The 123,138-nt window shown below is 44.9% G+C and overlaps 2 protein-coding genes across 2 annotated transcripts; one reads left to right on the plus strand and one right to left on the minus strand.

The window, feature by feature from the left end:
- Positions 1-2,088: 2,088 nt before the first annotated feature.
- Positions 2,089-9,556, plus strand: RFXAP (regulatory factor X associated protein). Its single transcript, XM_030544017.1, is given in 5 exon segments — positions 2,089-2,538; positions 5,183-5,290; positions 7,639-7,653; positions 7,655-7,694; positions 7,697-9,556. Coding segments are annotated over 5 exon segments (666 nt in total). The 3' UTR covers positions 7,750-9,556.
- Positions 9,557-28,640: 19,084 nt separating this feature from the next.
- Positions 28,641-109,377, minus strand: SMAD9 (SMAD family member 9). The gene is given in 8 exon segments (XM_030563483.1): positions 28,641-29,551; positions 34,369-34,625; positions 45,747-45,968; positions 54,650-54,757; positions 67,636-67,893; positions 74,895-74,983; positions 74,985-75,522; positions 109,307-109,377. Coding segments are annotated over 7 exon segments (1,398 nt in total). The 5' UTR covers positions 75,305-75,522; positions 109,307-109,377; the 3' UTR covers positions 28,641-29,407.
- Positions 109,378-123,138: the final 13,761 nt, after the last annotated feature.

Below are 123,138 nucleotides of genomic sequence, written 5' to 3' on the forward strand. Positions count from 1 at the left end.
GAGGAGCGTACTTTTCCAGCTTATGAGCTCAGGCTTTGTGAAAGGCCGGGGTCCTGTTCTCAAAGGAGACTGTGACGTCAATAAGGATGATCTTTTTCTGGGCCTCGTCGGTGATGACATCAAGTTACAGCTGGCTGTCTGTACTGGGGATGGCGCAATTCATGGCAACCTGCCCCAGATGCGGTGCAATGGCTTTCACCAGGCGGTTCTGGATAGTATTGTGGCGCAGATCTACATCTTAGTGAAGAAACAGAATGGGGTTCCTGTTCACAGAGTCTGCCTGTCACCATACTCCCAGTTGGAAAGGCTTCTCAAAAGGAAGAGAGGACTAGAAAAAGAAAGGGAAAACACTCAAGACATCCCTCTTGTTTGCTCTCTCTATTGATTCAGTGCATCAGAAGGAACAAAGGAAGCAGCCATTAAAACAAAAGGAGGGGTCCTGGCCTAAAAAGCTTGGCCAGGAAGTCTGTGGAGAGCATGGGGTGAGAAAATTTTGCTTTTAACATAGTTTAAATTAGGCACTAGTTGCATTTTATCTTTATTTTTATTGTAAGCATTTCTGAATTTCATGTCTCATTACTTGTAGTCACTTAAAATCTCCCTCTCTATAGTTAATACACTTGTTTTGTTTGATCTTATTCAATGTGTTTGAATTTAATTGTTTGGGAAACTCCATTTGGAACAACACAATCTGTTCATAGCATTTTTATTAATAAAAAAAGTGCCTTCATATAAGCTTGCATTGTCCAGGAGAGGGCTGGGCAGTACACAATGCACACTAGTGCATGGGGGAAATCCAGGCCTGGGGAAGGAGCGGCTGCAGTGGGGGGTCACCCCACAATATGACCAAGGCTAGAGCGAGCCAGAGGGTAAGCTAAGTGTGGCTGGCAGGTGGCAGTTGCACACAGACATGCTGGGCGCTCCTTTAGCAGGGCATTGCAAGGCACCCAAGGGCTGTACCCTAATGTGCAGGTAGCCCAGCAGGGCGGGGTGCCCGGTGACACAGCTGAGCTCGCCTGCAAGAAAACACAGGTGGGAATGGGGCTGCCCCACCCAGCAGGAGACACACTTATGACCTTCCACTGAGGAGGCGGAGGCTGCATTGTCACGTGACCACAGCTACCCGAGGCGCTTAACAACCTCAGGCGTGCGCTCCACATCTCAGGCCACGTCTACACTACAGCATAAAATTGAAATTATTAAAACCGGTTTTATAAAACTGGTTTTATAAAATAGATTTTACACGTCCACACTAGGGCACATTAATTCAGCGGTGTGCGTCCATGGTCCTAGGCTACCATCGATTTCCGGAGCGGTGCACTCTGGGTAGCTCAGTAAAAGAATGAGACCAATAACTTTGATTTCCGTCCACACTAACCCTAAATCAATATAGTAATATTGATTTTAGGGTTACTCCTCTCGTTGGGGAGGAGTACAGAAATCGATTTTAAGAGCCCTTAAATCGATTTAAAGTGCCTTATAGTGTGGACGGGTCCAGCGTTAAATCGATTTAACGCTGTTTAAATCGATTTAACGCTGTAGTGTGGACCAGGCCTCATTCCTCGCCTTGTCGTCCATATCGAGTTTGCGCACGTGCAGTAAATTGCGTCTTGGGATCGGAACAGAGCAACCGCCGCGCACGTGCACTTGATTTTCTGTCACCCTGGTGTGGCACTTCCTTACGTGCCAAGTTAGTTTTCCATAATACGCATGCGTGCTCACTCCGTAGTCCCCTCAACAGTTGCCGCCGTATTCTTTTTTTTTAATACTCATATACGCTTTCTTTAGTCGCCCGTCTGTCATTGCCCCCAGGGCGCATGCGCAGTAGGCAGTTAGGGAGGCTTACAGTGTAGCCGCGCACGCGCACCAGGTCTCAGTGCTGACGCAGCGTTTACAGTTGGTCGCCTGTCAGGGCAGCCCGCCTGCGCAGTCACTGCTCTGTGGCTACCGGTCCAGAGCCACCCGCAGCGCCTGGCGCTCGGTGGGTGGGAGAGCGGGACGGAGGGTCCGGGCGGCAGCAGCAGCAGGGCCCTGCGGCCCGGCCCCGCCGCCGCCTCCTCCTCGCCCCCCCAGCTGACGCTGCTGGTGATGCAGCCCTGCAGGGGCGACGAGGAGGCGGCGGGGGGCACCGGGCGGCACCAGGGCCCCGCGCAGGCCCCGGAGACCTCCGGAGGCCTCGTGCTCCTGTGCGAGGTGTGCCCGGGCGAGGGCGACGGGGACGCGGCCGAGGAGGGCGAGCCGGCGGGCGGCGAGAGCACGGCCAGCCCCGAGGAGCTGGAGGACGAGGAGGCGGCGGCGGCCTCCGGCGGGGAGACCCCGGCGGGGGGCGGCGGCTGCAAGAGCTGCACGTACCAGGGCTGCAGCGAGACCACCACGCAGGTGGCCAAGCAGCGCAAGCCCTGGATGTGCAAGCGCCACCGCAACAAGATGTACAAGGACAAGTACAAGCGCAAGAAGAGCGACCAGGCCCTGGGCGGCGCCGGGGTGCCCCCAGCGCAGGGCGGGGCTGCCACCCCGGGCGGCAGCGCGCGGGCCGAGGTGAGGGGTTAGTGCCCGGCTCACCGCTGTGTCACAGTGCCGAGGTATTAGGGTAGAGATTAGTGCAGGGGGATGGGGTGGTAGCCGAGGCTACACATCAGTCCGCCCACCGCTGTGTGCAGGGGTAGCCCGCTGTGCAGCGCCCAGTTAGTAGCACCCCGAATCACTTGAGCGAAGGGTGAGTTGCAGGTAATCAGCTTTTCGGTGGGGTCCCCCAGTGGAGGGAGGGGACTTAGCCTGCCACTATGTGCTGCTGTTACAGGGAGTGTGGGAGCAGCACCTCCCTCCCTGGAGAGCCACATAACTCTCCTGGTTCTCTCCTCCACTTAATGTACAGGTTCGGTGCAGAATGGCACTAGTTATTTACATCGCCTGCCTAGCGTTTTGTCTGCTCCTACTCTCCGCGCAAAGTGAGTTCTTTCTAACGAGCCTGTCAGCCTGGTATGATTTCTTGACCTCTTGAGTTCCAGTTATCTAAGCATGTTTGTGTTGGCCCACGTAGTTCCAATAATAGTAATGGTAATTCCCCTGTACCAGAGAGAAATCCACACCCGTCTTATAGACTGAGGCCACTCTGCCAGGGAAAGCCTTGCAGAGAATAACTTTTTGACCATCTGCTTTCCTGCTCCCTTCTCCCTACCTCCCCCCCCCGTCTGTTACACTTAATGAAACCTTCTAAGTATGCTTAGTCCTTGTGCAATACTTTAACATTCAAAGCTATATCAAGCCACACAACATCTTCATAAATGTTGTCTACATATTATAGATTGAAAAACAGAGGCACAGAGATCACACAGTCAATCAGTGACAGAACTGGTATTAGCACTCAGCTTGTTTTTCAGCAGTTTTGCCTCTCAGTCCCAAACTCTATACAATGTAGTCTCTGATAGTTGCCATAATTTTATAAAGCGTTTCAAGCAGATTTTGCATTTTGTGCATGCATTGTATTTTGGAATAGTTTTTGGAAGGGGGAAACTGCATTTCTTCTACTGAGTTAAAAAAAAATGGAGATGGATTTGGTTTGTACTGAGGGGGTGATTTTGGAAGGGGCAGGATTTTCTTTTTCCAAAACTATGTAGTGTGTACACAGAATACCCATATATGCATCTAATAAAGGCTGAGCCTTTTGACATTTAAAATTAGATTATATGCTTTCAAGCACTGGTTCATCTCCTAATAGGTCTCTTTTTCATTTCTTTTTTTTTTTTCTTCAACAGTGGTTGAAGTAGTAGATACTAGAATAGATATTTGTCTGACCCCTTTCAGTTGGAAGAATAGTTAACAAACTTTACAGGGGGGATGCCTCAGGCCAGAGAGAAACCAGTGAGGAATCTGCAGCACCTTATCTGTGCTGAACTGTGGCTAGAACTGCCCCAGCTGTGAATATAGCCTGAGCCCTCGTCCAGACTAACCCGCGGCATCGGCAGGTTAAAATCGATTGCTCGGGGATCGATATATCGCGTCTAGTCTGGACGCGGTGTATCGATCCCCGAGCGCGCTTACATCGATTCCGGAACTCCATCAATCCGAACGGAGTTCCGGAATCGACACGGAGAGCCGCGTGACATCGATGCAGCGCCATCCAGACTGGTGAGTACCTCGATTTTAGAAATTCGACTTCAGCTACGTTATTCTCGTAGCTGAAGTTGCGTATCTAAAATCGATTTTAATCCCTAGTCTGGACGTGGCCTGACTTAGCCTTCAACCTGAGACTCTCTAGGCCACTGGTTTTCAAACGTTTGTACTGGTGATTCCTTTCACATCGCAAGCCTCTGAGTGTGACCCCCAAAATAAATTAAAAACACTTTTTATATATTTAAAACTATTATAAATGCTGGAGGCAAAACGGGGTCGGGGTGGAGACTGACAGCTTGCGACCCCCATATAATCTCACAACCCCCTAAGGCAGGGGTAGGCAACCTATGGCAGACGTGCCAAAGGTGGCACACGAGCTGATTTTCAGTAGGAACTCACACTGCGTGGGTCCTGCCCACTGGTCTGGGGGCTCTGCATTTTAATTTAATTTTAAATGAAGCTTCTTAAATATTTTAAAACCTTATTTACTTTACATACAACAATAGTTGTATATTATAGACTTATAGAAAGAGATCTAAAAATGTTAAAATGTATTACTGGCACGTGAAACCTTAAATTAGAGTGAATAAATGAAGACTCAGCACACTACTTCTGAAAGATTGCTGAACCCTACCCTAAGGGGTCCCGACCCTCAGTTTGAGAACCCTGCTCTAGACACACATTACTTTCAGGGAAATATATTTAGAAAGTGTGGAGGGAAGAATTGGGCTGTTTCAAATGACTTAATTTTTAATCAAATAGATTAAAGTTTTATTAATTAGCTGTGGTAACTTGGTTAGAAGTCTAATTTAGAAGTGTAATTCACCAGTTTTTGAAGTCGTGCTCACTGTGGCAAATGGAGACTGGAAGCTTTATGGAGGGAAAGGGGAAAAACAGAACATTGGGTGGTTTCTTTTCCTCTCTGGCACACCTTATTTCCTTCCACAGGTTAGGAAGGGGAAGCAGGCCCTTTTGTTCTGAGATCTTTACCCTGTAGAAATGAAAATGCATTGTAATGACAAAACATTAACATCTATCTTTCCTCTTGTATTTTGTCTCTTATGTCCAGGATTGTGTTGAAGGCTCAGTTTCTGTTACAAAACAAAGAACAGGGTCTATTGGAGATCGCCCAGCAAGACCTACTCTTTTAGAACAAGTATTGAATCAGAAAAGGCTGGTAAGTACCATGGCTTCACAAGGCTGAAGATAGTAGGATTGCATTTTGAGAACCAATTTTTGGAAAAGTTCTGTTGCTCACGCCTTTTCTACAGATAGAATATGTATTGAAAGTTATTGGTGCCTCTCTGGAAACTTGGAAGTCAGTAGATTGCTGTTGTGCATTACATAGTTGTAGAAACAAGTTTTTAAAACTGAAATATCACAGTAGACATGAAAGATGCACATTTCACCATCTGCACAGAACACAAATATGAATAATCATGAGTATATGAATCAGTTACATTAGCTGAAAGTGGACATTTCTTTACTATTAGAAAAGTGTGTAGTTCTTTCTTTGGGCAGATAGCATTCATAATGTATCTAGGATGTTTTAATCTGTTAATCCAGGAATCGGCAACTTTTGGCATGCGGCCCTCCTGAATATCACTTACATGGAGGAGAGAATTTAATAAAAGCCAAAACCACCAAATATATTGTGACTGTTTCTACTGTACCTTTACCATTGTTTTTGTTCTCTTTCCATCAAAAGAGAATCAAATGGTTCATCTACTACCTCCATTAACAATGACAAGCAGCATAACCAGCCCTGATTATTGTGCTGCAGGTCTCTTTAGGCACCTATGTGCATGGAGGACTCCAGATCCCAGATATTTTGAAGATGAAAATCTTTAAAGAAAAGACCTCAGAATGCTAGGTTTACAGCAAAATAACCTTATTTTGTCTCCCTTCTCCCAGTGAGATACAATACATAGAAGTACCTATTTAAAGTCTAGAAATAAACTTTGGAATAGTGTCCATGAAAAGGAATTGTTATTTAATTCTTTAAAGTATCCTGCAGAAAAATTTGTGTCACAAAGCCGCCCATTAGCTGCAACTCTCTGAGTCTTGCTATTGGATTGCACCGCTTCGGCTCCCTTGCCTGAGTGACAGTACCTTCACAGCTCTTAGCTGCACTTGGCAAGGTCCTTTTAGTAATGGAAACTGAAAACACTTTTATGATTTCCCTAGAAAAATAGCAACCAGATACTCTTTGAAAGTATGTATTTCTTTTAAAGGCCTTTGCACAAGATTGAAGCTCTTTCATTCATGGTTCTGGGCCCACCAAATAGGAAATGTGATGCACAGATTCTCCTTGAACTGTGTTGCTGTCTCTTCCGTGCTTTGCTTATTTCATTGAGCAATATTCTTTTAGAAAAGATCCCTTTGTTTTTAATATATCCCACATGGGGCAAAGTATATGAGAAGGAGGGATAGCCTCAGTGGTTTGAGCATTTGCGTGCTAAACCCAGGTTGTGAGTTTCAAAGCTCCTTGAGAAGGCCATTTAGGGAACAGGGCAAAAATCAGTACTTGGTCCTGCTTAGTGAAGGCAGGGGGCTAGACCTCAATTACTTTTCAAGGGTCCCGTCCAGTTCGAGGATTAGGTATATCTCCTATTATTATATATTATTCTTATGATCTCATAAACCCTAAGATATTTTTAAATGGAATGTTACCTGTATACATCTTGGAAAAAAAAAAACGTCCTTTCTGGAAAACTTCAAGTACTCAAAGAGAAAACATTTCTAATATAGTATATAATGTCTAGCACTTTATGGCACCTTTTAATCAAGGATCTCAAATGACTTTCTAAGTACTCATTTTGGTAGTTAGGTAATTATACCGGTGACTGCAGATGGGGTAGGGCAGGGACAAGTGGGGAATTGAGGCACAAAGTGTTATTTGGCCAAGGCCCATAACACGTTAGTGATAGTGCCAAGGCAACAGAACCTAAACTCCTGACTCCCATCCTCTTCCAAAACTGCTTCCTTTCATGCTTTCATAAGAGTTGTTTGTTTCTGTCTTGTAACAAGTTAGTTTGATAAACTATACATATTTTATATTTATAGAAATCTTACTTCAATGACAGACTCTGTATTTCTCAAAGAACAGGGATTTGAGGTAGTTTGCTATATGGACATACAAGTAGCATAGTTTTCAAATTAAACTGCAGTTAAATATTTTTTAACAGATGTTTACATGTATATATGAAAGTAACTTATTTTTGTTTAATAAAAGTATACAGTATTATGAAGTGGCATATCATGCACATCTTTCAGTCTTGATTCAGTTAATCAAAGGTGGCCATTAATGTTGACACCATTCTTTTCTGGGGGTATGGTAAGGATGAAAACGGTTCCCACTTTGGGTGTGTTTTGTGGGCAATGTTTTGTAATAGGTTACTTTATTGAGCTCCCATTTATAAAATATAAGGAACAAACTGATATAATGCATAGTTCACAATATTGGGATATTTTTCTATTCTAAAATATTTTAGTGTCCATTTAAAAAATCCTCTTTTCTTTAAGTCATTATTAAGAAGTCCCGGAGGTGGTACAGTTTCTGCAGAAACAGCAGCAACTGTTAGTCAACAAGCTTTGGAGCAAAGGCAGCAGCAGTTTCCAGGAGCACCTGTGTGATGGGGACAAAGATCTGCAGCCGAATCTCATGCTGAAGTGATGGAGGATATGTTATCTTACCTGAGTGAAAAAAAGCGAGTTAAATATTAAGATGGAAGACTAAATTGTTGCTGCCTGTGTTATACCTGTATTGTTTTGTGGTTGCACTTTTGGGGTTCTGAGCTACATGGATGTCCACAAATTGTGAGCAAATCAGGAGGAATCTGATTCTCCATTCTGTTTCAGAGATGTAACTTATTTGTAATTTTTTATGTAAATATCATTGTATCAGTAATCCTTACATAACCCCCTACTCCTACCAGAGTCTTCAATTATAAACTAAACACTTTGCTATGTGAAAGATTTCATAGCTTCAATGTAGTCACTCTTTGATGACAATAATTGAAGAAATAGAGGCAATTACTTTCTGTGGAAGTTGTGAAATAAAAAAAGTACTGACTTTGAGCCAGCCCAGTAAAGATGACATAGTAGCATATTGCTCAGGGATATAGGAGGCATGAGTCATTAGCTTCTGTTGCACTAACAGTTAAAGACAAAATAATGCCATGCAGTAGCTGCGCTAATGGCTAATTGTGTAAATCATTGGTTGATCCTGTTGGTGTGTCCATAATTCACAAGTCTAGCTGGATTGGCATGTTTAACCATTCTCTCTAAAAGAAGTGCTACAGGGCTGTAACCAGCATAATAGGTAGTTTGAAGGAATTGATGTGGAAAATAGCCCCAGAATGAATAGAAAGGGGAAACTGCCATTTAAAGGAAGAACTGGAGGCAAAAAAGAAAATAACCTAAGGTTTTTTTCATTGTTTACATGGCCTTCCACTAGCCAATGCTTATGAGCTTTACAAAAAGTAATATTTAAAGAATTGGTGGTCAATAGTGGTGGACCATAGCTTGCTGAGTGATAGTAGAATAAAGTGACCTCTAATGGATGAACCAATTTAAGAATTATATTAATTATTATTTATTTGTCTTGGATTTGAAAACCATAAGTGACATTCATTCCTCTCTGTAAGAGAATAAAATGAAATATTTAAGAGTTAAAGTTGTTGAATTTAGTTATAACAGCAGTTGTGTGCAAAGAGTAAAATTAATTCCATATCACTTGTTCCTTATCAGTAATCTTCCTCCAAAAACAAACCTTTTAAAAAAGCCTACCTAATACAAAAAATAGAATCAATCCCTTTGGGTTTCTAATTAATTAAAATTGTTCATTTTAACCATTGGTTTACCTGTTTAAGAATCAAACATATCACAAAACAATGAATCCTGAGTTTTTCTTAGTATTAAACTAATTTGTTGTAGAGGGTTTAAGTAATAGTATAGGTGTGACTTTGGTACGAACTTTTAAGGTCCAGTAATAAATATCAGTTCAATAATATTTCTGTTACTCTTGTATGGGTGTTGTGTAAGATGTATTTATTCACAGAAATTGTTCAGATAGTGATCTGTTAAACAGCAGTTTTGTGTCTGGAATTGTGCAGGTGGTTCTCATTTCAAACATGTTTTAAGAAATTTTATAAAAAAATTTTTGGACCAATAAGTGTTCTTTGAACAACTTTTTTGTAAAAACTCATGTTCCTTTTTTTTCTTCTTTGAAGTTATTGTACATTCATTTTTATGTTCTGTCTCTGTATTCAAATGGCTAGCTCTGGTTAGGTAGCCTTAAACTTTGCTGCATTTCCAAACTGCGTGTGTTCTTTGAGAGAGAGAAACTCTACATTTAAAAAGAAAAAAATCAGATACTGTGTTTTCAGGGTGTAAATGGTTGTTATATGAAAATTAAAATAAATAATTTTATAGATTTTTATTATGATATTTATATATAGAAGTAAGTAGTGGGGTTTTTTTGTCTAATCTGGCTAAGTTTTTTCAGAGTTTTTTGTGAAAATATTTTTGGGGGAGGAGACAACTTGCAATTCAGTTAACTTTTTTTTTTTAAATTAACATTAGTCTTAGGTACTACACTTGCCCCGGAGCTCGCACGCCAATTATTGTGATTTTTTTTTTGCAATCTCATTTTCTTATTTTTAAAGTTTTCTGGTTTGTGAACAATTTTTTGGGCCCATACATAGAACATCTATACTGCGTCAGACCAGTGGTCCATCCAGCCCAGTATCCTGTCTTGTGACAGTGGCCAATGCCAAAGCTTCCGAGGGATGAACAGAACAGGACAGTTATCAGTGCTCTGTCTCCTGTTGTCCACTCCAGCTTCTGGCATTAGAGGGTTAGGGTGCCCAGAACATGGGTTGCATCCCTGGTCATGTGGGCTAATTGTCATTGATGAACTTATCTGAATCTTTTTGAACCATTATAGTTTTGGTCTTCACAACATCCCCTGGCAATGAGTTGTACAAGTTAACTGCATTGTGTGAAGTACTTATTTTTTTTGTTTTAAACCTGCTTTCTGTTAATTTAATTGACCCCTAGTTCTTGTGTTATATGAACAGAGCTGGCCTTACCATGAGGCGAACTGAGGCAGCTGCCTCAAGTGCCAGGCTGAGGGGGCGAGGGGGACACCACTAGGACCCAGAAGAAAATTGTGTCTGCTGCTGGTGCATATGTATTCTCTCTGCTCTAGATGCACAGAGATGGTGGAGTCCTGTGCTGGAGGAAGGAGGGCACAAGAGACATAACAGGCAGCAAGAGAAAAGGTGAGAGGGAATAACAGAAAGCAGCAGGAGCTGCAGGGAGAGAGAGGAAGACAAGCCTCTTATTTACCTCTCTAGCACCCCCAGAAGTCTGGACTGACTAACACCAGCTTCTCAGGGAGCTTCCTGTTTCCTGCTGCTTCCCTGAACCCACTTAAGGAGAACAGGCAGTCAGCTGAAGTAGTAGGAGCCAGTTAGGCCCTTAAGATGCTGATATCTTTCCTCACTCAGGCCCTGCTACCAGGCTGCTTATTTGTGCCCTTCAATTGAGTGTTGAGAGCCACTATAGCTGGCACAGAACAGCAGTCATGAGTGAAAGAAGAAAACGCCTCTCTGGGGCAGCATTCAGAAAAAGAGAAAGAAAAGGAAGCTTTTCTATCAAAGCAGGAAGGCGCTCTTCTGAGATACTTAGACACAAATGTTCACGGTGAGCCTTCCGTCCCCAGTGAGGTTGTGAATGGTGAGGAGATGCCTGATCTTCCACTTAGAGTGCAGGTGACCTGGGAGCTACTGCAGCATCCATATGTCCATCTCAAATGGATGCAACTATATACATTCCTGAAGAAAAGTGTAGATCAGAGAAGAGTGGTGGAGGTGCAAGAAACAGCTGCTGCTGAGTTTAGTTCCTTAAGTCTAGATGATCCAGGACTGTGGATCCACTTGAGCAATAGCCTGAGGGACTTCCTTGTACTGCATGGGCCATAGCAAGTGAAAAGCTTCATGTTCCCCAGAGACAATGAAATAGAAGTTAACATCCAACACATTATTGGTGCAATATCCCCAATGGTGACAAAGTAGAGAGGCCATAGCTTATGTACTCAAAAACCCAGAATGCTGTATACTGTTTTTGTTGCAAACTCTTCCAGTCTAACGTTCCAGCCACATTGGGTTCTACAAGAACAAAGGACTGTAGACATTTTGCATGCCATGAGAAGGCAGCAAATCACCAGAGAGAATTCCATAGGTGGAAAGAGCTTGAGATGAGACTAAGGTTCAAGGCCACCATAGATGATCAGCATCAAGAGAAGATTGCATCAGAGTCTCTTTACTGGCAAAATGTTCTGAAAAAGCTCATTGTCATTGTGAGAATGCTTGCTACCCCAAACCTAGCACTGCATGGCACTTCAGATCAGCTGTATGTGCCAGACAATGGAAACTTTCTTAAAATTGTGGAGCTGATTGCTGAGTTTGGTGCTGTATTCCAGGAGCATCTAAGAAGTCACCACCCAAGAAATGTACACACACCATTACCTTGGAAAAACAATTCAAAATGAGATCATACAGTTACTGGAAACCAAAGTCAAACAGAAGATTGTGGCAGATCTGAAGTGACCAAATCTGTTATGCTGGACTGCACACCTGACATCAGCCATACGGAACAAATGACTTTAATGGTGCGTTTTGTAACAACAACAGAACTTAGTGAAAATGCTCTCTGACAGTCACCACTGCAGGGACATTTTCTAGAATGTATTGACATTGATGATACTACAGGAGCTGGTATGACAAATGTACTTCTTAAGAAGCAGGAAGATACAGGAAATGCAGAAGCTGACATGAGAGGTCAGGGCTACGATAACGGTGCCACCAGGAGAGAAAAGAACAGAGGAGTGCAGACATGAATCCAGGAGTTAAACCCTGGAGCTTTTTTGGTCCCATGCAGTTCTCATTCACTGAACTTGGTGGTCAGTGATGCAGCATCAGCTTCTAGTGAGGCTGCTGAATTTTTTAATGTAATTCAAAGCATCTATGTATTTTTCTCTGCATCAACTCATCGATGGCAAATTTTGAAGCAACATCTGGGAACATCCTCTCTGACACTGAAACCAAATTGGGAAGATAGATGATGCCATAGTTGCCATTGTGGAGGATAATGCTATGACAGGAACTGTTTGTGGGAGAACAGTGGCAGAGGGAAATGGAATCACCAGAAACATACATAATTTCAAATTTCTGTGTGGCTTAGTGTTGTGGCATGACATACTGTTTTTGAAATAATTGTTGTAAGCAAGAGACTCCAATGTGTTGACCTTGATATATCCGGAGCAATGGAACAACTGGATAAAGCAAAGTCATACCTAGTCTTACCAGTCAGATGAGGGATTTCAAAAGGTTCTGAAGAGTGCACAGAAGTTGGCAGAGGAACTTCACACTGAAGCTATTTTTCCACCTATTCAAGAATACAAGAGTCACCGAAGAAGATGACATTTTGATTACAAGGCATGGGATAATCCCCTAAGAGACCCCAAACAACAATTCAAAATTGAATTCTTTAACCAGGTGCTAGATTGTGGAATACAGGCAGTTGAACGTTTCATGCAGAAGAACATTTCATGCAGCTCAAGGAACACAGCAGTGTATTTGGGTTGTTGTATGATATTCCAAAACTCCTCGCTATACCTAAAGAAGACCTACACTATCAATGCAGGGCACTAGAGATAGTGTTGACACATGATGACATGCATGATATTGATGCGAGTGATTTAGGTGATGAACTGAAAGCCCTTCAAGATACATTTCAGCAGTATCAACTCCAAAGGCTGTTCTGGAATATGTGTGCACAAATAAGATGACCACTCTCTTTCCAAATGCTTTTGGTGCTCTGCATATACTTCTAACACTTCCTGTAACATTTGCCAGTAGAGAATTCAGCTGCACCAAGCTGAAGTTAAAAGCACATCTACACTCCACAATGACACAGGAGAGGCTGATTGGCCTTGCAACCATATCAATAGAGCATGAACTGGCCCAGACTGTGGACCTTCAGGAAGCAGTTCAAATCTTTGCAACCAAGAAGGCACAGAAAGCACCACTTTGATTATTCAAACAGATGAAAATGCCAGTGTTTACTGTACAGACAAGAAAAGTTACATTTGCAGTTCAGGCTTTTGAAAGTTGTGTTATTTAAAATTTTTGAACAAGGCATTTTAAGTTGTTAGTTCTCCTTTATTGGGGTAGGTAGCAGAGCAGTACCATGACAGGAGTAGAATAGGAAGAAGGCAGAATTGAAACCTTTCAAAGTTTTGGCCCAAGTGAGGGGGCATGGCGTCATTTGAACTCCCCGCCTTAGGTGCCAAAATGTTGTGGTCCAGCCCTGCATATGAAGGGGTAAAGAATGCTTTTTCTCCACACTATTCATGATTTTATAGGCCTCTATTATATTCCCCCCTTCCGCTATAGTCTGTTTTTCAAGCTGAAAAGTCCGAATCTTTTAAATCTCTCCTCCTTTGGAAGCCGTTCCAAACTCCTAATCATTTTTGTTGCCCTTCTCTCTACCTTTTTCAGTTCTAATTTATTTTTTGAGATGGAGAAACCAGAAGAAACTGGTCCACACAGAATAGATCTGGAAATGGACTAAACAAAGTGCTGTCAAATGCAAAAGTAAATTAGAAATTTTTCTTTTAATCTTTTAGTAATAGTTAACATGACTGCTAATTGTTACAATAATACATAATTATCAGAATTTGATTTTTTAATGTTGTCTTTCCAAAATGTCACTCAAAATACTCATTCTATCTAAATTATGTTTGTGAATGTTTAAATCAAATGTCTGATTCAGGAAATCCTCCATGTACACAGCCACCAGTAACTTTCAGCATTTGGCTATTGTTAAGCTGAAATCATTGGTGTGTGATATTCCTATCTGTTAAAAACAATTGGACATGAATTTACTAAGGTGAAGTGATAACTCAGGAAGTAGTTTGCTCTTTGTGATTTACTGAGCTTGTAAAGCATGTTAGGAGCCTTACAGTTTAAAGATGTGACATAAAATGGCTTCAGTTAGAACTATGTTTCAATAACTAGGTTGATTTAACTCAGACCATAAAGAATAAAATGTATGGGATGAGAAGAAAATAAAATATAAAAAGGGGAAAGCAGAATCAAGTCATGTTGGGACTAGCAGCTTCTTTGTCAGGCTTGTCATCCTTATATTGATAACTTGTTACTCTGTTGTCTTCCCAGTAGATTTCACTCACTGTCAAAGCCAATCAAACAAGGAAGCTATATTTTTCATATGCCTTCCTTAAACTGTGTGAGAGATACTGGCATCTGAAAATTAGAATTTTGGATGCAGTGGTTGAACAGGCTACTTCCTTGAATAATAACTTATGCATACAAAGTCCATTTTGCAAGCGCATCACATAACTCAAATATCTATTATCTACCATATTGCAAGCCGACTGAACTCACATACATGATCTGTGCTATTTTAATATCTGTTAGCTTAATTTTCTCACATATGACATCATTTGGGGCAGACTGTCTTTCATAGTTCATTTTCAGAGGTTAACATATCAAATAAGTATATTTGATAGATCTAGCTTACCTAAAGGCAAAAAGTTTTGACAGTGAGGGTGATTAATCATTGGAACAAGCTACGAAAGGACGTATGTATTCTCCATCTCTTGAAATCTTCAAATCAGACTGAATGCCTTGCTGGAAGATTTGGTCAAACAAGTTAGTGGGCTTTTATTGCCAGTAACTGGAATGTTGGAGACAGAGATTCAAATCCCTATTTTGTCTGATTTGGAACAGAAACTTCAACCCTAGTCTTCCACCTATATGCCCTAATCACAGAGCTATGGAATATTCCAGTGTAGGTTTCTCTCAGTAGCTTCTATTGAAGCTGTTCCATTTTGGATAAAATAAATAATCATTGGAGTAGGCATTGGAACCCAGGTCTCTAGTGTTTGTGCCAACCATGGGGCCTATAGAGTCATTCTCAATATTTAAGTTTTTTGGTTTTGTTTTTTTTTAAATATATACAGCTCTACTGGAGAGATTGAGAGAGCCCCATCCCAGAATATGAGTTAGCTCAATAGTGAGGGCTCTTGTCTGAGCGGGAAGATCTGGGTTCAAGTGTGTGCCCCAAAACAGGCAGAGTGGGGATTAGAACTCTGGTCTTCTACATTCTAGCTGAGTTCTCTAACCATGAGATGATATACAAAATGGGAGGAGTGTGACATGCCCGGCATTCAAATGTATACACCGCTTACCCCATGTACATAGGAGTCTTTGGCACTCCTCCAAGTCAGTGACCGGATTGGGAAAAACTGGCACTACTTCTCCAACACCAACTTACTCATGCTGTTAAAATAAAACCAGATTCACAACAGGTCACACTGATCTGTGTCCAATCCCACCTCTTTTCTACAATGTTTGAACGCTGTGAGGCTAGCTGATCATCATCCACACACAAGCCATTATTTGATGCAATTTCCTAGATCAAATGTTCTGCCAGCTGGCCTATCAAGGCTCACAAACATCTGTTCAGGCTGTATAATTATTGAGTTAATGGAGTGACCTGGATACAGAGTATTGTTTATGGTACTGAATCTGTCATTCATCAGTGAGAGAAGATGATCAGGTTACTATTCCAGTTTTCAATCTTCTCAGGCCAGGCTACGGTGCCTCCATAGTCCTTGAAAGGGGCTGAGCCCTTGTAGTGATCTGTTCAATTTATATTAAACATTCTACAGAGGCTGCCTATTTCTCTATCGGTTTAGTTTGTTTGTCCACATTAGCAGGTCAGGTATTTGCCTGGTCATAGCAGTAATGAATGCAGGCAGTGATCCAAGAAGAAATTGTTTGAGCAGACATCGGACGACCTTTCATTCTGTTGGCCACTGCGACAAACAGCTGCATGGATTTGCAGAATGGCTTGGTCCATTCAATGTAGAAGGCTAGTGCTCTTCTGACATCTAGGGAATGCAGCCAATGCTCCTCCGACTTATGGGGCTTTGGAAAAAAGATGGGCAGATAAATCTCCTGGGCCCTATGAAACTCGGCAGGAAGGCTGGGTGTGAACGCAATTGGACCTTGTCTTTGTAAAAGACTGTATAGGGCAGTTTTGAGGTAAGTGCCCTAATCTCAGAGACCCTGCGGGCTGCAGTTATTGCAACCAAGAATGCAACCTTCCAAGAAAGGAGGAGAGAATAGGAAACCAGAGGCTCGAAGGGGGGGTGTGCCATGAGCTGGGATAGCATGAGATTTAGGTCCCACAGAGGGACTGGGTCCCTGACATGCGGATAGAGATGCTCAAGGCCATTGAGGAACCTGGCAGTCATGCCGTGGGCAAAAACTGACCTGCCCTCTAGTGGCAGATGGAAAGCTGAAATAGTAGCCATATGGACTTTAATAGATGACAAAGACAGGCCTTGGAGCTTGAGGTGCAGAACGTAGTCCAGGAATAACAGCAGTGAAGCCTGCCCGGGCCGAATGCCTTTATTTGAGGACCAGTACATAAACTGTCTCCACTTGGCCATGTAGGTCACTCTAGTGGAAGGCCTTCTGCTGCCCAGCAAGACTTGCTGAACTCTGGCCGAGCACTTCTTCATTTAGCTGTGCCACAGCCAAGCCATCAGATGCAATGCTGCCAGGTTCAGGTGCAGGGGGGGGCGCCGTGGTTTTGTGACAGAAAATCAAGCCAGAGCGGTAACTGAAATGGAGCCACCATGAAGAGGTCCAGCAGCATGCCGAACCAGTGCTGGTGTGGCCAAGCTGGCGTTATGAGGATCACCTTCACTCTGTCTTGCTTGATCTTCATGAGAAGTCTGTGGATCAGTGGAACTGGGGGAAAGGCGTACATTAGAGCTTCCAACCATGGGAGCAGAAAAGCATCCGATAGCCTCTGTCAGACGCCTGAAAGGAGCAGAAGTCGTGGCATTCCCTGTTGAGTCTGGATGCAAACAGGTCCACCCGGGGAGTACCCAACCTGTGGAAGATGATGCTGATCCCCTCCAGATGGAGAGACCATTGATGGAGAGACGAGAAAGTCCTGCTGAAATGATCTGCCAAAGCGTTCCTGGCCCCGGGGAGGTGTGTGACTACGAGATGGAAGTCTTATTGCACACAGATGTCCATAGTCTGAGAGCTTTCTGGCAAAGGGCAGATGCCTTGCTTGTTGATATAGAACATAGCCGCTGTATTCTCTGTCAGGACCTGGACCACCCTGTTTTTCAGGTGAGGTAGGAAGGCCATTGCAGGCCAAGTGGACCACTTTAAGCTCCCTGACATTGATGCGTAGTGAACAATTGAGTCGGGACCAAATTGTGTCGAGCACCCAGTGGTTCGAGGTCAGCCAGAACCAGACCGAACGAAAGCGGGGTAGACGATCGAGGAAAAAGCAGGGGGGTGGATCCTAGGCAGTGGCTTGGGTGTTGTTCTCAGACACATTCTCAAAACGCCTGCTTCTGGCTGCCCTGATCTTGAGAGGGGCCAAGCTTGGCAAAGGAGCAGGAAGATGAAAGGTGCTGTTGCTTAAACTCCTTGTCTTTTTCCTTTTGTGTAGGAGCTGGACCGTGGAATGCTCCACAACTTTGATGGAGGCGGCAGCTGGAATGACTTTCTAGCCCGTTGAGGGGTTTACAGGCCCAAGGACAGGAGGGTGGCATAGGAGTCTTTAAGGCTGTGGAGCCGTGCATCAGTCAGCTCTGAGAAGAGCCCTGCTCTCTCAAATGGGATATTGTGGAGGGTAGTTTGCATCTCCTGGGACAGCCTGGAGGATGTGACCAGGAGTTGTGCCTCATGACCACTGCAGAGGCAACCACCATGGCTGTTGAGTCCATAGTATCCCAGGCCAGCTAGAGAGCGCCTCCCGCCACTGCTTTACCCTCATCCACTAAGGTGGCAAACTCCTCGGCTTGGTCCTCTGGAAGGCCCTTCTTGAACTTGCTGATGGAGTCCCACAAGCTGAAATTGTACCTGCCTAGCAGGGCCTGATGGTTAGACACCTGAAATTGCGGGAGACAGAGGTGGATCCCTGGCTGGGCTAGGAGGGTCTGACCACAGTAGTACCCCTGTGCAGCTCTGGGGCAAGCACGTGACCTGATACAGGTCCTTTGTCCAAAGCCCCCTTGTCCTGTGGTGCCCACGGGCCCTTGGGCACTGGCAAAGGGGAATGGTGCTGGGTGGGTTCTGTAGCCAGCGGTGCACTGCACACTAATGCCAAAGTACTAGGCATGGAATTTGACCGGAGGGCTCTGAGGCTGGACGAAGCACAGCCTCCGTGAGGAGGGCTCTCAAGCGGATATCCCACTCCTTCTGGGTTCTAGGGTGAAAGTTCTTGCAGATCCTGCACTTGTCTTTTCTGTGTGATTCCCCCAGACACTTGAAACAGCTGTTGTGGGAGTCACGATGGGCATCAGCTGGGTATACGATGAACTTGGCTTAAAGCATGGGGCATGCCTCACTTTGCAGCGAAGTCCCAGCTGGGACTTCTAATTACTAAAACTATGTGACACTTAACAGTCAAACTAAGTAACTAAAAACTAACTACAAAGGAGACAGAACAATGGGCTGAAAGAATCACTAATGTTCTTGCAATGGAAGACAGGGCATTCCAACTAACCATCACAGATGGTAAGAAAGAACTGAGAGGGTGTACAGCTGGTGGCGCCTGATATATTGATGCATGAGCACGGCCGTCGGGGGCACCGCAGCCGACCCTACAGATGCTATTAGGGCAAAAGTCTCCGTGGGCACGCACACACCTAGAATGGAATTGGTATGAGCAAGCACTTGAACAAGAACCACGGATTCCAGTGGGACTATGTGTATAAGGTTTACTCATCTGATTGAGAGTTTTCTAACGGGGGGTGCTCCTCTGCCTGTAGTGAATGGGAGCAGGATTGGGCACTAGACTCTTATCAAGGTTTAATTTGTAAATCTCAGCCACACAGAAAAATTCAAACCAAAAAACTGTTCTCTGTTTGGAAGTAACTTTATTAACAATAAGCACAAGATGTGTATGATCACTATTACACCGGGATCATTCTATCCAAAGAAATGAAAGATTGATAAACTGTGTTTTTCAAACATCAGACTAAGTACATTGTTTTGAGGCAGCCCCAGTCACCCTTGAGAGAACAAAGGATTTGGAAAAGCTACTTAATCATGTAGCAAGCATAATGTTTTTCTCGATGTGATAGCAAGGCCTAGTTTGCCAGTTGGAGGACTCCACGTGGCTCTGAACTCCCAGGCTCATGAAGGCTACTACTTCTGTCTCAAGAGGCAAGGGTACAAGTGGCACTACTCATGCACTAATTTGCACTGGCAAGTTTTTGGAATGTCAAGGACATCTGCCTGAGAATGACACTGAAGGTACATCTGCACTGCAAAGAAACCTCTGCAGCAGTGTGTCTCAGAGCCTGGTCAACTTATGTGGGCACACAGGGCTTGTGCTACTGGGCTAAACATAGCAGAGTAGATGTTCCCATTTGGCTTAGAGCCTAGACTCAAAGCCAGCTAGGAGGGTGGGTCCCAGGCTCAAAGCACAAGTGGGAATGTCAACACTGCTATTTTTAGCCCCATAGCACAAGCCCCATGAGCACGAACTCTGAGACTTCCTGCTATGGGTTTATTTTTGAAGTGTAGACATACCCTAAATCCCCTCTTTCTGGATGATGAAGTAGTTTGGCTCAGGCTGTGATCAGGGCTGGCTCCAGGTTTTCTGCCACTCCAAGTGGCAAAAAAAAGAAAAAGCTGCAGCAGCGCGATCGCACCGCTCCGCTCTTCGGTGGCAGGTCCTTCGTTCCAACAGGGACTGAGGGACCCGCCACCGAAGACCCGGACATGGCACTCCAGTAGCAACGGGAGTGCCCCTTGATATTGGTTGCCCCAAGCACCTGCTTCCTCAGCTGGTGCTTGGAGCTGGCCCTGGCTGTGATAGTGGGAGGAAGGGCCGAAATCATCCAGAGAGAGAACTTGTGTATTTTACTCTTTTATATTTAGGGTTGGCAGAACTTGTTTTAGAAATAATTTTGACAGATAATGTTTAATTTTAAGCATTTTTTTTCCATTTTTATTTATTTAAACTTTCACAATTGCACAAAATTATGGGTTTTAAGCATTTTTTAATTTCTATCAGTTTAAATTTTCACAGTTGCAGGAAATTAGGGGGGGGGTGTCAGACAATAATTATTTAATGACAGCAGACATTGGGATCCAAAAATTAAAGCTTTCTAACCACTAGAACACACATTTTCAACATCACATATGAAAATATACAAAGTAAATATCCTCTCAAAGGTTCTCAAACTGCATTTTTCTTATTTCACCTATCTGTAAATTTTGATTATTATAGATGGGTATTTTCCCCACTGGTTTGTGTATATGCTGTGAAATTGATGTTTACTGACATTCACCAATAAAAATATAATCCTTCCAAGCCTTTGTATATTTATATATTCCATTTGGTACTGGTTTTTCCTTCAATTAGAGTGTGATAACTAATACATACTAATAAACAGCAGAGAACCCCTCAAATCCATAGTTTTGCCCCTCACATGCATATATCTTTGGAGGATTAGAGCCTTCATTACTATACACACTTTATAATCCACACAGAAAGGGGTTAATCGCCCCATTTATCAGCAAAATTTAAATAGAGGCAGTGCTGTAATGAGATCTTGAATTACTAACAATGAGTTATCTTTACAAAGTATGCTGTGATAAATTTATTTGTATTTTAGAAAGAATTATAAATAAGTAAAACAGAACTGAAATTGCCAAAATAAATGAAGAAAATGTAGTGATGACTTATCCCAGCTCTTTGTTAAATTTGTTCCCGTGCTCACTAATCTGCAGTGTCTCGCAGGCATGAGTGTGAATTAATGATACTGTAATATTTTAGCATATTGTAATATCAGAAACATTTTGATACAGATGACATGATAATGTATTTGAAAGTGCAAAGGGTTAGGATTAACCAAACTTCCATAGATTTCAATGTATGATGAATTATGTATTTGAAATTAACTGGTTAGATTAGTTTTCCTGTGCTATTATTGTGCATGACCATTTTAGGACTAACTAAGAATACAAAATAGCAGTATACATATGTAACAAAAAAACCCTAAGACCACACATCAGAGAAAAGTTCACAATTAGCTGCAAGTATTCACACTGGCAATGATGGAAGTGCAACTGACTTAAAGGGACACAGTATGTAATTTAAAACAAAATTAAACAAACCAACTCCAAAATGGTTATTAACCAAGATGGTAACCCCATGCTCTGGCTGTGCCTAAGCCTCTGACTGCCAGAAGCTGGGACTGGATGACGGGGGATTGCTCAATAATTACCCTGTTCTGTTCATACTCTCTAAGCATCTGGCATCAACCACTGTCAGAAGACAGGATACTGGGTGAGATGGACCACTGGTCTGATCCAGTATGGCCAGTCTTATGTTCTAACCCAGGGAATCAATTTAAGGAGGAAGTATTTGATCTAATTTGCACAGGCAGTTGATTGTAAAATAAAAGCTATATGTTGTCTAGTCTTGTGCAGGTGCTCTGGGGCAAAGTGGGTGTTTGACAGGAGTATTAGCTGACCCCTGCTAAACAAAGGGTTAATACCCCTCAGCAGTTGCTTAAAGGAAAGGGATCTGAGAATGGTTGTTCTGGGAGGAGAATGCCATTAAGAAGGTAGTGGAGATTTTTTGTTCACATCAACTTATTTGGATTTCTTGTTATAAAGGTTATGCCTTAAGAAACAGGCCTTGCTGACTGTGACTTGGTTTTTTTTCCTGTTGAGTCATTCCAGCAGCTTACTGGGTGAAAGAAGGTACAGGGATTCTCTCCTCTATCCAGGAGCCAGACAGAACACAACTCCCTAATACTGTGGGGGCACCTAGCCGTCCATAGCCCTTGCTATGCAGTGCCCAGCCAGACTGGGACTATGGTTAGGCCCTTTTGCACCATGTACAGACTCGGAAGGATAGGGAGGCATGCATAGCTGCAAATTTCTGCAGCACACATAACACTGTCCAGCATGCTCCCTACCATCACACCTTTCCTTGGTGGAATGGGGCATTCTGCTCATGAGCTACATCTCCACTCTCCTTGGTCCCTCAGTGAAGCAGAATTTAGTTCTAAGAGCTTTAGAAAGCTGCAACCCTACATGGACCCTTCTCAGCTCTTTCACTAAAGCTCCCACTTGCACCTGCAGACTGTTCTGAGTAGCTGTCTGTCCCAACTCAAAAGCAGGAGACATCCAGGATAAAACCAGCTTCCCAGGTAACAGCACAATCTGTATTATGGGCAATATGCCTCAGCTTTGAAAATGACATTTTAATGTGTTTTCTATTCTGAGTTTACTCCATTGCACCCCAAGCTTTATTTACCGCATCTGCTTCTTGTTTTCTTGGAATCAGTAATGAGAGAGAGATTAGTAGGAAGAAGGATGAAATGCTTGTCTATGGTTTTGACTTCCAGCACAAACTGCCCTGCACTGCTAGGGATGATATCACACATTACATTTCAAATGGTCTATAGATCTCCTCCCAGCTTTATCAGATAGAATTTAAATATTCTTAAAGTTGAATACAAAAGAGGAAAAAGTCCCTAATGAGCCAAGAACACTGGCTTTCCCCTTGAGATCCATTCCAGGAACAAATAAATTAAGCACACTTCTTTATTAATGATTCTATTCAACCAAAAGAAACAGCTGCAGTTTCTCCCATAGTAGTCACATCTAAGGAACTCTACATCTCTCTAAGCAGCAAGTGGTGAGTGATGCTTCCTGAGTCTCATAGCTTTGTAAGCAGATAATAAATGCTGTCAGCCATGAAAGAGCAGGGTCAGATCAGACAAAGCTAGACACAGATGCCTCTCCCTCCACCGTTAAGTGGAGCGGGCCCACTGATGTTCATGCTTCAGTTCCATAAGGTATGAAGTATAAGTTGCCTCTCTTTAGCAGAGCTCTCCTGTGACAATGTCGCAATCACCATCTTGGTCACCACCAGGGATGAACCTGCAGAGCTAATGTGTAGGACACTTCACTATAGTTTGACTTAAAGGACTATAGTCCTGACTGACCACCCATTGGACTCATTGGCAAGACTTACTTCCATGGGTGTTGATTGGGCTCTAGATCCCGAGCTGGCAGTTGTGTCACAATCATATCCTGTGGAGCAGAGACAACAGGACTATGGGCCCTAAGGGCAATAAAGATGTCTGCCCCTTTATTGGAGCCATAACTACACGTCTACCTCGATATAATGCTATCCTCGGGGGCCAAAAAAACTTACTGTGTTACAGGTGAAACTGCGTTTATTGAACTTGCTTTGATCCACTGGAGTGCGCAGCCCTGCTCCCTTGGAGCACTGCTTTACTGCATTATATCCAAATTCGTGTTATATCGGGTCGTGTTATATCGAGGTAGAGGTGTATTGCACTGCAAGGCCTTCTGTGCTCCTGTTTAACAGAAAACTCATAGTCTCATAGACTTTAAGGTCAAAAGGGACCATTATCATCATCTAGTCTGACCTCCTGCACAATGCAGGCCACAGAATCTCACCCACGCACTCCTGTAACTAACCTCTAACCTATGTCTGAGTAACTGAAGTCCTCAAATCGTGGCCTGAAGACCTCAAACTGTAGAGATTCCTCCAGCAAGTGACTCGTGCCGCATGTTGCAGAGGAAGGCGAAAAACCTCCAGGGCCTCTGCCAATCTGCCCTGGAGGAAAATTCCTTCCTGACCCCAACTATGGTGATCACTTAAATCACATGCATCTGAAGAAGTGGGTATTCACCCACGAAAGCTCATGCTCCAAAAAGTCTGTTAGTCTATAAGGTGCCATAGGATTCTTTGCTGCTTTCACTTAAATCTTGTGCACGTGGGCAGGACTCACCAGCCAGCACCCAGGAAAGAATTCTCTGTAGTAACTCAGATCCCATTCCATCCAACATCCCATCACAAACCACTTGGCATACTTACCTGCTGATAATCAAAGATCAGTTGCCAAATTAATTGCCAAAATTAGGCTATCCCATCATACTATCCCCTCCATAAACTTATCAAGCTTAGTCTTAAAGCCAGATATGTCTTTTGCCCCCACTACTCCCCTTGGAAGGCTATTCCAGAATTTCACCTTTGTCTAATTTCAAGTCTAAACTTCCTAGTGTCCAGTTTATATCCATTTGTTCCTGTGTCCACATTGGTACTAAGCTTAAATAATTCCTCTCCCTCCCTAATATTTATCCCTCTGATATATTTATAAAGAGCAATCATATCCCCCTCAACCTTCTTTTGGTTAGGCTAAACAAGTCAAGCTCTTTGAGTTTTCTTTCATAAGATAGATTTTCCATTCCTTGGATCATCCTAGTAGCCCTTCTCTGTACCTGTTCCAGTTTGAATTCATCCTTCTTCAGCACGGGAGACCAGAACTGCACACAGTATTCCAGATGAGCTCCTAACTCTCTCCACAAACACACGCACAGACCAGGTCTGGACACACTACATACCTGCCCATCTGATGTGGGGTAAATGGGGATTAAGGGTGGGAAAAAGAAGGGGCCAACTGACAGCTTCATGGGGGATGCAAGGTTTGCTTGAACAGACTCTGAAAAAAGGTGATATATTAATACTGGTATTTCTGAAGTACTGGCAGCAATTAAACTATCATCAACGCACAACAATTTTCTTGCACAGATTTCTTAATAGGAAAATAAATGGTCTGAGCATCATGATGAATGTTCTTTGTGCCACCAACAGCTTAAATCTCATAACTCTCTTTTGATACATTGCACTTCTCGGTAGGAACTTTAAACATGATTTGAATTGTTGATACCCAGAAGCTTTAAAAAAAAATTTTTTTTAAAAAAACCCTGTCTTTGCGGATTAGTTTTCCTCTAAGTGGCTTTTAAATCTCTTTGGCAGTCTATCAAAAGCTACAGTATTTATGAGTTCGTTTAAAGGTTTTTGATTGAATACTAGCTGACAGCATCATGAGGACCTTTGAGCAGAAAATATCACCATTTACAATGGGGAAACATTACAGTGAAATACAGAATTACCTTGCAATAAGTTATGGGAAATTTATGCCCAGTTTCAGACAACGTGGACTTGTCATTCAGAATAGGCTGACCACTCAGCTAAAATCAATGAGGGCTGCAGACACTGAGGCCCTTTGAAATTCAGGCCCAAGGGCCCAGATTCTCAAAGATGTTTAGGCCTTTAGCTCCCATTGAAATTAATGGTGATAAGCACCTAAGTAACCTGGATGATCTGGTGTAAGGCAGCTGAAGTTGGGCATTGCAAGTCAGTGGCTGCTTTTCTAAAATTTGGCCTGAATGTAATTTAGGGTTTTGCTAGGTCTGCTGTGAATGCTTTAAAATCTGATGAAATACCTTAACAAGGCAAGTGGGGTTTACACACTAGGAACCTGTTACTGCAGCCCTTATTCAGGGGTGTAGTCCTACTAAAGTCAATGGGGCTATTTTTATAAGGATTACTCCCAGAGAGTGGAATACAGGAGGGAAAAAGCCAACCTGAGGTGACTGTTGTTTTAATCACACACAAATCACATGGGTTATTACTGTGCAAATGCCCTTGCCTTCCGGAGGTGAAACCCCCTGCAAACCAAAAATATTTTAGAAAAGAGACCAGTGCAGTTGGGCAGGTGTTCTGCTGCACTATCAGCAGGAGACAGCTGGATTCTAAAGCTGGAAGGGACATGTTCACTCTCTGAGTAGAAGAGGAAGGTGCTGAGAATGTCTATAATCAAGCTAGCTGTCCATTCTATACAGGCATTAACAGGGGATTGAGGAGGAGGCTGCAACTCCTCCCCTGTGGGTTGGAGGGAGTCAATTATCTTTCACCAAAAAGGGCAGCGCAGAAGGAAAGGATGAACCTGGGATACAGAATGGAGGAAGTAACTAGCTGCTGAAATGGAGCGAGTGGGCTTTCTCCATTCTCAGTTGCTAAAAAGGGAGGGGGAGCTGCAGTCAGAAAAGCACAGAAAAATTGGTGGAGAAAACAAGCAATGAGTATTTTGAAAACCACAGTTCAAAGACCCCAGTAGGGTGACACTGCTGATGCAGAAGATGCTGTGTAGAGAAGATTAGAGAGCTGATGAAAATGTCTTTTCAAACTAATTTTCTCAGCTCTGCTAAGCAGTAAATGGCATGTCTAGAGTTTTTCTGTATCAGTATTACTTGATTTGATTGCTGTGGGAGATTATAAAGCTTCTCCTATCAGATAATGCTGCTGCTATCAAGTGGTGACAGAATGGGGCTCTTCACCAATACACATTTCCCATGAAAACTTGCTATCTTGCACAGAATTTGACAATCATTTATTATTCTGTGCACTAACACTGCTGGAAATGCTTGAAGCTGTATTCAAAGAAAGTAACCCTGTTGGTTTATTAAAAATTCTTGTGCTACATTCATAATTATCACCTTATAATAGGTATTACACAGTTCCCAGAAGTTGTGAGAAGTATTTTTAACAGATGTCATTTGGGTTTTATGCAAAATATACTTAAAAGGTTTCAGAAATCCTCTTCTTACAATTAGACAGTGCAATGCTTAGTTCTAGCTATTGTGCAAGGAGAAAAGAAAAATCATTCTGTTCAATAAAAGTTTCAGGGTAACACTTCTGTTATAGTAAAAAGCGGGATCTATGAAGTTACTGGAGTTTCTGTCCCTTATAGCAACTTGGTTCCTGGCAGCTAGCTAAGCTGTCCTGCCTAGGCATAATCAAATATTCCCTCACTCCTTTCACATGTTGTTGGTGATCACGAAAAAGGATTGGAGCCCTTCAGAAAAGGTGATGTGCCCTGAGTGACTGGAGTTTTGCCAGGCTGGTTCCATGCACCAGAGTGTAGGCAACAGCATGTCCCACTTTCAGAGGGAATGTGAACTGGAAGCTTATATAACATTTTTGCCTACCACTTTGCCCCTCCAGCCCTGGTCATACCCTGCAGCACAGCCAAAACCACTGTGCAAATGCCAAGGCCTATGGCTAAGATGGTAAACAGTTTGTTCCAGCAACTGTAGGGATGTGTACTGTATCCTTTGCCCCCCTGACTGACTGAGAGTATCACCTGCTGAACCCCGAATAATCCGTGGCCCAGAATCAATCCCTGCAGCAAGGCACCGTCAATACAGTAAATGTATCCAACTCAATCCCACTCCCACCCTTGTATGTTTGCTGCTCCCACCTCTGCCACGTACCCAGTACAGAGGCTTTTCCAAGGGGAATGATAAGCTAGTTATGTAATTTCACAATTTTCACTTCCCTTTTGTGACTCACAGTCCAAGTGCCTTTTAGACATACCATGGATAGCAGCACAATAGTCAACTACAGATAGTTCTAATTTAAAAACAAAATACATCAATACTGCTTGGTGGAGAGGATGAAGTTTACATGCCAGATAAGTATTTATTTATTTTTATCTTGCAAAAAGCAGTGGAAGTTAACTCATTTTTACATACCATATATGCATAGGTTTTGGTTTTGTTTAAATGAAATTGTTCTTGTTTTTCAGTGCAACAGTACCATATACTACTGTGTCAACAGTATCTGACTACTTGGGCTAGCCCAGGATGCTCTGACAAGGAAGGGCTGAACACCTCCTGTGAGCCAGCAGTTCCCACTGAAATCAACGGTAGATGTGGAAAACTAAGCTCCTCGTAGGGCCTAGCCCATAATGCTTTGCAATAGTGTAACAGACTGTAGTCGTATGTTCACTTTTACAAAACTATGATAAATCTTGTACAAAGTATGCCTTGTGAGGTACTGTTTAAAAACTCATGACTCGCTGATCATTATTGTCCTGATATAATATGTCTGGCAACATTGTATGTAAAGTTAGTAACATGATACAGTAGAATCTTATAAGGCATATTCCAATTCTGGGGAAGCAGCCCAAACCAGTTCCTCAGAGACAAAAGAAAAATGGATGCTTCTGCCAGGTGTCAACAAAATCAATTGGACAATCACCTGGGTAAGCAGCCATTCTTCGGCAGGAAGAAGAGTGTGAGCAATAAATTTTCATCTTGGGAGATAGATTTGCTGCCACCTGAACCCCAGCTAGAGATGATTCTTTAAGAGGAGGAAAAGATATAAAAATGAGGAACAGAGGACACAAATCACCTCTCTCCTCCCTTTCCATCTGCTCATGGCATTAACGACACTTGAAGAAACACTGAATGGGGGGAGGAAGCCTGACTGAAAGAGTTGAGCCAGTAAAAGCATGTGGTGAGAAAAACCTTTGCTTTGAATTCACTTAGCTTGATAAGTTAGGTATTAGTTTGTGTTTTACCTTTTATTTCTTTGTAACCAATTCTGACTTTTATACCTCATTACTCATAATCACTTAAAATCTATATTTCTGTAGTTAATAAACTTGTTTTATTTAAACCAGTGTGTTTGGACTGAAGTGTTTGGGAATCTCCATTTGAGATAACAGCGCTTGTGCATATTATTTTCTATTAATGAAATAACGGACCTTCTATGAACTTGTATTGTCCAGGACGGTGCTGGGCAGTACAAGATGCACATTTCTGGGGACAAGTTTGGGACTGAGAATTTGCTGGTGTCACTCTGTAATATAATTCAGGAGTGACTGGCTAGAACATTCATATCTTTCAGCTGGGAGTGATTTTGCATGCTAGAGGCTGTGTTTGAACAGGAGTGGTTGTTCTCATAGCAAAGCAGTGTAAAAGGCAATGCCAGGTTGAGAACTGAGGAGACACAGCTGTTCAACAGTCCAGATTGTACCCTGCGGAATGTCACAAATAGGAAGGCAGACTGGAACTGCTGTTTATTCCTTTAACTCACCAGCTGCAATTCACCCTATGCACAAATCTTGCAGGCCACTTGGGTCCTCCTTAAGCCCACAGAATTTAAAATGGATTTAAGTGGTGCACAGCTTGGTGTTGGTTCTCTGCAGCCAGGGGTTTTTAATCCATATGGCGTGCTGAGTATTCTCACCTCTCAAAGACTTGGGTGGGAAATGAAGATACTCACAGGAAATGTTTAGCTCTTTGCAGGGATCTGGTTTATTTCATATGAGACTAGACATGCTAACCCTGAATTCTAACCTTGTCATACTAGCATCATGTTAACTAGATATGACAAAACATACCATGAAAAAAATAGGAATAGTAGACTATGTATATATATTTACATCTACATATAGAAACTTCTTTTACTTGGAGATTATATAAGCCACTGCCTGCAATAGCATCCATCCTATAGGTAATACTAGAGATGATTCTTAAGAGACTGAGGAGATGGGGTTATGAGGTGAGCCCATCTGTGTGAGCACCTTATCCAGCCATTGCAATGGTCCATGCAGATGAATCTCAATCCAGCAAGGAGTGCTTGTAACATCCTGGCGATGATACTCTGCTCCCCAGCCCTACAAAAATACCAAAGGATCAAAAGGTGAGTTTCTTTTTCATTGTAATTCCATCACTAAAGGCCCAGCCTCGTTGCAGCCAGTGGGAAAGTGGCCAGTGACATCAACTAAGTTGCCAGCATTTAATACATTTCTCTAGGGACAACTTCTCCAACAAGTGGGGGAGCTTTAAGGGCCAGAACTGTCTGTGCATTTCGGTGAATTTAAGATTATTGGTGACACGATTATCTAAAAGTTTGTGGTTCAGACAAATGTTTGAATACTGAGACTCCTACAAGGCCCCATTAGCCTCTTCTAATTTACACAGTTTATTTATAGGCTTTTCCATCCACCATCAACCCCCTTCCTCTTCTGGCGATTCTGACCTGCAATTGTCCCTTATGGGGAGGCTCCATAGCTTTCTCATTCGGGGTTCTTGAGGGCATGGTTTCTCTCCCCATGCCTTTCTTCTAATGTGTGTGGGGGGGGGGCGGGGGGGGGGTTCATCCTTTCTTTCAGTCTCCTCTAGGGTGGGGAACATTTTGGGCTTCACCCATTTGGGTATGTTCCCTTTCGCTATCTCATCATTCCTTCATCTCCTACTCCACCATTCTCACTTTGGATCTTCCCATGTCCCTCATTTCCTATTTTCCTCTGTCTCCTCCATCAACTACACCCTCACCTCAAGAAAAGGTATATCGGGCATACACACATCTGCTCGCTATTCTTCTCTATGCCTTGCTCTCACAGACCCCCCGGCAGTTCTCAACAGTTCTCCACAGTGGATCCTGTAGCAGGAGGCCACTCTGCCAGCTGCCCAGGACTCTAGCTGGGATTTGAGAGACCCCCAAGAGAGTGTGATGGCGTTAATAATGCACTGGAGTCCTGGAGCAACCGGGACAACCAGCAAGTCTGTTTCAGTGGGTGCAGAACTCAGTTCTTATTGTGCTGCATAAAATAAACCACAACATTCAGTATGGAATCTAGTGGAGCTACTATGCCTAATTTCAGCCCAAACACAGAAGGCCCAATTCTACCACACCTAGTGGGGCTACGTAGTCCCTTACTGTGCTGATTTCACTGAGTTAAGTGGATTGAGAGATTACAAGACTAGCTCAAGGTCACACTCCTGGGCAATGTCAGAGTCAGGAACAGAACTCCAATGTCAATAGGACTAAGCACAAACTAAGACACTAGTCAGCATGAGTGGGTCTGGCAGGAGCAGGCACTTTTGGTGGGTCACTGAGCAAAGATGCTGAGGTTTATCTATGTTGCTGTTGATCTGGAGGGCTAATAGGTTTGTCATCACCAAAGAGACATTTACTTTAACATGGTGGAATTTTTACAGGGAGAAGAGTTTAGCTTTGGGGCCTGTCAAACAGGCTCCTTTTAATCAATTAGTGTCATTCTGGGCTGCAATGAAGTCAGTTTACATTAAAGTTCTGGAAAAGTTTTCATAAAAACTCTTTTCTTTACATTGGCCCCAGTTTATCTACCAGATCTCCTGGATCTGTAATACTGGTGTGTTCTGTACTCTTTTTTCTTCAGAAAGTGCATAGACAGTAGAACAAATGTCAGAACTGCCTAAGCCCCTCACTTTATTGGCAGTACTGCCAATCTGAGGGGGGGTGGAGGGGGGGATCAAACTTTGTGTACACCCGACCAGTTTGGTGCATAGAACAGTGACAACATTGCAGTAAGCCAGATGTTTAGGGGGCTGGACAGCTCCCTCTCGTGGCAGCTTGAACACATTCTCAGGCTCTTTAACGGGTTTGTTACTATTCATGCTTCACACTCAAACCCACCGTGACTAAAATGGCAAGGAACTGTGACTTCTGCTTGTGTCTCTATCAAAGAAAGTTACTCCAACTCCACTGCTGCTTATGAAGTGCCTGCCCTGGGCTGCAGCTGGAATTCTTGGCTCCCAGTACTAAAATGAAGCTGGAAGCTTAAGCAGATGGAGGAGCTCTCTGGAGTGATTAGAAAGGGAGTGCAATCAAAACTACGGGCAAAATCCTAGGGTATGGCTACATTTGGAATTTCAAAGCGCTGCCCCGGCAACGCTGTGGGAGCGCTGCCTCGGCAGCACTTTGAAGTGTGAGTGCAGTCGGAGCGGCAGCGCTGGGAGACAGCTCTCCCTGATTACACTGACGCTTTACAGCGCTGTATCTTGCAGCGCTCAGGGGGGTGTTTTTTCACACCCCTGAGCGCGAAAGTTGCAGCGCTGTAAAGTGTGAGTGTAGCCATGGCCCTAGGCTTGTTGTCTTGCCCCATATGATTGCGATGGGGATGGCAGTGACTAAGTGGAGGGTCCAAGAGGCAGTTTGCCAGCATAGAGCAAATGGCTCAGGGGTCTGGAGGCAATGAACTCAGCAGACATCCATCCTGGCGGCTCCAAGTAGGAGCAGCACAGGCCCCTCCCAGCAGGTTATGTCAACAGCAGCCTACATGAAGGGAGCCTGGAGCTTGGCCATGCCCCAGATGAGCAAGCTATGCAGTCCCTTGAAGCTGTGCAGCACCACAGTAAGTGTGTTTTCCAGGTCCTCTCCTTAGCACTACGGCCTCAGGCAGTGACGTCCAAGAGGAAGTGAACCAAACTGGGAGTCAGAAGACCTGGGTTTTGTTCCTGATACTGACAAGCTGTGTGATTGCAGAAATCTCATTTAACCTCTCTGTGCCTCGGTTTCCCCATCTTCAACAGGGAAAATGATACCCACCTTTGTAAAGAACATCGCTATCTATAGATGAAAAGCATTCTATATGTTCTTAGTATTATTACAGTTGTGATCCTAACCAGCCACTGCATGGGTGCACTGGGGGAAGAAGGGACAGAAAGTGGCTTCTTGCACCCTTTGTCCCCAGTGGAGGAGAGAACAAGGTTTTGCTGCTAAAATGACCATAAGAGGACTCCCAAAGCAGTTTTCCAAGGAACAAATAAAGAGCAGCAATGAGGTTTGAAAAGATTGGAAATGGACCTCTCATATATTGATGATAGGGAGCCAAAAGGGTGATATAGTGTTTACAATTGTTTCAACAACGCAAGACGATAACATGGGAGCAGTCTGGTTCAGCATGAAAACACAACAGCATTCCCTGCCACTCAGGTTTGATTCCAGATAACACATCAAAGAGAGCGCCAGCGAGTTACCGAGATAATGAAGGTGTTGCGTGCACTTCCTGAACAAAAAAACATGCCCATTCATGTCGTCCACTAACAAAGAACACTGTTTTTGCCACTAATACTTGAGTTGTACAAGTCTTCAATTCCTTCTCAAACTAGAGCACAGCACAACAGTGCAGGTCACGGCTTGGGAGACTTTGGCTTGCACTCTTAGGGAAAAAAAGTACCAGGGGATTTTTAATTTCCACAAAATGCAGATAGGACTTCGGTCCTTAAAGTTTTATAGGACAGGTCTGCACTCAGGAAGCTCTTCAGACACTTTGCAAGGAGGAGGAGGGGTTTGACCCTGCTGATATTCATTCTAGGCATATCAGCCCTGATTCTTGGCCCAAAAGCCCCGTCCCCTCTGGCATAAACACTGCAGTCATTTGGACAGCACCATTTCTTGTATAAAGCTGCAAAGACCTGTCAGTTATTACAAACAAGATCAACTAGACTGGGGGAGTCTTCCAGAGCTGAAGAAGTGCAGATTAAAACTTTCAGTCCCCTGTGGTTAGCTTTCTCCCAGAACTTCAATCATAAGCTCGAGGGGCATTGGGTGGGGTTTGTTCAGCCACCTGAAAGTCACCAGGCTCCTCTTAAGCTATATCTTACACTGGCAATTGAACGACACAACTTTTGCCATTCAGAAGTGTTAAACTTTAACAGAGGTGTTAAAGTATTTTGCTGGCAAAAGAGCTGACAAACAGCAGCTACACTGCCCGACTTTTAGTGACACGGCTGTATCAACACAGCCGTGTCACTAAAAACTGCGTAGTGTAGACATGGCCTTAGTCAGGACAAGTTAATGGGAGATGAATGGGCCTGTGAGGCTATAAACTGTAATTGTAAATGAGAGGGCAAGCTGCCGGCAGAGCTCAAAAAGTTCTGTATTCTGTCCCTTGCTCCTAAGCTTTGCCATTTTTCACTTAGGTCAGTATTTCCAAACCTGGAAAGTCAGGCTTCGAACTCTGCACCTAAACAGCAGTGGGCTGGTTTTCAGAGGTGCTGAGCAACCCCAACTCCAAAGGATACTGAATGGGAATGATGGGCACTCTGAAAATCATCCCACCTTTATCTAGGTGCCTAAATACAGATTATGGAGTCTGACTTTGGGTACCTAGATGTGAAAATCTGGCCCTAGTCTCCAGTCTCCTCTTGCTGGAAAAGGGCACTGAGAAGATTGTAGAAAAATCAGCTCTAGCAGAATCCGATAGGTTCCAAGTTTCTGGAGAGCAGTTAGTCTGGCTTTAGACCAGGCCATGGCCCAGAAAAGCAACAGTTTTAATGGTCAACAGTCTCCTCAAATCAGTGGGCAGTTGTCTTCAATAGTATTGATCATAAGGAGCTGCTAACTCATTAGCTGAACATGGCTAGGATGGATGAACAGCTTTGAAGAGATTCTCTTCGTTCCTTGTGGTGAGAGATCAGAAATGTGTGGAACACCATCAATTCCTATCAAGTTCAATGAAAACTGAAGGTGTTCAGCACCTCACAACTAGGCCTCATCACTTTCATTCTACAGCAACTAGTCTGTGAATTGTTTAGTAGCATTAATACATTATTTTTATGTTGGTGGCTAGATAAAAACTCTATTGGAAAAGATCAACCCAGTTAACTAATCCCTGGGATTTCCCTTTTCTTTCCAGAAAGGCAACAGAAAAGAAGGAATCCTTACTTTAACAAAGCTCATTCGGATAGTGCACATCTTGGTCAGCTCGTACACCACCTCAAAGCCATGGTTGACTGACTGGGCAAGCAACTGAGCGAAGAGCTGGTTGTTGAAAATCTTGAGACTGCAGCCACTGGGGATCTTGCAGACAGTGGCTGGGTGGAAGCCATGCTGATAGTTACAGTTGCGGCTCTGTACAAAAATGCTGCTGTCACTCACGCATTCTGCATACACCTCGCCACCAACATAATAGAGATGGACACCTTGAAAGGACAAAACCACAAGTTATTTCTCTGTAATACTTGACATATATTATATCAGGGCTTTACGCTTCGGCTGCTTTACTTCTGTACAGTGTAGCAAGGGGGCGTGGCCTCCCTCAGAGACTAATGGAAGGAATCCCCATCCACACCTTGGTGGGCAGAGCAAGGACACCCACACCCACCCTGCTGGAAGCAGAGGGTTGGGACAGGAAGTATAAAAGGGCGGACCCTGAAGCTCAGTTGGGCTACAGCCACCAAAAGAGACAGATCCCTCCCACCTGCTGCTGGAGTGGGAGCCTGAAGAGGACCTCAATTGTGCTAACTCGCCAGGATCGCCAAAACTGCCAGCCAACCAGGACGCCGAAGAGCTGATGGGGCTGTTACTGACTACATGTTCTGAGGAGACAGAGGACAACCCCAAGACACAGGTACCACAGTGAAGGGAGTATAGAAAGTAGTCAAGGGACACCCGACTACAGTCCAGTTGTGTTGTTGCCTGAATCCAGGTCAGCGTGTTTCGGCTGGATCACTGCTGACCCATTGGCGGAACCATCTGCCAATGTTAAGGCCCTGGGCTGGAACCCGGTGGAGTAGGGTGGGCCCCCTACTGCCACCCCTACCCCAGGGCAGCAGCCTCCCCACTTTAGGCCAAGAGGCCTGCGTTTGTCTGCCGTTTGCCAGAGCTAGAATCTCAGACTCTTTGGTGCTCTGCCCTGTTTGCAGGCCTGAGCCCCTAGATTGCTTGTTCTTATTGGAAGGCCTGCGAGGTTCCAAATGATTACTTGGGACAACTAATGAAAAGCAGGGTCGGGAGTGGTGGTCAGAGGTTCAAAATGAGGGAACCAGGTGGGGACACTGAGCAGACGACTCCGGACAGTGCTCACTGCTCCTCAGAGATGTCTAGGGAGCCAGTAGATGCTGCCCAGTGGAACTCTGCCCAGAGGCGTGAGACTAGGGAAGACTGATACAGGCCCCACAGTCGCAAAGCACTCCCTCACCCAGTATCCTCCTCCTGGTATTGTAGATGGTGACCAGTGGCCAGCTGACAAGGAGGTCTCATAACTTTGTGGGGACACATATATGGTGTGCAAAAATGAACAGGTGTGGGGAAAAGTGCAGCCAGAACCTCAGCAAGAGATGCTGGAGGAGCTGGAATAGGGGCTGCAACCTGGCGCATTCAAGATAGATGTGCGACAGGTTCTCCCTCACGCTGCAGAAGGGGCAAGTCTCGGGAATGGGGGTGAACTGCGCCAGATACACGCCCATGCTCACAGCTCACAGAGCTGCCAACTGATGTCCCCAGCAGGCCATGGGACCAAGATGGAATAGAGGCTGGCCCAACAGGGCTCCTCACCCTCTACAGGTGGAAAGTAGTGCCGCCATTTGATGTTGGGGCGGGACATGAGGGTGAGGAAATGCAACGTGTAAGCATGAGTGTATACAGTTGATCCCTAGGCGCGGTTCGAAAGCAGACTGGCTGCAGGGTACGCAGCTGGCTAGGATTGTAAACGGGTGGGTTCTAGGGGAGCTCACGGAACAGGAGCCTGATAAAAAGGCCCGGGGTGAGCGGCAGGCAGGGAGCTCCCTCTCACAGGGCCCGCTGCAGGAAAACGAGAGAAGTTGTCGATAAGGCCAACCCCACCTCCTGGAGTATGCGCAAGGGGGTCAGAAGGGTGGAGAGCCCCATGCGTTGACCAAGCACCTAGGGGTCTTCCCAGTCCCCCCGTCGTAGTCCAGGTCATCTCCAATCCTGGTGGTTTCTGTCAGGACCAGCCTCCAGCGCACTGAGGGAGACTCTGCCCCCTGCACATGAAGCTGGTTGCCAAAAACAGCTTTTAGGTCTGGAGAAGGTCCTAGTAGAAGGCGGGCAGCTCGGAAAGGTCTCATGGAAGGCCTCTTGGGTGGAGAAGGAGGAGCTGCTGGTCGTATCAGAGCCCTCAGAGGTGGCAGAGGAAGGCGTGCACCAAAGTGCTCCACGCCAGACTACCTGCACCATGAAGGAGACTCTGCAGGGCCTGGGGGTGGGAGACATGGACCTGCTTTGGAGGCAGACCAGGTCCTGTCATCCCTCCTCCAGGTGGATACTCAGAACCCCAGTGCAGTCCTGGCCAGAAAAACTCCAGAGCTGTCCTCTGGAGCTGGGCCAGGAATTAGATTGCTTGTTGCTCTACCCTGCCTGGGGGGCTGAGCTTGTTAGACCACTCAGTTCTCTGCCCTGCCTGAGGCCAGAGCCCTAGACTACTTGCTGCCTGGCTCTGCTTAGAGAGCCACAGCCTCAGAGACTGATAATCCCCCAGTAACCCTTGTCTTGCCAGAGACCCAGGAGCAAGAGGGCATGGCCTCCCTTGGAGGCTGAGGGGGAGGGACAGACACCTACTCCTACATACAGGTACTAGCCAATTATTACTTCATCCATGTAATTCCTGTATATCACCCTAATGGTAGTTATTGTAAAGTCACAAATTTCCTATACAAAATAATAAAATATTGCTACTGATACATATAAACATCTACATACATATACTTTAAATGTAACATATCATGCACAGAACAAACCTTTCAGTGATTTACGTCACAATTCTATTCCATACAAAGCAAAAAACAAAAAAAAACTACACCAAAAGAACATTAAGGTTGCAAAATCAGCATACTACAAAGTTAGGAAATGCCAGAATTATGGTTGCCTGCGGAGTCTTAATTTCCTCCCCTGCACTCCCAATGCTTCATTCAGTACACAGAATGGATGGTGCTCTCTTACTGAGCAGCCATTCAGTAGTTATTAAATATTTTGGATGTTTTTCTACATTTTCAAATATATTGATTTCAATTACAACACAGAATACAAAAAGTGTACAGTGCTCACTTTATATTATTTTTGAACACTTTTACAGTGCAAATATTTGTAATCAAAAGAAAAACTATTTTTCAATTCCCCTCATACAAGCACTGTAGTAAAATCTCTTAATCGTGAAAGTTCAACTTACAAATATAGATTTTTTTTGTTCCATAACTGCATTCAAAAACAAAACAATGTAAAACTTTAGAGCCTACAAGTCCACTCAGTCCTACTTTTTGTTCAGCCAAGCACTCAAACAAGTTTGTTTACATTTACAGGAGATAATGCTGCCCGCTTATTAGATACAATGTCACCTGAAAGTCAGAACAGGCATTCGCATGGGAATTTTATAGCCAGCATTGCAAGGTATTTATGTGTCAGATATGCTAAACAATCATATGCCCCTTTATGCTTGGCCACAATTCCAGAGGACATGCTTCCATGTTGATGGTGCTTGTTTTAAAAAAAGTGTGTTAATTAAATTTGTGATTGAACTCCTTGGGGGAGAATTGCATGTCTTCTCTGTTTTACTTGCATTCTGCCATATATTTCATGTTATAGCAGTCTCAGATGTTGCTCGTTTTAAGAACAAAAACAACGAAGAGTTTTGTGGCACCTTAAAGACTAACAAATGTATTAGAGCATAAGCGCTAATGAGCCACTTCTTCAGATGTATGGAGTGAAAGTTACAGTAGGCAGGCATAAATATACAGCACAAGAAAAGATGGAAGTTGCCTTACCAAGTGGAGGATCAATGATTCAATCAGGGTGGATGTGTCCTATTCCCAATCGTTGACAAGAAGGTGTGAATGTCAACAGAGTAAAAATTACTTTTTGTAGTGCTAATGATGCCAATTTCATCAGGGTGGATGGCCCATACTCAACAGTTGATGGGAGATTACTTCCTGTAGTGACCCAGCCATTCTCAGTCTTTATTCAGGCCTAATTTGATGGACTCAAGTTTACAAATAAATTCCAGTTCTGCAGATTCTCGTTAAAGTCTGTTTTTGAAGTTTTTTTGTTGAATTGCCACTTTTAAGTCTGAAATTAAGTGTCCAGGGAGGTTAAAATGCTCTCCCACTGGTTTCTGAATGTTATAATTGTTGACGTCTGTACTGTGTCCATTTATTCTTTTGCGGAGAGACTGTCCAGTTTGGCCAATCTACATGGCAGAGGGGCATTGCTGGCAAATGATGGCACAGATCACATTAGTAGATGTGCAAGTGAACGAGCACCTTATGGTGTGGTTGATGTGGTTAGGTCCTGTCATGGTGTCACCTGAATAGATATGTGGACAGAGTTGGCAATGGGGTTTGTTGCAAGGGATGGTTTCTGGGTTGGTGTTTCTGTTGTGTATTGTGCGGTTGCTGGTGAGTATTTGCCTCACTGCAGATTTGACAAAATGCAAAGAAGGTACCAATGTGAGATTTCTAAAGATAGCTACGGCACTCGACCCAAGGTTCAAGAATCTGAAGTGCCTTCCAAAATCTGAGAGGGACGAGGTGTGGAACATCCTTTCAGAAGAGTTAAAAGAGCAACTCTCCAATGCAGAAACTTCAGAACCCGAACCACCAAAAAAGAAAATCAACCTTCTACTGGTGTCATCTGACTCAGATAATGAAAATGAACGTGCGTCAGTCCACACTGCTTTGGATTGTTATTGAGCAGAACCTGTCATCAGCATGGACGCATGTCCTCTGGAATGGTGGTTGAAGCATGAAGGGACATATGAATTTTTAATGCATCTGGCACGTAAATATCTTGTGATGCTGGCTACAACAGTGCCATGTGAACACCTGTCCTTACTTTTAGGTGACATTGTAAAACAAGAAGATGGCAGCATTATCTCCTGCAAATGTAAACAAACTTGTTTGAGCGATTGGATAAACAAGAAGTAGGACTGAGTGGACTTTTAGGCGCTAAAGTTTACATTGTTTTATTTTTGAGTGCAGTTATTTTTTGTACATAATTCTACATTTGTAAGTTCAACTTTTATGATAAAGAGATTGCACTACAGTACTTAGGTGAATTGAAAAATACTATTTCTTTTGTTTTTTTTACAGTGCAAATATTTGTAATAAAAATAATATAAAGTGCGCACTGTACATTTTGTATTATGTGTTGTAACTGAAATCAATATATTTTAAAATGTAGAAAATATCCAAAAATATTTAAATAAATGATATTCTATTTTTAATCATGATTAATTTTTTAATCGCGCGATTAATCACAATTATTTTTTTTAATCGCTTGACAGACCTACTTAGTATTATATAGTACTTTATGAGTTCCAACATCACAAAGGAGCACTGGGGCAGAGGCAGAATCCAATTTTTCAGGGCAGCATTCAACTGCCTTCAACATGAGACCCTGCTTTCTTTTCATGTAGTTCCCTGTCTCATTCACCACACACCTTCCAACTTTGGCAATAAATGAAGCAGGAGACAACAGTTGCCTTCACTGCATAGTCCGGATTCATTTCCAGAGCAGGTCCAGCCTGTGCATTGAATAAGGTGGGTTCTGTGGAAAACACACTATATGATCCCCTAATTAAAGACTGTATCGTGTAACACATGCATAAGGAAGCCAAATTAATGTTGCACAGGCACTAGGCTAGAGTTAATCTCTAGCTCACTGTGGCTGCTCTCACTCAAGCTAACCTAGCTCAAGTGTAGTAACTGTGGAGCCACCTATTGCAATGAAGACAAGCCTCTGTGCTGTGCGCATAAGTATATGTAATGATAGTGAGCTGCTCAGACACTACAGTGACAGGGCAATAATGTATGTGATATAGGCAGACAGAGCGAGAACACTGCCACTGACCAGCCTCAGGGCAGGAAGAGAAAACTAGGAATAGAAATATCTCCTGTGGCAGATGCTAGTAACTTTGGGTGCCCAACTTGAGACAACTTAAAGGACCTGGTTTTCAGAAAATGCAGAGCACCCACTCTCTGAAAATCAAATCCCTTTAAAGGTACCTCAGACTGAGCATCCAACATGAAAGACAACCGAACTCATAAGTCACTTCTGAAAATTTAGGTGACAGTGTTTTATTGTTGCGGATTTTTTTTTAAAAAAACATGAATATTATAAAACTAAAATGCTGGCAAGTATTTCCATTTCTCCAATGTGCATTCACTGGAGACAAGCACTTTCAATGACAGCCAGTTGGCTGCACTCACTTCCAGAATCCCCAAATCAGGAGTTCCCATGCTTTTATGGGATTTCCTTCATCTTTTCAGATCCCTGAGATCCAGCACCCTCGAATCCTCCAGATCTTTTCGGTACTACAAAGTAAACAGATCAGAAGCCTCATGTCTATCTTTGAAGTTTGACTGCTTAAATTGGACCAATTTCTAGCAGATAATTGCACTGTGCTCTGGATTATTACTTGCTTTGATGTGGTATTTCCAGGAAACAATTTCATGTTGGTACACTGGATGACAATTCTATTACATACACTTATCCTAGTGACCTAATCTTGTTTACTCACTATTTTTTCTGTTAACAGAAGAGATAGTTGTATCCATTTCAACAGCTTTCATCTGTCTGTCTGCTTTAGGAGCTATGTATCATTGGACCTGTCCTGCAGTCCTGTGCTTAGGGCATTTCCCCTCCTTGGCATTTTCCTTTCAAGTTAGATGAATAGGGAAATGCAGAGAAATTAAAGGTTTCGGCTGGATCAGGATCCTCCATGGACAATTAGCTTTCTTCATTTGAGTAGATTCCTAATGTAAGGTTCTAGGATTTTTAATCAACACAGACAGATCTTCAAATCTGAACAGATGAGAACCATTAGTGTTTACCACATTTTCTTCTTGCTCTGGAGATCATTCCCTCTCTTCCCTTTTGGGCAGAAACTCACAGGAACTAGCTGCCTCAAATGAGAATTTTAACCATGAGAGGCCTAGCAATTGCTGTTTATGGATTTACACCACACTACTAGCGTATGTTCATATACAGTCTTTGTATTTATTTTCAGATGAACTGGAACTGGACGACTATCTCATTGCCACTGTTCAAAAAGAAATATTAACTATTTGGGGTTTCACAAAGCATCACAACATCCTAACTGTTCCAAAGGACAATATATAGAAAGGTGGGAGGCCGAGGAATGGCATCCCTGCATTTGGTCTTCAGATTTGCTGGTTTTTGTATCAAGCATATCAGATTTGTTACTTGGCTTGGGCCTTCACCATATTCAATCATTCAGTCTCAAGACTGGATTAGAAACAATTAAAATACTGTTTTGAGACTGGGAACTGGGTAGGGCCACTGAGAGTTGTATTCAGTTGGACCCTCATTTAAAAAAAAAAAAAGAAAAGGAAATGTAGTTTAGCTGATCATTGCTTAATGTAAGTCTTGGTCAGAAGCTTTCTGCTGCAACTAAATAAATTACAACCTGAAAAATCTTGAGTGTATCTTCAGCAGAGAATCGTCCGGTTCAATTTGGCTGTCTTATGTCCTCCAGCAGAAGCCATTCCAATGGAAGGGGGAAATCCATAACTGAACACTTCAGAGTTTGTTTGTTTTTTAAAATGCAGACTGCAATAGAGGCAGTTGTATACCAACAGGGCCATGTATGTTTATTGATTTTTCTGGATCCCAATCAGGAAAGGAGAGATTATTTAAAAGACTAGAATTCTCCTGGAAACTCTTGTAGTAGAGGTGGGTTGCTTATTTTTCTGTGGCAGAGCCAAATTTGTATCTCACATTTCTTCCCTGTTTCTGCTGTTGGACTGCCAATGCATCAGTGACCTATATCAAAACTTTTATAAGACTAAATGTCAACATCATTACTCATATATTGTTTTAGATTTTCTAAGTGCCATTCGGATTCTTAACTACTAAATCCTCAGACAACTAATGCCAGTTAGATAAGTTATTATTTCAGCTTTACGGAAGGGAAAACAAGACACAGAGGTTCAGCAACTCATCCAAGTGACTTAGTGGCAGAGACAGAAACATAATTCAGGAGTTCCTGGTTTCCAGTCCAATCTTCAGTCATTTCATGGCAAGTGCTGATTCAAGATTATGTGAACAAGAAAGAGGACCAGTCACAGAACAGAAGATCATTAGGCTCAAATCCACAAAGGCATTTAGGCTTCTAACTTTTGTTGATTTCAGCAGACGGTAGGAGCCTGTTTTAACTGAGCCTTAGGCCATGTCTACACCGTGTCAATGCAGCAGTGCCGCTGTAAGATCACTTGTGTAGCTTCTCTATGCCTGTGGGAGAGCTCTCCCATCGACATAATAAAACCGCCTACACAAGCGGCAGTAGCTATGTCAAAAGTGGTAGTGCAGACATAGCCCTGGAGCCTACGGGACAAGATCAGAGCTGGCATTGGGCATTAAAATGTCCCAATTACTCTGATTCCCTCAGAGAGAGAAGAAACAAAGAAGAAAGCAGTGGTCTATGAAGAGGGAGAAGGAAATCCAAAACTCCATGTTTTGTTTTATTTTGAGAAGGTTTGCTGGTCACAGAAGTGGCAGAAAGATATTGTTATGAGCTGGGTGAATCCTTATTGTGGGTTGAGTTAAACCCCCATTGAGACTGACAGGTGTGAACCCACTCTTCAATTAACATGTCTATGAGCATAAACTCCCATCTTTGGGCTTGGCTACACTTGCAAGTTACAGCGCAAAAAAGGAGCCCGGGCATACTAGCTCACTACTCGTCCACACTGCCAAGGCATGTAGAGCGCTCTGACTCCATGGCTACAGCACTGCTGGTACTCCACCTCAGGGAGAGGAATAATGTTTGTTGCGCCTTGGCTACAATGCCCAGGCATCAGTGTGAACAAGGTGTTGCATTACTGTGCTCTGATCGGCCTTTGAAAATGTACCATAATCTCCTAAAGTCAAGTGGCCACTCTTGTCATTGTTCTGAACTCCTGTAGGAATGCGGAAATGCCCTTTCAAAGCTCCATTTCTGACAGCTGGCATGCAAGCCGTTACTGTGGAATGCTGTGTGAGAGAGAGAGAGGCGGGGGTGGGGAAGGAGGGGAGGTCTGCTGCTGTCTGAACTTACAAGACATCATGCTGACATGCTCTCAGCCCCCCTAAAACCCCACTCTCTCTTCCCCCACAATACATACAACACACTCCCTGTCACAATCCACCCCACCTGTCCCATTTGAAAAGCACGTTGCAGTCACTTGCATGCTGAGATAGCTGCCCATAATGCACCACTCCCAATGCTGCTGCAAGTGCTGCAAATGTGGCCAAGCCAGCGCACTGGAAGCTGTCAGCGTGGACAGGCTGCAGCGCTTTCCCTACTGCGCTCTACGAAGGCTGTTTTAACTCAAAGCGCTCTAGGTCTGCAAGTGTAGCCATGCCCTAAGATACAAGGAGAGTGTGAATCCACCCAAAAGCTTTCGGCTGAGTATTGTTTTGGGTAGGTGTGTATAGGGGAGGGAGAGGAATGGCAGAAGTGATACAAGACTGAAAAAAGGCAAGGGGGGGGGCGAAAAAGCAAGAAGGCCAAGCAGTAACCTATGAACACCATGTGACTCTGGAAAAAGCTAGAAAGAATTTTGGGGGCTGTGGACTAAAGAGGCTTGGAGCTGTAAACTAAAACTGCTCCTTTTGTTCTGGGTTCCTCCTCCATTTGGAGAAGGAGGACTTTGTACATTCCTAGTAAATAAACAAGCCTGCATCAAAGAGAATATCAGAATCCATCAGCTTCTACTTCCAGCTGGAACATCCCCAGGGCCCCATAATGTGACAAGCCGCTTGGGTTGAAAAGGGGCCACACGGATGCCAAGAGCGGCATCCAGTTTCCAAGGACAGAGAGAGACTCTGAGCTAGATTCCTGTTAAACCAAGATGGAACAAATAAAGGAGATGCTTGCAGAATCAAAAATGGCCAGTGGGATTGTAAACAAGACATAAAACCAGAGCTGGAGTTTTCACAAAGGAATTTAAAACAAGACCTGGAAGCTTCACAAAACAAATTACAGCAGCATCTGGAGGATTCCCAGAAAGGGCTGAGGGCTGTCAAATCTCTGTTGGAGCAACAACTGCAAAAACTCCAGCAATCTGGGATGTCCAGATGCCAAGCTCCCAGGGAGGAAAAGCAAGACAGATCAAGGAGGTGACCAGCAACCTGGCTGCCACAAACCAGAAGTTTCCACTAATTACTGGCGACTTGGCAAGTTTTACCCAATTTGGAACTTGCTAACAGAGATGAGCTGCAGCAAGAAGCAGCCTTGTGTGTCTTCCTGGAGAAGGGGTGGGCAGATTGAAATTCTGATGGGGATGTGCCCCTCTCCAAGGCAAAAAGACACCTAAAATGCTCATCATTGAGCAGAATAGTTGCATCACAGGAGGGGCAAGTTTTGAACTCCAGGGATTTTGTTTCAGGTACAGCAGTTAAATCTTGGTACCAGAGAAGCCTCTAAGGACACTTAAAAAAAAAAGTATTGGTTTTAAAGCTAGCAGGTGTAAGAGAAAAATGACAAGTATACTAATGACGTTATCTACGATTAATTTATATACACGAGTAGGCAAAGTCACAAATGTACAGACACTGCGGGGGTTCTGTCTTACTGCCACAGGCGATCAGAAGGAACTGATGGGATGGACCTGCTCTGCTCTTTCTGGCCTCAGCAGGGGGACATGAGGGCATACAGAGCACAGGCATGGCCCCAATGGACACTGCTGGCCAAAATAATTCAGTCGTGTGTATGGAGCACATGTGCACTTCACCAGAAGTGGAATACATGTGGGCAATCACTTGAAAAAGAACCTTAGATTTATCCTAGATTTAACTGGCAAAAGTTCCCAGAAACACAGAATCAGACTGGACTGGTTTCCTTAACCAGAGGAAAAAAGCAACAGAGGAAACGTTAGCAGTGCTATCTAAATGTATAGCTCAGCTAGTTAGCGTATTGTCTATCTCCACCTGCTTTTTAGTGATAGAAGAACCAGCAGCAAGGCACCAATAATTATTTTTTTTAGTGACATTTCAATGGCAATATTCTCAGTTGCCAGATGTTCTGATAAATACAAATGAAAACACATGCTTCTAAGTTAGAGCAAAGTTTTGTTTTTAATGATGGGTTCCATGTAGGCCAAGTGAATAACCTTTGTAAAGCTACCCTCTTTCCAGTGAAGAGCCGGTGCCTCATCTACTGCTTCAGAAAGAATCCAAGCAGGTGGTTTTACATTCATGTTGGTTAGGTACATAGACAGATACAATGGACAGACAGACTTTTCTAGTTCTAGACCATGGACATTCTTCCAAGCTCTGTTCCTTACCAATAAGAGAGAATTTGCTCTTACCTTTACCTATGTGTCGCCTGGTATTTTCTATAGTAGAATTCCTGTTGACATTAGAGAGCAGTCCAAGACAGAATCGGTTCTTGTTATTTGAAGGATCCGTGAATCCATCTATAAGAATACTCCGAGAAGAAGCCTGGAAAGTCTCCCCTACTCGGTTGTTGAGTTCATAGTAGGCAACTGAGCACCAGTGCTGGGGTTCCTCATAGCAAACAGGTCGAAAGTCTGTAGGAGATAAAATAAATCAGATGCCTAGGTCACAGTAATGCTTGTTTTTCTGTCCAAACTCTCAGACCATGATCTCATTCCAGTCAGTCACTTTTCATCAGAGGCAGTCTCAACAGCAGGTTCTATTTCTTCTTAGTTTGCTGACTAGCGCTTCCAAAGGGAGAACGTTAGAGAACTTGAGCAGGTGTTTAACTGGAAGCATGTGAGTAGTCCCAGTGAGACAGCTCTTATGCTTAAAGTAGAGCATGTGCTTAAAATTCTTTATTGCACAGGTTGAGTTAGCTTTGCAGTGCCCGGACAGTTATGTGCACTGTATCTGACAAACAACAGGAGCCAGGAATGAGCAAACTGGTTCAGTTTTACAATAAAAAGTGAGCTAAGCCTTCATGCAATGTGTGACTAAACCTAATGCCAAGCAAGGAGGTTTTGCATTATCATCCCTCTGTCTTATTTCTTATTTTTCATTTTCACATCCCTCAGGATGGCCTGCTACCACCTGAGAGGACAGGCAGAAATGCCAAAATGCCACACGAAAGGCCGTTCTTGCTGGAACCCCACATTTTGCAGACTCAAAGTCTGAATAAAGATCCATCTGGGTGCTTATTTGAACTGCATCTTATTTGTCCCATGAGCATTAATTAACCTCTCCCTCTGCCATGGGCAATGTGAGACCCAAAAAGCAGTGAAACTCACTCCTGCTGTGAAATGTACAATATGTTTCCAACTGAGAGTAGCTAGGCAAGTGGCCAGCAGGGATCAATGATGTCCTTAATGTTTCTGGGAGTATTTATTTGTAGTGGGGGAGGGGAGAGGAAAGATGACTGGAAACTTGGTGGCTGTAACATGGGTTTGATATGTACTGTGACAGACCCAGGACAGTGGGGTACAGGAGTCTGGTAGAGGGCAAATATACTGGTCACTGGATGAGTAGTTTTCTTTTCCCTGAGTGACCAAAGCAGGGGCTGCACTAGAGTAATCAGGAACCTGCTAGAACCAATTAAGGCAGACAGGCTGATTAGAACACCTGCAGCCAATCAAGGCAGGCTAATCAGGGCACCTGGGTTTAAAAAGGAGCTCACTCCAGTCAGGGAGGGGGGAGTCAGAGGAGAGGAAGTGCGTTTGAGGAGCTGGGAGCAAGAGGCGCAAGGAGCTGAAAGTGAGAGGGTGTGCTGCTGGAGGACTAAGGTGTACAAGTGTTATCAGACACCAGGAGGAAGGTCCTGTGGTGAGGATAAAGAGGTGTTTGGAGGAGGCCATGGAGAAGTAGCCCAGGGAGGTGTAGTTGTCATGCAGCTGTTACAGGAGGCACTATAGACAGCTGCAATCCACAGGGCCCTGGGCTGGAACCCGGAGCAGAGGGCGGGCCCAGGTTTCCCCCAAACCTCACAACTCCTGATCAGACACAGGAGGAGTTGACCCAGACTGTGGGGAAGATCACGGAGGTGAGCAAATCTGCCAATAAGCGCAGGACCCACCAAGGTAGAGGAGGAACTTTGTCACAACACCCACACGTTCCTAGCACGGTTACCTTCATCCTCTCTCCTTCAGTTGTCTGCTATATGCACTTGTTACTTATTGTCTTAATTGAGATTGTAAGCTTTTGGGGGCAGGGACTGTCCTTTAACATGTGTTTACACAGTGAGCATCTGTGCAGTACAAGAAGCATTTGTAACAACTGCACTCAGAGCAGGCCATAGGAAACCAGAGCAGAGGGACTCCTCATACCATAGATTCCATGGGGCACTGCTCCAGGGTGGTTGTCTCTGAGACAGGTGGCTAAGGGAAGAGCAAGTCAGTAGGTCTGCAAGCTGAGGTCTGTAGTCACTACTGCAGCCCAGAGGCCATAGAAAGAGGAAGTTACTCACCTTCTGCAGTAATGATGGTTCTTCAAGATGTGTTCCCCCTACGGGTGCACCACAGCAGGTGCATTTGTGACCCTGTGGCTCTAATTGGAGATTTTAGGTATGTTCAGCTCGCAAATGCACTCTCCCTCCCTCGTGGTCTGCCTCGAGGCTTTCTAGCACAGCGTAGGCAACCCCCCCTCAGTTCCTTCTCTACCACAGAGCCCCATATTGAGAACTCTGACGTACAGGGGAGAAGGGCAGGTTGTAAAGTACCCACAGGGACAAACCCCTCGAAGAGCCTCAGTTACTGCACAAGGTAACTTTTTATTGTTTGAATAGTGTCCCTATTGGTGCTTCAACATTGGTGAATTCACAGCAGTATCCCCCATGGAGGGCTGGGGCTTTGGAGTGGAGTCTGTTACTACGGAGAGTACTGAGGAGCTGAAGATGACGTTAGAGGCTGAATCTCCAGCGATCACATAATGTTCTGTGCAAGTGCGGGCAGAGGCCCAAGTTGCTACTCTGCAGATTTCCAAGATAGAGACATCTTTAAAGAGTGCAACCGAGGTAGAAATTGACCTTGTGGAGTGCCAACGGACTCTGTACGGAGGCAACAGGTTGAGTCCTTGATAACAGAGATTAATGCAACCCAAGACCCTTTTGGGTAGTCTTTGAGCCAATATCATGGAGCCTTTGTGTCCTTCTGCGAATGAAAGAAAGACCTCAGTCATTAGGGAGAAACTTAGGATGCAGCCTCAGGGTTACTTTGTCTTTAAAAAAGACCATGAATAGGGGGTGTACCATCAGGACCGCAATTTCTCCTATGCACCTACCTGAGGTGATGGCAATTAGAAATGCTGTCTTCATGGACAGGTGAAAGAGAGAGCAAGTTGCCATGGGCTCAGAGGGAGGTCTAATTCTAGGTTAAGACCCCAGGTCAGAGAGGGTGGTCTCGTATGCAGGAAGAGGTTACCAACGCCGTAAGGAATCTATGCATCAGCGGGTGAGTGAACACTGAGTATCCATCTATTTGATGGTGGAACGCTGTTACAACTGCAAAATGTACCTGAAGAGAGTGGAGCGAGAGTTTTGACCTCTTGAGGTCTAAAACCAGAGAGAGAGAGAGGACAAGGCCTGGTATATGTGCTTAGAATGACACCAAATTTGTAATTGCTTCCATTTTTGTAGGTAAGTCTGTTAAGTGGTTAACTTTTGGCTGTATAGCAACACATTTTTCATCTCGTCAGAGCACTCTACCTCTTAGTCTTGGAACCACGAAGGAGTCAGCCACGGAGGTAGAGGATCTGCAGATTGAGGTGAAGGATCATCCTATTGTTTTGAGAGAGCAACTGAGGAATGGGCCAAAGGGGAACTGGAGGGCATAGCGTCATGTGTGTCTGGTAAGGGAATCAGACTTGTCTTGTCCAGAAGGGGACAATCAGAATAATTCTCACTTTGTCTCATCGGATTTTCAACAGGACTTTAGATAGAGAGGGAATGGGGGAAAGGCATACAAAAGGTCCCTGTCCCATAGGAGGATGAGTGCATTTCCCAGTGAATGTGTTCCCAGTCCAGCCCTGGAGTAGTAGCGAGGACATTTCTTGTTTCAGTATGTAGTGAAAAGATCTGTAGTCAAGGTTCCCCAAAGGGTGAATATGTAGCAAAGCACCTCTGAGTTCAGTTCCCATTTGAAGTCATGAGAACAGTTCCAATCGACTGTCAGCTGTCGCAGTCTGCAGATACAGAGCTGAGATAAGCACATTGTGATGGATGCACCAATTCCAAAGTTTGAGTGCTTCCATGCAGATGGAGAAAGATCTGGCGACCCCTTGGTTTTTTATGTAAAACATACAGTCATATTGTCCATTATGACCTTTGTGTGGGTATTTTTGATGAATGGCAGAAAGTGTGCACAGGCGTTCCTGAATGCTGTTACCGCCAAAGAATTGATATGGAGGGCCGCTCCTGTGGAAGACCACTTGCCCTGAACCTTTTGGTCATATAGGTGGGCTCCCAAGTCTATTAGGGAAGCATCTGTTGTTAGAGTCAGCAGTGGTGGTGGTTGCACAAATCGAACACCTGCTCGAAAGTTGGATGGGACTTTCCATCTGTCCAGAGGGTATTTTCCTATGCAGGGCACTGATAGCAGTTTGGTTAGTCTCTCCCTGTTTGGAGAATTGATTGAACTGAGCCACATCTGAAGACACTTCATGAACATCTGGGTATTTGAAGTGACAAAGGTTCACGTTGTCCTATGACCTAGCAGCTGCAGAAAGCTCCTGGCTGATGTCTAGGGGCTGGACTGGACTGTCCCTATGAGACTCGTGAAGGTGGAGATGTGGAAGTCGCCATCTTGTAGGTCGAGGGCTGCAACCCAATCTCCTTACTCCAGAGCTGGAATAATGGCTGCTAGGGTGATCATCTGGAACTTTTGTACCTTCACGTATTTGTTTAGTGCCTTTAGATCTAGAATGGGCCTCTACCCTCCCTTCACCTTGGGGAATCAGGAAATAACAAGTAGAACTTCTTGCCTCTGAGTTGTGTAATGACTGGTTCTATGGCCCCTAAGTGTAATACATCTATTTTTGGGCTGAAGTAGGTTCTCATGAAAAGGGTCCATGAAGAGGGAAAGGGAATTAAATGACATAACCCTTTGAAATAATCTCCAAGACCCAGCTGTCGGAGGTGATATTGTCCCAACTGCTGTGAAAGAGGGCTAGGCGACTTCCAAAGGGACATGACAGGCAGAAGGCATCTGATGTTGCAAGAAATAGCTATTTGGACCCTCAACCAACCCGTTAAAAGTGTTCAGCAGAGGAGGGCAGAGAGGATGTGGACTGGGATGCTGACTGCTTCCGCTTTTGTACTGTAGGCTTTTTGTGCTGCGGTTTGTAATCGTGCTGTGATGGTGGGTACTGAGGAGGTCATGACCTCTGCTGTGGTTGAAAGCTGTATCTTCTCTTTTGTCCTGCAGTGTAGATTCCCAGAGCACATAACGTGGCCCAGGAATCCTTCAGGGTGTACAGAGAGGAATACATCTTATTCACAATGAGCTTGTGCCTTTCAACCATGAGATCTTTCACTGTTGTCTGCACTCCTTTGGGCAACCCTGGAAAGGAGTAACCAGGAAGCCAGCATCATTACCACTGCCATGGAGACTGAGGAGACTGCTGTATCGGCTGTATCCAGTGCTGTCTGTAGCACAGTTCTAGCTACTAACTGGCCCTCTCTGCCAATGGCCTGAAACCGCTCCTTTTGCACCTCTGGTAGATGATCCACAACTACACTGAGTTTCATATAATTAATAAAATCATATTTGGCGATGGCAGCTTGGTAGTTCGTGACTCTAAACTGCAATGTCGCTGATGAATGTGCCTTCCTCCAAAAGAGATCTAGTCTCTTCCAATGCCAATTGTGTGGGGTCGACTTTGCGTGATGTTGTTTGCCACGTGCATTAATCACATCTGCTACAATTGAGTTGGGTTGCAGATTTAAAACAAAAAGTCTGCCTCTTTGGGAGGGATGTAGTACTTCTTGTCAGCTTTCTCGCAGGTTGGTGCAATGAAGGCTGGTCTGCCAGATGACTCACAGGATCTAGAATAACCTTGTTAATTGGGAAGGCAATTCTGGATGAAGAGGCAGTGTGCAGAATATTCACCGGTTTGCAAAGTGTCTGTCACCTCCTGCAGGTGAACTTAAGGCTCATCTGCCACCCTCTTGGTCTTAAAATCATCACCAAGTGATGGAGGGGTGGGGGTTCAATACAGCCTCGTCTGGTGAAGATGAGAAGAAGATTTCAGGAGGGGTAGCTTCTCCTTCAAGTCCTTCTTCCTGTCTTCCAAAGCTTCCTCCTCCACTGGCTCAGAGGCTCTGGACAGAGAGGCCGGAAGGGACCATTTGGTGGATTCTCTCTGAGACACAATGGACACCCTTGACATGTGGGATGTGTATGTTGCCCAAGGATCCTAACACAGCCATAGGCAAGGGAAAGGCATGGATGGCAGAGAAGCCCAAGGGGCCCATAGCACATTCATGGGTCAGCTTGATGGAATTGAGGACCCTTGTATTGTGATGGCAGGCCACAGTGAGAAGCTAGGGAAATGACATCCTCCTGGTCACTGTCAGGCTCATCACTGGGTAAGGGTAGCGTTGACAGAGATATTAGTGGCATACAGCCCGGTACTGAGGACGATTTCGGACACCGGGATGTGCTCGGTCCCGGGGTCCTGATACTGAATAATGGTGATTATGTTTCTTCAACCAACCATCAGGTCGCTAAGGTACTGTAACTCTTGCAGTATTGTTGGCTCACTTGGTATCACAGAGAGTGTCTGCGGTGTGTTTCTGGTACCGATGGTTGCGAAGATGCAGAGCACTCCCTAGATGTGAATTTTGTCACATTTGGTAACACAGGTTTACTTGCTGCCACTCCTTTAGAGGCAATACGGTACTTGTCTTTCTTCTCTAGGCAGTGCGACTGAGCTCACAGTGGAGGCACCCAGATGGTTCTGGGTATAGTACTTTGGAGCCACCAGTACCAAGGTGGCTGATCGCACTGAGGAATCCCTCTGAAAGGCCAACTGTGCTTGGAGCCCTTTTTCCTCGAGCCTTTATGGGGGGAGTCTGCTGGTTTTTCTGCAGATCTACTCCCTCTGAAGTTGAAGGCTCCAGGGAGGATCTGGGGCCAGCATCAGAGTCCCCTGGCAGCTGAAGTGCCTTCTCCATAACTTCAGCTCCTAGTTCTTGCAAGACCTCAGCTTTAGCTGGTGGCAGAGGGAGCACTTCTGAGGGATATGGGACTTTCCCAGGCACCAGACACAGTGAGAGTGTCTGTCCATTACAGAAAATCGACTCCTTACAGGAGGAACCTCTTGAAGCTGGTAGAACCAGCCATGCCCCAGGGAGGTAGGAGCTATCACCCTCTAGCAGTGAAGAATGCAGAAAAAAGATGTTCTGTCCTTTTCTTTTCTCTCTTTTTTTTTTTTTTTTTTTTAAACCAAGAGAAGTTAGAATAACCTCTAAACACTCCTAGGGTGTGGGGAGGGACAAGGAGGATCCTCCCAAAAGGGCTGGAAACGTAAACTAAAGTTCTTTTTCTTCTTTTAGCCCAGTGGGGTAAACAGAAGCATTAACTATTAAGAACAAAAGAACTAAAAACAACTACTTATGCTAAAGATGCAGAGAAAAAAAAAAGACAACTGCTCGCTCAGTTGGAGGCCAAAGGTGGTCAATCAGGAACTGAAGGGAATTCGCCCACGCAGCACTAGATAGCTTTGAGGCAGATCACATGCGCGCAGGCTGAACAGACACAGCTACCTAAAGTCTCTGATTAGAGGTGCAGGGACACAGATACACCTACAGTTGAGAACTCATAGGGACACTAGTCGAAGAAGAATAGCTGCAAAGTAGCTGTAAAGCCTTTAGCATGGGGATGAGGGCTTCCAACTCTCCCAGCTCTCACTAGGTCTCCCACACAGAGCATGGGGAGGAAGATCTGACCTTCTGTACAGCTCTTTCTGTGCACCAGTGACACTACTTATTATTCAGAAAATATAAGTATGTATTACAGCAATGTGACATTAACAAAAAACAGATGGAAATACCAAAGCCTCTAAACAGAATGCTTTACGGTGGATAAGTAACTCACCCAAAATTGACGTTGATAAAGAAATCGATCCTGATTTTAACTAAACTCTTGCTGCGTTACACATTCCTCCCTACCCTCATCCCTTATTTGATCTTCGTCACTACAACCTGGATAATGGTGTTTGTTTTCATTAATACTTCTTACTTTTGTGACCCCACAGATGCAAATAAAATCAGAATCTTTTGTCCTGGTACCTAAGTCACTGAATTCTTAAATCCCTCTCTTGCTACTGAATGACAAGCCTAGGCTGCCTCCTTAACCTGAGATCTGGCAAAGCCTACTGTTACAGATCTGCCTTGTCCTCTGATCTGGAGGTCATCAGCAAAGCCGGTTCCTTAGGTTCCGTAGGCGACTACTCACCTCACCTGCACAGGCTCAGGGAAGAAGGGCGTTTCTTGTGGACAGTCCTCGGCAGGGATCTGTCCTTGTGCCCATGAGGAGAGCCCTCTACTCTCATGGGGAGCCCTACAAGAAGAGTCCTTGGGCTTATATGTCAAAGGCTCCACTCCAAAGCATGTGCTTGCAGGGGCACAAATGAGGGCCACCTAGACTTTCCCCTCAGGTGCTTCCATAGGTGAAGCTCACAGGCTTTTCGAGTTCTGGGTGGGAAGGAGCGACAGATCCTGCACTTTCCAGAGATATGTGCCTCACCTAGACAATACAGGCACTGCTGATGTTCAATCTGATGGAAAAGGAGCAAGGGCAGGAAATGCAATTCTTGAATCCTGGGAATCTGAGCATAGTCCCCGAGCAGGGGAGGAGGTTCCCCAACCAAGGAAAAGAAATACTTTATACTAACTACAAATTTAACTACTAGTTACTAAGTTAAAATATATATCTATTTACAAACATTTTCTTTCTTTGCAGGTTATACAACTGAGTGACTGAGTACATGAGTCTAACTCAGACTATGTAGGAGTAGGAAGGAACTAGAGAGGCCAGGTCAAGAGTACAAGGAGATCTACTGTGCATGTATGGGCCAACGGACACTGCTCTGAAAAATTTCCAGACTCGAGTGCACGGTGCAAATGCATACCCACATGTGGAATACACATAAGGACCAGCACTCGAAAAAGAATAGGCCTTCCTGCTCTGAAGAATATATAATAATTCTTTGGCTAAGAATTTTTCCCTGGGAAGCAGTACAAATACTTGTATATTTTCAGTTTCTCCAGCAGCAGATTTACCTCCATTGGGCAATGATAGCACTAACTGATTGTCAGCTGTTGCATCCACTGATCGTCCATTTTGGTTTCCTGGTGTTTCTCTTGCATTGTAAGGTGGGGGTGTTTCAACTAAAAAAACAGAAAGACACTGAGATCAGCAAGTTGTTAAATTCTACCCAGGTCTGCCTGGGAACTATTCAACTCTACTTCAGCATAGTTTTAACTAGAGAAGGGTCCAAAACAGAACCCGAGTCTGAATCCCTGCCCTCCTCAAACTCCAGGTCAAACCCCTGGAGATGCACCTGTCCCTATGGTTTAGACTCTGTGTCAGGTCCAAAGGCAGACGAGTCCCAATTTCCAAATACAGATTGGATGTGGCCCAAGATGACAGGAATTTCAGCTTTGATTTTGGCACTGGTTAGTCTGCACCCAGACCCAGTTTTGCCTCAAACCCAAACTCCATGGAAAGAGACTGGCATCCATCTTACGGGTGGAGTTCCATAAGTGGGCTCCCTGAACCCAGACCGCTTCACATGGAATCCTGGGGAGGATGCAGAGCAAAGACACACTAGCTAACCTCAACTGCCTTGACAGGGGGAGAGAGAGCCGCACACAGGCCTAGACTAATATACAGTCAGCAAGACCTGGAAATGAATCAGATGGATTACAGGCAGAATGTGGAAGCCAGGCATTGCTACCTGCCTTGCCCTATGCCATGAAGCAAATGAGAGTCATTGCCTTCTGCAGCCATTGTAGCTTCTGGATCAGATTCAAGCAAAGACCAAACAGGACCGAATTACAATAGTCTAACCAGGAGGTGAGGGACGTGGGTATAGCTGTAGTGAATTCTGCATTAGACAGAACTGGGCAATTTCCAGGTCTAGTGATAGCCACTGTGAAGTAGTGTTGTACTAGGAGTTTCCATTCTGGAAAGCAATGCAGAATGACCCCTATTTTCCTGACCTCCCTCGCCCAGTGCATAACAGAGATGCATAAAGCATCCACAACCACTTCAAAATGGGAGGTGCCAGAAACATGACATAAGCTTTATCGGGACTGAGTTTCATCTAAACAAATCTGTCTGCAAGACAACCAAGAGATAGTTAAAGCAGGACAACAGGAAAGGAGGCACAGAGGTAAAAGTCACTAGTATCACTCCATATCCCAGTCCGTACCCCTATCTCCAATCAGACTCATACATGTTCAACAAGATAAGGAACAGAACAGAGCATAGCAGGGAAACTGGACAAAGATGAGCACTCTTAGCTTTTGGGAATTCTCTTCTACAAGGCAGCTCAGTCACAAAAGAGTCATGACAACACCCATATCTACCATGGACCACAGCTAGGCTACCAACACCTCGTGATAGGTCGAACATAATTAGCAGGGAGCAGACGCCCTAGTCCCTTACTGGCAGATCTTCCACCATATTAATCAGAACTCTCTGGGTCATGAAATGGTCTGGTTCTAGATGTACAAAGATGTATTTAAACAAAAATGGTCTAATCCAGGTGGGATTAACCCGATCCCCACTGTCTCAATAACCGCTCTCACAAATGGAGGTGCAGAGGCCGGCCAGTAATTTGCAGAATGAATATTTTAGAACAGAGGCTGCAGCTCCACACATGTATGTGCAGAGGGAGTCTGGTCTCTCAAACGTTTGATCATCTCCACTAGTACCTTCCCTCTAGCCTTAACCAACCAAGATAATCTATGGCACTGGCAGCTGGCTACCAATGACAGTAGTGACCTTCCAGAAAACACCATCGTAGCCACCATGGATGTAGAGGCTCTCTACACAAACATCCCACACACAGATGGAATACAAGCTGTCAGGAACAGTATCCCTGATGATGCCACAGCACAACTGGCTGCTGAGCTCTGTGTCTTTATCCTCACACACAACTATTTCAAATTTGATGACAATATATATCTCCAGATCAGTGGCACCGCTATGGGCACCCGCATGGCCCCACAATATGCCAATATTTTTATGGCCGACCTGGAACAACACTTCCTCAGCTCTTGTCCACTCACTCCCCTTTCTCTACCTACGCTACATTGATGACATCTTCATCATCTGGACCAATGGGAAGGAGACTCTGGAAAAATTCCACTACGATTTCAACAGCTTCCACCCCACCACCAACCTCAGCCTGGTCCAATCTACACAGAAGGTCCACTTCCTAGATACCACGGTGCAAATAAGTGATGGTCACATTAATACTACCCTATACCGAAAACCTACCGACCGCTGTGCCTACCTTCATGCCTCCAGCTTCCATCCCGGGCACATCACACGATCCATTGTCTACAGCCAAGCACTGAGGTACAACCGCATCTGCTCTAACCCCTCAGACAGAGACCAACACCTACAAAATCTCCACCAAGCATTCTCAAAACTACAATACCCGCACGAGGAAATAAGGAAACAGATCAACAGAGCCAAACGTGTACCCAGAAGCCTCCTCCTGCAAGACAAGCCCAAGAAAGAAACCAACAGGACTCCACCGACCATCACATACAGTCCCCAGCTAAAACCCCTCCAACGCATCATCAGGGATCTACATCCCATCCTGGACAATGACCCCACACTTTTACAGGCCTTGGGTGGCAGGCCAGTCCTCGCCCACAGACAACCTGCCAACCTGAAACATATTCTCACCAGTAACTGCACACCGCACCATAGTAACTCTAGCTCAGGAACCAATCCATGCAACAAACCTCGATGCCAACTCTGCCCACATATCTACACCAGTGACACCATCACAGGACCTAACCAGATCAGCCACACCATCACCGGTTCATTCACCTGCATGTCCACCAATGTAATATATGCCATCATATGCCAGCAATGCCCCTCTGCTATGTACATCGGCCAAACTGGACAGTCGCTATGGAAAAGGATAAATGGACACAAATCAGATATTAGGAATGGCAATATACAAAAACCTGTAGAAGAACACTTCAACCTCCCTGGCCACACTATAGCAGACCTTAAGGGCAAAAAAACTACAGGATCAGACTTAGCAAAGAGAAACTGCTGAGCTTCAGTTCATCTGCAAATTTGACACCATCTGCTCAGGATTAAACAAAGACTGTGAATGGCTTGCCAACTACAGAACCAGCTTCTCCTCCCTTGGTTTTCACACCTCAACTGCTAGAACAGGGCCTCATCCTCCCTGATTGAACTAACCTCGTTATCTCTAGCTTGCTTGCATATATATACCTGCCCCTGGAAATTTCCATTACATGCATCTGACGAAGTGGGTATTCCCCCACGAAAGCTCACGCTCCAAAACATCTGTTAGTCTAGTCTATATAGGGTGCCACAGGATTCTTTGCTGCTTTTACAGATCCAACTAACACGGCTACCCCTATGATACTAGAAACAGGAAAGCATCCTCCATTCTAATATATGCCAAGATGGAATAGAGTGCGTTGGAAAGCTGAAATAAAGACCTTGTTTTCATGTTAGAAAACACAGATGTAGACCTCGATCCTGCAAACACTTAAGCATAGGAGTCAATTTATTCATGGGAGTAGTAACTTAATGGGACTACAAACAAGTAAAGTTGCACAGGTCTTTACATGTTTGCAGGACTAATCAAAGTATTTAGGTTGAAATTCACCCCTGTGCAGAGAGACAGCAAAAGACATCTATGTCGACCTGGCTTGATGTGAGTCATTAGGCATGGGTGAGAGTTGATTTATTTGGAGATAGGATTAGAGAGGTAAATGGATCAGCAGGCTGAAAACAGCATGTCTGCACCGGCTAAGGTAAATGGGAAAACACCCAGGGAACCATTTACAATGGACAAGCTAAGTCGGAAACATAAAGATGGGGTAAAGAATAAGTTGTACATGCACAGAGCATGCTGTACAGGGATTGGTTCCTACAAAGTGACCAAGCCAATCCCCAAATGTGATGCAATGTATAGTAAATGCAATGTAATTTGTAAATGTATATAAAGGAAAGTTGCAGTGTAACTTTGGATGTGTTGTACGCCCTATACCAGGGGGTGGAAACCTTCGGCACAAGGCGCATGAGAGTAATCCGCTGGCAGGCTGCGAGACATTTTGTTTACGTTGACCATCCACAGGCACAGCGCCGCCACAAATGCCGACGGTTTCCAATCCCTGCCCTATACCAACCCTCTACACTTGAATCTGATCAATTTAGCATAGCTTTGCTGTATGACAAAAAAAAAAAAAAGAACCTGAGTGACCAGACTGGAGTCGAACTGAGTTCTCGGGGAACCCCAACACTGTGCACCACTTAAACCCTATTTAATTCCCATGAGGGCTTAAGTGGGAATTAAGTGGTACATAGGCACTGCGCCTCCGCACAGTGTATATAATTCACATATAGTGGATAAATACAGACTAACTTGTAAAGTGACCACGGAACTGGCAAAACAGCAAGAATTACAGTATCCAGATTGATGTCATTATTATGTATATTTCAGCAGTGCCCAGGACCAGGGCTCCTGTCATAAACAGATAGTTAAGGGTTAATAGAACAGGAGTACTTCATGTCTCTTTTGACTGCAAAGGGTTAACAAGTTCAGCGAGCCTGGCTGTCACCTGACCAGAGGACCAATCAGGGGACAGGATACTTTCAAATCCTGAGGGAGGGAAGTTTTTGTGTGTGCTGTTAGTGTTTGTGGTTGTTCTGAGAGTGACCAGACGTGCAACCAGGTTTCTCTCCAATCTCTTTGATACACTCTCTTATATGTCCAGAATAGTGAGTACTAGGTAAATAAGGCGAGTTAGGCTTATGTTTCTTTTCTTTATTTGCAAATGTGTATTTGGCTGGAAGGAGTTCAAATGTGTATTTTGCTGAAAGGATTTTAATTTGTACTTGTATACTTAGGCTGGGAGGGTATTCCCAGTGTCTATAGCTGAAAGACCCTGTAACATATTCCATCTTAAATTTACAAAGATAATTTTACTGTTTTTCTTTCTTTAATTAAAAGCTTTTCTTGTTTAAGAACCTGATTTTTTTTTATTCTGGTGAGACCCCAGGGGACTGGGTCTGGATCCACTAGGGAATTGGTGGGGAGAAAGGAGGGAAGGGAGAGAGAAAGGGTTAATTTTCTCTCTGTGTTAGGATTACTTTCTCTCTCAGGGAGAGTCTGGGAGGGGGAGAGAGAAGGAGGGGGGGAAGGTGAATTTTCCTCTCTGTTTTGAGATTCAAGGAGTTTGAATCACAGTGATCTTCCAGGGTAACCCAGGGAGCGGAAGTCTGGGAGAGGCAACGGTGAGGGAAAGGGTTTACTTTCCTTGTGCTGAGATCCAGAGGGACTGGGTCTTGGGGGTCCCCGGGCAAGGTTTTGGGGGGACCAGAGTGTACCAGGGCACTGAATTCCTGTTGGTGGCAGCGCTACAAGTACTAAGCTGGTAATTGAGCTTAGAGGAATTCATGCTGGTACCCCATCTTTTGGACGCTAAGGTTCAGAGTGGGGATCTATACCACGACAGCTCTAATGTGCTAGTCAGTGTTTCCCAAATGGTGGTCCAACTCACATGGATTGCAGAAGGGTCCAGGTAGATTGGATCGTGCATACACTGACTTCCCTGGGCAGCAGGCAACGGTGGGGGGAAGTGGGATCCTAGGCATCAGAGCTGAGGAAGCACCTCTGGGACACACACGGGGTGGGTATAGGCTACTGTCTGTCCGCTTGCTGGATCTGGTTGTTTCTTCTGTGCTGTTGCTGCTGCTGGATCCCGCTCCCATGTCTCTTGGCAGCAGTGTGGAGAGAGGGATGTGGCAGCAGCAGTGCTGAAGAAATGTCTGGAGCTAGCAAGTGGACAGTTAGCACACTGGTGGCAATCACGAACCAGCTACAATGAAAGAGGGACTATCTGGGCTGCAAGAGGGGAATGGGAGAGCCAGGATAACGGTGGGTTCTGTGACAGGGTAGGGGAAACCCCCATCCTGTACAGAGTGAGTGTGCCCACCTCTCTTAGGGAATTGGGGGGAGGGGGACGTATGTATCTTATGTCTACGTCTCTCCCAGCCCAAGTCCATACCCTCACTCTTATCAGCAAGGCGGTGCAGCCTAGTGGCCAGAGTCCATAAATTTGCCCTTGTCAACCAGGCAGTAAGGTGTAGGGGCCAGTGTCAGTCAATCTGCCCCTTTTCGCAGGGCACTAAGGGCCAATGGCCAAAGTCGGGAAATACCCTCTTTCTCGCAGGGCGGTAAGGCCTACCGGCCCAAATCACTACATTCGCTCCTGTTCACAGGGCTGTAAGGCTTAGCAACCAGAATCAATAAATTTGCCCTTGTCGGCAGGGCAGTCAGGCCTAGTGGCCACCGCCAGACACAGAGGGAGAGGTTGCACCCCCAGCAGGGGGGTCCAGACCCTCCCGCGCCACTGGACCCCAGCCCAGGGCCCTGGTAGTGGCCATAGCACAGGCCACTGAATCAGCAGGGGAAAGCTCTGACTGAAATGCACTGACTCAAGGCTTCGGCTCATTTACCAGTCCATTGTTTGATTCCCCTAGGCTGCTTCCTGCCGTCATCCCTGCTGCTGTGGTCTGGGCATCCCAGTTACCTCTAGGTTCTTCGGTCTGCCCTGTCTCTGGAGCCTCTGAATCCTGTGAGGCCTCCAGGGTTGTCCTGGTGTCTGCCTAGGCTGCAACATCCCCGGCTCCTAGGGTCCCAGACTTCCGCTGAGCCTTGGCTGGGGCAGGTGGCACATGTCCTTCATCCATGGCAGTCAGCCCCAGCTGAGCTGAGCTGCTCTCTTTTATATCAGTTCACCTGGAGCATGCCCAGTAGAGTACAGTGGGTGTGGCTTCCTCAACCCAAAATGTAGGATTAACCCTTCCCCATCCAGTCCAAACACTCTCCCCTTTAAGAATGGATCTGGCGGGGGGGCGGTGTGTCTTTCCTTACATTCCGGCCAAGAAAAGAAGTCTGTATTGGCGTGCGCCTTTCCAGGGTAGTGAATCACTTGGAAATCATAAGGCTATAGGGATATGTACCATTGCCAGTTATCTCATCATAGAAGGCAACTAGGTTAGTCAGGCATGTCTTGCCCTTGGTGAATCCATCCTGACTGTTCTTGATCACTTTCCTCTTCTCTAAGTGCTTCAGAATTGATGCCTTGAGGATTGACTCCTTGCTCCATGATTTTCCTGGGGACTAAGGTGAGGCTGACTGGCCTGTAGTTCCCCAGATCCTCCTTCTTCCCTTTTTTAAAGATGGGCACTACATTAGCTTTTTTCCAGTCATCCGGGACTTCCCCCGTTCGCCATGAGTTTTCAAAGATAATGGCCAATGGCTCTGCAATCACAGCAGCCAACTCCTTTAGCACCCTCGGATGCAGCGCATCCGGCCCCAGGGATTTGTGCTCATCCAGCTTTTCTAAATAGTCCTGAACCACTTCTTTCTCCATAGAGCGCTGGTCATCTCCTCTCCATGCTGTGCTGCCCAGTGCAGCAGTCTGGGAGCTGACCTTGTTCGTGAAGACAGAGACAAAACAAGCATTGAGTACATTAGCTTTTTCCACATCCTCTGTCACTAGGTTGCCTCCCCCATTCAGTAAGGGACCCACACTTTCCTTGACTTTCTGCTTGTTGCTAACATACCTGAAGAAACCCTTCCTGTTACTCTTAACATCTCTTGCTAGCTGCAACTCCAAGTGTGATTTGGCCTTCCTGATTTCACTCCTGCATGCCTGAGCAATATTTTTATACTCCTCCCTGGTCATTTGTCCAACCTTCCACTTCTTGTAAGCTTCTTCTTTGTGTTTAAGATCAGCAAGGATTTCACTGTTAAGTCAGGCTGGTCGCCTGCCATATTTACTATTTTTTCTACACATCAGAATGGTTTGCTCCTGCAACCTCGTCAACGTAAGTGGCAGTGTACTGTCTCTGGGGTTGTAATATCCAATCCATACGACATTGGAAGGATGCCACTGCCCCATGTAACCCGAATGGCATGGTCACAAATTGGTATAGGCCAAAGGGGGTTGGGAAGGCCATCTCTGTGCATGGAGGTCAGGGTCAGAAGGATCTGCCAACACCCTTTGGGGAGATCCAGAGTCGACAGGAACTTGCTCCCCCTAATCTCTCAAGGAGTTCATTGGGTAGGCATTGAACAGAGATATATCGTTCACTTTTATAAAGTCAATACAAAACCAGATGGAGTTGTTTGGTTTCGGAACTAGGGCTACTGGGCTTGGCCACTCACAATGAGATTCTTCTATAATGCCCATATCTAACATGACCTAGACTTCCTTCTGAATGGCCTCCCACATCTTCTTGGGCAGGGGCCAGTGGGGTTTGCATACCTTGTCCCAGTACAGTTGCAATATGACAACTCATGATGGTCATCCATCCTGTCCAAGCCGACAAGACCTCTGGGTAAGACCTCAGGAGTCCCTGGAGTTGCTTTCTCTGTGTCAGGTGTAGTCCTGCTCCTATCGCTTCAGGCCCATCCTCAAAAGGTTTCCGCCAGGGGCCTTAATTCTGGTTTGGATGTGCAGGGGGATAGGGAGTGATCAGTAACGTATCCCCTGCTCCTCCAGGCTTTTAGAAAATTGACATGATACATGCATGTCTTGCGGCGCCAGCCTGGTAGCCGAACGTCATAATCGACCAGTCTGATCCGCCACATGACTTCAAAGGGGCCTTGCCATTTAGCGAATAGTTTGGATTTGGTTGAGGGGAGCAGGGTTAGGACCCAATCTCCAGATTCAAAGCTCCGAAGGCTTGGCTCCTTTGTTATAGTGTTGTGCCTGACTCTGTTGCGCCTTTCCAGATTCTCCCTGGCAAAGCCTCTGAAGCCTCTTCTGTAGCTGTAGCATGTGATGAACAACCCCCTTTGCCTGGGTCCCTTGCTCTTCCCAGCCCTCCTTCAGAAGGTCGAGGATACCTTAGGGCTGTCTCCTATATAAGAGTTTGAAGGGGGAGAACCCCGTGAAAGCTTGGGGTACTTCACATATGGCAAAAAACAAGGCTGGGAGTAGCGTATCCTACCGTCATATATCCTCTTCCACAAATTTGTGGAGCATGCTCTTCAAGATCTTGTTAAAAAGTTCTACCACCCCCAGATGGACGGATTGGTATAGGGATATCCTGAGGGCTCGTATACTTAAAAGATGGCAGAGGTCGACCATCAATCGGGAAGTCACATTTGTCCCCTGATCCGTTAAGTTTTTGCAAGGTATCCCCACCTGGGAAAAGACCTTAACGAGTTCAGTGGCTATCTTAGGGGCAGTGGCAGTCCATAACGGGACTGCTTCTGGGTACTGAGTCGCGTAATCCACAAATCACAAAGTGGCCAGATGCACTCTTTTCTAGTGGGCACACCAAGTCGAGTCCTATTCATTCAAAAGGGATCCCAACCACTGGGAGGGGAATGAGGGATGCTTTCAGCACTCTTTTCAGGCCCATGCATTGGCACTCTGGGCATGAGGCACAATAATTCTTCACCTTCTGGTGGATACCTGGCCAGAACCACCACCACGCTACCCGTTGGCGGGTCTTTTCTCTCCCCAGGTATCCTGCCCAGGGCACTGAATGGGTGAGGCGTAAAAGACCTTGGCACAACTTCTGTGGGACCAGCATCTGATGGAATACTTAGAGTCTGAAACATATCCACCAGCCGATAGAGGCCATATTTCAAAGTGTGGGCCTTGGGGCTTTAGGGGAGACTCCTCCACTTCTTGCTCTCTAGAGGTGGCCTGTTCCTAGGCATGCCTAAGTATAGGGCCCTCTCCTTGTTCCTGAATAAAGTCACCGTCGTGTTTGAGCTCTGTCTGCACATCGACAGAGGAATCCGTTCGTGTAGATGGGGATACAAGGATCTTGGCAGACCTGGAAGGTCCTTCCCCTGGGTCATCATCCCAATCCCTCCTGAGCAGCCTTCTTTTTACCCGCTCCTCGCCTTCTGCCGGAGTGTCCTGGGTGGACTCCTGCAATAGTTCTAGGAATCAATGCCAGTCCCATCCCAGAATCACTGGATAGGCCAGTCTGGGGGTCACGTCCACCGAGAGATCTGCTCTTCGGTGGTATATCTCCAACGTCACTCATGCAGTAGGATACAAATATAGGTCTCCGTTGACGCACTGGACGTAGATGGGGGTTCCACGTGGCTCAAGATTGGGAACAAGATCACCCCGGATGAGAATTTGACTATAGCTGGAGTCGATCAATGCCGTTGTAGGAATCCCTTCTATGAGCACCAATACCCCAAGTTTCCCTGGTCCCCTCTTTTGGGCCCGTGGGCTGGCTACCCAGACCTGCCCATAATTGCATTCCCTCTTGACCACATTCATAACAACAGTCTCTCGCTTCTCTGGGCAGCGTGTCTATTCAAGTTGGCTCAATCCCAACAAGTGGTGTCTCTTCCTGCCCTGTAAATCCTCAGGTGGTGGTCAGTTTCTCATTCGGGTCACAGGTCCTGATGGGGGCTCCTGATAAACACTGCAGTCCTCCCAGAGGGGCCAAGTGGGGTTCCCCCCGCTGGCTGGTTTCTCCCCCCAGGTTCCTCCATCTTGCGGGGTTCAGGGTTCCGTAGTCTCAGCTGCCAAGTAATCTTCCATCAGTCCAACCACTCCCATAAGCATTGTGGGGCGGTGTCTATGCACCACTACTTCCCTCCGGCACGAAGGATTTGGGTGAACTGCTCCAAAGTTACAGCTTCTGCCACCTGAGCACCGGACCGCTGGTTGGGCCCTAGCCATCACCAAGCACACTCCTGAAGACACTGAGCCACTGCTCGTGGCCTACCCCCTGCAGGTACTGTTCCTGATGAAAATACTGGAGGTAGGTCTCTGGGCTGATACCTGTCTGGTCTAATATGGCTGTCTTCATCTTTTCATAATCCAGGGTGTCCTGGGTGTCCAGACTGCAGTAGGCCGCCTGGCCTGGCCCTGTTAAGTAAGGGGCTAGAAGGGTGTCCCATTGTCCTGCTTGGCATCATGCAGTGGTGGCCACCCATTCAAATGTCATGAAAAAGGCTTCAGGATCATCCCCAGGCCCCATCTTTGTGAGCCTTAGGAGGAGGCCAAGTGATAGAAATCCCGGCTGAGGGTCCGCTAGAGGGCTGACTGACGGTCCGCCTGGCCACAGTAATGCTGCCATTTGTTGGACAAGCCTTTCCTGGTGAGCTTGCTGCTGGGCAGCCAACTCCAGCATCATCTCCTGTTGGTGGCTCGTCACCTGTTGCAACAGCTGGGCGTATTGCTGCTGTTGCTGTGCAGCCTGTTGCTGCTGGCTTCCTAGGAGCCATTTCAAAATCTTATCCGAGTCCATTACTCCAGTAATTTTGGGTCACTAGCACATCAGGGCAATCAAGGAGAAAATCCGTACTCCCCTCGGATCTACTGGTTTTAGGCCTCTCCTCAGGCCTGGGGCACTGCCCACATTCTCCACCATGTGTGACAGGGTTTGGGGGGAAACCCTGTCCTGTGCAGGGCAAGTGGGTCTGCCTCTCCTAGGGAATGGGGGGCGGGGGAGTATGTATTTTATATCTGTGTCCCTCCCAACCAGAGTCCATGCGCTCGCTCTTATCGGCAGGGCGGTGTGGCCTAGTGGCCCAAGTCTATACATTTGCCCTTGTCAACTGGGCAGTAAGGCGTAGGGGCCAGTGTCAGTCAATCCCCTCCTTTACACAGAACAGTAAAGCCCAATGGCCAGAGTCAGGAAATCCTCTCCATTTCACAGGACAGTAAGGCCTACTGGCCCAAATCACTACATTTACCCTTGTCCACAGGGCTGTAAGGCTTATTGACCAGAGTCAATAAATTTGCCCTTGTCAAATGAAAAAAGGGTTATGCAGTTACCCAGATAGCTATTGCATATTTTGAAGGTTCCTGAAATTACCACAGCCTTTTTAAAAATTAAATTCAGCTGTCCCTGACTAAATCGCAATCAAATAATTTTGTCTCCAATTCAGAATCGCGTATGCTCGGATATGCTAAAATGCAGATTAAGCCACTTACATTTTCAAGTGGTTTTACAAGCTTTCAGGATCAGCTGAATTGGCAGGCCTCATCTTCCAAGGATACCAGTATAAATCAGGAGCAGCTCCATCGAAGTCAACAGTTACTCAGGTGTAAAACCACAGTGAGTGAGAAGAGAGGCCCTACATATACCCTGTCATTCTGGGGAGTACATCAGTGAGGTTGTGGAATATGAGCTAAAATGATTAAAGATGCAAAAAAGAAACGATAGAAAATATAGGAAAACAAAATCTTCCTATGTCCATAGTGTTGGATTATAAATAAATAAAGGACAAATGAAAACATTAAGGACAGGAATTTAAATGCTCAAAAGTCAAGACATTCAAAAGTTAAGATGCAAGATTACATGAATTACATCCATGTAAACCCAAAGCTGAAATCAACAGATTTACACTGGTGTAACACGAGTAGAATCTGAGCCAAGATTTCTGTAGTGATGTTAATTTGGAGTTGTTTCACATGGCATATGTTGAATACCACGAGTATCAATATATTCCTAGAAACTTTAAAAGGTAAGAGGTTCACAATATGTGCAACATGAATGAATGAACTTTACAAAGAAGGAAACCTCGGTGCTGACTCAGCATCCTCTGAAGTCAATGGGAGTCCCTCCATCATCTGCAGTGGGTACTGGATCAGATCAGTTATCTTTTTAATTTCCTGAATTAAGTCTTTCTATTCATGAACTTCAAGTGACATCAACAAATGTCTTCGTATTTTACTTTCCCTGTTTCCCTCATCCCCGTTCCCCCCAAGAAAAAGTCCAAACCTATTGAACTTGGGGAGTTCACAAGCTCCACTGACTTTCCTGCTGGAGTTTCTAAGCACCTTGAGAGCTACTGGGTTTGCCAAGAGCTCACAGACAGTATTAAAGAAAAGCCTCATTTGATTTCTTTTAATCTATTCAGCTTCCTAAGAGAGCATGTCCATCTATTGCTTCAGCCTCCAAACACCATGTACGATCTCCTCCTGCATTCACATTCACTGCCACGGGTGGGCATCTGGAGACCATCGTTGCCTCTTACCTGTGAGCTGATATGGACTTCCTGGTCCAGAAGAACTTCCTGGAGAGTGAGGATAGCTGATGCTGCTGGGTGACTGAGAGAACATGTTACTGGGTGATGATAGAAAAGGGGTGCAGGGAGTTTGCTGAAAAGAATCAGGATAGGTGGCATTATGTGGCATCAGAGGCTCATTGTGGAGGGAAGCACTCCTGAACTTGGCAAGGAGGCTGAGATGCGGGTTAAACTCACTGTGTCTTGGAACCAGTACTGGAGGCAACACTGAAAGTAAAAACAAGAGAGTACAAGTTTTAGTCAAACATCTACTCTAGCGTGCTGTATCTCTTTCTGCATCTGAGCAACACACCACACTACCAAAACATCACTTCACATATACTATCCCCTGAATGTTGCTATAAATGTGTTACAAACATATTTTAAATACCCTTTACCAGAGTTCTCACAGTGTGGTGTTGTTACAACTCAGTTCATCCAGCACCCTTCATTGAAACTAGAGGATAATAAATCTGCTCAGCAACTGAGCTTTCTTCTTTCTTCAGTGGCAACACTACCATTCCTTACACAATATGACTAAAGCTTTCAGACAGCAGGCCCAGTTCTGCAGCTGCTACATGAACAAAACTCCAACTGTCTTCACCAAGGAGAGATAGTATGCATACACACATACCGCCCACCCCCCTAAAATAATGGAAGTGGCACATTTATACCTATTAAAATTACAGCTCTCACAATCTCTCTTCTGGGATACTGAGGAAGCCAGAGATTTGCACAACACTCTTGATAAGCAGGATTTGTCAAACTCAGAGCCCACTTTAATAATAAATAATAATATCTGGCGCTTTTCAGGTATAGGGATCAGTATAACTATCTGAATTTTACAGATGAGAAAACGGAGGCATGGAGAGGTTAGAGGCCAGATTTTAAAATGTATTTAGGTACTTGAAAATACACACAGGTATCAAGTAGGATTCGCCTATAGCAATCCTTTCCGAATATCAATTCTTTTATTTGTTCTGGTATTTCAGCCTAGGTCCGGAGAAAGAGGGGAGTCATAGTGCTCACGGTGGAATCCATGTAAGAACAGCAGCAAGACAGACTTGGATATATATGGTTGCTAACAGCATAGAAGTCAGTTAATGCACTGTAAATGCCTAGAATAACCTTGTGTGCACTCTAGTCCAAGGACTAACCCTACCAGCAAGGGTGAAATTATCCTGTACTGCTATGTTGCTCCCAAGGTCACGCCCCCAGCAATGGAAAAGGGACAGAGCTGTGTGCTGTATTTAATGATAGCAAATTGTCAATTAATTTTCCATTGAATAGATTTTCATGATTGTAACTTACAATCACCCATTTTTGTTAGACTTCCTAGCGTCACATCATTCTCTCTCTTTTTCTGTGAAAATACGGGGGTTGTAACTTTTCCTGTCTGTTTTTAAATTTTCCTTCCCTCTTTCTTCATATTGTGTTCTTTTTCTTGCCCAACATTGTATCCACTAGATTCCCCCCAGATATTCTGTTTCTCCTGTCTTCCCCATTTGCCACCACCCTAAGATCTTTCATAGAATCATAGATTATTAGGGTTAGAAGGGACTCAGGAGATCATCTAGTCCAACCCCTTTCTCAAAGCAGGACCCAATCCCCAAATGGCCCCCTGAAGGATTGAACTTACAACCCTAGGTTTAGCAGGCCAATGCCCAAACCACTGCAGCTATCCCTCCTATATTCTATTGTTCTTTCATAACTTATCCCATCCATCTTTTCCTATCTCCTGCCTCCCCCAACACTCCCACCCAACCCACTGACACATAACAACCCAATAGCCTGAGGACCTGACTATTATGGGACTGGAGTAGGGAAGGGATTAATTGTCCAGAGACAATGCCCAAGAGAAAAGCAGCACCTTCAACTACTGGGAAACAAGAAAGGCACTGGAATTCCTACAGGTGCTAGTCCACAGTCTCCTCTAGGACTCCATCTGTCTAATCTGCCTCTTGCTTGATGTGTCCAATAAACTGGAATCCTCCAGCCTGACACCAATCCCCTCTGGCTGCTGGAAAGAAGGAATATTCTTTCCTGTTCCTCTCTCCTGCTTGTGATGAGTTTGGGTTGGTGGTCCCCTGCCCTCTCATCCATCTCCATCTCCTTACTGTGATGCGTCTCTACTGCTCAACCTCTCCCGTAGCTGCTAGGGTTTTAAAAAGTCTTCTTTCTCCAATGAATAGCTCCAGTGCTTGATTCTGCTGCTCTTCAGAATCTCCCCAAGCAGGAACATGAAACCTGACCTGACTTTGTCATTTCCTGGCAGCCGACAGGGTTCACAGCAGCCAAAAAAGGGGGTGGCCGTGGTGTTTTCACTGTACTGCAGTTTGTGGAAGCTCTGAGCAGGAGCAGTCACACTGCAGTAGCCTGTCTATAGACTTAGGAAGCTAGCACTGGATCACTTGTGCTCTCTGTATTTAGACGGTTTTCTTTGCACCATGAGGACTAGAAACAATTCTTTGCCTAAATGACCCCTGACAGTCTGCAGGTGCTGATGACACTTGCCAGGGAAGGCTTCCTACATGCCCACGATAAGTGGGCAAAGAGAGTTTCCAAGCCTTGCTGCTCCATAAGCTTGTTAAACTGTTATATCCAGCTCCGACTGGCACATCCACACTTCTCCAGTGCACTGCTTCTGTCACATCACACCATCTTTCTGCTGCCTATGCCATACTGTGCCTAGAGGATGAAGCTACTGGGGTAGCAAGGAGAGTGGAGGTTTTTTTCCATTTGTGGCTAGTGAATCTCCAGAGGCTCCTTATTCTCCCTGCTCCTTTGCCCGCAGATTGCCCATTCTCTGAATCCTAAGAAGTGGCCATGCTGGAGACAGGGTAACAGAGGTCTGACACTGAATCCCTGTCTGACCCCATCACACCCAGTCTGTGCGAGTGATTTACCTAAATCATCTCTACTCACCACTGTTCCTTTGCCCTAGCTTTTGTCTAATATCTGTAGCTGACCCTGTGGGGGTATATTAGTCCTCCTGTGCATTATAGGAGTATGCCAATGGACCTCTAGCACAGCTGGCAACTAATGGGCTGATCCCCCGAGTCCTGCCCTTGCTGCTTCTGGACTAGATTCTTTGTTGGTCATTGTCTTCCCCCCTCATCTACTGCGCTAGGGCTCGCTGAAAACCTGGCCAGGCACCAGCTGAAGACAGTTGTGTGGCACTCTGAGCACTTACACATGCACCTGCCTGTTGTGCCTGTGGCTGCAGTTGCTAATGAGCACAACAAATGAAGGGTACAATCGGTGGCAGTTTAGCCACTGTGCCAACAGGGCCCATGCCCAGGGGCCCCGGCAAATTGGGGCGTCCACACGCACCCTGGCACTACCTGCACCTCTGACCCCACTCCCCGGCAGAGGCTTGCCCTGCTCCACCTGGCACTCCTGCCGGGGCGTGGGGGAAGCTCCCGCACCCAAACCCCATTCCCCAGCAGCTGTGCTGGATGGGCAGGGCATGGCAAGCCCCCGTGCCCCTCCAGGAGCTCCAGGCGGGAGGAGGAATCTCCCCAACTCCAACCCCATTTCCCTGGGCAGGTTGCAGGGAGGGGGTGGGGGGACTGCAGGTGGAAGGGGTAGGGAGGGGCCCCCCACTTGCTCTGGCCCAGGGCCCCCATAAACCCTAATCTGCTTCTGGGTACAACAGCACATCTTCAGGTTCTGACCCTGTGCACCAGCTGCAGAGGTTTACACTTTTGAGTGTGCAGTCCTAGATGAGATTCCTCCCTTCCCTGAACTTTCCCTGTGTCCTTGATCATGGGCAACCCTACAGTGACAACAACATGTAGCATGTGAAGGGGGAAAATGATCAAGAGACACATTTCAGTTTTAAGGTTCACAAGGATTCAAATAAAAGCAGCAAAGAGTCCTGTGGCACCTTACAGACTAAAACGTTTTGGAGCATGTGCGTTCGTGGGTTAATACCCACTTCGTCAGATGCATGTAGTGGAAATTTCCAGGGGCAGGTATATATATGCAAGCAAGAAGCAGGCTAGAGATAATGGAAAAGGATAAATGGACACAAATCAGATATTATGGCAATATACAAAAACCTGTAGGAGAACACTTCAACCTCCCTGGCCACACTATAGCAGATCTTAAGGTGGGCATCCTGCAGCAAAAAAACTTCAGGACCAGATTTAGCAAAGAGAAACTGCTGAGCTTCAGTTCATCTGCAAATTTGACACCATCCGCTCAGGATTAAACAAAGACTGTGAATGGCTTGCCAACTACAAAACCAGTTTCTCCTCCCTTGGTTTTCACACCTCAACTGCTAGAACAGGGCCTCATCCTCCCTGATTGAACTAACCTCGTTATCTCTAGCTTGCTTGCATATATATACCTGCCCTGGAAATTTCCACTACATGCATCTGACGAAGTGGGTATTCACCCACGAAAGCTCATGCTCCAAAACATCTGTTAGTCTATAAGGTGCCACAGGACTCTTTGCTGCTTTTACAGATCCAGATTAACACGGCTACCTCTCTGATACATAAGGATTCAAATAGTTTCACTGGGTCCTTTTCACTCTTGGACCACAGCCACTTTTCCATGCTAAACACCATATAAATACTGTGGGGTAGATTTTTAGGCAGCGCACTGGCTTGGGAGTTACCACATCTTCCTTTCTGGTCAATGAAACCCATTTATAGTGAGTCAAAAGTTCACCTTTGCTGCTGCTGCAGATAGCAGCATTGCATATTAGAAGCTCCATTATCTGTCATCCAGTACACACAATGATCTCATTTAAAAATAATACAGCAGGCAGTTTTTACATTATTTTAAAATTGCAGTTTTGGTTGGCAGTAATCCATTTCTAACTCAGCCTTCTGACCTGGAGAACGGGGAACGACTCTAGCCACCCAATCCACCTCCTCTAAACTGGAAGGATTATTCTCTATCTCCAAGTGTCAGTTCTGCAAATCAAGGGGATGTTTCAAAACAGGGAAGTGACAGTGGTGCTTTCTATCAGCACCTACTGCACACTGGGCCAAAGTCACTGCCTGGATTCAACCCAGCAGTTGTGGGCTTGGGGGAAATTTCACTGGAGGGAGGCTGGCAGTGACAGAAGCCACACGGCAACCTATGTTATGTCATTCGACATACGTCACAAAGTTGACGAGGTGGCCTGAGGGGGGAGAGAGGTGGTCAGTGCATCTCGAGTTCCAGACTGGGCTTAAGAGTTGGTCTCCCTGGGGGATATCTACTACTGCCCCCTTCTTTCCTCCTTCCCCCCTCTGCATGGTAAGTCCTGTCTTTGGGATAGGAGGAACTCACTGAATAAATCAAAATCACTGCTTTTGAATTTAAGTTATGGACTGGAGTATAGAATGGGTCACTCAAGAGAAGGGACAACAGAATGGGAACAACGGAATTTATGGGAAGAGTGAGTTGAAAAATAAAGGACATTTGAGGAGATCAATATAGCATAGCAGTTCTGTGACCATCACTGGGTTTATTAGTGAACAATCCAAGATGCAGTTTCTTTAGCTCCTAAGGCTAAGATGCAAAGAAACTCATACAAGCCTACAGGAACCACAGTTAGACATGAAGAGTGTTATATTTTTCTGTAGCTAACCAAAATTGTTATTTAAATGGATTGCAGCCTAGACAATTGGGAGCTGTCACATTTTGTTCAAAGGAGAGGAGTGCCCGACACCAGGACCAGATACTGACAGAGCCTGACCCTTAACCCTCTGGGCTTAAGGGCAAAGACAACAAACTTCAGAGCTCCTGCAGCTGTATCCAGAACTGTCACAGAATAACAGCTGTTAGCAGACATTGAATAGATCATAAGATCTGCACTGTTCATGGTTAATATACTGATTTAAATGGAATTACTCCGGACTTACACCAGTGCGAGAGGACACTAAAGCCAACAACCTTTCAAAGGCAAAGATACACAAAATTAGGGTGACTAAATAGCAAGTATGAAAAATCAGGACAGGGGGTGGGGATAACAGGCGCCTATATAAGAAAAAGCCCTGAATATCGGGACTGTCCCTATAAAACTGGAACATCTGGTCACCTTACAGAAAATGAATATTATCTTAGTGTCTTTTTGAGATTATTTGAATAGCTTATTTTAGTAAATCATTAAATCAACCACTTCCACCCAAATTAGACAACTATCAATTCACCTGTAAGATTTAGACAAAAACAAATGTTTTTAGAAGTTCAGATCCATTTCAGAGTGAGAGCTCAGTTTTAAAGCAAGGAACATCAGGAAGGGGAGCAGCCATTGTTGCATTAATGTTAATAAATGCCTCTCTCTCTCTCTCTCTCTCTCAAATTATACAAAACAGTAATAAAAGAAAAATTCCATGGTTCATTTTATCTGATCTTAATGTCAATTCAAAGTTAGGACTGACAGGAGGATCATCAATGGCGGTACCTGGTTTACAGTTACTGACGACAAACCCTATTCACTAGTAAATTGCCACAAGGCCAGGATTGGGCTCAATAATTTTACAATCATTGTTCAGCAGTTTCTTTGCCACACAAATCCAACGACTTGATCCCATGATAAAGGCAGGGATTTACAATACAGGTTGACATCTACCCTGAAGAGGATCCTCAGCAGAAAAATTTAAAGTTGCATGTGGACTTGGGGGGGGGGGGGTGTTTTGAATAGAACTGTCCACTCAGCTACAAAAAAACTCACAACGGCAGGACAACAGGTATTTTAAGAGGCCTTGACTGATCTAAGGTCTAGGATCTTTGGTGCACCTTCATAACAATTAATCCATCCCTGTGGATCCACTCTAATCTTTAAAAAGGCCATTTACTGTGGATTAGTAAATCAGTTTTTGTCCTTTTAGAGTTGGGCAAAAATCCAGCCAGGATGGAGAGACTCGTTTGTGCCTAATTTCATGCTAATGGGCACAATAGTGCCAGCACATTAGCTAGTGAGGTTCTCAGGGAAGCTAGCACCCAATACATCAAAGGAAAAAAGCTTTCAGCACCCTGGACAAGTTCCTAATGTTCGATTCTCCTCTCACACTTCAGTGGGATTTCCTTGTATCCTACCAGAGGAGAGTAGAGCCCCTTGTCAATCACAATTATGGGCAGAAGCTAGATCTGGGTTCCCTTTCTGCAGAAAAGACAGCTTATTTTTCCAGCTGAACAGAGCCTTCTTTGTTATGGATGCACCAAGTACAGACGTTTCACCCAAAGAGCTGATATATAATTATATAATCTTCCGCCGGATATATTACCTGGGGTCTCCACCCGCCGGTAATGGTAGGGGTTGATGCAAACTTCTTTCTGCTTTGAGCCAATGGGAACTCGCAACATTCCAGTGGTTCAATTCATGGTGAGACTGTAAATCAGGCCAACGCCACACTCGGCAATAGATGACATGGGGCAGCCCCTTGCGATGAGACACCTGCAGCCTCCCATCCAAGGAGCGTGGGATTGTGACACACTTACTGGGCTGGCCAGGACAGCTCAGAGCCCTCTCAAGTTCTTCCATAGCGCCTTTCTTCTTCTTCAGTTTCTTCACCAGGGAATCCACAGCCTTCTCTGCCCACTTCTCCTCTTCATCTCCTTGCTTCCAGCCCAGCAGTCTCTTCACTGCTGGGCTGGTGAAGGAGAACAATGAGCTAATAGGGGTGCTGGAGTGCATAAGAAGCAAAGATTGTGTGTAAGTGTAAAGAGAAGCACAAATCTCTCTGCTGCTTACAAAGCTTGAGTGAAGTCTTCACAATATTCAGATGGGCAGCTGCCTTCACAGAAAGTCTCTTTCCCACATAACAGTCTTCCTAATCTTAGACACAGCTTGAGAATATTCCAACTGGGTGGGACTCAGACCTCTCCACAATACCAAGAAAATGTCGATCAAGCCTGAAACAATAACACAATCCATAGTTAGGTTTAATACGTTTCCTGACTTACGTTTTTAATAAAATTAGATAAAAAGAGAAGTAAGTTAAAAAATGTGTTTACTTTTCACTCTGTTTGCTATTTTGGGCCCAATGCTATCCTTGGAAGCTGGTCCCTTGGTTTTTAGATTTCTCTAACGTTAGACTGAGCAAAGAGTCTAGTCATTTACAGTCAGCTTCTAGTGAATTCACTTCCTGTTTTCCGGTAGTCAGCTTCTTGAGGGCCCTCCTTAAAGCATGGGAGGTGGAGAACCTCAAGAAGCTGACCACCACAGTGACTGTGCCCAAGCAAGTCTGTACACCCTGCACCCCACAGGGCTCTGTGCCTGAGAGCTTTCCTCTGTGGACAAGAAGAAAAGGACATTTGTCATGCAGCCCTAAATCACAGTGGTCTTTGCTGTTGCCTGTATGACCCTACTTGCCCAACAGATGTACATGACAAGCACTGAGAGCAAAGACTTATCATGAACACATGAACAGCATAAGTGAATTGAAAACAGGGAGGAAGAAACACATTTATGCGTGCAAAATACACACATGCTTATTTCAATGCCATAGTGCCAGTCTCTATGCTATGTTATAAATGAATTCAACAAGCCAGAATGATTTATCAAAAGAAAATTGAGTAGCTGATAAAGCAGAGAACTGTAATTGGTCTACATCTTTGTGTAATGACTGGATCAGTTTACCAAATAAATGGCCTGGACCTTCCAGGAAGTGTTGAGTGCCCTCAACTCCAACTGACTGATGCTCTGCAGCTCTTAGAAGCAGGCCCTAAGGCCTGTCTGGAATCAGTTAGGCAAGGCTGAGATCTCCTTAATGAGGCTTTGATCCTTAATCTGTTTACGATCTATTAACCAGGGGGCCTGGCTACTTAGGGAAAACAGAGGTTTAAAAAGCCAGTGCCTAAGCAACCAGAGGAGCAAGTGAACAGAAGCATAAACAGAGGAGTTCTGAGAAGAGGCGAAAGAGCCAGATCCACCGAACGTTCTCTAAACTTAGGCCAATAAACCACTCCCCACCCAAACCATGACCCCCCCCCGCCCCAAAACAACCAACAACCCCAAAAAAGCTGCAGGAGTAAAAAGAATGCAGGCAGAAGTCCAGCAGCAGACTACCCAGTTTATTGCATGGAATGTAGCATGTATGATTACCTGCTTTGTGGGCAGGTACTATATGTGTGCATTCAGTGCAATGTGCTCATGGCCCTCAGAAACTGTGTATGGGCTCTTGAGCAGAGTGGTTGAACTAGAAGAGCTAAGGGAGACAGAGAGACACACAGATGTGAGTTTCTGGGACACAACAGAGTAGTCCTACCCCCAGCCTGACAGCTTCTGTGCTGTTGAGGATGAAAGTCTCAGGGAAGGAGAACATCAAAATGAAGTGGAGGGAAAGAATTCCATAGTTGGGACCTTCCTTCCAGATAATGTCGTGGTATCCTCCTGTGCTGAAGATACGTCCTCAGAGATGGAATACCAGTCATTGGGAAGAGACCAGTATTAGTAATGGGGGATTCGATCTTTAGAAATATAGATAGCTGGGTTTGTGGTGACCAAGACAACTGCATGGTGAATTGCCTGCCGGGTACAAAGACCGTGGATCTCAAGACACCTAGACAGGTTTATAGGCAGTGCTGGGAAGGAGCATGGTACATGTATGCACCAATGACAGAGAAGGATAGGAAATAGGTCCTGGAGGCCAATTTGAGGCTGCTAGGTAAGAGACTGATGTCCAGAACCTCCAACGTAACATTCTTTGAAATGCTTCCAGTTCCATGTGTAAGGCCAGCTAGACGGGCAAAACTGCATTAGGAGATAATGGTGTAGGGAGAGTTACAGGTTTATAGGAACTGTGGAATATGTGGGAAAGGAGGAGCCTAAACCAAAACGGAACCAGATTGCTGGCATGTAAAATTAAAAAGATCATAGAGGAATTTTTAAACTACGGGCTGGGGTAAAGCTGACAGGTGCAGAGGAGCACACAGTTTCGACAGAGACATACCATAGGGGAGGCTGTATTAATGAGGATTCTCTCTCTATACCCTAGTAAAGAGAAGAGGATAGAATTTGATAAGTACAGATAGGAACTGCAGAGAAAAAAAGTCATATGACAAAAAGTCATATTAAGACTGGGAATTAAGACTGAGGGGAAAAACAACTGAGGAAAGTTGGCAGTTTTTCAAAGGGACGCTATTAAGGGCCCAAAAGCAAGTTATTCCGATGGTTAGGAAAGATAGAAAATGTGGCAAAAGACCACCTTGGCTTACCCTTGAGATCTTGCGTGACCTACAAAATAAAAAGGCGGCATATAAAAAATGGAAACTAGGTCAGATCACGAAGGATGAATATAGGCAAATAACACTGGAATGCAGAGGCAAGATTAGAAAAGCAAAGGCACAAAATGAACTCAAACTAGCTATGGGAATAAAGGGAAACAAGAAGACTTTTTATCAATACATTAGAAGCAAGAGGAAGACTAAGGACAGGGTAGGCCCACTGCTCAATGAGGAGGGGGTAACAGTAACGGGAGACTTGGAAATGGCAGAGATGCTTAATGACTTCTTTGTTTCGGTCTTCACTGAGAAGTCTGAAGGAATGTCTAGTATAGTGAATGCTTACGGGAAGAGGGTAGGTTTAGAAGAGAAAATAAGGAAAGAGCAAGTAAAAATCACTTAGAAAAGTTAGATGCCTGCAAGTCACCAGGGCCTGATGAAATGCATCCTAGAATACTCAAGGAGTTAATAGAGGAGGTATCTGAGCCTCTAGCTATTATCTTTGGGAAATCATGGGAGACGGGGGAGATTCCAGAAGACTGGAAGGGGGCAAATATAGTGCCCATCTATAAAAAGGGAAATAAAAACAACCCAGGAAACTACAGACCAGTTAGTTTAACTTCTGTGCCAGGGAAGATAATGGAGCAGGTAATCAAAGAAATCATCTGCAAACACTTGGAAGGTGGTAAGGTGATAGGGAATAGCCAGCATGGATTTGTAAAGAACAAATCATGTCAAACTAATCTGATAGCGTTCTTTGATAGGATAACGAGCCTTGTGGATAAGGGAGAAGCGGTGGATGTGATATACCTAGACTTTAGTAAGGCATTTGATACAGTTTCTCATGATATTCTTATAGATAAGCTAGGAAAGTACAATTTAGATGGGGCTACTATAAGGTGGGTGCATAATTGGCTGGATAACCGTACTCAGAGAGTAGTTGTTAATGGCTCCCAATCCTGCTGGAAAGGTATAACAAGTGGGGTTCCACAGGGGTCTGTTTTGGGACCGGTTCTGTTCAATATCTTCATCAACGATTTAGATGTTGGCATAGAAAGTACGCTTATTAAGTTTGCGGACGATACCAAACTGGGAGGGATTGCAACTGCTCTGGAGGACAGGGTCAAAATTCAAAATGATCTGGACAAATTGGAGAAATGGTCTGAGGTAAACAGGATGAAGTTCAATAAAGATAAATGCAAAGTGCTCCACTTAGGAAGGAACAATCAGTTTCACACATACAGAATGGGAAGAGACTGTCTAGGAAGGAGTATGGCAGAAAGAGATCTAGGGGTCATAGTGGACCACAAGCTTAATATGAGTGAACAGTGTGATACTGTTGCAAAAAAGCAAACGTGATTCTGGGATGCATTAACAGGTGTGTTGTAACAAGACACGAGAAGTCATTCTTCCGCTTTACTCTGCGCTGGTTAGGCCTCAACTGGAGTATTGTGTCCAGTTCTGGGCACCGCATTTCAAGAAAGATGTGGAGAAATTGGAGAGGGTCCAGAGAAGAGCAACAAGAATGATTAAAGGTCTTGAGAACATGACCTATGAAGGAAGGCTGAAGGAATTGGGTTTGTTTAGTTTGGAAAAGAGAAGACTGAGAGGGGACCTGATAGCAGTTTTCAGGTATCTAAAAGGGTGTCTTCAGGAGGAGGGAGAAAACTTGTTCACCTTGGCCTCCAATGGTAGAACAAGAAGCAATGGACTTAAACTGCAGCAAGGGAGATTTAGGTTGGACATTAGGAAAAAGTTCCTAACTGTCAGGGTAGTTAAACACTGGAATAGATTGCCTAGGGAAGTTGTGGAATCTCCATCGCTGGAGATATTTAAGAGTAGGTTAGATAAATGTCTATCAGGGATGGTCTAGACAGTATTTGGTCCTGCCATGAGGGCAGGGGACTGGACTCGATGACCTCTCGAGGTCCCTTCCAGTCCTAGAGTCTATGAGTCTATAAGTCCCATTCAATTACATCACATGGAAAGAAGACAACTGAAAAGTGACAAATTATATAAGTGCTTGTATACAAATGCTAGAAGTCTAAATACTAAGATGGGTAAACTTGAGTGCCTAGTATTAAGTAAAGATATTGACAGAATAGGTATCACAGAAATTTGTTGGAATGATGACAATCAACGGGACATGGTAAAACCAGGGGACAAAAATATGTAGGAATTACAGAGTAGGTTGTGCTGTTGGGGGAGTGGCAGTATATGTAAAAGAAAGCATAGAGTCAAATATACTACAAATCTTAAATGAATCAAACTGTACCATAGAATTTCTATGGATAGAAATTCCATGCCTGAAGAGTACAGAAGTAGGAATAGACTACTGATGACCTGACCAGGCTGGCGATGGTGAGTGTAAAATGCCTGCGGAGGCTAGAGAGGATATAAAAATAGAGAACTCAATAATAATGGGGGATTGCAACTATCTCCATATTGACTCGGTACATGTCACCTCAGGAGAGGATGCAGAGAGAAAGTTTCTAAACATCTTAAATGACTGCTTCTTGGAACCCACAAAGGGAGAGGCAATTCTTGATTTAGTCTTAAGTGGAGCACAGGATCTGGCCCAAGACGGTGAATATAGCTGAACCACTCGGTAATAGCAACTGTCATATAATTAAATTTAACATTCGGAAGGAGTGGGGGGAGAGAGAAATACCAAAGGAGACCAGCACAGTAACATTTAATTTCAGAAAGGGGGACTACCCAAAAATAAGGAAGCTAATTGAAATAGAAATTAAAAAGGTACAGACACAACAGTGAAATGCCTGCAAGCTGCATGGAATTTTGTTTTTAAAAAAAACACTATAATAGAGGTTCAAACTAAACATACTCCCCATTAAACAAACAAACAAACAAACAAAAAAAACAGGAAAAAAGCCCGCCCAAAATGCCACCATAGCTAAAAAACCAGAGTAAAAGTGGTGGTTAAAGGCAACAAAGCATCTTTTTAAAAACTAGAAGTCAAATATTACTGGAGGAAAACAGAAAGGAGCATAAACTCTGTCAAGTCAAGTGTAAAAGTAAAATAAGGCAGGTCAAATAAGAATTTGAAGAACAACTAGAAAAAGACACAAAAACTAATAGTAAATTTTTTTAAGTACATCAGAAGCAGAAAGCCTGCCAAACAATCTGTGAGGCCACTGGACGATCAAGGTGCTAAAGAAGCACTCAAGAAAGACAATGCCATTGCAGAGAAACTAAATGAATACTTTGCATCAGTCTTCACCGCAGAGGATGAGAGGGAGTTTCCCACACCTGAGCCATTTGTTTAAAGATGACAAATCTGAGGAACTGTCCCAGATTGAGGTGTCAATAAAGGAGGTTTTGGAACAAATTGATAAATTAAACACTAATAAGTTTCCAGGACCAGAAGGATCTCAAGTATAAAACTGCAGAACTACTTAGCGTGGTATATAACCCACCCCTTATATCAGCTTCATGTGATGCCGATGCTTAAAAAAAAGACCCTAGGGGAGATTCTGGCAATTACACGCTGATAACCCTAAGATCAGTACCAGGCAAATTGGTTGAAACAATAGTGAAGTACAGAATTATCCAAAACATATATGAATATGATTTATTGGAGAAGAGTCAGGACAGCTTTTCTAAAGAGAAATCATGCCTTATCAATCTACTAGAATTCTTTGAGGGAAGTCAACAAACATAGGCACTAGGGTGATCCAGTGGATATAATGTACTTGGACTTTCAGAAAGCCTTTGACAAAGTCCCTCATGAAAGGTTCTTAAGCAAAGAATGCAGTCATGAAATAAGAGGGAATGTCAGTATGGATCAGTAACTGATAAAAGATAGGAAACAAAGAGTAGGAATACATGGTCAGTTTTCAGAATAGAGAGAGGAACCAGCAGTATCCCCCAAGGATCTATATTGGGATCAGGCTGTTCAACATATTCATAAATGATTTGGGAAAAGGGGTAAACAGTGAGGTGGCAAAGTTTGCAGATAATACAAGATTAATCAAGATAGTTAAGTCCAAAGTAGTCTGTGAAGAGCTACAAAAGGATCTCACAAAACTGGGCAACAAACTGGCAGCTGCAGTGGCACAGGAACCAGCAAACAGAGCTGTAAACAGGGGAGTATGAGTGGGAATTTACAGGGTGAGTTTGGGGGAAGGCTAAGAGAGGCAGGCAGAGGAACAGACAGGCTACTGAAGGGAGTGTGCAGTGTTCTAGCAGTGTCATGGTGTTTGTTGGGGGATTGTTTTGCTGTGGGTGGTGGTGTTTTGGGTTGGTTTGTGTTTCCCAGATTTACAGGATTTAGGTGGGAAGTCTATGACAGACACAGAGGCAGCAGTTGTAGTGACCCAAGCCATAGAAGACACAATGAAGATGACTGGCTGTGGAAGCTGCAGCATGTACATGATCCTGGAGGGGGTACCTGACAGGAGTTTTGTCTGCATGAAGTGCCGCCTAATAGAGCTGATGGAAGAAAAGATCTGAGGACTGGAGATGCAGGCTGAAATTCTGGTCGAGTTTAGAAGGGGGTTCGAGCGGATGATGGAGCAAAGACATGATCAGACTTGCAGATGGAAGCAGGACCAAAGAACTCTGAGGGGAGACTGATGGGTGAGGAAAGTGGATGGTGGAAGCATGTGACTAAGTGAACCAGGCAGAGGAAAAGACGGGCCAGTGAAGGAGAAAGAGTGCTCAGGAACAGGTTTGCGGAGTTGGAAAATGGAGAAGGGGCACAGCAGGTGGTCGCAGACGGTGAGAGGGCAAGTGTAGGGAGCCAGGGTGGCTTCCCTTTGAACCTGAGGGTAAAGAGCCACTCTCTCAGCCTGAGTGGCAGGGTCAGGCCAAGCTTACTCCACCCCCCGGAAGGGGAGGGGTGGAACAGGAAGGGGTAACTCAGGGCAGCACCAGGGAGGGAGGCAGACACCGACTGTGGGCTGCTGCCACGCCAGGGGAGGCCCTGGACCAGAGGAAACCTGACCTGGAGGAAGGACTGGGGCTACCAGGACTGCCAGCAGCTGAGTACCCAGAGGGACTGGAGGAGTCTGAGGTGGAGGGGGAGCTGGAGCTGCCAGCAGCCGAGTACCGGGAGGAGCCTGAGCCAGAGGGAGAGCTGGAGCTGCCAGCAGCTGACTATCCGGATGAACTGGAGGGACCAGAGGGACTCGTACGAGCAACTGGGTAGGAAGTAGCCCAGGGACAGAACTGTACCGCGGTGAGTTTATTTTGCGGAAGGACCCCCGCTGACCCAGTGGCGGGACCCTCGCCCCGCCACTGTCAGGACCCTGGGCTGGTGTAGGCTGCAGTGGTGTAGGCTGCGCCTGTGTTCCCCTACTTGGCCAACCCACCTTGGGAGCAGAATCCAGACAGCGCTACAGACTTTTGCCGGTGCTCCCCTGCCTGAAGGACGCGCTACAGACTTTTGCCGGTGCTCCCCTGCCTGAGGGGCGTGCTACAAACTCTGGCCGGTGCTCTTCCCCCCACTAATTCCCCAGTGACAGAAGCGTGACCCAGGCCGATCAGTGAGGCTGTAGCTCCCCACCGCCCCCTAGCAGCTCGGTGGGCCAACCGACATAGTTCACAGCAAGGAAGAAGAGAAGAGCAGCTAGCCCTATAAGGAGTTGGGAAGAGTCAATGTAGATGACACCAAACATGAGCCCCAGAAGGATATGGGATGGGTTGCAGAGGATTGCAGGGGTGAATAGGAATTGAGAGGACTTGCAGCCAGAGGGAACAGGGGATAGAACAGAGAATCGCACCGTCACCAGGAAAAGGCAGGTCTCCATGATTGGGGACTCCTTACCAAGAAGAACAGGCAAGCCTGTAACCAGAGCTGATCCAGAGAACAGAAGGGTATGCTGTCTGTCAGGTGCTAAGATATGAGATGTGGACCTGAGGCTGAAGAGGCTCCTAACGGGAGCGGGAAAGAATCTGCTGATTGTCCTTCATGTGGGAACGAATTACATAGCTAGATTCTCGCTGGAACATATCAAGGAAGACTATGCCAGGCTGGGGAAGACACTGAAGGAAATGGAGGCTCAGGTGATCTTCAGTGGGATTCTGCCTGTTTCTAGAAAAGGGCAACAAAGGTGTGACAAGATTATGGTGATCAACAGATGGCTCAGGCAGTGGTGCTATAAGGAGGGCTTTGGGATGTATGGCTACTGGGAGGCATTCATGGACAGAGGACTGCTCTCTCGGGATGGACTTCACCTGAGTAGGGAGTGAAATAGACTTCTAGGATGGAGGCTGGCACAACCGATTAAAAGAGCTTTAAACTAGGAATTGGGGGGAGATGGTTGGGAGATGTCCTGGTAATCTCCACGCCGGATTTTAACATTGAGAGGGAAGAAAATGAAGCAAGAAAGGATACTGTCATGGGTGGAGAATGGACATAAGGAGGAAGGGTACTGTAGATACAATTCTAATAGGTGATATTGGCGGTAGAATGTCTGGGCATAATTGGGTAAAGAATGTGAGTGAAGCCAAACAGCAAGAATTAAGATGTTTGTACACCAATGTGAGGAGCCTAGGTAACAAAATGGAAGAACTAAAGTTACTGGTACAGGAAATGAAACCGGATATTATAGGAGTAACAGAAACATGGTGGAATAGTATCAAAGGGGTAGCAGTGTTAGTCTGGATCTGTAAAAGCTGCAAAGAGTGCATACATCTGACAAAATGGGTATTCACCCATGAAAGCTCATGCTCCAATACATCTGTTAGTTTAAAGGGTGCCACAGGACTCTTTGCTGCTTTTATGGTGGAATAGTAGTCATGACTGGAGTACAGGTATTGAAGGCTATGTGCTGTTTAGGAAAGACAGAAATAAAGGCAAAGGTGATGGAGTAGCATTGTATATCAATGATGAGGTAGACTGTAAAGAAATAAGAAGTGATGGAATGGATGAGAGAGTCTGTCTGGGGAAAAATCACATTGGGAAAGAAAGCTTCTAGAGCCTCTTCTGAGATAGTGCTTGGGGTGTGCTACAGACTGCCAGGATTTGATTTGGATATGGAAAGAGACCTTTTTAATGTTTTTAATGAAGTAAACACTAACGGGAGTTGTGTGATCATGGGAGACTTTAACTTCCCAGATATAGACTGGAGGACAAGTGCTAGTAATAATAATAGGGCTCAGATTTTCCTAGATGCGATACCTGATGGATTCCTTCACCAAGTAGTTGCTGAACCAACAAGAGGGGATGCCATTTTAGATTTGGCTTTGGTGAGTAGTGAGGACCTCATAGAAGAAATGGTTGTAGGGGACAACCTTGGTTCGAGCGATCATGAGTTAATTCAGTTCAAACTAAATGGAAGAATAAACAAAAATAGATCTGTGACTAGGGTTTTTTATTTCAAAAGGGCTAACTCTAAAGAATTAAGGAAATTAGTTAGGGAAGTGGATTGGACTGAAGAACCTGGGGATCTAAAGGTAAAGGAAGCCTGGAATTACTTCAGGTCAAAGTTGCAGAAACTATCAGAAACCTGCATCCCAAGAAAAGGGGAAAAATTCATAGGCAGGAGTTGTAGACCAAGCTGGATGAGCAAGCATCTCAGAGAGGTGATTAAGAAAAAGCAGAAAGCCTACAAGAAATGGAAGATGGGAGTGATCAGCAAGGAAAGTTACCTTATTAAGGTCAGAACATGTGGGGATAAAGTGAGAAAGGCCAAAAGCCATGTAGAGTAGGACCTTGCAAAGGGAATTAAAACCAATAGTAAAAGGTTCTATAGCTATATATAAGAAGAAAACAAAGAAAGAAGAAGTGGGACCGCTAAACAATGAGGATAGAATGGAGGCTAAGGATAATCTAGGCATGGCCCAATATCTAAACAAATACTTTGCCTCAGTCTTTAATGAGGCTAATGAGGAGCTTAGGGATAATGGCAGGATGACAAATAGGAATGAGGATATGGAGGTAGATACTACCACAACCAAGGCAGAAGCCAAACTCAAAAAGCTTAATGGGACAAAATCAGGGGGCCCAGATAATCTTCATCCAAGAATATTAAAGGAACTGGCACATGAAATTGCAAGCCCATTAGCAAGAATTTTTAATGAATCTGTAAACTCAGGGATTGTAACGTATGACTGGAGAATTGGTAACATAGTTTCTATCTTTAAGAAAGGGGAAAAAAGTGATCCGGGCAACTACAGGCCTGTCAGCTTGATATCTGTGGTATGCAAGGTCTTGGAAAATATTTTGAAGGAAAAAGTAGTCAAGGACATTGAGGTCAATGGTAATTGGGACAAAATTCAACATGGTTTTAGAAAAGGTTGATCATGCCAAACCAACCTGATCTCCTTCTTTGAGAAGGTAACAGATTTTTTAGACAAAGGAAGTGCAGTGGATCTAATTTACCTCAGTTTCAGTAAGGCATTTGATACGGTTCCACATAGGGAATTATTAACTAAATTGGAAAAGATAGGATAAGGAACTGGTTAAAGGGGATACTATAATGGGTCATACTGAAAGGTGAATTGTCAGGCTGGAGGGAGGTTACTAGTGGAGTTCCTCAGGGATTGGTTTTGGGACCAATCTTATTTAATCTTTTTATTACTGACCTTGGCACAAAAAGTGGGAATGTGCTAATAATTTTGCGGATGACACAAAGCAGGGAGGTATTGCCAATACAGAGAAGGACTGGGATATCATACAGGAAGATCTGGATGACCTTGCAAACTGGAGTAATAGTAATAGGATGAAATTTAATAGTGAAAGGTGAAAGGTCATGCATTTAGGGATTAATAACAAGAACTATTGTTATAAGCTGGGGAGGCATCAGTTGGAAGAAACAGAGGAGGAGAAGGACCTCGGAGTATTGGTTGATCACAGGATGACTATGAGCCACCAATGTGATATGGCCATGAAAAAAGCTAATGCGGTCTTGGGATGCATCAGGCGAGGTATTTCCAGTAGAGATAAGGAGGTGGTAGTACTGTTATACAAGGCACTGCTGAGACCTCATCTGGAATATTGTGTGCAGTTCTGGTCTCCCATGTTTAAGAAGGATGAATTCAAACTGGAACAGGTTCAGAGAAGGGCTACTAGGATGATCCGAGAAATGGAAAACCTGTCAAATGAAAAGAAATTCAAAGAGCTTGGCTTGTTTAGCCTAACCAACAGAAGGCTGAGGGGAGATCTGATTGTTCTCTATAAATATATCAGAGGAATAAATACCAGGGAGGGAGAGGAATTATTTAAGCTCAGTACCAATGTGGACACAAGAACAAATGGATATAAACTGGCTATCAGGAAGTTTAGACTTGAAATTAGACGAAAGTTTCTAACCATCAGAGGAGTGAAGTTCTGGAACAGCCTTCCAAGGGGAATAGTGGGGGCAAAAGACATATCTGGCTTCAAGACTAAGCTTGTTAAGTTTATGGAGGGGATGGTAAATTTACTAGCGGTAAATATGCCCAATGGCTTGTGATGGCATGTTAGGTGGGATGGGATCTGAGTAACCACAGAGAATTCTTTCCTGGGTGTCTGGTTGGTGAGACTTGCTCACATGCTCAGGGTTTAGCTGATCGCCATATTTGGGGGTGGGAAGGAATTTTACTCCATGGCAAATTGGCAGAAGCCCTCGGGGTTTTCGCCTTCCTCTGCAGCATGGGGCATGGGTCACTTACTGGAAGATTCTCTGCACCTTGAAGTCTTTAAACAATGATTTGAGGACTTCAATGGCTCAGACAGAGATTTCATACAGGAGTAGGTGGGTGAGATTCTGTGGTCTGCATTGTGCAGGAGGTCAGACTAGATGATCATAACGGTCCCTTCTGACCTTAAAGTCTATGATTCTATGAGTCTAGATAAAATTCAGTGCAAAGTGATAAATGCAAAGTAATGCATATTGGAAAACAATCGCATCTATACATACAAAACGATGTGATCTAAATTAGCTGTTTCCACAATGACTCCAAGATCTCTTTCTCGAGCTGTTAGTTTCTAAAAACATCCATTTAATGTGCAGCAGCAGTCATAAAAAGAGAACAATGTTAAGAACAATGTTAGTTGTATGCAGTGTGGTAGCCATGTCAGTCCCAGGATATTAGAGAGAAAAGATAAATGAGTTAATATCAGAAGAGCTCTGTGTAGCTCAAAAGGTTGTCTCTCTCACCAACAGAGGTTGGTTGGTCCAATAAAAGATATTAACTCAACTACCTTGTCTCTCTAGGAACCATTAGGAAAGGGATAGATGATAAGTCAGTAATCATAATGTCACCATATAAATCAATGGTACCTCCACACCTTGAATACTGCATGCAGTTCTGGTCACCCCCCATAGGTGCTGGAACAAGGAGCACTGGGGATGTGGCATCTTGAGGGGGTTTCCATCATATGCAGGGTTTACGGTTTGGTTCAATGGCTCTCAGCAGTCCTACTATACAAATTGTTCCAGCGCCCTGCCACCTTATCTCAAAAAAGTGAATATTAGAAATGGAAAAGGTACAGAGAAAGGCATCCCCCCAAGATGGATAAGTAAAAATGGAAATTTTTTATGACCCATTCATAAGCCGACCCTATAATTCAGGAGTTGGCAAACTTTGGCTCCCGGGCCATCAGGATAAGCTGCTGGCAGGCAGAGGTGGTTTGTTTACCTTGAGTGTCCGCAGGCACAGAGGTAAACCTAAGTAAACAGTGTCCTGGCCCGCCAGAGGCTTACCCTGATGGGCTGGGACAGCAACTGGTGGGGAAATTGGGGGTGGGGGGCAGAAGCTGGTGGTCAGGGGAGTAACCCCGTGACCACCCCCCACATGATCCCACCCCTAGCCTGGGACCCCATACTCTCCCCATCCCATCCCTTCCCACCTTAGCTGGGGCTGGCCAGGGAGGAGGTCTCTGGCCTGGCTGGAACTGCTCCAGCAGGCTGGGCAGCGCAGCTGCAGCCTGCGAGCCCCAGAGCTGCAGCTGCTTCAGAGGCTGGGGGGAAAGCACTGTGGCCAGAAGCGAAGAGACTCTGACCCCAACTCTTCCCTTCTGACTCTGCTGGCTGTGCTGCCTCTCCTTGCTCCCTCTGTTGGGGGGAGGGGCTATGTCCCACCTCTCCCTCTCTATACCCGTTCATAAGCCGACCCTTTTCTCTGATGTTTCCCTTTTTTACTAAAAAAAAAAAAAAAAAAAAACCAAGTACTTCTTCACACCATGCACAGTCAACCTGTTGCCAGGGGATGTTGTGAAGTCCAAAACTATAACTGGGTTAAAAAAAGAATTAGATAAGTTCATGGAGGATAGGTCTATCAGTGGGTATTAGTCAAGATGGTCAGGGATGCAACCCCATGCTCTGGGCATCCCTAAGCCTTTGACTGCCAGATGCTGGGTCTAGGCAACAGGGGATGGATTACTTGATAATTGCCCTGTTCCGTTCATTCCCTTTGAAGCATCTGGCATTGGCTACTGTCAAAAGACAGGATACTGGGCTAGACAGACCTTTGGTCTGACCCAGTAGTCAAATATTCAGACTCTACTCTGCACACAGCTATTAAGTTTGGGCTGCTCCAAATTCCAGCCTCATGAGAGAAAACAAAACCTGAACAGGAAGGAGCCCTGATGATGACTAGTGGTTCAGGCCCTACAGCAGGAATGGGGAACCTAGAGAGCCAATGACTAACTCCTGCTGTATCAGTATGGCTGTAAGTACCTGCTATAGGCCGATGGGGAAAATGGGGCACATTTTTTATCCGAGGGGTGTCCCCAGGCATTAATGTATGTAAACAACTGTTCTTGATAAGGTAATGTAATTTTACAATTAGCAGATCTGAAAGCATACGTGGAATACAAACTTACATACGTAAGAATATTGTTCTGAGATTTTTTTCCATTTTGAACAAGGTTTTAAATAAACACATTAATCTCTTCCAGTCAAATTAAATAATTCAACAGTGACTCAGCATGAGTCTGAACACTATTGTTGTTAGTGGGAGAGAAGCCAAGGGTACATGAATAAAAGCAAAAGCAGTGCTCTGCAGACCACATGATGAAGTCTAAGATAAGGCTATATTGTACAATTTCCTTTCATGCTCCTTCACTTCTCTCTTAAAACAATAATTAAAAAAAAAATCTAAATGATCATACAAAGTATAAATGGTATTAAATGCTGCTTTTAGATATACATACCCTATACTGCTATTGACTAACATTATCATCAGAACATCCTACTTCAGTGCTATTAGATTACGGAATACTGCAGGCTGCTCAGCAGACGAAACCATTTGTTCCTGTGCCTAGATGTTCCATTAGGAAATACTTAGGCAGCCTCTCTGCTATGTGCTGTAAAGACAGAAATATGGTAATTCACAACTTAATTTAATTTAAACAATCTTTTAGGACCATATTTGTTTCAGATATAAGCATCTCGTATCGAGCAACTTAAACTGGTAGTGGGTGCCTGCAGCACTGCCAGGTTAAAGTTCTAAAATGCTTTAAGCAATGCTGAAGCATGACATGTTTCCAGCATTGATGGTCTGACATGTGTTCCTATGCAGATGATTTGAGTCCATGGGAAAAGTGTGTCTCAACTCTGATGATCAAACACTACAGTTTTACAAACTCATGAGCTTTACCATTTGACCTCCAGTGTTACCACCAGTTCTGGTATCACTGTTTCTGAATTTCAAGCTTTGTGGTGATAGCACATGCAACACTCGTGTGAATGCCTTGCATCATTCAGTCAATAGTTACTTCTCTAGCATACCTCACTTTCCACAGAGCTCAGGATGGAAGGGTAAGACAGCATGAAGCCACCTTACTCTTCCACTGACTCCTTCTGTGATAGGAACACCCTTTAAGAGGGACCCCAGGGCTGCTGCAGGCTACAGAATATCCTGGCAGTATGGCTCTATTGAAGCCATGCTGTTAGGGAGTCCGACACAAGAGGAGAGGACTGCAGAGGACACAGAGCCATCATATGCTTGCTGTTTTGTGACCTGATTCAACTCCCAATGAAGTCAGTGAAAAGGCATCTAGTAAGTTAATGGAAGCTGCATCAGTTTGTCCAGTAGGAGCATACAGCCCTGGCATGGTAGAGCCCTGCACTCAGGAATGGATCTTGGGAGTCTCAGACTCTGGGACAATTCAAGTAGTTCCCAATGGTACAGCCAATGGAACTTATTTCTGGACAGAGGACTAGCACAAGGCTTATGCATCACTTATGACCCATTTAAATCCAGTTTTGAGGACTTTAGTGGTGCATAGCCCTTGTGCCGATCTTCTACACGGGTGGATTTCACCCAACAGGTATAATCCTGCTCTTGTTGAAGTCAATGGGAAAAGTTCCACTGGTGTTAAAGAAAACAGGACATGGCTACAAGCCACTGTGTAGACAGCAGAAGCCAGTTTTGCCTAATACTGTGTACATACATACCTACAGTAAGAACTGCACCCTACTGCACATTCATCCAGGACACAGTGTAAGATTGTCTTGCTCTCACTGTACACCCAACCAACTGACTCACAAGCAGCACGGGTACAGTCTAGAAAAAGACTGCTGTCATCAGTCTCGGTGTCACTGAAATGGCTAAATATATGCACAGAGCAGATATTCTCAGAGGGCTGTCTAGACATACACTGTGCAATGCTTTGGGATATTGCTAGACACTGGGAAACGGTGAATCTATAGGACAGCAACTAAACCACTACAAGAATCAAAGGGAAAAGAAACCATATGCAGATAAAATGTCTCCAATATAAAGGACTGTGTGTTTAAAGTGATACTATCTGTAACTTTCTTACATATTCCTGTTACAGTTAACACCTCAGATTACTGTAACTGAAAGAGATCATAGGGAAAGAGTGTTTTTTTCCCCGCAGAGGTTTTTCTAAAGGTGTGCCTTTGACACCACTTTGTGAATATTCTGTTTCACTGCAGTCATTTCTTTGTGCAGGTCTTTCACATAGCAACAAAGGACAAAAAAACATTTTTTTTAAATATGAAAGTGTGATAAAGTCACATACATTTGGGTCTAAAACGAGTACAATGCTTTATCATAACTAGCTCTTATGTAGTATTTTCCATCAGTAGATCTCAAAGAAAGCAGGAAATCAGTATCATTAGCCCCATTGTACAGATGGAAAATTGAGGCAGAGAGGTGAACTGAGATCAGTGGCAGAACTGGGAACAGAATCCAGGTCCCTGGGTGCAAGTCCAGTGCTGTATCCACTAGGCTACACTAACTCCCATAACAAGGTACAGCTGAGAGGCATGGAACTAAAGCTGAGGGGGTAAGAAACACAGAGAAACCATTTTGAAAGGGAAGAAAGGGAAACCAGGCAAGCAGACAGCACAGGAGGAAAAAAGCTGAAGGGAAGGAAAAAAATATGAGGTAAGATGGAAGCATTTTACTGCAGCTGCAGATTAAGCATGAAGATGAAAGGAGGCCTGCAGCTGAAGGGAATTCAATGACCCACACACTGAGTTTATTGTAAGTGGCCTGTATTTTGAATTTCAATTTCACATTATCTACACAGTTGAACACTAGGCCCCACCCTCTTTGTCATTTACAATTTCTAAACCCTGCCGAACATGTCTGAACATGTATACCCTTTAATCTAGCTTTAACTTGTTTATACTAACTGTGACTTGAGAGAATGATTTTTGATAATGGTAATTCTAAACCTTGTCTTTTTGTCACATGCAAATACTAGCAAAGCACCTGGGGTGAAATCCTTGCCCTACTGAAAGCAATGCGGGATTTGCTACTGAATTCAACACAGTCCGGATTTTATCCCAGAAATGTTACCCTTAAAGAATTCTCTGACTCACTCACCTTTGAATGACACGTAGTGTGATGAGAAAGATCTTCAATCCTTTCTCCCTGAGCACTGCATCCGTCCCAGACCTCTTACCCATGATTCTCAAACTACTGCAGCTGTATAGTACTGCTAGTGACTCCCCATGCCCGATGGAAAGAGAGTCAGCCACTTCTACAGCATCAGATCTCTTAGCTCGGACCCTGCAGGGCCTTCTTAGGGTACGTCTATACTGCAATAAAAGACCGGCGGCGTGGCTGCAGCTGGTCCAAGTCAGCTGACTTGGGCTCGTGGGCGTTGGGGGTATGGGGCTAAAAACTGCAATGGAGATGTTTGGGCTCAGGCTGGAGCACAAGCTCTGAAAATGCATGAAGGGGGCGGGTCACAGAGCCTGGGATCCAGCCTGGGCCTGAACAATACAATAGCGTTGCGGGGTTTTATTGCAACATAAACATACCTTTTCAGGGCTGGCATCTGTGAGTGGAGGAGTCAGGTTCTCCCAATCTAGCAAAGAATCCACAAGATGGATAATAAGGCTAAATTAACTTTCTTACACAGCTCCTTTCACTATGGAACCTTAAAGGGGGTAAGAGTCTCAGGGCAGCTTCAGGCTGGAGCAGCAGAGAACCCTTGAGCCAGTATGGAAGCACACTCAGCATTCATGAAGATATCTCTGCGTCTCCAATAAATCCCTGACATCTGTGTAGGACTCACAACACCCATGGGGGCTTCCGGACTCAACCCTTGGTTACATCCACGGTGGTCAAATCGCCTTTCTCTGCACACAGACACTGGAGGGATTCTGGGCCTTTCAGATTTCTTTACATGGCATTTTGCCAAACCCTGTCGTTCTTTCAAGTCTTTCCATTCACTTACTGTGATTCACACAAACGGCCCAATCCTGCAGCCCTTCCAAACCCCACTGTAATCAATGGCAGTTTCAGATACAGAGCTTGCAGGATCAGGGCCAAAGGAAGTATCAATTGTCTTAATCTGAGATGGATATTGCTCTGATCTTACAGTTTACTCCTGTGATGGGAGGAGCAATGCAAGAGAATCACTATGGATGCAGTGGAGTAGAGCGGCCTCCCTTCACTACAGAGGGGGTTAACTCCCCATGGTGGGAGTAGCTAACCTCGCCCCACCCCCCTTGCAGGAAGTACACAGGCAGGACAGGAAGTATAAGAGTAGGACTCTGCAGTTGGGGCCAGACTGGAGAAGGAGGCAGATAGTCCCTTCCAGAGAGCTGAGCCCTCAGCAGAATCCAGGACCAGCTGTGGGGAAGAAAGTCTACTCACTGCCCCAGAAGACAAAAGACCCTGAGAAGACACCAGAGTAAGGGTCACCTGACTGTAAATCTGAGAGCCAGAGCTCAGCGGTGACAGAGCAGCACCAGCCAGAACCAGTAGGAAGCAGCCCTGAGAAACAAGAGGTTGGTTCAGTTGCACTGCCAGGATGTGAGGCAACAACTGCACATTTCTCTGTGGCAGGATCGCCCACTCTTGCTAGGGCCCTGGGCTGGAACCTGGTGGAGCAGGTCCCCTTACCCTCTGATCCGAGTCCTGTATGCGGGGCTGTATGCACACTAACCTTTAAGCCAGAAGGCTGAAATCAGACAGTTGCTGTTTGCCTCATCAGAAGGGCCATAGACTGTTTAAGTGCTTAGAATATGCCTAGAGGGCCAGGCCCACAGACTATTGTTCCCCCTGGCCAGGAGAACAGGACTACTGGCTCACTGAGGTGTGTGGAATCCTCCTTCTGGAGACCTGAACTGCTGTTCGGCTGACTTGCATGGTCAAAGGTCAGACCACCTGACGAACATCCAGTAGGCGTGCAGACTTCCTGATGCCACCAGAAGGGAGTGCCCTTGACCCCAAGAGGGAAGAACAACGTGGTGGAGAACTCAGGCATCATCCCACCCCTGAGTCAAGGGGATGAGCCAAGGGCTGACCAGAGACCACCCTACAGAAGCGGGACAAAAAGAGACTCCCCCTGTGATGGACTCATGGAAAGTCAGCAGCAGCTCCTTCAACAGCTGGGCAGTCAGCAGCCACAAGAGAGTTGGGGGCCCAGCACCAGCAATGCCTGCAGCAGCTCGCTACCCTACTACAACACCTCTTACCCCTAACCCTGGTGGAGAAGCGACTCAGACTGGCCCTGCAGCGCCTGTATACCTGGCTAAGATGAGCTCCAACAACAATCCGGAGGTCTTTCTTGTCATGTTTGAGTGGGCCACCTCAGGAGCCAACTGGCCCCTGAGCAGTGAGCCATCCTTTTGGCTCCATACCTAATGAGCCCAGCCTAAGTTGTGTACCAAGGACTCCTAGTGGCCGACACCCAAGACTATGGGTGCCTGAAAAGTGATGCCCTCGACATCACGCCCAAGACACATCAGCAACGACTGTGCAGAAAGATATACCCACCCGGGGCCAGGCTGAGGATGGTTGCACAGCAGCTCAAAGATGCATGGTGGCGGTGGTTACAATCTGAGGGCTTGTCTACACTTACAGGAGGATAGACACTGTGGTGATCAACGCATCAGCCATCAATTTAGTGGGTCTAATGAAGACCCACTAAATCAACCGCCGATCCTTCTGCCATTGACTCCTGTACTCCACCTTGTCATAACATTTCTTCCCAGATCTGGACCTTAGCATCGAAAATATGGGTGTTAGCATGAAAACCAGCTTAGTTACCAGCTTGGACCTGGTATCGCTGCCACCAGCCAGGAATTATACAGTGCCTAGCTCACTGTGGTCTCCCCAAAACCTTCCCTGGGGGACGCCCAGACTCAGATTCCTTGAGTCTCACAACAAAAGGGAATAAACCATTTCCCTTCCTCCTCCTCCCCTCCAGGTGTTCCCTCCTTGGGTTCCTGGAGAGATATACAGATTCAAGCTCCATGAATCTAAACAAAGGGATTCCACCCTCTTTACCTCCTCCCAGATTTCCCCGCCCTGGGGACCCTAGGATACTCCCTGCTTCAAGTCCTTGAAACACAAGTACCGAGAGATCTACTCTCTCTCCCCCCTCACCCAGAGGGTATGCAAAGTCAGGCTTAGTAAATCTAACACAAAGAGATTTTCCCCCTCCCTTCGTTTCTTAGCCTTAACCAGTGAAAAACACTCAAACAGGTCTTAAAAAGAAAGCTTTATATAAAAAGAATGAAAAAGGACATAAAAGGGTCTCCGTATCAAGGTGACAATATACAGGGTCAATTGCTTAAAGGAAAAATGAATAAACAGCCTTATCCAAAAAGAATACATTCCAGCAACTATACACATGTAAATACAAAAAAAAAAACAAAAACACAATATAAACCTATTGTCTTACTATCCTTGTACTTACAACTTGGAAACAGAAGATTAGAAAGCCTGGAGATTCCTGTGGTCACTCTCAGAGCCGAGAAAAGAACAGACCAAGAACAAAGGACTCACACCCAAAACTTCCCTCCACCCAGATTTGAAAAAGTGTTGTTTCTTGATTGGTCCTCTGGTCAGGTGTTGTTTGTTACCCCTTTCCAGGTGAAAGAGACATTAACCCTTAGCTATCTGTTTATGACACACCTAATTGAAGAGTAAGGGGAGTCGACGGAAGAGCATCTCCCATCAACATCGCGTAGTGTGGACCCTGTGATAAGTAGATCTAAGCTACATCGATTTGAGTTACACTATTCATGTAACTCAAATTACATAGCTTAGATTGACTTTTCCCTTTAGTGTAGACAAGGCCTGACTGGCATACCAAGGCCAAGGTCACTGACAGGTGTGCTGGAACATAGTGAGGAAATCCCAAACCCCAAGTGAGCAGACCTACTTGACAAAACCCGAGGACAGGCCCAGGTGCCCTGAAACTGGCCCAGGTTTCACCTGTGGCCATTTCGGCCACCTCCGCTGGGAACATACAATGATGAGCTATAACTTCAGACAGGTCTCGACCGGGGAAGCTGGAGTCCATAAACAACCCTCTAGCAAGCTGACAATCCTGGTGGAGGTTGGCAGGGTGCAGGTCTCCACACTCAGACTTGGGGTCTGGGCAGACCTCATCCGCCAAGACCTCATTAGGACCCCCAGGCCCACAAGAAGGGATCATCTGCCTCCAGTGTATTCACAGGGATGTGAAGCCTTATCCCACTGCTCAAGTCACCAGGATGGTAAACAGTGAAACTAGGATCATGACAGGCTCTGGCCTTTAAGCCAGCATATCCAGTCATCCTTGGCTGCGACTGGGGGTAAATCATGTAGGTTCCATGCACCGCAAATCCCAAGTCCAATCATCCAGAATTGGTGTTTGAGGAAGACCTCCCTGAAGGGATGAAGGAGATGTCCAGTGACCTGACCAGAGTGTCTGGGAATGTCAAGATAGTAAGCTTGACACTGCTGACAAGGGGAACACCCCAGTGCAACCCTGTGACAAAGAGCTGTCAAATTTGGGGGCAGGTTTTGGCCAAGATCAGGAAGACTCCCATGCTTAGTTGAGCCTATGAGCAGTCAGCATCAATGGGAGAGTCACGGAACCCTGCCGGGCAGCACAATACCCCCAATTCAAGAGAACAGGCAATGCCTATACCACATTGACCTCAACCCTCAGATGCAAGAAACCCAAAATCAATTGGTGGTGCCCCGGTGCCATCAACAAGCCATTCTGCAACTTGACCATGACATCCACACCATGGGATACTTGGCTATGAGTAGGGCACTACCAAACTCATGGCCATGAAAAATATGTCACAGACCATGAAACCTGGTCTTGTGCAGTTTTATCTATACTATAGGGTAAAAGTATACAAAAGTAAAGTGTTTCTCACACTGGGGATCCTGACCCAAAAGGGATTGCAAAACTATTGTAGAGGGATTGCGGTACTGTCACCCTTACTTCTGCACCGCCTTCAGAGGTAGGTGGCTGGACTGGTGCTCTCCAGTCACCCAGCTCTGAAGGCAGCACAAAAGCAAGGATGACAATACTGCAACCCTCTCTTGGGTCAGGACCCGCAGTTTGAGAAATGCTCACTAAAGGGCTTTGCATGTTTATATTTTGCTGTTTTTAAATACATATTCATCCTTTGTTACAACACCATGAAATTTAAGATTTAAATATCTGAAACCATTAAATTCAAGATTTTTAAAATTTGACAACCATGAAATTTACAAAAATGGACCACGAATTTGGTAGGGCCCTATGTATCTTGCAGAAGTTTCCCCCCAAAATCCTCCAACATTGGGACCAATTCATCCCACCTCTACTACTGGCCATCTGGGAGGTCCCACAATCATCAATGCAATTCCCCCCCTTGGAGCTGTTGTATGCCTAGCAGCCACAGATGTGGGAGAGCTGGGAACAGGTACTGTCCCCATCACAGGGTTTCCTGCAATGACTTACAGCCATGAGAGCAGCTGGTGAGAGTAGGGGTCTTAGTGAGAGAAATATCTCCACAGCGCGCAGAAGGCCAAAGAGCAGACCTACAAGGGAGCCTGGGAGAAAACCTTCGAACCCAGTGAGAGGGTTTGTCCTCCTGCTCCTCTCAGATGAATCAAAACTGCTAGCCTGGTGGTAAGGTCCCTGTGAGGGTATCTGCCGGGTGGGGCTGGTCACCTATGAGATCTGGCAATCAGACAGGAAAAAGAAACAGCAAGTCTATGATATAAATCTCCTAGACAAATGGCAGATTCGAGAGGGGCTGCTGGATTGCCCCATATGTCCCAAAGCCAGACTTAGGACCCCCATCCCGACTGACTCCGAAGAGATTGGGAACAACCTGACCCAAGAACCAAAGGCAGGTCAGGAGTCTACTAAAAGTGTTCCCTCAAACCTTCAGAGCCTGACTGAGACAGACCACCTTTGTGCAGCATACAATATTGACAATGGCAGGGACGATTGTCTGAGAGACCACTCAGCCCCTGCTGCAATGAACATGGGAGATAATGGAAAAGGAGGCACAGGCCACGTTGGACCTGGGGGCGGTTGAAAGGTCCCAAAGCAACAGCCCCATCATCCTCTTCCTGAAACCTGACAGGACCCTTAAGTTTTGTGTTGATTTTAGGAAGGTAAATGCCATATCCAAATTTGAGTAAGTCGGCTGAATATCAGTTCAGGTCTCCAGCAGGAGAGTTCTGCGTACAACAATAGTCTATGGAGCTGACTCTCTGGATAGGGCTAAAGACTTAAACAGTCTATGGCCCTCAGCTTCCTGACTGGGGCAAACAGCAACAGTCTAGGACTTCAGCCCTCTGGCTTAAAAGTTAGTGCACATCCAGTCCCTCATACGGGGCCAGGGTCAGGGGAACCCAGGCCCACCCTATTCCACCAGGTCCCAGCCTAGTATATATACTAAGCAGCACAATTACTCAGAATCATCTCCCTTTGATTGTACTAGCCTTCTGGGTATTAAAGTATTACCTTCCTAGGGAAACTGGTGTCCATGTCTATATATAATGAGCCAAAGACCACCTTGGCTTACCCTTGAGATCTTGCGTGACCTACAAAATAAAAAGGCGGCATATAAAAAATGGAAACTAGGTCAGATCACGAAGGATGAATATAGGCAAATAACACTGGAATGCAGAGGCAAGATTAGAAAAGCAAAGGCACAAAATGAACTCAAACTAGCTATGGGAATAAAGGGAAACAAGAAGACTTTTTATCAATACATTAGAAGCAAGAGGAAGACTAAGGACAGGGTAGGCCCACTGCTCAATGAGGAGGGGGTAACAGTAATGGGAGACTTGGAAATGGCAGAGATGCTTAATGACTTCCTTGTTTCGGTCTTCACTGAGAAGTCTGAAGGAATGTCTAGTATAGTGAATGCTTATGGGAAGAGGGTAGGTTTAGAAGAGAAAATAAGGAAAGAGCAAGTAAAAAAGCACTTAGAAAAGTTAGATGCCTGTAAGTCACCAGGGCCTGATGAAATGCATCCTAGAATACTCAAGGAGTTAATAGAGGAGGTATCTGAGCCTCTAGCTATTATCTTTGAGAAATCATGGGAGACGGGGGAGATTCCAGAAGACTGGAAGGGGGCAAATATAGTGCCCATCTATAAAAAGGGAAATAAAAACAACCCAGGAAACTACAGACCAGTTAGTTTAACTTCTGTGCCAGGGAAGATAATGGAGCAGGTAATCAAAGAAATCATCTGCAAACACTTGGAAGGTGGTAAGGTGATAGGGAATAGCCAGCATGGATTTGTAAAGAACAAATCGTGTCAAACTAATCTGATAACATTCTTTGATAGGATAACGAGCCTTGTGGATAAAGGAGAAGCGGTGGATGTGATATACCTAGACTTTAGTAAGGCATTTGATACAGTTTCGCATGATATTCTTATAGATAAGCTAGGAAAGTACAATTTAGATGGGGCTACTATAAGGTGGGTGCATAACTGGCTGGATAACCGTACTCAGAGAGTAGTTGTTAATGGCTCCCAATCCTGCTGGAAAGGTATAACAAGTGGGGTTCCGCAGGGGTCTGTTTTGGGACCGGTTCTGTTCAATATCTTCATCAACGATTTAGATGTTGGCATAGAAAGTACGCTTATTAAGTTTGCGGATGATACCAAACTGGGAGGGATTGCAACTGCTCTGGAGGACAGGGTCAAAATTCAAAATGATCTGGACAAATTGGAGAAATGGTCTGAGGTAAACAGGATGAAGTTCAATAAAGATAAATGCAAAGTGCTCCACTTAGGAAGGAACAATCAGTTTCACACATACAGAATGGGAAGAGACTGTCTAGGAAGGAGTATGGCAGAAAGAGATCTAGGGGTCATAGTGGACCACAAGCTTAATATGAGTGAACAGTGTGATACTGTTGCAAAAAAAGCAAACGTGATTCTGGGATGCATTAACAGGTGTGTTGTAAACAAGACACGAGAAGTCATTCTTCCGCTTTACTCTGCGCTGGTTAGGCCTCAACTGGAGTATTGTGTCCAGTTCTGGGCACCGCATTTCAAGAAAGATGTGGAGAAATTGGAGAGGGTCCAGAGAAGAGCAACAAGAATGATTAAAGGTCTTGAGAACATGACCTATGAAGGAAGGCTGAAGGAATTGGGTTTATTTAGTTTGGAAAAGAGAAGACTGAGAGGGGACCTGATATCAGTTTTCAGGTATCTAAAAGAGTGTCATCAGGAGGAGGGAGAAAACTTGTTCACCTTAGCCTCCAATGATAGAACAAGAAGCAATGGGCTTAAACTGCAGCAAGGGAGATTTAGGTTGGACATTAGGAAAAAGTTCCTAACTGTCAGGGTAGTTAAACACTGGAATAGATTGCCTAGGGACGTTGTGGAATCTCCATCGCTGGAGATATTTAAGAGTAGGTTAGATAAATGTCTATTAGGGATGGTCTAGACAGTATTTGGTCCTGCCATGAGGGCAGGGGACTGGACTCGATGACCTCTCGAGGTCCCTTCCAGTCCTAGAGTCTATGAGTATGAGTCTATGCTCGGCTTCACCAAAGGCTGGTCTACAAGAAAACTTACGTTGGCATAGCTATGTCTCTCACATGTGTGAAAAATCCACCGACTCTGGGAGAGATAGCTATGCCAATTTAACCTTCCTGTAAACAGCATGAGGTTGATGGAAAGATTCTCCCATTGACCTAGCTACTGCCTCTCGGGGAGGTGGATTAACTACAGTGACAGGAGAACCTCTCCCATTGGCATAAGTAGTGTCTACACTGAAGTGCTACAGCATCTCACCTGCGCCACTGTAACACTTCAAAGTAGACACTACCTACGCCGACAGAAGGGGTTCGCTGGTTGCTGTAGTTAATCCACCTTCTCCAGTGGCAGTAGCTTGCTGGATGGAAGAATTCTTCCATTATCCTAGCATTGTCTACATAGGGACTTAGGTCAGCTTAAGGACACATGTCCTAGGTTTTACCTCCACTCTGAACTTTAGGGTACACATGTGGGGACCTGCATGAGAACCCCTAAGCTTAATTACCAGCTTAGATCTGTTTGCTGCCACCACCCAAATTGTTTAAAGCAGCTGTTTATGAGTCATTTGGGAAACTGTTTTCCCCCCCAGAATCTTTCCCTCACAAGTACTGTAACTCTTCCCTGGGTAACCTTGAGAGACTTCCCCACCAATTTCCTGGTGAACACCGATCCAAACCTCTTGGATCTTAAAACAAGCAAAAAATCAATCAGGTTCTTAAAAACAAGGTTTTAATTAAAGAAAAAGGGTAAAAGAAATACCTCTGCAAGATTAGCATACAAGCTACTCTCACAGACAACAGATTCAAAACACAGAGGATGTTCCCCTGGGCAAAACCCTTAGTTACACAAAAGAAAACCCAATTTGATTATCCCTCTAACGCAAAAAGACAAACTCACAAAAAGAAATAAACCAACTAATTCATTCCTTCTTTAATACTTACTACCCTGGGTGATTCCTGAATCTTTTCACTCCTGCACAGAACTTCCCTCCTTCCTCTTGAAACATCTTGTCCCCCCATTGGTTCCTCTGCTCAGGTGTCAGCTAGGCTAGGTGAACTTCTTAACCCTTAACTGTCTGTTTATGACATGCCCCCCAAATCATAGACAGTGTTAGATCACAGTGGTTGACCACTCAAAGGTCTGGATTTTTCACACCCGACTGGTGCATAGTTGGGGCTTAATTTTCCAGCTGAACCTCAGATGTTGATTTCAATCGATGATCTAGACCTTCACCAGAATAAAGAACAAGGGCCCAATCATGCAGTCCTTGCTCAGGCAAAACTTCCATTTGAAGCCAATGTTTGATTAAGGACTGTTGGGAGGGGCCTCCCGAGACCAATGAAAGAGGAGGCTTAACCAATTATTGCTATTATTTATTAGTCTCTAGACTGCCCAAATGATAGCAGGACCCCTTGGTGAATGGCACTATAGATACACAATAACACTACACTATAGATACACAATAACAGAAGGTCCCTTCCCCAAAGAATTTACAACCTAAATAAACAAGACAGACAAAGACTGGAATGAAGGAAATATTATCCCCATTTTACAGGCAGGCAGAGTCCTGAATTCCTTGCATACCAAGCATTCCCATCTACGTTGTAGCAATGTCCAACATAGTTTCTAAAAACAAAATGGTTGGAAAAATTAGAGTTAATGGTTTTTAAAATAAATGCTGGCCCTTCTCAAACAAAGTGCACATCCAAATGCCATCAGGACAAACACTTACAGGAAGAAAGGACTGCAGAAGTATTTCAGTGTCAGGGCTGAGCTAGAATGTATTTCCATACTAATCAGATCCTGTAATCCTTGTTATCAATCACTGGTTTCCTGGAGATTTTCCCACGTTGTATAACCATTTTAGGAAAAGGAATAGCTTGGAATTAGATGTTCAACATATTGTAATGGATATATATCTAAAGAGCTGTTACCTAACCTGTACTTAATGTGGACTTTTCATGTAGAGGATATTTTATGTGGAAAATTTAGTATCTCAGGTCCCTAGAACACAATGTGCTATTTGAGCTATACTGTGCAATAAAAGCAAAGGTACTAGATGAAGCAAATGTTATATCTTCATAAGTGTAAAATTTTCCAACTTATTACAGAAGAGATTTTGGGCCCAATTCAGTGAGGTTCTACAAGGTGCTGAGAGCCTTCAATTTTCCCTGAAATCAGGGGAAACCCAAAGGTGTTTGAAACCCTTCAGCATCTGTTCAGCATTATGTTAACACAGTGTGATGTGTTTTACAAAGACATGGTTTGGTGTAGCCGAATGCAAAACAAAATACAGATGAGGTTTCTAAATTCCAGAAGAGAGAACTTTCAGAAGTGATTCCAATCTGATCAACAGCAGGTACAAATAAAGTAGCTATAATTCCATCATTTAAACATTGTGTGCTTAGGAGAAAATGGAGAAAGTGGGTATAAGGATGCACAGATTTTTTCTTCTTTTCAGTTTTTATAATTTATTTTTTATGTACAGAGAGATTTCAACTTCCCATATTAGCAGTTTTCCACTGAATCACATTAGCGTTGCTCAAGTCATATCACATTCAAATAGTTTTTTCCTAAATGGCTTCATTGTGTATTACTATGGAAAATGATAATGTAATAAGCTTGCCTGCTTGAGCATCCACAGTACTCTGCACTAATATGTACTCTATAGCATGGAACCCCATGATACCCTTTGAGGCATCCACAATCTCTGCCTGCTGGGGAATTACATCCAAATATGCCAGTGATAAGGAGGAGTGTTGAGCGCAGGTGGGCAGTGGAGTTATTTGCCTGTGTAAAACATGACCAATGGCAAGGACTCCATCACTGAAGAGACCAAGGCCTTGGCTACACTGGCGCTTTACAGCGCTGCAACTTTCTCGCTCAGGGGTGTGAAAAAACACCCCCGAGCGCAGCAAGTTACAGCGCTGTAAAGCGCCAGTGTAAACAGTGCCCCAGCACTGGGAGCGCGGCTCCCAGCACTGTAAACTAATCCCCATGGGGAGGTGGAGTACCCGAAGCACTGGGAGAGCTCTCTCCCAGAGCTGGCTCCGTGACCACACTTGCACTTCAAAGCGCTGCTGCAGCAGCACTGTACAACTGCAAGTGTAGCCATACCCCAAGTGACAGCAGCCCAGAGGCTGCTGAAGGTGGACTGGGCATTTTCCACTTAGCTCCTGCATAACACAGCTGGATAAGCTCAGGCTTTATATGGGATTTGAGTCACTATAACATGGCTAAGGACCAACACAGCTGGGCACCCATCCATCCAGGTATGTATATAGTCCCCATCAGTCCCCACTTCCTAATGACTTCAATTGGAGTTGTGTGGTGTTCATTCCCTCTAAAAATCAGAGTATTTTTATAAGAGACAACATGCGGCATTAGGTGCTTAAATTTAAGCACCTGAAGTGTGAAAGTGTCGACTAATGTCTTATTTTCTATTTCAGGCAGCTTTACACCATTTTAAGGATTCCACAGCTAAGGTAAACAATCTAGAAAATTAAATTTAAAAAAATGAATAAAGAACAAACTCAAAAAACAATTCAACTTTATTGAATTTTGGTGACTTCCTAGCACAATCATTTGCATTTAAAAGTATTATTTACACACTACAGTACAGTTAGCAAACACTCTACTGCAGAAGTGTGAACCAAATCATGTTCCATGCCTCACATTGCTTACAGAATAGAAGCATAACCAAATACAATGCAATAGAGAACAAACAACAGAGTACAAGCTAATGGTGACAGACCTACTACGCCTGCTGCCAGTGAAACCTAGGAAGGAGGGGGAAAAGGAGGCCCAAAACTGAACAAACATCCTGATGTGTTTTTAAATGGACCACAGCTCTGGAGCTTATGGGCAACTCCCATATGAGATCTGAAAGTATGAAGCTTAAATTTAGTGTGAAAGAAAGAAGGAAAGCTGATGCATAGAGATTCCAAAGGGCGTATTTGTGTGGAGACATGGCTGAAGCATAGAGGAAAAGGAACAGGATTTTGGCAGTGGTGTTTCTGATGGGGAGCAAACATAAGGATGCTGGAAAGCTTAAGGCTGCAGTATCAAAGATGTCAAGTATCAGAGGGGCAGCCGTGTTAGTCTGGATCTGTAAAAGCAGCTGCTTTTACGTATCAAAGATGGAAAGTTGCTGCAGAGTGGACTAATGCTGTGGCAGCAGTGAAGGAAAGGAAGGGAGGAATTTGGAAAGTGCAGTAAAGAAAAAAAAAAAGACTGAAGATTTAGCTGAGGATCTGAAGAAACAGAGAAGTCGAAGTTGTCGCCAAGAGTTCAGATGAGGGGAGGATAGCAATGTTACTGACAATGACAGAGAAAGTGGGAAAAAAGATTCAGAAATTGCATTCCTGCTCTGAGAACAGTGAGGATACACAAAGGTGTTCCTAATCAATGGGGGGGAGCATGGGGTGAATTTTGCAACCTCAACCTTAAAGTCAACCACCAGAATGATGCAGATTAGCTCTGTGAAGATATGTTGCATTTGAAATTAGGTTGGAAAGAAAAAGCCAAAGAAATTTTCTACATCTGTGCACCTACTGAGGTGCACAGGAGTCCCCAAAATATATCTGCCTGAAGGTGTTACACCTCTTTGCCTTATTTGCTGCAATCCTGATTCCAAACTTAAAGAAAGTCTATATCTTGTTTGTATAAGGTGTTGCAACAATTCCTGCAGAACCCTTTAATGGTCAAAACCACATCTGCCTAAAGCCACATGCATATGCAATACAAATCTGGTTAATTAGCTTAATTCTAATTCATATGCATTTACTAGAAAGGATTTTAGTAGTCTTGGTTCCAATCTTGCAACTCTTTGGTACTACTCTCTTGAGTAGAGGTTGCAAGATTTTCAGTTAACTAAAAATAAACAATAGATTTGGCATTGCATTCTCAGGAGCAGTCCTAGGTTCTTTATTATAAGCACTTTTTCATAAACATTAATCTTATTATTTGAACATGATGCAAAAAAACTGCCAAAGAAAATGAGTTAGGTTATTTTTTTGAATGGTCATTTTATGAAACTGAATTCTGTTTCTAATTTTTTCTTATGCCAAATGCTTTCAGACAATACTAAACCAGCATAAAGCTCTCATTGTCTTTTACTTATTATTTTGTGCAGCTAATATACAGATAAACATTCATATTATTGTTTATACCAACCACCAGCAGGAAATCAGAGAGTCAGGAACAACCACCAATTGCATACATGGTTTTTTTGCTATATTGTTTGAACTTAAAATATTTACCATGCTTTCTTCCCCACTCTGCACTTACTTCCAAAGAACATTCAGAGCAAACAGAATCTATACAAATGCTCATTAGTAATTGTTACATTATATTATTTGCAATGGACAAATTACTCAAAAGCATATTTTCTTCCTTTCGGCCAGCTTTAGTCTGTGAACTTCATTTAAATCCGAAGGCACAGTTCCGCTGATCCTGGAATTGCTGCTAGCCACTGTCATCAGTAGTAATACTCTACTTAGTGCTTTGGTTAGAGGTCACTAATAATTAACAGCTATCCTCCTCTGAATTAAACAAGGGGAAAATAAAACTTTATCAAGATGGATTAGCCTGGCCACTAGAATTACAACAGTTTAGTATTCAAGAGAGAGGATTGTGGGACCGTATCTCCCTGACTGATAACAGCAGAGCGTTAAGATGAAGAAAGTTTGTAAAGAAAAGAAGGGGGGAGGGGCAATTAACTGACCAGCGTTTTGTGACATCTTTTATTGTTTATCTAGTCTGATTCCAGGGGTTTAGGCCCAATTATGTTGAAACTGAAGTCACTGTGAGTGCTTCCACTGATTTCCAATGGGAGCAGCATCCAGACCTTCGTGATATTTGATTCCTCTAAATGTATTTCTATCATCAACATATGTTTTGGGCATATATGTATGTGTCTCTTGAGTTTGGACAAATGTGTTAAAATAAGATACTTCCCTATCACACAAGCGCATTGTGAAAATTAGTGTTGTAAGGCACTGAGGATGTACACACTGTATTTTATTTCAGTTTATACATAAACAAAAGCATCTATCCCAGACTCTGGGTACCTTTAATAATTTTACAACCTTAATTACCACAGTGAGTGGCAAAAAAAAATACACTAGATCCATATTTTAGTCATTTTTGCAAAACTGCTCGTGTTTCTAAATGTCAGGAATAAAGTGAAGAAGAAAACATTTACCTCTCCCTCTCCTGAAAAGCCAGACAGAGATGAGAATCTGAAATCACTGTAGACCTCAGTAAACATATAGCTATATACATTTCTCAGCAAATTTCATTTACCAAAAACTTTGCTGATATAAACTTATTTGAACTGGTATAACAAAGGAAATGTTGTAAAAATTATTTCCCTGTTTTAAAAGCGAATAGGAAACAAACACAAATCAGCCAACAAGTGTTAGTGCAGATCAGCAATGGCACTGGTACCTATCAAATCTAAAAGAAGGGAGTTGTCTGGCTGAATAAAAAGGATGAACTTTGAGAGATGACAGTTGTCCAAGCCATTGCTATGAGAATTCATTGCTCACAGTCAAATTTTATAGTACTTCCTTTAGATTACACCACAGAAGATTAGAAGATAATGTGCTCCTAATATTTATAAACATGTTCTTATGTGCATCTCATTTATAAAATACTGAATCTGTGTCTTATCTGCACTGTCCTTCCTGTACAACCCCAAACCTGAATACAGTCCAAGAACTTGTACCTTATTTCCTACTTCTAAGAGTTTAAGAGAAAACTCATTCATTGAGAGGTTGCCTATTTTTTGTCAATTTCTTTTTTCCTTATATCTATTTAGACTAAACCACGGGTTCTCAAACTGGGGGTTGGGATCCCTCAGGGGGTTATGAGATTATTCCATAAAGGAGTCGCGAGCTGTCAGCCTCCACCCCAAACTCTGCTTTGCCTCCAGTATTTATAATGGTGTTAAATATATTTAAATAGCGTTTTTAATTTATGGGGGGGAGTCACACTCAGAGGCTTGCTATGTTAAAGGGGTCACCAGTAAAAAAGTTTGAGAACCACTGGAGTAAACATTTAATTATACATGTATTCTTCATTTTCATTCACATTGATGAGACTCCTTTAAAGCAAATACCACTGGTAACAGTTTGTACACATTTAGACTGAAAGTACAAATATCTGAAACCACTCACTATATTATATAACAATTTAGAAATTGAACCAACTATGAATTTCCTCTGTTTACACTGTCCAGGCTCGCTTAAAAAAATAAAATAAAATCAGGCGACTTCCCATAGCTGAGATTATTGTTTTGGAAGTCCTGCTCAATGGCAGTAATTGCTTGTCCAAAAGACACTGCTCAGATTCAGATTGATATGCTAGTTACACAAATGTGCTAACAAAATCTGACAAATACTGATGTTTCATTGGCAGGTATTTCCAGTAGCAAGATTTTTAGACTACAAAATGCAATGTGATGGGGAAAAGTGTTTCAAAACGTGCCATGTGGGTTTTTTTCCGCTAAATGAGAAGGAAAGAAATCATAATAGTGGGACGACATGTCAGCGTTTAGCCATCCATAAAAGTGTTTTGCCTTGTGCTCCTCCTTTCGATCACAATACTGGCGTCAGTTTGTCTCCTGTATCTGTTTCCCCCTCCCTCCCTCTTGCAAATATCTGGCATAGGAACAGCCAGCAAAGAGGGGAAAAAAACAAGTTTTTTAACACAAGGAAACGATCCGCGTAGCAGCCTATAAACACTTGAGAAGCACGTTCTTAACTTTGTTTTTAAATGCCTACAAGGTAAGTACAATGCAGAGCAATTAAATGGAAAAGATCCACGCGACCACCTCATGGGAGAGGCCATTTCTTTCATTGCGGCCCCTGCACTGTAATTATACAGCCCTGGACAGAGGTGTGTTTTCCTCTGGGTCAGCACGGGAAAGTGTGCCCCGAATCAGTGCCTGGCTAGCCAGCGATGCCTGTGCAGAACCGGCAGCCTCCACCCCAGGCGCACACACCCTGCTGCAGCTGATCAGTTTCGGGGCGGGCAGGAAGCGCGTTCCCGCCTGCGCTCACGGACAGCAGGACACTGACAAAGGTCCCGTCCCCCCCAGCACCCCCATCTCTCCTGCCATGCAAACGGGCCAGGCTCGGCACCTTCCTCCCAAGGTGCGGGGCGCGCACGTGCCGCAGGCTCCTGCCAAGCGAGAAGTTTGCAAAGCCGCGGGAGGTCTGCGGGCAGCCTCGGCCGCCCCTGGCCGTGGGGAAGCCCCACGCCGCGTCTCCGGCTCGCGTGGGGAGGGGAAAGGAGGCTCTTACCTGCCGCTCGCGCCTCGCCCGCGCGTCTCTCTGCGGCTCGCACAGCCACTCGCTGCCGCGGCGGGGACGGGGCTGCAGCAGGGGCCAGCAGCAGCAGCAGTCCCGGCCGGCGTCAGTCAGGCTGGAGCCGCCGAGCCTGTCTTAGTGCGCCGAGCTGGAGCGCGGCCAGGGAGGGCGTCTGCCTCGGTGCCGCCCCTGGGCGCTGCCCACGCCCACCCCAGCCGCGCGGGGGAGGGGTCCAGGGCTGCTCCGGGCCCCTGCTCCACTCCCGCCACCAGCAAGGCGCGCCCCTGACGGGGGGGTGCTTGGCATTCAGTGAGGGGAGCCCAGCGTGCTAGGCGCTGTACAAACAGGCACCTCTGCCCCAGGCCCCAGCGTGCTAGGCGCTATACAAACCCTAAAAACGTTCCTGGGGCCCCCTTCACTGGTGTGTTTCACCCTCCTAGAGGGGCTAGGACTTAACTTAGGTGCTTTTGGGAGGCTGGAGAATCCAGATGGCTAGTGTGATTCAGCCCCCAGCATCCATGGCAGTTGGAAAGGCAGGGAAGTTAGCTGTAGAGGATAACCAGTGGGTCACCCCTTTGCATCCCTCCACCCAAAGAAGGATCATTCCCTGCAGAGGGTTTTACCTACTTGCTCACCTGTCCCAAGCAATGGCATTTCCCTTGTGACTCTCATTCCCACCCTTAATGCTAAGGGTACATTTCCAAAGAGCAGGGCTGGTGCAACCATTTAGGCAGACTAGGTGGTTGCCTAGGGCACAGAGATTTGGGGGCACCGAAAAGCACCCCCAAATTTTTTTTGAGTGGTTGAGCAGCTGCTGCTGCTGGGACAGAGAGGGAGTCTGAGCTCCCGACGGCAGCCGGCAGCTCAGGGGGTCCCCTGGGTCAGCGCGCCGTTGCCGGCAGCCCAGGGTTTCCTCTGGGTCAGCGCACCAGCAGGACCACCCAGAGAGGGGGGCAATTTGCCCCGGGCCCCTTGGGGCCCCCACAAGAGTTTTTCGAGGCCCCTGCAGGGTCCTTCACTCACTCTGGGAGCCCCAGAAAACTCTTGCGGGGCCCAGGCCCCTAGAGCTTCTTCTGCTCCTGGTCCTCGCTGGCGGGGAGTCCTTCCGCTCTGGGGCGGAAGGACCCCCCGCCGGTGAATCACCGCCGAAGTGGGACCCGCTGCCAACATGCAGCCCGGTCTTCGGCGGTAATTCGGTGGCGGGGGCCCTTCCGCTCTGGGACCAGTTGCCGAAGTGCTCCAGAGACCCGCAGCGGGGGCCCTCCGCCACAAAATTACCACTGAAGACCCAGCTGCACTTCAGCAGCTGGCCCCGCTTCAGCAGCAATTCAGTGGTGGGGGGGGGGCCCTGCGGCAGGTCTCCGGGGCACTTTGGCGGCAGGTCCCGGAGCGGAAGGGCCCCCACCACCAAAGTACTGCCTAAGCGGGGGCCCCCTGCCGCCGAAGACCCCAGGAATCCTCTGGGCTGCCCTGGTGGGCCGCTGGCAACCCAGGGAGGTCCCTTGGGTCAGCACGCCGCTGCTGGCAGCCGCCAGCCCAGGGGTTCCATTGCACAGTCTTGCTTGAGAGGATGCAGAGCAGAGGTGAGCTGGGGTGGGGAGGGACCACAGGGCTCTTCAGGCCAGGGGGTGGGGAGCTGCCCCGGGGGGGTGGGTGGCACACTTCAGGGCAGGGAGCTGCTGCAGGGCTGGGGGGGGCACAAGGTGGAAGTTTCGCCTAGGGCACAAAACTTCCTTGCACCGGCCCTGCTACCGAGTTTATTCCTAATGCATCCACATTAATAAGACAACTGTGTGTTTGTCAGTCTGTTGCAACAGAACATGTTATAAGAGTGTTTATAAAAGGCATGAAACCATTTCATTTTTACCCCACAGTAGACACTGTTCTAGTTCTCTATATGCTGCACTAATATATAATGGGACAAATTACTGCTGGGGTGACAGAAGTGTGTTAGAAGGCAAAAGATGTTCTGAAGGGCCCTGTTAGCACAGCATCTAGGAGTCAAAAGCGCAAGGTGTCAGGGCTAGCAAGTATTGACAGCAGTACTGCTCCTCTTTACCCCAGAAGCCCTGGAGGCATTATGCTTAATGTGGGCATAAGGCTTTTCTTCTCCACTGCAGCTGGAGATCCTACCTCTACTGCTGTGTGCATGAGGCGCTCAGGGTCTTCCTTTTGCCCTTTTAATGCAAAATATGTTGTAAATATCAAAGCACATTTGTAAGGGAGTTTTGGATTGTTACATCAATTTAAGAGATTAAATTGTCTAGAGAAGATCATAATTTGTAAACAGTTAATATTAGCAGATTTATCACTTATCTGTAATACTTAAGGTGACCAGATGTCTGGATTTTATAGGAACAGTCCTGATATTTGGGGCTGTGTCTTATATAGGAGCCTATTACCCCCCACCTCTTGCCCCAGTTTTTCACACTTGCTGTCTGGTCACCCTAGTAATACTAGATATTAGCTATTAAATATTTTAATAATCATTTGCCCCTTGTGTAACAGCTTGTAACAAAGCATATTATATAAGCAGTGATACATAGAGTTAAAAGAGAAATGATGGCCACCAGTGATCTCTAGGGCTACAGATACCAGTAATTGAAGTCCCTAGAAATAACTGGTACTTGTGAATTTAGGGCTCTAGGCATTCATAATTAAGGCTCTGAGTCTGTCACAGATTCTGTGACTTTTGCAGCAGTCGGTGTGGATGACCCCAGGGACCAACTGCTCAGGTGGCCCAGGGACAGCCACTCCGGTTGCTGCTGGAGTGGCTCCTCAGCCAACATCTTGGGCAGCCCCGCAGCCAGCTGCAGCAGTGCGGCTGAGTGCACCAGTAGCTGCTCGAGCAGCCCCAGCTAGCTGGACCCAGGGACTGCCTGAGAAGCAGCTCATGTGGCTGACCCTGGGGACTGCCTGAGGAGCTGTCCCAAGGGCAATGGGAGCAGCGGTGTGGGGGTGGCCCAGGGGCAGTTGCTGCTCAGCAGCCCCCAGCAGCTAGTGCTGCCGGCCCCTTTCCCCCCTGCAAGCAGTGGTCCCCTGCTCCCCCCTACCCTAAACAGCACCCCTCCCCCAAGCTAAGAGTTAGTCAGGGATATATAGTTCAAGTCATAGACAGGTCACAGGCTGTGAATTTTTGTTTATTGTCCATGACTTACTAGAAATACCCATGACTAATTTGTAGCCTTACTGATAGCACAGAACAGGCACTAGCTAAATCTAGAGCTACAGTTGCACTGAGGGGATCCAGTTGAATTGAATTTGTTAAGGTAAGTTCCTGCCTGCATCCTAAAACTTGCCCATACCGGTAGTGCCCTAGCCTCTTCCTTTGTCATTCAGTGTTAAATGCCTTCTGAACTATATGCATTTCCTCACCTTTGGGGGCGAAGCCAGACTTTCAGGCACCTGCTCCCCTACTTGGTGTAAACTTTGCTTGTACCAATCAGAAACGAACACAGACAGTTTTTGGGCCCCGTCCCCTATGACACTTCTATGATGTCATAGTGGGTATTTTAGGCTGGTCTGCCATGTGCAGGCAGAAGAGGAGAAAGAAAAACGAATCCTGTGTACCTTGTGCACACCCGTAACCGAGTCTGATCACCTCGAAGCCTCTCTCAGCTCATGCGTTTTAAGCAGAGTTTCTACGTTTGCCGCTCGTTATGAGTTTGTTTTCGTAAGTATTGGTTATTACTAAATGCTGCATCTGTGTTTATAAATATTGTTTAATAGTAAATATTTTAGCCATTGTATGTTTTAAGTTCCATTAACCCTATTAGCTAACCATACGCTGCTCCCCTACCCCTTGTAACTATCCCCAATAAAACTTTTAATTAATTAATTTTAGTTGTGTGTGTGCCTGTAGTTTGCATCGTGACCCATACTCTCCTTGCATCCCTTACCTATACAGTCTATTGCCACATGCAGCCTGGTAAATAACAGGTCTGCATTTTTCTTTCACCCCTAAAAGGACGTGGCAATCTACAGAATTAGGGCCCAAACCTCTGAAATCTGTCTGCACAGATGATTAAAGATCCTGCCAAATGTTGGTCAATTTTTCCACCTGCCAACTTTTTCATTAAAGACTGTCTATGCGGTAAAACATAGCAGCAAAGCTAGGTGGTTTGGGTAGGCATTAGAACATCCTGCCCATCTCCATAAATGGAATTATAGCTCCATAATAAAAAGTTTGCAGTGGGGATGGGGAGATGATAGAACTATCCAATTCTAGGACAGTTTCAGCTTCCCTGCCTGGTCCTACACATCTTCCATCATCTACTTGAAGGCTTCTTGATAGCTGAGTGGTTGAACAGATGCTATTATTCAAAAATCTATTATAAACATTTATAAAGTGGCTGTCACCATAGTACCTAGATGCTACATGAGCCTTTACACCCATAATATTGTTTATCTGAAAGATTTATATACTTAAAACATTATATAGCAGAAGAAAAGGTGCACAAGGTGCTGCAGTGTTCTATAGCACCAGGGTTGTTTACTTTACTGACTTTAAGCCAAATTGATATAAGCCAGTTGTAAACAAATTAAAATGTGTCCACACAAGCCTTGCACAGATTTAACTAAACTGATTTAAAAACTGATTTAGTGAAACAGTGGAACTAACTAGGTGCACCTGTTGTATCTTCCCTCCATGGTCCACTCCTGGAGTGCTCAGTCAGGTTAGAGGCCTCCAGCTGTCATCTGTCTCAGGGCAAGGACCCACATCCTACTCCCTTCTGACCCTTCCACATGAGGAGTCTAGGAGGCCAGTGTTCCTTCTAATTCTTCAGGAAGGGTTTGGGGACATTTCAGGACCAAAGCTCCAGTTCATTTGCTAAGCTAAACAGAAGACCTTGAGTCTGTTTAAACTCAGCCTTTATATCCATCTCTCTTTCTTGATCTCCAGAAAACCCAGTTTGAACAAGTATACGCAGACCATCCCAGAGGGACTGAATTGTTTACAGCCTTATTGACTCACCTTCCTCAGACCCCACTATTTTTAGTTCCTGTAGGAGCTGTGGCAAACCTCACCCATGCAATAGAATGCAATCATACACAAATCCTTAATATAATGGTACTCAAAGATACGGTGTGGGATTGCAATATCTGTCACAGTGAGCATGTTTCTTGCATGCACAGTTACAGTTCAGATTATACAGCACACCTGATGTAGTCACTTTATCACAATGAGAAGATAGACTATGCATTGCCTCAATCACCAGGAAAGCAACTATTAGCACACCTCATGAATATAGTTAATATGTTATCACAGCCCTTGTTTGTATCACCCCTTCCTACTTGTGAGTTCCTTCATTGGCTACAGATCCCCTTCTGTGTCAATTTGAAAGTCTTTGTTCTCACATTCAGGCTCTGCACACCTCTGCTCCAGCCTACATGTCATCACTCATCACCTTTCACTCTCCTGTTCAAATCCTGAGCTCTCCTAATCCCACCTTTCTCCCTGCCTTGTCCTTCCCCACCCAAGTTCTTGGCTTCTTGCATGCTGCCCCCTATGTATGGAACATACTGCCTGATCCTACATGTAACCTTCTCCTTCCTCAAACACCTAGTTTTAGGGCTTGTGGGAAATGCTATGTGACAATTCTTCCCTTACTTGGATGTCTGTATTTTGTCTTTTTAGATTGAAAGCTGTATAGGAGACAGTAAATATAGCAGAGTATCTTCTAGAGAATGCTCTGTTCTCTTACTTTTAGGATATAAACTAACTACAACCCCTATACAATAATGTGAATTAAAGTGTTCTGGTTACAGTAGATTGTAAACTACAGAGAGCAGGCACTTTATCTCCCTCTGCATACCTAAAACAACAAGGCCCTGATCAGGTACGTACACCATATAAAACTTAACTAGCAGCAATCTTCAAATATAGCCTTTTTAAAATTGTCACAATAAAACATTTGTTCCCAACAAACATTCATCTGTCTAGGACAATCTATTCTTCCTGCTTGTGACTTGAGAAGCCAGTTCCTAAAAGAAAGACAGGACGTTTTGCAAAGTGAAGCAGTTGCTGAGCCTGTTGATGTTGCACGACTTGGCACTACTGTGCTCATAATCATAGTGAGTCGCTGGATTCTCTGTTCTCTCACAGTGAAGAGATTGGAACCACCTTTGTTTCACAACTTCTGCTGCAGCTTTTGAAAGCTAAAATGCAAAGCTAAAGAGACAGAAGGAGGCACAATAAGGGAGGTGGTGGGACAGGTTGAGTGGTGGGGGAGTTAAAGAGCAAAGGGAAAAAGGGAAATCATCAGTGGTAGAAAGATGTACAAAGATCTGAGAAGACCGTAAAAGAATATTCTAGAGGTGTAAAGATACCTAAAAAAAAGAAAATAAAGTTAGGGCAGCAGCAGCAAAAACAAGGCTCAAGCCAACAAGTTAGTAATTATCAGAGTAAATTGTGTTAATGTAAATAGTGGCCAGACTGAATGGCTCAAGATACCGATAATGGAACATGGAGCCTGCCCCCTCTGGATCAGAAGGTGGTTCAAAACAGTAGAACTAAAACTTACCATTTTACTACTTTTTTGTGGCACTTTTCTTGTTAGACTCAGAGGAGATGGCAGGAATGGAAAGGACACAATATTTGGCAGGGAATGAAAATGAACTATCAACCACTTCTGGAACCTTAAGAAACCCAATAACTCAAGTCATCTTGAGTTCCTGAACTAAATAGAGCACTTTTCTACACTGCACTGGTTCAGCTTTAGCCTATTGAAGATTTTTGTTGTTCAGTTTTTGTAAGTACCTGTAGACTAGCAGACTCACCCCCACAGCACCTCCTGCTGGTCATCCTCCAGAATTAGCTTGTTCCAGCCTGGAGCACCCTCCGCAGGCCAGTGATCTGCCTGTCCTCTGGCCCTAAGTCCCTCCCTGGACCCCAGTGCCCTTTTACATGGGGTTCTGCCTCCTGGCAGTAACCCTTCAGTCTTAGGGTCTCCCCTACCTAGGGAACCACCACCCACTATCCCCACCTTGCCTCAGTGTACAGCTACTGCCAGTCATCATCCAGCCCCACACCCTGGGGCAGACTGCAGTATCAGCCTACTCATCGCTGGCAAGGAGGGTTTGGACCTGCTGCCTTGGCCTACTCTCTGCAACCCACAGTACCTGTTAGCCCAATGCTAGGCCACAGCCTGGGTCTTTCCAAGCTAGAGCTCCCCAGCTCCTTTGCCTTTCCCCAGCCCTGCTTCACTCAGGTACGTTATGTCCAGCTCCCTGCAGCCAGGCCCATCTCCCTTTATAACTAAAGAGAGACTATTTTGGCTTCTGGCTCACAGCCTCTTATAGGGGCCAGTTGGGCCTGATTGGAGCATAGCCACAGCGGAGCCTACTTTCCCCAATCAGCCCAGGCTGCTTGCCCCAGCCTAAAGGCTGCTTTCTCCAGCCACAGCCCCTTCCCAGGGCTGTTTTTAACCCCTTCAGGGCAGGAGCAGGGGTCCACCCTGCTACAGTACCCTTCTGCTGTACCCTTCAGTTGTCATTTACTGGCTGTTCAAGAATGAAGTATTACTATTTGTGATTATAGTTTTTGAGCCAAATTCTACTCTCAGTTACAATGGTAGAAATCTGGATGAACTCCATCAAATTTGTCAGGATCAAATTTTACCAGTGCTCCACAGATTCTGTGTTTCTGACCCAATTCAAAATCATGGTCCTAATCTACAAGGTCCACAAGAGGTTAAGGCCCAGCTCCCTATCTTTATTTGTTACCAACGGAGACAGCTGTTCCTCCACAGGGCAAATGCAGCTGAAGAAATCCAGGACAAGATTCTCAAGCAGTGAGGACAGCATATTGATGGTGGTCCCTGAGCTGCAGAACTACTTGTCCGAAGAGATCTAACTGAGGTGAGACTGAAATGTAAGGCTGGTGTTATTAAGTCTTGCCTTCCCTGCTTCTCCCTCAGAAAATCAACCCACACCTTCAAACCAGAAACCACAGGGAGATAGAGAAAGAAGAATATCTACTGTGGGATTTTTTTCCAGCTTTTTAATTGATGGTGTTCACAACTTAGTGACCTATGGTATTAATGCTTTAAAACCCCCTTGGATAAGAAAGATAATGCTAATGTTCTCCAGTTATTAGGTTTCCATTTCTTTTAGTCATCACTGGCTGATGTATGTGTTATAAGAAATTACTTCCCCGCTGGTTGCCTGGCCTGGCTGAAATATTTATATGTTTCTCAGTTTCAGCTGGCATTGGTTCAAGAACCAATATAGTTCTCTGCCTTTACTACTTTCTGAACTTCATTTATGGTATTGGAGAAAAAGGAATATGAACGGGCAGCTACTTCCTGTGTGTTTGTGACAATTCTCCGAACTGTTTATCAAATTCGCCTGAGCCGTTTCATTTACTTCAGGTTTTGTCAAATATTGCCATAGGGCAAAAAAATCAATATTCATCAAATCATAGATTTTAAGGATAGCAGGGGCCATAGTGATTATCCAGTCAGACCTCCTGCATAATACAGGTTATGGGACTCCCCTGAACTTCTCATTCCAGTCCAATAGCTGTAGCTGAACTCAAGCAGATCTTTTACAAAAACATCCACTTTTGGTTTTAAAATTGTCAGTGTTGGAGAATCCACTACAAACCTTTGGTCAGTTGTGCCAGTGGTTAATTACCCTCATTGTTAAATGTGCACCTTATTTCTAGTCTGAATTTGTTTAGTTTCAACTTCCAGCCACTGGATCTTATTATACCTTTGTCTGTTAGACTGAATCTATTATCACATTTCTGTTCCCTTTGTAGGTACTTACAGACTATGATGAAGTCATGCCTTAACTTTCTCTTTGATAAGAGAAACAGAGTGAACTCGTTGGGTCTCTTATTATAAGGCTTGTTTTCCAAATCTTTAATTTTTCTTGTGGCTCTTTTCTGAACTCTTTTAAATTTTTCCATACTCTTCTTGAATTGTGGACACCAGGACTGGAGATGGTATTCCAGTAATGGTCACACCAGTACCAAATACAGAGGAAATATAACCCCCCTACTCCTGTTTGATATTCCCCTCCTTATACATCCAAGGGTTGCATTAGTCTTTTCACCCTCACAGTGTCACACTGGGAACTCGTGTTTAGCTGATTATCCTAACTGCTAAATCTCTTTCAGAGCCATGGCTTCCCAGGATGCAGTTCCCCATCCTGTAAGTATGGCGTTTATTCCTAGATGTATGACCTTATATTTGGCTGTATTGAAACACATATTGTTTGCTTGTGCCCAGCTTGCCAAAAGATCCAAATCACTCTGTTTCAGTGACCTGTCCTCCTTCTTGTTTACCACTCCTCCAAATTTAGTCTCATCTGCAGATTTTATCAGTGATGATTTTATGTTTTCTTCCAGGTCATTGATTAAAAATGTTAAATAGCATAGGGCCAAGAACTGATCCTTGTGGGACCCCATTAGAGGTCCCCTGCTCGGTAAGGATTCCCCATTTACAATGAAGTTTTGAGTCCTATCCATTAGCCAGTTTTATTCCATTCAATGTGTGCCATGTTAATTTTGTATCATTCCAGTTACTTAAACAAAATGTTGTGTGGTACCAACTCAAATGCCTTACAGAAGTTGAAGTATATTAAATCAACAATATTATTTTTATTGCCAAAATTGTAAATGTATTAAAAAAGTTAATTTGACAAGATCCGTTTTCCATAAGCCTGTATGTATTGGCATTATTCCATATCAGCCTGCCACAGGTGACTGGCCCTGTAAGAGGGAGCGGGGGTGAGCAGGATCCATTGCACTTGGACTAATTACTTGCTGCCCAATAAGTCTCCAAGGAAGGCATCTGGGCCTTATAAAGCAGGAGTGTGCATGGTGGGAGACTGAGAGCCATGGATTGTGGGGAAATGCTTACAGATGCTTCCAGGAGTAAGAAGACTCCTGCAGGGCCTTGATTCAGGCAGCAGGGGAAAGGTCTGTGGAGAAGGCCAAACTCCAGACAGGAGGTGCTGGGAGAGCAGGAAGACAGACCCCCAGGGAGGAAGTCTGTTCCCTCTAGGGAGTGTTGAAACTGAGAGGAAGATAGGTCTTCAGGATGGAGAGGCTGGGCCCAGCTGAAACTGGGATGAAGGCTTTATATTTTAGTTTTCTTTAGAAAGACTCTGCAGGACTTAAAAAATTGGACCCCAGAAGAGTCATTGGACCCCAGAATATCTAGCCTGTAGGGAATTAAGGGGAAGGGGATCAGAGTTAAGGGGAAACACAGGCCTCAGTAGTGCGATGCTAACCAACAGGGGGTGCTACAGGCTATATTATTTGACATGGCTGTTCCATTGTTTTACTTGGGAACAATGTCAGGCTAACAGGTGTGTTGTTGCTTGGATCATCCTGGGTACCCTTTTCATTATTGACAATGTTTCTTTCTTCCAGTTTTCTAGAACTTCTCCTGGGTAATAAGACATTGCAAATTATGACCAAATGGCTCCTTGGCCAGATCCTAAATCTTTTGGATGCAAGATATCTGCACCTGGTGATTTAAAAATGTCTAACTTTAATAGATGCTGTTTCCATTCCTACAGTAACTAGGATTTAAAGTATTTTATCATATGATATAAATACATCTTGCTTTTTCCCAAATATAGAACATGTTTATTGACGACTACTTCTTTTTCTGTGTTAATATTGGCAGTTCTACCATTTCTAGCTAGTAATGGATCAATACCATTGTTAGGATTCATTTTGTTCTTGATGCACCAAAATTCCTTCTTATTGTCCTTAACTTTGCTGGCTATAAATTTCTCCTATGTCCTTTTGCTCCCTTATTAATTTTCCTAAAATTCTTGGCTTGTACTTTATATTCATTGCTATCAATTTTAATGGTTGCTTTCATTTCCCTTCTAAGTCAGGCTGTTTGAAAAAGAAAAAGAAAAACAGCATAGTCTTCATTCTCAATTTGTGGTAATGTGGCTTTTGGGTCATATAGTAAAATGTTCTGCAACAGTTCAGTTATTCACATTTTCTGTTTAAATTCTCTCACAGAGCTCTTTGGCTCATAATTGTTTTCAGCTATGTGAAATTGGCCCTTGAAAAGTACCAAGTAGAATTGGATTGGACTTAATTCTGTTTACACATAACAAATGTAATCAAATCAGGATCAGCTACACCTAAGCAATCACTAGCTTTTAGTTTTGTGATCAATTCCTGTTTAGATCTGTTAAAACTCTGTTGGATACAAACATTTTTTGCATGAGGAAATCTAACTTTTTGAAGTTCCAAGGATGGTTTGGTGCTGGCAGCATGAAACATGTCCAGGTGTCCTCTTCTCAGATTAATGTTTTCCTTCACAATTTTTGGGGGACTTTGGAGGAGGAAACATGAGGGAGATATAGAGAAAGGAAAAATAGTGTGTTTTTTTGGAAGTATTTAAATATATGAACAGGTCAACTTGCTAACTTCTGTTTCCCCCTGGCTTATTTCCTCTTAAGACTTGGCAGAAGCATCTATTCTAGAGAATACTCAGAATAGATGACTTTGCTTTTGCTGAGTTTATAGCTATACTGCATAGGAATAGATCAGTATCCTTTTAAATAGTTTGTGAGCCCTATAATGGTGCTTACTACATTGTATGCTTAGAAATCATCCAGAGCAGAGGAGTGTGTGTGTGCTTTGTTGTGTATATCCTGGGGTTGTGTTTTGGGGGTTTTCTGAGTCTACCATGCCCATGTGTTCTTTCCTGTTGTGTATTTTGCCTTATACAACAATAGTATGGGAGAAAAAAGGTAAGCAAGAAATCCTTTTTTCTTTTTCATGGAGCTGACACTAGCCTCTCTCAGAAGAAATAGGAGCATCACCAGGGATGGGAGCAGGGGTGGCTCTAACTGTTTTGCTGCCCCAAGCACGGCTGGCAGGCTGCCTTCGGCGGCTTGCCTGCCGGAGGTCCCCGGTCCCGCGGATTCAGCGGCTTACCAGTGGGAGATCCGCCGGTCCCGCGGCTTTGGCGTACCCGCTGCCAAATTGCCACCGAAACCGCGGGACCGGCAGACCTCCTGCAGGCAAGCTGCCAAAGGCTGCCTGACTGCTGCCCTCACAGGGACCGGCAAGGCGCCCCCTGCGGCTTGCTGCCTGAGGCACGCACTTGGAGTGCCGGTGCCTGGAGTCGCTGCTGGATGTGAGCATAGCAGTTTGAGAAACATTCATCTACTTTAACCCACTCTATTAATGGTATACTGACCTTCCCCCCTACATGCAAGCATGATCACAATTAATGATGAGGGCAGCCATCAATTTTTTTTTATTTTAAAAGATGCAGATTTTCCAGCAAGGACAGTACATTTCCTCCATAAAGGATATTTATAAAATAAATTCATTAAAACCCAAAACACAAAAGAAAAATCTTTGGCAACACACTATTCATTAGCATGGCATGTCTGTTCAGAGCTGGGATCAAAGCAGGATTCAACAAGTGGAGCGAGATATGCCATTTGTATTGGAAGACTATTTTTTTTAATTTAAAAACTTGATTTATGTGGACCAAATTTATCTCTGTTTACACTATCTGGCAGAAGTAAAGAGGAAAAAGAGCCTCAGTGAAAATTTAGTGCTTGAAACCGGCTGCGTCAAGCCATGCATTTTTTAGTTTTTAAAGTAGGAGCAATCAAGTACTTAGCCTAGGGACTTCCAAAAAGTGTGTCCCAACATAGCCATCCACCCATAACAAACAATAATAGCTGTTCTTTATAGATCAAAGCTGCATCTATTCTCTAGAACCATTGATGCCACGAATGCCCTTTAAGATCCTCCAGAGAAAGGTGTTTACATAGTTAAGACGTTATCCAAAGCTTTTGAGGTCAGTAAGTCTTTCCACCTACTTCCAGGGCCAGTGCAAGAATGTTTCACGCCCTAGGTGAAACTTCCACCTTGCACCCCCCCCCCGCCCTGAGGTGCCTCCCCTGCGGTGGCTCCACCCCGTCCCCCACGGCAGCTACTCCCCTCCACCCTGAGGTGTCCCCTTGCGGCAGCTCCCCACTCTCCACCCTGAGGCACCCCCCCCGCACCCCAGCTCACCCCTTCTCTGTGCACGAGCACCCCGAGCATGCCGTCGCTGCTTCACTTCTCCCGCCTCCCAGGCTTGTGGTGCCTAAGCTGATTGGTGCCGCAAGCCTGGGAGGCAGAAGAAGTGAAGCATCTCACCCCTGTCCTGCCTCCTCCCCAAGCACGGCGTGGCCGCTTCACTTCTCCCACCTCCCAGGCTTGCGGCACCTCAGCTGATTGGCGCACAAGCCTGGGAGGCGGGAAAAGTGAAGCAGCCATGGAGTGCTCGGGGAGGAGGCGGGGCAGGGGTGAGCTGGGGTAGGGAGTTCCCCTGCGTGCTGCCCCCCCGCCTTACTTGCTGCAGGTGCCCCCCCCCCCCAAGCTCCCCTGCCCCAGCTCCCTCTGCCTAAATGCTAGCGGCGACCGGGACAGCCGAAGATCCGGCCACCGCAGTTGCTGCCAAAGAAAATGGTGCCCCCCCCCAATCCCAGTGCCTTAGGTGACTACCTAGGTCACCTAAATGGTTGGACCGGCCCTGCCTACTTCAGTGGGCTTTGGATCAGGCTCTGATGAGTAAGGGTTGCAGGATTTGGTATTTATAGATGTGACAAATTCACGCCTTCAGGAATAGCCAGATACCACACTAACTATCATCTCTTAGTTTCATAGATATCAGACTAAATGTAAGTAATAAGACTAAGCTATTCATTTTAGGTTCGAAGAATTGGGCATGTTTCTCTTTAGAGAAGAGAAGGCTGAGAGGGGACACAATCTTGAAATTGTACAAGGTTCTTATAAAGAGGATGGTGATCAATTTCTCCACGTCCACTAAGGGTAGGAC

The sequence above is a fragment of the Gopherus evgoodei genome, chromosome 1 (genome assembly GCF_007399415.2).
Source record: "Gopherus evgoodei ecotype Sinaloan lineage chromosome 1, rGopEvg1_v1.p, whole genome shotgun sequence".
In the NCBI taxonomy this organism is placed as follows: domain Eukaryota; kingdom Metazoa; phylum Chordata; order Testudines; family Testudinidae; genus Gopherus; species Gopherus evgoodei.